At 42.5% G+C, this 144179-nt stretch overlaps 2 protein-coding genes across 3 annotated transcripts; both read left to right on the top strand.

The window, feature by feature from the left end:
• Positions 1-48219: 48219 nt before the first annotated feature.
• Positions 48220-108936, top strand: FAM20C (FAM20C golgi associated secretory pathway kinase). Of its 2 annotated transcripts, XM_051632346.1 has the most exons (10): positions 48221-49923; positions 51754-51926; positions 60851-60929; positions 94866-94958; positions 96279-96394; positions 104281-104461; positions 105065-105174; positions 106746-106827; positions 106921-106980; positions 107788-108936. In XM_051632346.1, the coding sequence occupies exons 1-10, from the start codon at positions 49418-49420 to the stop codon at positions 108038-108040; spliced, it is 1653 nt and encodes a 550-aa protein (XP_051488306.1). In that variant the 5' UTR covers positions 48221-49417; the 3' UTR covers positions 108041-108936. The 2 variants fall into 2 exon arrangements, with proteins under 2 accessions (XP_051488307.1, XP_051488306.1); XM_051632347.1 differs by lacking the exon at positions 94866-94958 and having other exon boundaries at positions 48220-49923.
• Positions 108937-138142: 29206 nt separating this feature from the next.
• On the top strand, positions 138143-140397 carry FOXL3 (forkhead box L3). The gene is made up of 3 exons (XM_051632348.1): positions 138143-138249; positions 139027-139195; positions 139549-140397. Exons 1-3 carry the CDS (start codon positions 138143-138145, stop codon positions 140026-140028), a joined length of 756 nt encoding a protein of 251 aa, XP_051488308.1. The 3' UTR covers positions 140029-140397.
• The last annotated feature ends 3782 nt before the right edge of the window (positions 140398-144179 follow it).

The following is a 144179-nucleotide window of genomic DNA, read 5'->3' as shown; positions in this document are numbered from 1 at the left end:
ATTCATATAAACCCACCTTTCCTACAGTCTCCCAGCTGCCATCCAGGGCTTTATTTCTGCTCTGTGAAGGTGTTGTTATTCTCTCAACTTCCCAGTCTGTTCCATGTTCATGGGACAACGGCAACTCCCTGCAAAGGATAACACTGTCCATTTTAATTTGTCACTGGAATCTGCACTGCACATTTGAATCTTGTAACATGCACTCAAAAATCTCTCCCTGGCACCAGCAGCACAGATAAATAATATTTCCAGCTGTCCAAGAAGGGAAAGGGAATGAAGGACAAAAAAGTCCTTTCATTTTTCTTTTGCATGTTGGGTTTTACTGCAGATTTATTAGTTTCTGGACAAAATCATTAGCATTCTTTAAAAAGTCTAACTCTCCAGCCAAAATTAAAGTTAATTTGATAGATTCTCCTTGACTCTCAGTTATTAGTTGAGTGCACAAACTGTTCATAAACATGAAGGACCTTAACACTGCAATCTAAAAATTGCCCTTGTAATAAATTAAAGATTTTTCTTTTAAATAATATAATTTCTCATTGCATGTGTTGCCCTGCTCCTTTTTCCAATGAAGACTTTTGTGTATCTTTCAAGTTCCTTCACTTTCTCATAGTTGCAAGATCTTTCACACTACTGAGCTGTGTATTTTGAAATATTATCTTCACCGCATAGTTCTAACAGTAAACATGAAATGAGAATGTGAGCAGTTCTGTTCAGCATTGCTTTAAGACTTCATAGAGTGCTACAGTTTGGTTCAGATGTTCACAAAGATATTCTAATTAAAAAACCCAGTGGATTTGCTTTCTAAGAAAACTATCATTTACATGATTATGTTTTATGTCTTGGAAGAAACTGCAAATAGACACTGAAAAGAGGAATAAATAAAAAATGCCTGTGCTGCAATGACATTTTTATGTGAAAATGGGGTCAAAAGACTACAGCTGTCAGAAATACTGTGTTTTCAGCTGAAAAATTGAGATTATCAAATTGCTTTTAAATTGTCACGATCTGATTGGAAACCTGACATTGTAACCTGGGTAGGATCTCCTTCAGTCCTCCCATTTCCATGTAAATGAGAAGAGAATTTATTTAGCCCACTGAGTGTGAAGGGAGTTTGCTTTAATAAGCAATGAAAGTTTGGGTCCAACATGAGAGACAAATCTAAGGGAAAAAGTATTATCTTGCTGGGCACAGGTATGAGATACTGTCACTAATATAACCCTGAGACATATTCTTCCTGGCTTTAAAACTGTAAGATTTAATTATTCTGTGTAGCCACATACATTTAATTAGATTATTCCAAACTCTGTGTAAGTGGAATTAAATTATTTCTCTCTCTCTCTCTTTATATTATCCATGAGGATAGTATATGTCTCAAATGTAAGATGATTTTACAGACTCTATTTTATCTTTTTAAAAATATTTACATTTTCTCATAGTGCTGTTTCTTTTGTATAATCACAATGTCTCTGTCTCGTTGCTGGTCACACATTTTTGTTGCTTGTAAAACTGTACAACGTCTTCACACATAGGATGAAAGAGTGAAAATTCCCCTTTTGTGGTGTCAACAGTATATCAAATTAATTTACTTCAAGATTTTGGGGGTTTTGGTCAGATTTTAACACCTAATAAATTGCTATTTTGCTTCAGAGGAACTAAGCATCTTGCTCGCTTTGACAGATTGTGGAAGGTTCGGTGCCACCCTTAATTGTCACAAACCATTGGAGATCTGTTGACTTAGGTGGGGCTACAACATTGTAACAACTGAAGACCTGGTCTCTAAGGTGCTGTGAAGTTTTCTCAGCAGCACAGCACAATGGACTTACAAGCTTAACAGGGAAAATGTGATCCTTATCTGCCTTTTTTACTGCCCAATCAATTCATGAGGCACCTACTGTGACGGCAACCCACAATCCTCATGGGGCTGATTTAGTAGCTGAAAAAGACCCACCAAGCAATAGGCTTAAATTTTCAACTTGGTCATATCTCAACCAGTCTCTGCACATTTTCAATAGTTTTTTCCACAGTGAGGACTCATGCTACAATGCTTTTGTCTCATGGCTTTCTAGCACAACCACTCTAAAGCAAAACTGGAAAACCTACATAGGCAGAAGTTCAACCTACATATATGTATATACCTATTGGAAAGTTACTCTTTCTCCAGGCTCTGCAGTCTTCAAAGTGGCTGAACTAGTTTGGCTAAAGTTGCTGGAAATAGCCTTTTCAGGCACAGAGAGAGCTCATAAAGCAGTAGGTGAAGTTGTGAGCAATGGCAGCAGGGGACAGAGACAAAAGCTGTTAAGCCACCCTGGCTGTTTTCCATGCTTCTGCATCCATTGGGATGAAGCAGCCAGATGTGCTAAGCTGGGAACTCAAAGCTCATAGCAGCTCCTTTGATCCAGTTGTTCTTCTTAAACCTGCAGGAGAAGTTAGAGACAAAACAGAAAAATGAGTCTGGTGACTTATTGTAGGTGGATGGTTAATAGTTCCAAGATCACAGGCATGATTATGGAGTTTTCAGCACAGGTAACACTAATCAGCTTTTCCATTCTTCCTCATGCATGCATGACACCAGAGCAAGTTGACTGCAATAGTCCTGGGAGGCTGTGTGCAAAGTCCCTCTGCCTTCCATCACCAACCAAATAGCCTTACAAACTACTAATCATAAAATGGTTTGTGTTGGAAGGGACCTTAAAGATCATCTAGTTCCAATCCCCCTGCATGGACAGGGACACCTCCCACTAGACCAGGTTGCTCCAAGCCCCGTCCAACCTGCCCTTGAACACGTCCAGGGATGGGGCTTCCACAACCTCCCTGGGCAATCTGAGCCAGTGTCTCACCACCCTCACATTAAAGAATTTCTGCCTAATGTTTAACTTAAATCAAATACATGTTTTTTTTTAAATAAGACACTGTCTCATTTCATGCAGTGTCTAAAACCCAAGGCCTCTGCTCAGCACAGTTTGCTAGTTGAGTTTAGGAACACAGTTTTACCAGTCACCTCTGGTAAAGCTGTGCCCAGGTATGCTGGTCTACCCTGAAGCTACTCCTCCAGCTGCAGAGCAGACCAACAGACAAATCTGGTGTGTATGCAGCCCAGACAGAGTAATCACAAGCACTTTCCTTATCAGCATTTAGGTAAAGTTCAGATAAGGCCAGGAATGGTAGGAGACATTCCCTTCTCCCTGTTCATGCTGAAGAGGACCTGGGGTAGTTTTGCAAGGGATGCAGAGGATCTGGCTGGGATCTACCAGTCCCAAACTTCCTGACAGGGTAGGTATGTGGTCCTTGCTCCAGCTTGCAAATCCAAGTTCAGTCATAGGGAGCTGCAGAGGAAACACTCCTCATCTGGGGCTGGGATGGGGCTGCTCCCTGCCTGCACACCCAGAGGTCTGAGGAGCACAAGGAGTCAAACTGGATACACCAGTGACGTGGAATCAGACTGCTAATGCTGGAGAACAAGAGGAGGGAGGATGGCAAAGGAAAGCATAGGAAAGCACTTGGGAAATTTGTAAGGAAAAAAATAAAGAGGGCTGTAACTGCTTAGTAAATATTTTCTTCTCACCCTGGGAGAACCCTGTTTTCCTCAATGTATCCTACATCATAATGGCACATGGAACAAATTAACTTGCAGCCATGACCTACATTAGGATCAGAAAAAAAGACTGTTCTAGCTAAAACAAAGTTGTGAGCTTATGTCAAAATACTGAGCTGTAGTTTTCTTACAGCCTTTAGGATGATCCCCTGCAGCACAAGGCTTCAATGTATTCCATAGCAGAGCATGTCTGCTAATAGCTTTCAAGCATGCAAGTCCTCAAATCCCTGGGAAGCATGGCTATCCCCCAGTCATTAGCCTTGTTTGATCTAATGGAACAAGCACAAACAAGAGCAAAACCAAGACATTGCAGGAGTGGAAACAACATTTCCCAGAAACATCCAGTAGGTGAGAAATATCTGGAGTCCCCAGCAAAACCACATCAAGCTAGTGAGATATCCACGTATTTGGCACATCTGTGCTAGTTTTGAAATTGCTTTAGCCCTTTTGGATTATATCCAAAGGAGGAAAAAGGCAGCACAATCTCCTCTTCTGCAGAGGAGAAAAAGCAGGTTTTGTTTACTCAAGTGCACATAAATGAGTGACACACACAAAGCTTGCTGGCAGAACTGGGGGGATCCTATTTCTGAAGGTGTATTTTTAGCATTCTAAAGATGCAAACCCAAGAAAGCAGAGATGGGATTCAACCAAGCACAGGAGCAAGTACAGATATTCCCCTTCCCTCTGGCTGGTTTTACAGTCTCATTACATTTTAATGAGTCTGGTTCTTGTGTTAACTTAGATTTCCTGGGTTCCAAATTCAACCTAGAGCCTGCACGCAGAAATGAGCCTCTTGTGAAAGGAATTGCAGCCCTCACCCACAACAAAAAGCTCCAGAGTGCACTCTCCCTGTCTCTCCATTCTCTGAGGCCCTGGCAGTGGTTATACTAACCCATAAGTGAACAATCTTTGCCAATTAACTTAAATACCAAGTCACAATTAGGAGGCTGTGGTTGATGACATGTGCACAGAGAAGTATGACAAGACTGGAAGGAGGGCCATCAAATGTCATCAGACATTAGCAACAGTCATTAGGCCTGGAGTTTTCCCAAGGAAGGAGGCAAGAGAGTTCAACATCTGCCACTCAGGGGCAAGCAGCCTCAGACAGTGCAAGGGACAGAGCTGTCATATAGAAATCTCCACGGACTAGTGAAAAACAACTAGTGAAAGCAAGTGAAGAGGCAGGGAGAGAACTCTGGAGGCAAATGTTTGACCGTCACTGAACCATATGCAACCCTACAAAGATAATGGTGCTAAATTACTTCTTGCTTGTATTGGTTCATTAAGAATTTGATAGAGCTCTACTGATGCCACTGGAAGCCTGTTCAGAGAACTAAGTTGGCTCTGGATCAGACCCTAGGACTGGAGAATAAGAGGTCATTAAGTACACTACTACATATTTTATAAGACAACAGCTATCAACATCTGCTCCACCCAGAGAACATACAAAAAAAAGCTGGAAATAAGAACTGGGAATATCCCAGCCTTTCTTTAGCTGAAGCTTCTTCCATCTATTCCTGGGCTTATCTTAGAACAGCATTTCTATGGCTCTCTGTCTGTAGGAGGAATCTCAAAACATGGAGAAAGCTGTATGTTCAGTGACATATGTGAATAAAATAATTATAGTATAAATATGCTTGACATTGTCAATTACTTGAGCTAACCTCCAGGTATGCAAATGCAGACAATGAGAGATGTTTGCAGGCATCTTAATTAGTGCTTCTAACATGGCAACATTTTAGCAACTTTTTTGTATTTCCTAGACAGATTAAAAACTCTTCTGTGAACACAATCCAAATCAGAGCATCCATTGCTTATACGTAAGAATCTTCTGGCAAGGTCTTCACAGAACAGGGGGCAACAGGGATGTGTAGTGAGTGGATGGAGGTATTAACAGTGAGACTACTACCTGTTCCCAGACAGAGATTTTTAGACCTGTACTAAATTACTTTCCTCCTGGGCAAAATTCTTCCCCCTCACTCCCACAGATTTTGATCATGTGTTCTGTGCTAGATCCATTTGCAAATCTTCCACAATGTCATCTGCCCTTCCAAGAAGAAAAAGAGATGTACTAATCTGTACATGGGTGGATCTGTGCTGCAATCTGGACAACTTTGCATTTATTTTCCATAAGGTCTGGGGAGCTGGACCCAAATACTGTTCTTGATTATGATTTCCCTACTCCTTTAGTCATAAAAACTAGAATGTGTTGCATTGAACTGACTGTTTGATTGTTGAATCTAAATATAAAACAATTGATAAAGAAATGTATTTACTTTTCTGGCATATAAACCTGGCTTCCTGTGAATAAGACAGGTATTTAATTGTTAGAAGGACTTCTATTTATTTTCCTAAAGAGAATGACAAAAAAACCAAATGCTGTTCTTCAAAAAGAGGCCTTGTAAAATGTAATGTACCTGAGTGGAAAACTTGCCCAGAGTTTTCTGTACCACACCAAATTCAATACAAGCTCTGTCTGGAAAAGACTTCCCGTGTGCCTAAGGCTGTTTTTAGTACTGCTCACATGGAAATGTCACACCATGCAAGGCTCCACTGTAACCAGACAAAACTGATATTGCTCCCCAGGAATGCAGTCTCGTGGCCAGTGCTGGTGGAGTAATGGATGTCAGTCTGCATGGATAATTAGGAGATTCCTGGGTTTTTAGCTCTCTGGAGTAATGCTAGCCTCAAGCCTCAATACTAGACAGATTCTAGTAATTCACTGTGTCTTTAACTATGGCAGACGTACAGAAGCCTGTGCACAAGAGATGACTTTTGGAGAGTGGCATTGCTAATGCATATATATCACGTATCTGTCCTGAAGTATTAGGTGAAATGCTTCTCCCATCTGATTTTACCCATACGATAAGAAGCGGAGCTAAAACAATTGCTGAATCCTGACGGAAAAGCCCAAAGGTGGTAATATCTGCCAATTTAATATGGAAGTTAGCATGACATAGAGGAATTCCTGGGTGACATAGTGCTGTGATGGCAGTTCTCCCTCCCAACATTTAACAGGAAAGCTACTGCCACTGAAGAGGAAGGGCACAGAGAATACCAGTGATGTTAATTGTCTGGGTCACAAAGATCAAGCCTGTTGAAATTAATTTTTAACATATATGCTAACACAAAGGAAATTCTTAAACACTGGATGAGAGCTAGTGTGGTGCTGGGAGTCAAAAGTGGAGCTCAAGTGTGAGCCAGATGGCCAGCATCAATACCAGGCAAGGCACTTGAAAGCTGATCAAAACATCAGTTAATAAAGATACTCAATTAAAATAATAAAGTATAGAAATATAATTAACACCAGTGATCACGGTTTCATGGAAAACAGGCCTCATAAATCTGATGTGATTCTTTGATGAGAATACAAGTTTGGTTGATAAAGATAGCTGCTTAGATGCAACTGAGTCTGGTGAGTTACAGAGCTCAGCAGAGCACAATATGCTGATTTTAAAAACATTTTAAAATATCCATAGGAGAGAGGTTGGTTGTAGCATGATATGGTTGCAAAGCTTCAGCAATTAGACACATAGGAACCAGAATCAGAAAATAGAAGGTTAATAACTGAGAGAAATATGAATTTAGCAATCTTGGGCACTTAAAACAAGATGCATTTTAATCCAGCCAAATGCTACCGATGAGGAATATGGGCCTTATTTGCAGCAAGGACTACATGGAAAGCAGTGAGTTGGGACAGAGTTAAGCAATTTAATATGAACCTTCATTCTAGGAAAAACAAATTTTAAAGGGTAAATAAGCAAATTTGACCTTTGGATGCAACAAAAGAAGAGAACAGGGGGGTGGAATTTTACTTCAGCACAGAGCACCAACAAAACCATCCTCTTTTAACACTTGCCGTTCTTAAGCCTGCTGAAAACTGAAGTAAAGAAAAAGTCTAAAGTAATTCACCAAAAAGTTTTACATGTTATTTATGGAATTCAATCAGTTTAATTAACCAGCAAGACAATGGAAAGGTGACAATTGCAGTGTGCTTGTACACACAAAAGAAGAAAACACTGGTTCTCAAAGGACCCTTTCATCTAAACCACCAAGGCATAGCAAGAAGCAAGTTCTGAAATATGAAGCCATACAATTTTAAGTGAGCAATTAAGAAAACATTTTAATGGGGAAAGTTATAAAGCACTTGTAGAAAATGCTGAAGAAATGGTGGATTCTGCAGTTCTCAGCATTTGCAAATCAAAAGTAGATGCTAGTTGCCTTTCTCAAAAAAAATATGACCCAAATAAGTTCTTAGGCTAAATATACAGACAACTGACCTTCATTAAACAAAATGCTGAAGTAAGTGACCTAATGGTCCTTTCTGGCCTTAAATCTAATTAATCTCTGAAGAAACAAGGACTTCTTTTTCTTTTAAAAACTGCATGATGACTTCCGGTTTTCAGCCAGTTGAAAGCATGCTTTATATTTTTGGGAGTTTTGACTGGCTTTCCAATTCTTGCCTTGAGTATTTCAAGCAGATCAGTATAAATATTGATAGAACATATTACCCATCCAAAAGGACACTGTTCAGTCAATTATTTCCATAGGCATTCATATTTTTGTATGTTTATGACTGGCTTTACAAAGTGCTGATATTCCTCTCAGCATTTCCTGGTGAAAACCAGAACACTTGGTCAGTGAAACATCCAAACAATTTTGTTATTTTTTCCTTACCTGTATTTTGTGAGTGATCAACGAAGTGAATGAACTTGACATACAAAGTTGTTCATTCCTGCCTTCGCAGCCAGAATAAGTTACACCAGCCCCATCTGCTAAAGTTTTCCATTTCTGTAGCACATGAGGGGATCATGTTAACATGGAGCAGTTTCTCACTGCAGCACCATGTGTAGTGTCATTTTTTTTGCACACCTCCAGCACTACATGATAGATTAATGGACAACTATGTGGATTTGTGCATCCAAGGTGCACGAAACAAAAGGCAGAAATTTAATTGATTTAATGAGAGGGGAACCTCCAGGGCTAGTTTTTCATAGCATTGCTTGAGGTATGTCTTAGTCCTTCCTGCCACTTTTCCATCATGATGGGAAGGTTGCTCCTGGACCATCTGGTGCCGATTCACGTGGTCTGAGCCACTTGACGCAGCTCACAGCCACGTAGCAAAAAGCTAAACAAACAACATCCTTTTGTCTCACCAGCAAAGTCCTGGCTATTTGGGTTTGTTTTTTTAGTGATACGGCCAAATATAAGTTGGTTTATCTCACAGGGGAATTCCACTTTGGGAAAACAAAGGCTGAGTTGGTACTTCCTAAGGAAAAGCAGACACTCTGCTGCGACCTACAGGCTGCAGCAGGTATGTGCCTGCCTAGAAATGCCTATTTGTTTATTTCTTAAGATATTTTTTGCTCAGATTTCTTCTCAGTGCTCTACTGATTGCAATGCAGTTATTCCTGAATTGCTAATATCAATAAAAGGAGAATTAGGTGCACTGTTTCCAAAACTCTTGCCTAACAAGTATCAATCAATGTCCTCTCTCCATCTCCCACCCACACCGGGCACTTATAGCTACTCCCTTTATCTTTTTAGCACTATAGTCACAAGGTATAAAAAACCCAAAAATTCCAATTTATACATTTGCTTAAGGTATATTTAAACCCAGCAGAATTGCAGCCAGTGCACTTCACACCAACCTTCCTCCAAATGAAGGACTCGGGGCCAAATTACATCTGAGGTGTCAGTTTGGAATAACCTTGAGCACCTTCACTAGATTCTCCCCATTTACCAGCTTCGAGAAGATAATCTGTCAAACAGCCAAGGCTGCATTCCTATTCATTTACTACAGCCATGCAAAGTGCTTGTAATGCTTGGAAAGATCCTCTGCTCCCCTCACGGGGAGCTCACAGCCCTGTGGTTTTGCTGACGACAGTCAAAACTCATTCCACATTCCCAGTCAAAGCATCAGTCATAATTATGGGAGAAATCAATCTGAGACCCCAAGGAGCAAGCCACAGGCTTTGCCCAGCTGGTAGTGGTCTGACTTGCCATCTGGTCTTCCCTTCACATAATTTTCCTATGGGGGGATTGTAGCAACTATCAAATTACAAAGTAAAAAACAATGCAGTTGATTGCACTCCACAAATAATAAACAAATCACCTAGAAGATGGTGCACATAGGATGTAGAGAGTTGTGCTTTTTCAGTCTTTCAACATTTGTTTGTGCTTTTGAAGATCTCCCTTTGTACATGAACACTTCCTGTGCTGTCAATTATTTGCTTGAATCATACCCATTTTCAAATAACTACAGCACCTAACAGTAAGCTCAGAAACCAGAAGCAGTTTGTAAATAATTCACAGATCAACCAAAGAACAGAGCCTTGGAAAGTACTATTTGAACAGCTATAACGTAACATTGCAACAAAATGTTGATACTTGGAAATCAATAGGGTCTGACAGACTAAGTGTAACTCGACAGTCACAAACATGAGTTAACTAACTTCAGAAATATTACCTAGGCTGGATGAAGATGAAAATCGGCCTTTTCCTTTCTTGAGGAAAGAGAAGAGCAATTTCCTGCATTGTGGTTACGTAGGGATTTCACCTCCCTGCTGCTGTGCCACTCTCCTGACAAGAAACTGTTTAATCTCCCTGACCCAGGGACACTGGTTCTCTCCTGATACTCCAAAGGAAACCAAGGCATGCAACATGCCTTCATCTCAGACATGCCCAGAGCCCTGAACAGAGCAACATGCCAGGACGTGCACCAGAGCTGCAGTGAAGCATGAGTCAGCTTCCTCCGGCCATAAATCTAAGACATTGCAAAACTCCCTTCCATTTATTCCATCTGATCCTGTCCCCTGATTAATTTTGCAATGGTGTAATTTTAAATGTACGCTTAGGCTCTCTGAAGGAGGGACAGGATCTCTCAGGGAGTCTTGGAACAATGTTGCTAACTCACATGATTTTTATCTCAAGTCTGAAGAACGTTCAAAAGTCATAAGCTTTGGCTGCCAGAAGCATGCAATGACATGAGAAACTCAGCTAGCTCCTCCCTTAACTTTTATGAATAGCAATTTTCTAGACTTTATGATTGTACCCTAAAGACCCAGAAATCCAAATGCAAAGGAAAAGGGGGCCAATTTAATAATTTTAACTGTGATTTTTAAGATTACTGTGTAATTCATGAAAGCCTGACTCCAGATTTTTTTTCCACTGAAAGCTGGCAGCGAGGTTTGCTTTTCATCCTCACTAAACTGCCCCTTAATATTATTCTAATTTGACTGTCTAGCTTATTAAAGAAATGGAGAATACAAACTCTGTATTTGGAGGCAGAACAGCAACCTGAGGGGTTTTTTTCTGGTGCTGGCAAAGGGCTTGTTGGTACTGGATGAGGAATGGGGCCACCAGGATGGCAGGGAAGAGCAGGGGAGGAAGCTAGGACCTAACTGGAAAGACAGTGAAAGAGAGGATGAACTTGCCCTCCCTTAAGGAAATGCCCCTCCATAAAGCCTCCCACAGGCATGACAGACTCTTTGGCTGTTTTCCGCAGGATGAGATAAGCTGGTGAAAAGCAAAGGCACCTTCTGCAAAGCAGGTCCCCATGCACATGGCTGAGCCTGCTTTCCCTCTGGTTTCCACAGGACTGCAACAAGATCCAGTTCAGAGTCAAGGAAATACTGTTCTGGGGACAGAGTTAGTATTTAATGAGCTTTAAAAACAGAGGAGCAAATTACACATTCTTGCAGTTACCCAGCTTCCAAGCCAGGTTTCTCCTTGGCCCTTCCAGGTGCCGGGGGTTGTGCACACAGTGGATGCATCTACATTGTCACTGCTCTTCAAAAACCATACAGGCTCCCAGATACTGGGGGGGGTGGGGGGGTGGATTCTCTTCTCGGGCATTCAGAAAGGGTTCTGCTGAAGTCTATTGTAGCCAAACCCTGCTGCTGCTGCACAGGGCCAAAATGTCTGCATACTTAATATAGCAGCCAAGGTCCCACAAAGGGCAGCTTTGTTAAGAACAACCAGTTTTGACCCTGAAGAGGCATACAAATTTCAGAGCTCTGTGTTGCTCAGGGTTAAGCAGGAGATTGTGTGTAAGTTGCCTTTTCCTCTCTAAGAAGAGCTGCTCTGACACCAGTTAGGCAACGGGGACCGTTGCTCATAAAGGAAGTGCCTCTGCCCAAAACCTTCGTGGCAGAATATTCTGTGGGTGTTTGTTCCCTTGCTGAGCTGCAGCAGCCATCAGCTGGTGGCCACAACATGAGTCCTGTTATACTTGGCATCTTCCTGAAAGTGTTACCTTCCGAGAAAATTTAATTAACTGATAATTTTAACCTTCAGAACAAACAAAACAGAACGCAACTGTTTAGACTTGGGAGAAAACCTCAAAAACATGACCCGGGCATCCCCTGTAGGCACCAAAGGCAACTGGAAAAGTTGCCAGACTTTGCAATTTGCTTCCAGATACTGTGGTTGTGAAGTCAACCTCCTACTTTTAGAGGACCTGACATAATTTTTGCATGGGAGGAGGCATTAGCAGCTTATCTGGGCATTATCTTCGGAGAAAAATCATTTAGCAGATATTAGCTATCCCTGGATAGTAATGGGCCAGGGAAGAAAAATGTGTTTTGTTTAAGTGTTCATTACCATTGCAAGTTACACTTGCTTTAAAACAACTTGCATATTAAGTAGCAATAATGTAAGCCTCATTAGGGGCTGCCTAATCTCTGGCAGAGAAGGGATACATAGCTCTGGCACTGTGAAAAAAATAAAGACCTGCAAGAGTAAGCTGTTCCCAACCTTTTCCACTGGCAAATCCCACCCTGCCAAGCTCCTCACCCAAGTGGAGGCTCCCACTTCTGCTACATGGGTGACCTGCAGTCATTCCTGCTCTTCTTTATGAAGAGCTACTCATATATCTTTCCACCTGTCAAGTGGTATATTGCTCTGTAAGTGCAAATGGGTTACTGGCATGTCCGTTACTAGATTGGACTACTAGTGAAATAAAGTGATATTCAAGGAAGATGAATAAATATATCAAAATGTAGCACCAAGGAAGGTTTATCTCAGCACAAATGGAGAATTATGCTCAGCTGTATTGAGCTTTGCCCTAGAGAGGAGAGAGTCCTGGAGAGCTAAGCTTGATAATATATAAAATATTACTGGGAGAAAGGCTTTGACAAATTGAACATGTAAATATGCAAATTTGCATGTGTAAATTTGCAAATGTAAATTTGCACACAAAGATGTACATTTTTATATGTGCTGAATATTCTGGGAATGTGGAGATTTGGCTCTAAGTGAAAAAAAAAAATAGATTTGGTGTCTTAATAACCAGACCCAAACCAACAATGGAAGAATTTAACCCAGAACTGTAACAGGTGTTCTATTTTTCATGCCTCTAAGCAATGAATATTGGTATTTCCTGCAATCTATAATACAAAACAACTTCCATTTCTTTCAAGCATGCATTTTTATGAAGAGGAATAAAAATTCTGACCTTGAAACAGTCAAACTAATAGTAAGAGACTACAAAATATGTAGTGTCCAGTTTATCATTACGCCTCAGTTAGATGAGATTAGCTAATCATGCAGCTTATTTATCAAACACCTATATCCTGCTATTGTTTGTTTACAGTTCTGGCAGACAAGCCTCAAAAGGATGAAAAACATGATTAAGGATTTATTTACTTTTTTTAAAAAAATATCACCAGCATTCTATTATGAACAACACTTTTAATCACCCATGCAATTACAGTATTGCCCACAAATTCTGAGCACTGATTTATTTTTTGACAAAGCTTTGCTGGTTTTCTCTGCAAACCTACTGAGCCTGATCTTACTTTCATTAGAGTCAAGGGCCAATGGCTCTTACAGACATCTGGGCATTCAACTGGGTCCCATTGGTATCTTTTCAATCACTAACAATCACATCAGAGCCACAGAAAACTTGCAGCTTCATCTCAAGATCTAAAGTAACATTAAATCTCTAGTCTTAAAGCCAGTCCTCAGAGAGGCAAAGGTGAACACACTTGCTTTTACAAAGAGCAGACCTACTTCTTTTTAGCTCTGAAATCAGTGTACAGAGGCAGCATCTTTATCCCTAATTTTCAGAAAGGCAAGCTAATGATGAAGTTACACTACATGCCTGAGTGGATCCATCAATTTACCATTGATAAATGTGGGACCCCATTGAGCCAGTTCAACCCACTAATCCAGCAGTAAGTTATCCACTTTTTCCATCTGATTAGCAATTTTGCAGCAGTTGCCTTAGACCCACAGTTCTGCACCTCCAAAGCCAACTTAAAGAAGACTGACTGACATCACAGGATTCAAAATTATCAGTATCAAAAGCCTTGAGCTTGATTTTACCCCCACTTAGGCAAATCAAGAGGAACCACACTAGCACATAAAAGAGCCCTAAATGAGGAGTCACTCCAGGCTTCAAGATCCCTGGATACCCCAGATTGCTCCTGCTTTTGCGGGCTGCGCATAGGCTGCCCACTCAGCACCTTAGATTCTGCCTCTGAGAAGAGAAGGAAAGAAAATAAAGGCTGAAAACAAAGATGATCATTTAGCAACTGCATCAATCCTATCTTCATTTTAACCATAGCCCCTAAGAACTAAGCCCTGGGAAGACTTAAGTCATCCTCATCAACTGCCTGCCAAAGCAGGAATACGCCCTGTAGTATTTTCTTGAGGGCTTTTATCCAGCTTTTATTTAAATGATTCAAGTCATGGGAATTCCACAATCCACCTGACTTTGCTGTTTGGAAAGACACACTGGCAGCCACTATATATTTCCTTCTGCTCATTTCCATGGCATTCCTACTGGCTGTGCCTCCTTCTACCAACCAAGACAACTTCTGTGCTTTTGGAGCAGCTTTCCTGTCCCTGCTATGCTGCACTCAGGATGGGATGGAGTGAGGGAAAGGTCGACTCCTGTGAAATGAAGCTTTAAGGACAAATTAATCTCCAAGATTCTTGGGAATATTTGTTCCTTGGCTGCTGGCATGAAGCACAGAAGTCTTGGGAATGTCTTAAGAGGTTAAAAACATAAATTGGTGATCTTGACAAACAAGATTCCCTGCCCTGCTGGGTGTCTCCAGCGTCACTACTGACAGCTGGATTATACCCCTCCCTTGAGCTTTTATTTAAGTTATCCAGGTGTTCTTTACGCATCCCTCTATTCACAGCCTTCCCACCCTAACTGACACCCTTCCAATCTGTCCAAGGGAGACTATGTTCCCTCAACCCACTCCAGAGAAATGAGGCCCTTTACAAATTGTGGACCATCCTTTCAATTATATTTCTATAGCAATGCTGGCACATTAGTTCCACTTATCCTTGGTTAATAGTTCAGCTTATATTCAAACAGCCATTAACATAAAATCAACACAGCAATTTTATATGAATTCTCATATCATTAATCCATTTAAAGTGGATACACAGTTCACACTCCAAATTCACTTAGTTATTGACTTAATAACATTTAAAGAGGCCATGGACTTTGGCTCCATTGGAATGCAATCTTTTTTTCCTCCCCATTTTTATGCAGAAGTTAATTTTGCAAGGTTTGGGTAATGCTTGGAGGTGTGTCACCTCTGTGAGAAACCCCCACCTAATTATAGGTTCAATCTTATGAGGAGTAACCTTACAAAGCCTGTTGTCTGGTTGGTTGGATCAGCTGGGGGAAAGAGAAGAAATGTCCATTATAGGCTGTATAAAACAGATCCCATTTGCCCAACTGCCTCAGCAGGAGACAACCCCAAGCATCTCAGCCTATAGCATCCTGAAGGTGCTCCTTTCAGCCTTCTTCATTGCCATGGGCTCCAGGAAGCCCTCACATTGTCCTTCTCTGGTGGCAGCCATGAGCCCTACTGAGGAAGGGGAGATAATTTCATCTTCCTCTGTATCTGATATAATTAGCTCTCTAGCTCTGGCACAGACAGTGGATATATCATGGTAATTTCTAAGCACGACACACAAAAATTAATAGTTTCATCAAAATTGTCTGTGGAGAAGCTTGTTTATCTCCATAATTTGATTCAATACTTTGTTTTTCTCACTCTTCCCCATCCCTCTCTTTTCTCTCCTTGTCATCATCCATGGCAAATGATGCTGTTTGTGCTTCAGCTGCTGTTACAGGGCAAAAGCAATCAGCAAGCAGTGGGTCTTGCATTTCACTGTGAAAAATGTCATGTTAGGACTTGCCTGAATCCTCGCACAATTTGTGTCACTGCTGGAGGCCTTTCCCAGAGACTTGTCTTCCTCCAGTGGCTCCAGGGGGATTTGAGAGCATGAACAAAGATCTGAGGAAGATCAGAAAAACATCTGAGTGCCATGGGGAAACATGTGCATGGCTGATACAGACCATTGTCCCTCCCAGCCTTCCCACGTGGTCTGGACCCTCCCCTGAGGGCCCTGGTGGCAGCAGAGGAGGGTACCACACTGTGCTCTGGGCCAGATTCCACCTTGCTGCTGTGCAAGGCAGGGCTATCAGACTCAAGCAATAGTCTGGAGTTATTTGCTGGACATGTTATTTGCCAGAAGTCCTTGAATGCTACTTTGAGCCATCTCTGTGGTCATGTCACCTCATTTCATTACCTTGAAGACCCTTCTGCTTGCCTTGGCTATGTGGCAAGATACATCTCACAGTACAGACATATCCTGAACACCCTTTGTCCTCTCTGAGGTCTCCCAGGCAAGCCAGGCACCCCTGCTGCCCACAGCATGTTTGTAGCACTATATTATCAGGAAAACTTTGCTATAATAGACACTAGTGAAGACCAATTCCATTAGGGTTTCTTCTGGAAAAGGGTCACAGCAGCCTACAAGTCTACTCTGCTTTTCCCTGCCGTCCACAGAGAAATAAATGCTCAGAGGGTCACACCAACAGAGAAGAGACAAAGTTTGTTAATGCACTCTTGCCACAGACATCAGCAGAGTCAGATGCACAGTGCTCAAGGTTAGAAGCAAAGGTTTTGATTTCAATATTGTAGTAAAGAGCAGAACACCCTAGGACAGAAAACAAAGTGTGTGGTTTTTCCTTACCAGTTGGGCCTCAGGGCATTTCCCACATCTTCACCACACTTAACACCATTCCCTCTTAATTCAGACACATGGGAATTCCCAGGTAGCATTTGTTTGGGACTGCCTTTAAAAGAGTAGGTAGCCACCTGATAAAACTAGATGCAACTTTGCACCCATTTTATTACTTGCTTGGTTATTGCTCTGAGAATAAGTGTTGTTTCCTCTTTGAGATTTGAGACTTATCTGCACCAATAAAAGCAGTCCTTTTTGTTTAATGTCTACTAATGCATCCACTTATAAAATAAGGTAGCACCATAAACCTGCTTTTACTATAAAACACAATAAAAAAAACATTGAAAGGAGTCATAAAACTGCCCCTGAAACACTCTGCGGCATTTCACAAATACTAGCAAACATCTCCATGTTTTTCCAAATTATGCCACAGATTTTCTAAACGTTGTGCTTAGAAAACACAGCATTCATAAAGAACAGCTTCTCAAACAAGGGCTAGAGCCTGGTTTCAGGTGCTGGCAGATCAGTGCTCTCACTGGCTGGAATGGGCATCAGGCTGGAAGCTTGAGACAGTGACAGGCTTTGTGACCAGAACGGCATTTTCAAGGGAAATAAATAAATAACCCTCCAACAACAAACTCAAACTGTTGGGGTACAGCAGACAAACAGGGCAGGGTGCAGAGCAGAACCACAAGGTGCCCAGTGAATCTGCCTCAGATGAGCCCCCGTGCAGTAGCTCTGCCAGAGCTACCTGGAGCTGCAGGCTGGGGCACGCAGGGCTGGCACAGGCAGGCAGTCCTGACAGCACTTATGGTCTCATTGTGCTGCTGTTCATCCTCAAACACCCAACCTAGGACATGTCTGGACAAAGAGGGCTGCTGACTGTTAGCCTCAAGCCAGAAAGGACTCTGCAGCAGGAATGGAAAACTACCTCTTTCCCATGGGTACCCACTCACTCCAACCGGCTGCTGCTCCCACCTCCTCATGCTACACAGGAGCTAATATAAACTAACTGGGAGGGCTGCCCTGCTTTGGTGAGTCACACCATGCTGCCTGTGGGGCCCCTTGCCATCCTCATAAATAAATACTAGAATTACAGTGGCTGTTTCTGGAAGAGATCACATCACAATCAAATCTGGAAACATGTGGTTAAACATTTTCTCCGTCTCACTGGGTTCAGTGATTCGCTGTAGAGAAACATGTTTGGAGGGGACAATTTAAGCTTCAGAGATCCCAGATTTAACACACATGCTTTTACATGAAGACTCTTAAAGAAAGGAACTGAATTACTATTGGTCTCTACTGGAGCATTACTGGAGCATCCACCAGGAATATTCACCTGAATGGATGTAACAGTGGATACCTCAATTAGGCTAAATCTCAGTCACAGCTTTCCCCTTCCAAGGTGATGCCTGAGAGGACACTGGGATGCTCAGAAATTCTTTATTTTCAGCAGGCCAGTTGCCTACATTCCCATCAACTTCAGTGGGATGAAGATTCAGTCTAGTTGTAGGTATGAAGACCACAAGAAGGTCCAATGATGCACAGTTGTAAGCCAGAGAACAAACATCAGGAATTGTCTCTCTGTGGAAGGTGGAAGCCATGCAAACATATTTATATGCACCCTGATGACATGTGCACAGACCAGGTATTTCAAGGAGGACAGTAAAACAACCTGTTTTTTCATTCCTGCAGAAACAGAACAAAGAGGAGCAGCATTTTAAGCTCAATGTTTGTATGAAAACAACATAATCCTGATTACTGTCACATGCCTCTGGAAAGGCAGAAGGATACATCTACACTCACATTTTTTAAATACACATGGAAAAGGAAAATGAGAAAACACATTCATACACTAGATAAGATCCTAATCTGTCCTGCTGATTGGTGTGTTTTAGACAGATGGGCCTTTCTTAATACCTTGGATTTTCTCTCTCCCTATTTTTTTTGCAGTACAAATAAAGATGCCCAGTCAACTATTAAGTCATTTTCTATCTTTGCTGAACCATGCCCACTACCCAGAAAAAAAACTCCTGTGTCCAGCCTTACTGCTCAGAGTTGAGAATTCACCCTACTTTCTATACAATTATGTCTCTGGTAATTCAGCTCCACCTGAAATCTTTAGATCCTCTCATAATTTTCATCTAGATCTGCATAGTCCTGATCATTTCCGCAGAGACAAGGGAGGTGCAAGAGGCCTGAACTACTTGAATACAAGGTAAGTCTGTATTGATGAAAGGACTTAAAACCCTATCCCACTAAATCCTTGATGGTTGCTCACATCACTGGAACTCTGCAGTGGATGGGTCACAACTAGATATGTTGTTTCATGAAGGAAACATCCAGATGAACTTCTCGTCCACATTAGAACAAAACACCAACATTCCAAAACTCTTTGCAATAGAAATTTCAGAGGAAAGAGTTGCTTTGGATTTATCAAAACATTTGGCTTCTGCATGAATTGCTTACTTCTATTTTTGACAGTTTCTATGACAGTAGGAAAAATATAATTTAAAATTTTGTTTTACTACTGCAGACACAGACCATCCTGATGCTGCTGTAGTTTTTCTTGTCCTTTTTTCCTCTACAACAAAAAAAACCCCACAGAACTAAACCACATAATATCACAAAACAGTTTTTGATTCTGATGGAATTCAGTCCTCAACAGAAAGATACTGAATGATCATCCCTATTAACAGTTCTGTCTTGTTGTTAGAGGCACCAAACCACTGAACATCTGCAGCAGGACAAAACATTTTGCTCACCCTTCTTGGCTTGCAGATGTGCATGTACTGCCCAAGCACAGGGTTGCTGTGGTACTGCTGCCTCTCCTGCATTTTTCCTCCTTCATTTCTTCCACCAACACAACATTTTTTAATCAACTGGGATGCAAGACTTGAGTTGGCCAAGCTGCAGTTCACAGCGGGATCCTAGAAGTGCTGAGGTTCAGATTATGAACAAGGATTTCAAAGAAGCATTTGCTATAATATGAAGCAGATATAGTTTAAACTGTTTTTTTTGGGGATGAGCAGGAATCTCAGCTGCTCTTCAGGAAGAAAAACCCATGTAAGTTGTTACAGTTCTGCAGTGGGGTTTCACTATGCTCATGAACCATCTTGGGGGCTTGGGTGGATTTATATTTTTTTTTACTGTGCATCAAGTATGCATTGCTGTCCATGTGGGGCTTTGCTGCAGGCTGCCACATATTTTGCTATTGTCTCTTCCTTCCCCCAAAGCCATTGAAAATTCCTCAGTCTCATGTTTTATTTACAAATTTTTGTGGGTTTGTGTTTTATCAGTTTGAGTGGGTGGGAGAAACTCGGTTTTATGGATTATTTTTTTTCTGCAGGAAAGTGGAGATTTGCTTCTCTCAAAATCTCACAGTAATGGTTTGCAACTTTTCAGGGACTATCCCTGGAATGGAAGAAAAAAAACATGCTCTTCTGGCTCAGGTCCTGAACCAAAACAAACTTTCCTTCAAGTGGGCTGAGATACTAATGCTCAAGTCTGAACACCAGACAAAAAAAGACAGGGCTACAGTTCTGGTCATGCAGTAATTTGTGGCTGACAGATTGTTTTCCACAGTTGTTTTTGCTATACTTACTGGATCAGGAGAAAGCTCCTCCTGTATTACCAAGGGGTCAAAGAGAGGAGGCAGATTTCTAGCATATCAAGGTCCAAGGAAACAGTAAATGAAAAAAGCCAAGACCTACATAAATAAAAATTTGTATATGAAGATCGTAAAATATGGTGATGTGCAACATTGTTTTTTCTTGAGTAAATACTATACAATGACCATTTCCTTTCCTAGTCCAATCTGCTTTAGCAGAGACCACAGCTCCACCTCAGCATGTGGCACATCAGGTGGCAGGTTGTATCAATCCATCTCCAAGTGATTCTTCCAAGATCCACACATCAAATAGCCCTCCCAGTCAACACACAGAAAAAAAACCTAGCTGTTTGACCCCTCAGCCCTGAGAACAAACAATGCTCAGGACCAGAAACATTTGCATCTTGGAGCCAGCAAGGGGAAGAGGTCTGCATTAAATGTTCTGTTTGTGCAGGTGAAAAAGAAAAAGCCTGACTCTAGCTGAGAAGCCACCCATATTGTTTCAGCTGCATTCCGTACCATTTTCTACTTGCATTGAAATCAGCACCCTTGGAACAGGGTGGAGTCCAGGTTTGAAAGCCAAGAGTAATTTGAAAACATCTTTCTCTGTGAGCCAAACTTTTTCTCATTTGGTATGGCCAGAGAGATGGGAAAAGCTTTAGTGAAGCCTTGGAGAGATGCTCAGTGTGAAGCTTCCTTTGAGGTTGCATTCACACAACAGCTACACGCTGCTCACAACTCCCTCACACCAGAAGAGCCTGACCCAGTGCAGCTTATTCCTCCAAGTCCAGGACTGGCTTGCATTAGGAAGGATGTGCTGGTACAACTTGACTACACACACCCCTAAGGGAAATACAGCTCTCACCCACAAAAATCCATTTGTCAGGATAGCTTCAGCTGGTTCTCTGAGCAAACAAACAACTACAGCACAAGAATGTCATTGCTGCATAAGTGTGCCTCCATTAAGGCTTTCCTCCAAAATTAAAAAAAAACTGAAGAAAAAAATCATACTCCTCTAGAGAAGTAAAATGAGGACCAGTAAAATGAGAAGATTTTTTTCTTCTAGAAGGAAATATATATAATCATGATCAGTTTTCACTTCATTGAAGGAAATGGTGGGTGGATACTGTTATGAAACAGTTTTGAAGAGAGGTCACAAGAAGTGGTAGAAAATGGCTATTTAGAATTAGAGAGAAAAATTCATGTTTAAAGTACAGTAAAGTTTTACTCAAGTAAGATGGGTGATAAATATTAAATAACTCATAAGACTATTTTATTATTCATAATGCTTACTACAAATATGGGACACAGATTTGAAACAGAAAATCAAGCCAATTTTTTAATTACTAATGATAAAAATGCTTTAAACTCTGCATTAGCTGCAACCAGCACAGTGCCTTTGATTCCACTAATTGATTGTAATTTATTAAATGAATGCACTTCATCTTTAGATTTTATTGCCAGCATATTCTGCCACTTTCAATTACAACCCATCTTGGAAGATACCTAGTGATCATACCTGAATACCCTTCTATTTCATTCTCACTTTCATCCTCTGATTAATTATCTGGTTTCAGCAATCCCAGAGCATGTGTGTCCCATTTCTCAGGCAGAGAAGGTCCCCACGGCTGCCATCCAGCTGCTGACAGCCCAGCTCTCCTGCAGCCAGGGCCTTAGCACACAGACACATCTAAAACATAGCACATCCAACCTGACCAAGAGCAAATATCTTTTCTACTCAAGTCCCTGCCTAGGTCAAGTGCTACACTGCATAGAAGACTCCTTCAGTTCATGTGTTCTTTTCCACTAAAGGATCTTTAGGCATTTTAAAATGATGTCTATATGCAGCTGCTTAATAAAGAGGTTAATATTCTATTTAACATTAAATTTAGTCTGGATTTTGGGGTGCAATTCTCATTCTCTAGAGAATCTGCCAAGTGCCTATATGAAGGGAAGGGTGGTGGAGAAAAACAAGAATTTGAATAATGTGAAAACTCCAATTATTCAAGTTAGAGAAAAAGAATTTATTCACCTAGTCAGGAAATATTCCCTGAGATAGCAGAGAGTGGAACATCTAAATTATATTTTGCATAACATTAATCATGAAAGGATAGGTACTCAAGCAGTCACATAATGAGCAGTGTATTACAACCAGGTTACTAGAGAAATACAGGCCTGTATTTGGGTTATTTGTCCCTGAGGACTTTGGTCAGAGCTCATCATGCAAACTCAGAACACAATCTGACACATATATGCTGCTATAGTGCACAGAGCACTGCCTGGATTTCTGAATGCAAGGGGAAATGTGTTACCACAATCCCTATATTCATGAGAGCAAGTGAGGTAGACAATATGCAGAGACTGGTAGTGCAGATAATTAAGTGGAAAAGGCAAATTAATTCTGCAAGGGAGAAGGAAAAAAAATGGACACTCTTGCTCTGTCACTATTTTCAAGAGAGAAGATTTCAAGAAAGACAAATCATCTTGCTTGGTTTTGAGTTATTCCGATGACCAGGGGTGTTGTCATTAGCATGATTAAGCATGAAGAATGATAAACCTGCAAAAGGTCTTGTCCTCACCACAAAACAGGTTGTGTCCACATAAGACACAAGCCTTGCAGCCTGCTAAGGTCAGCAGTTTTTGCAAATGATGTCCATGTATGTTAACATGGCAGGAAGGCTATCTCAGAGCAAACAACTTAAGTTCCCCAGCCTCCAAAAGCTCCAGGGGGGAATTACAACCTGCAAATGATGCCTTTGCTGCAATCCACTGTCTCCAACAGAAGGTACATCTGGAGCCAACAACTGGGATTTGCTTTTCCTACCAGAAACATAATTTCTCTATTAACAGAGAATAAATCAATGTCTTTTTTCTTTTTCAAAACTGATGCCTGCTAAGGTTTGTCTCCCAGAAAATGGCTCTTCCAAGTTCCTGCTGCACTTCAGTTTTATCTTATATATAGATCTTTATCTTATCTACTGCATGAGTCAAGTAGGGGAGGAGGCGTCCTTATCTTTCTTAGTCAACAAGGAAGAACTTAATGAAAGAAATCCGATTGTTCTTCTGTAACAGCCTGCTTGCAGTGCCCAGCAGGGCTCGGATACCCAATGGAGATACACTGATACCCATCACACTGCTACAAACACTTCTCTAGATCCAAATCACACATCTGAGTTATTTTGCAAGAGCCCAGACAACTTTTCACTGTATTTTTCCTCCATCTGCTGGATTTCTGAGCATGAAGATATTACTAGATTGTAATCCTTAATATTAATAAAAACTTTCCAGCTAAAGACTGTTAAGGGGGATAAATTACCTTTCTTGTGTAAACACAGCTAATCAGATTGAGACAGCACTCTTCATACTGTCATACAATTTCCCAATAACTCCTTTCCCAAAAACTCCTTGTGCTGACAGCTGTAATTCCAAAACACCCTCTCCAGAGCAGACCTTTATTTGGGGCATTTGTTGTACTTGGAAGTTAATATCTCTGCTTCCATAGTTTCAGGATAACTTAAAGACAATTTAATCATTCTGAATAAATGCATTAATAAGTTTAACACCTAGAGAAGAACCACCAAAAGACTTATTCCTGCTGAAGAGCTAGGAAGTATTTTGACTTTGCTAATTTATTCCTGCAACGGAAGGCAAATAAGCTACCCCAGCATATATTAGCTTCTATATTTTTAAAATTTTCACACAGAGATTCATGCATATTTAAGTTTTTCTTACTCTTTCTGAATTAGATACAGCTAATCAATTCATCAGGTGTACCAGAGGCCACAGCCCTGAACTGGTTTTGTTTTCCTTTATAAAAAAAGTAATTAAAATACCAATTCCATCTTCTCCTTGCATCAAATTTGTGAAAAGGAGCCATTTTCTTACAATAAATTCCTAAAGATTTCACGACACGAGCAGCAGAGCATAGTAGAAGTGCATAATAAATCAAGCCCAAATTCTAGCTGTGTCTAAAGGGTTTATAGAAAGCTCTCTATCCGTTTCACACTCCAAAATCTGAATTATAATTAATTTCAGGAATCAACCAACCTACTCTTACTTAAAAAATGTCAAGCTGAGGAGTGCATTATGTGAGATTACAATTACAATTAATCAGAAGTGCAGGCGCGCACACACATCTTCCCACTTAAATTCCTTGGCCAAAAAAATATTACAGCAGTGCTGACAGATACTAAATGATCTTTTCAAATAATACTTGCTGGTGATAAATGTTACAGTTTTGCAGCCTTGTGCTAATACAGAGCTTTTCAGCAGCAAACAGGCATCATTTGACAAGTCCTGCATTAACTCCAGCAGCACGCTGAGGGCCGTGACAGCTTGCTTTGCTTTCCCTGGTGCTTGCTATCCCATCTGGAAGGGACTCCAGGGATGGAAGAGCCCAGCACGGTAAGTTATATTAAAAAATTATCAATATTCATGAAACATTAAACATAACTGCTTCTTAGGACACTGTTATTTACTCATTTTCTTGCACAGATTAAATGAGTTGCTCATAACTGATGCTCTCTTTGGCCCCAGTGATGCTTGCTAGTCTTACATTACCCTGGTGAAAAGCATAATTGAAAGGATCTCAGACCCAGGCAGAGAAAACCCCATTGCAACTCCAACCCAGGTTACTCAAATACCATCACAAAAGAGGAAATTCACATTTAAAACAGAGCACTGATATGCTTTTACATGTGAGACAGGAGTGATCCCAAGAGACAGGGCAGTGAGAGCACCCAGCAGGCACTGTCCCTCTCTGGGTAGGGTCCTTCCCATGCTCAACCTACTACCTCTCTCTGCCCTTCAGCAGCTAATCAGCCCTATCTGCTGGGAAAGAAGCCATTCAGATCACAAACCTCACCCATAGTTGAGCCAAACCATAAAATGAATGTTCATGAGCCTCCCCCTGCCCTGCAGCAATGCTCAGCCTGCCCTCTCCTCCTGCCCATCATCCTACCCAGTAATCACACCAAGGAAAGGCATATCCTCTGCCTTAGTTCCCAAGGTGCTAATTGAAAGGCTGGACATTTTCTGTACAAGGCAATAGTCCCAGAAATATAACTTTGCTTCACTGTCACCTGCAAGGGGTGAGGAACAAAAATAACTGCTCCCTAAGTCAATGCAGACTTCAAATAAAAGCACCTCTTCTTCCATGGAGGTTTTTTTTTTGTCCAGTTCACTGGGAGAACCATTACATTCTGTTGTGCCTAAAATATTTTGCTTCTTCAATCACTGCACAAGGCTCCTACCTGCAGAAAATTAACTGAGCTGACAAGAGAAATTTATTACAGCCACCAGCCAGATATCAAATTCTTCTCTCATCAATTATTTGGGCCACTATTGTGTCTAGCAGTTTCTCCTCTTAGTAAAACTGATCACAGCTGAAGGTTTTTGGCTTCTGTAAGAAGTGCCAAGACTTATTTCATTATACATGTATTGTCCTTACTTGTATATTCTTTGGAAGGGTTTTTATATATAAAGTGGTGAGCTATGTCTGGTTGACAAAGTATGACTGAAGCACAAGCCAAAGAGAGGGAAGATAAATTAATCTCTGCAGTGCTGCTGCTGTTTTTTTTGATGCAACAATTAATGAAAAGCACCTTTATTTTGCTCCTCTTCCAAGATGCAGAACTGGCAATTTGGTTCTTGGGAAGAAAAAATTAAAGAAGAAAAAGTCTGGGCAAAGCCCTTCCCCTGCTCCAGCACTGAAAAGAACATGACTCCTGCAGAACCCTATAGGCAAGGGCTGACAGTCTTGTCCCTACAAAAGCTCTTCCCTACATTGGGAACCAAATACAGGGGTCAAGTGATATGGGCTTAAGAGTCCACATTACTTTTTGCTTCTCTTGTAGGGCAGTTAGGATGCCTCCTTCAAAAACAACCAACCCTTTGCAATGCCCACCCCACCTCTAGAGCAGCTCCAAGGGGCTGTGAATGGGAAAGCAGAGGCAAAGGGCAAAACAGGAGGAGAGCAGACAGTGATAGTGGTCTGGCAGGGAAGATGGAACAGCACTAGCCTGGGAATGACTGGAGAGGAAACATGGGTGGGACCTCCTCTCAACTCAGGAGGCACAGAAAACCACATCAAGAGTCACAGCTCTGTGGTGACACAGCCCATGTGAGCTGGGAGAGGAAGCCAGAGACAAATGAGTTCCCAGCCTGTGCAGGGAGCTCTAGCACAGGACACTGTGGGACCCTGTCAGCTCAAGGATCCACCAGCTTGGTTTCCAAGACCCACAAGTTGCTGGAAGGTGAAGCTGGATCACAGGATTTATCACCGAAAACAGAGAACTCATTTAGAGAAGCCATCCTGACAGCTTCACAGAAGGAGATCAGTGGTTTGCAGGGAGATGAGCAAGGTCTCCCTGCCACAGTGAGCTTGGCAGCAGTGGAAAGGCAGCAGCGAGGGAGCTGCTGGGAACAGGCCTATTTCCACATGTTGCTTTTTGAGCATGGCATTGTCTCAGGAGGGATTAGTGTGAGAAGTCAGTGCTCTTCCCCAGGCTAACAGGAGCCCAGCATTTCATAAGAGAGATGCTGGCAGCTTTGGGGACCCTTGGCACATGGGTCCAAAGCAACATGCCACAGAAAAGATGCTTCATGTCCTTGAATAAAGGGTTTCAGCATACTGCATGCTGTGCACAGGCAGGATGCTCCTGCTGCACAACTAAAAAAAAATCATGCTCTTACCCCCCAGAATGAGAGAAGCCAACAACAAGGAACTGAGCCCATAAAAAGCAGTGAAATTCAGAATGCGCTCCTAAGAGTTACAAACCTTCAATTTGGTGGAGGTGCCATGAGAAATCCTTGCCAGGAACGGGTAAAGGGCAAGGCAAAGCAGCACAGGACTAGAGAGGCCTGGTTGTATCTCAAGGACTTTCCTCATTCAGCCTAAAAACAGCTTTTCCCAGCAGTTTTGCTAACAGCACCAATAAGGCAAACATCCTGAGGCTACACTAGCTCAGACCTAGCTTCATGTATTTGCCCTGGGGTCCAGCTGAACAGCTGTAACCAAAGACCACTTAGTCTCTAGAAGAACATATTTCCATAATCCATAATACTTTTGTAGCTCTTTCCACCATCTCTACAACACTTGAAAGCAACTGAGAAATAAAAGTCGAAAAAGCAGGTGCTATAAAATTTTGCCCTACACTTGCAAGCCTCATTATTCAAGCAGCCAGGAGGAGTGACCTGGCTGTGAGAGCCAAAGCAGAAAAGGTGCTGAGAGCAATTACTATGACACCAATGAGAAGTTTCAGGGATAACCCATTAGGGCACCTTGGTGCTATTTTCTTCTGCCATGGCATATAAACTCTCAGAAAAACAGGTTTCAAAATTTAGGAGATTTAGCATCTCTACCACACACAGTGAACTGAAATTTTATTCCCATAACAACATTTGTGGGTCCCATGTTTTTGAAGACACTTCCAGGCTGGGAGTGAAGCTTCATTAGTAACAGTGTAGACACAATTAACTGTGACAGTAAATACCCTAAAGTGACTTAATCTGCTAGCAAATTCATCCACATTCCTAGTGGTATAGCACAAGATGGTCTGAATAATGAAAATATCTTATTTTAGACTTCTTGCTTGCAGAACTGGATTTCAGAGTTGTCTTGTGATGTGGCAGAGGTGTTACAGTCAAGTGCATGTCCAATTCCTGACAAAGCCAATTTATAGCTATTTTTGAAAATAGTCTTCAGCCCCAATCCAGGATTTGACCAAGTCATTGAGAAGTCTGATTTGGAGAAACTGTCATTCACTTGATCACCTGAACTTGGTTCCTTGAATTAGTTGTTTCAGAGGTCAAAGCCCAAAACACCTCAAAGCTCCATGTTTCTTTTAATTCTTCTATTTCTAACCAACTAGAAAAGGAAGGTAAAGGCAAAACTTGGATCTCATTTACCCAGAAAACAGAAGGTGGGTCTCCCCTTCAGAGAAGCTCATGCTGCCTGGCTAAGCACCTGCATGCACATAAGGGCAGTCAAATTAAGCTAGAGTAAAAGGTTTGTACACATAACCACTGGCTCTGAAGATATATCCACTAAGTGTCATTTGCCCTGACCCAGGAGGTTACCTCCAAAACCACTGAAATGAATGGAGTCTTGCCTTTCAGAATGAGAACTTCTGGATTACCTTCATTATCTTGCACAAGTAACTTCACCTTCCTTTTACTCACTTTATCTCTTTGGGAAGGGAGAATAAGAGTATTCCTGTACTTGACTGAATTACCTTTGAGATATCCCAGTTTACCTTTGAGGTTTCCCAGTGGAAATTGCAAGTCTGTGTTAATACAGGTAGATTACAGTCTGAGACCAGCACTGACAAAGCACATCAGGAGATCTCAACCTGGGAGGTCTAATTAGAACTCCAGGTTCTAGTGGGAACACAGTGCTTAAGCTAGAATGTGAAGAAACTGCCTTGAATCTACTATATAAATTGATTTAAGAGATAGATGAAAAATTAAATGGTATAATTACAAAGGTTAACAAACTCAAGGGAGTCATTAGACAAACTGAAAAGATCATCAGTTTTTAAAAAGAGCAGAATCAAAGATAATGAAATTCAAGCATTTCAACTCAGTTTTCCTCAGCTGAGAAAACATTGTAAGCCCATGTCAAACAAAAAAAATTAAAAGGTAATTTCTATAACATTTGCCTTTGAGTATTAGGTTTAAATGAGGCTTTATAAGGTAAGGGGTGTTGACTAACCTGCTGTAGTGGAACAGTATCTAGGATATTAAGCATAATCTAAAATTATTGCTATAACCCATCACTTCCTAATCTCTTAACTCTTAGGGAAGATTTAAATTATAGAAAACTTTAGTAAACAAATAAATGCACCATATAGGAAACTAAAAATTAAGCAGACTACCTGAGAAGGAAATACACACACTGCAAGTGAGGTTCAAGGGAGAATTTTCCCAATTACCTGATGATTTAAGAACCCAGTTCTCACTTATGGGAACACTTAGGAGCTATGATAAAGGAAATATTTTCTGCAAGAAAAATCTTAGCTAAAATTACATGACAGAAGTACTTATTTTATGATCTTTATGACAACAAAAATACAGTGCAAAAAGGCTCCTGGAGCTCCTGATTGCTTTAATTTCATTTCTCACTACAAAAGTGAACCAAGAGAATGAAAGAAGGATTATATTGCCAGGTTTCTCATTATTAATGGTGAAGGAAATCCTTGTCTTAATGCATTTGATTACATCTTAATAATCAATCACCCAGTTCCTTTTTGAACCTGCCAAAGTCTGTAAGGGAAAAGTATCATTACACAGACTGCAGTGTTGGGTCCTGACCACTGACAAGTTGTGACAACTGCACTGAGCTTTCTGGGATAGTGTAAATATAACCAGCTCTGCACCCACGTGGCTCTCAGCTGTCGACACAAGAGCCTTGCCCAAACTGCCAGGAAGGCAGGGCACCAGTTTTCTGAGGTGCATTGGGACAGATAAGAAGCATAGGACACATGCATAGGGAGGAAACGGCTGCTCAGGAAAAGTGTGCAATGGAAGTGTTTCCCTCTGAATTCCTGATGTTCCCAGCCTCAATATATTCCTGGGGAAAAGTTTTTTAATAAGGGTAGAGCCAGTTGATAAAAAGATCTGCACCTAAAGTGTGCCCAAACACTAAGATAGGGCTATCAAGCATACTAAGCTGTTAAAAACCTGATCTTTAATAGAAAAATAAACATCAGTCATGGGAATATGTCTAAAAGCCTAAAAAGGACTTTCTCAGCTTTAAGCTAAAGCAGTGCAGAGGGCTTTCAGAAGCCATTTCCCTTCTCCTTCTGTTTTATATCTCTACCTCTCTCAAGCTTTCAGCTCTCCTGAAGGGCTGACCAGCCAGGGCTTGCAAAAATTGCATCTTGGCTTGTAAATGGCATCAGTCTCAGCCTTTCATCTGGTGCCCTACAGAGCCAAAATTCAGCATCAGAACTGAGGCTCCTTTGTGAGGAGCAAGTCAGCAGTCACACAGAAAGAGCAAGAATGCAAATCCACCACCCAGCTTCCTAGAGAAAACAGAGCTTTCAGCAATATTTGACTGAGCTTTGTCTCCTCCATCATTTATTGTTAAGTAAAGGAAACTAGAAGTTCAAGGATTAAATGTTTCTTTAATAATAAAATCCATCTCAAGCAAGTCACATGCATGGGCTTCCATACTGCAACTTTGCACTCTGATACTCCAAGGAGACACACAAGGCAGAGATGCAGAACTTATACCCACCAGACTTGTTCATTGGCTAAAAATCTAGAAGTGAAGTCTCAGCTTCTTTCTTAATGCCTCACAGGTGGTTGTCTGTAGCAAGATCTTAGAGGGATGAAAAGAGGGAAGTGCAAAAATTTGCAAAAAATAGGCAGTAAGGGATATACCCTGGTTTGAGCCAGAATGAAACCAAGGATGAAGCTGCCCTAAGACTGCTGTAAAAAGTTGCTGCAGATGGGAAGGGAATAATTTATTCTTCATGTGCCTGGTAGGTTAGGCAAGAAATAATAAGATAAAATTACAGCTCAGGAAATTCAATTCAGACATCAGGAAATACTTTTAATGGTAAAGACTGTTATGGCCTGAAACAGACAGCTTAGGGAGACTGGGGAATATATGGTGCTGGTGGTTTAAAGAGACAGATGAACTAAATGACCTCCTGAGGTCCTTTCCAAGCCCATTTTCTTTAATTTAGGGTAAATAATTTCAAATTTCTCCATGGATTCTTGCACCTGTATGACCTTTAACTTCCCAGGTTCAGTGGATGCGCTTACTTCTGAGTGAACAGCACCTTTGGGTTTTTTAAGAACAGTACATAAACTAAGTAATAATAATTATAGTATTTTATGATACAGTCTTGCCACAGTTATACACAGAATATAGCTCTATTTAATCCAAGAATGTCATTAGGCATCTGGCTACACAGCCTTCATTCAGTCAAGAACATCAGCCATTTCCAATAACATACTTCAACTGCTCCCAAACAACATTCATGGGTTACAAGGCAACAGTCTCTGTATTTAACTGCCTCAGACACTTGTGTTAACTGGAATGGCTCAGTTTGGCATTACCCTGGGTGCAGTTTCTGATAGTGTGCACTGTAAAAAATTCTGTGAGAGAAGCACTTCTGTGGGGTGATTTATTTAGTGTGGCCACTTACTTTTATCAAAATCACAACTTGAAGAGCAGGCCTCAAGAGGCAATAAAGGAAACCACACAGACCTCCTGCATGCAGAAACCAAAGCAAGACTTGGGTGATCCCAATGAATCTGATCTTGCCACCCTCTGCACACCCACTGGCACCGACCCAGCAAAGCACTTAAGCACATGCTTAATTTTAAGCATACAGGTAGTGCCATTTAAGCTAATGGAATCACTTAAGTGCTTTGTTGGCTCAGGGCCAGTCTCCTCAACATCTTGCAGTGTCAAGTACACAGAGGGCTACATCTAATTGCATGAGACTTTAATTGACAAAAATCAAAGTAATGCAGCATTTAGACTGAAGCCATCTCTCCAAGGCAGCTATTATAATCAGAGTGGGTAGGACAAGGTTTTTTGTGCTGTCCCAGTGCCTGAAGTGTCCTGCTGGATTTGATCCACCATGCCTCATCTCTGGTACAAGCCCTTCCTCAGCAACTCTCATCTAAGTTTTCCATACAACATGATCTGAAGCTATTGGTTTGTGTTCCCCAGATAACTACACAAGCTCTCATGTAACTGTTGTCTTTCTTACCAGATCTGTTCCATCATTTGCTGCTATGTCCTCTTGATGTACACTCAAACTTAGGCTGTGGACTCTTAGAAAGTGCTTTTCCTTGTTCTTTGAAACTCTTCGTGCAGCTGTGGCACTACAACAAAATTAATCAGGGGTGTATGAGAAATGCTATTGATGCTGCAGCAACTAAGAACAGATCACACAACAGACAAACCTCCATAGCCTAAAGAAGAGTACTCCTCAGATATCCAACTTATTACTCAACTTCCAAGGAAAGAAATCATGGGTGCACAACATTCCATTAGCTTAGGTAGTCTCACCTCTCTATATAAGCTCCAACAACAGCAACATTTATGTTCCGAAACAGTCCATTTCAGCAAAAACCCCCAAGTCATCCAATTCAACATGGATGTAGAATTCACTTCTCACCACAGTAATACTCCTATAAACACAACCATGAAAAGAAATGACACATCTGGGAATTCGTCAGACTACAGAGTCTGATAGTTAATGCAATTACTGAAGACTGGTGGCTGGGAGCTTTGTTGTGACAGTGAAGTCAGTGTTCCTGCATCTGTACAACACTGCTCACATGAACAAGCCCTTCAGCTCAGCTTTCTTTATCCAAACACGAAACAAGTGCAGGACTGAGCCACCAGCCAGAATCAAGGTATGGCAACCAAAGCAGTAACTGTGAAAGAGGGAAAGGAGGTTTCCAGGAAAACAATGGAAGTCTGTAGAATCTTCTGTCATTTTTCACCTATAACTGCTGAACTGACCTATATCTGGAGGGCATATTCCCCTGTCAAATAGAGAAATAAGAAGGGGTGGGGAGGGTCATATATCTGGACATTGAAATGGCAGTATTTCTGCAGCAGCTCTCCAAAACACAAATATGCCTTCAGAAACACAACCACATTTTCCTGTGCCTTCTGCAGGAAGAAAGTTTATGCAGCCAAGAGCTCAGGAAGCAGTTTTTTGCAACACCTAAAAATGATATGCAACTGAACATTGACCATCCTCATAGCTGCTGAAGGAAATGAAGTCCTCCAGGTCTGTATGATCTCAAATTTAAGCTCTAGGAGTACCTGCTCTGCAATCATCCCACAATGCAGACAGAGGCAGGAGTAAATATTATCTGTGTGATTGAATTAACATATCCACACATTTAAGTCAGCACACTTGCAAACAGGATTCATCATCTTGCAGAGACTAAGAAATATAAGTGTTCCCAGTATTTAAGAAGCTGTGCTAAATTTCTAAGTTCTTCGCCACTCCAGAGTCCTGTTGAAAGTAGATGGTCATGTTCAGCAGCTTGGAAGATGTTAAATTTCAGAAAACCTGAAAGATTTGCCCTGTGAAAATGGACACTGCATAGAATTGTTTTTCAGCTGTATCTGTGGGTTTAGTAAAGGATCTTACCTACAAACCCTGACATTGAACATTAATCTCTTTCTGAAGACTTTACTTGTTAGTAAATTTGTAAAGAATTTTGTCTTCAGTAATTAACTTTTAGAATGTGAGCCCTGGTATGCACTTATGAAACAGGTAAAAAATAGTGATCTTCAATGAATACACCTAAATGCAGATAAGTTTACATACAGCAGCAATTTTGAAACTCCAGAAGGTGCATCTTCATATCTCACTGACAATACACCAAGTCTTTTGGAACTTCCTGCAACTGAGTTTTTCGTGGAGCCAGACCCTGACTGAGTGCATGAGCTTTCCAGTTGCCCTTTCCAACTACCTCATGTAAGGATCACTTTCTAAAAAGCATGGGAAGACAAACATGAGGATATAAAAAAATCAATTAATAAAACAACGAACTCCAAAATATGAAAAAACTCTCAGCATTCACTCTGATCTTACATTAAGTCCTACAACTCTACAGTGGTTGTCTTTACCAGGATATTTTCCCTAAAAAAAAACCCAAATATATTCCAGCTGAAAAAATGTAATCCAAGTGCATTTTTTTATTCTTTTGTGCCTGTGTCGCAGAAAAGGACTTTTAGTTATTACCTCAAAATGTAGCTTTTAATCATATCTGCTCAGCACAGGGTTGAAGCTGTGCTGTAGTGCTCAGCTTTCCTGCAAAGCATATGGTATTGGAAAGTGAGTAGAAGGGAAAAATGACAGACAGGAAAAGGTTCAGACTCCTGTAGCCTCAGTTTTGCACTGCTTGGTAATTATACTGAAGAATTCATGACTCACTTTAGTGCACTACAGTGCACTGCTAAATTAGAAGTTTGGCAAGGACACCAGACAAATGATGAAAGATATAATATTGGTTTCTGCAGCATAACTCATCACTGTACTCTCATGGCTTTTCAAAGATCCATTTTTAGCACTCAAAGAAAACAGGATCTTTTTTTAAAAAAGAGCAACATATTGAATAAAAATGTACTGTATGGAAGTTGGCAGAAATAGGTAATTATTTTAAAAAAATAAACCTTTCAGGTAGTTTGCTTAACTATTCCCTAAAACTTGTCTGTGGAGTATCTTATCAGTAGACTATTTAAAACTGTGCATTAAAGCATAAGCATGACATGGAGAAAAAGGTCTTCCACTAAATAACATCTATAAAGGAAAAAACCCATTATCTTTACACCAGCTTACAAACGTGTACTGTCAAAGTGATTTACATAAAGGCCCACTAGCCATTTGACAACTGCAATGAGGCCAAGCACACTGGAAGATGCACATTTTTGGACAGAACTTAAATTAACTCTTAAAGCCAAATCCTTTTCTCAAAGATTGCAGTCAGTCTGGAGTTATGCAGCACATTGGAATTAATCCAGTTTTGCCAGATGCAGCCAGTCCTCCCTGTAATGCTGAACTAGTTATTCTGATTTGTAATGAGGAAGAATTGGTACCAGTCATAAGAAAGAGGCACCAGCATTAAAAGGAGTTTGCTGTGTGACCCAGATTTAACTTCTCAATTTACCAAGATACAAACAAAATAAGAATACCCAGCACCAGAACTAACTTCTTAGGCATTTGCACATCTTTCCACAGGAATTACTGTAGCATGCAAGTGGTCATAAACATTTTCACAGCTCACAGCCGTCAGAGGGGTTGAACAGAGAGAGTGCTTCAAATGTCAGCAGAAATCCTGTCTATGAACCTTGTCATTAACTTCAAGCTCCCTCTGCCTAACCCTGGCAAACTCTCAGAAATAGTGGAGGCAATCATTAATGTTAAAGTCTCCATATGCTAAACAAGCACTGTTCTGTATATTATGTATTTTGTGTAAAGGCAAGCAGAAAGACTGCAAAGAGTTATTTTTAACTCTTTTCAGTACACAGTACATCTGTCATGGTTCTTATTTCCACTAAAAATCAGAGTAATTTACTGATCTGGCTGTCATCCAGATTTCTACATGAAACACACAGGCTAAGCAGAAAATAATGCTGGTTTATGTGCATGGGTGCATGGATTGTGTTTATTATCTGCTACAATAATTACAAATACAGTTAAAAATGCTGGGGGGCTTTGAAGGAACAGACTACCATACTTATCTTCTCACTACCTCAAAGTTCCTGAGCTCAAAAAACATTAAGAACAAGGCTGTGAAAACTCTGTATCTTTACATGCTGCTGCAACACACAATCCCACTGACTTGGCTCACTTGAGAAGGGGATCCTGAAGCTGGCTGCAGAAGGGACACAGCTCAGGACATACCAGATACCTCAAACATAGCTTTAAGAACACACATTGAGAAAAGCCTCCAGCAATAATGAGCTACTGAAGTATCTGCCAACATGGACCTCAGCCAGTAAGTCAAGCAAATTAAAAGCTGCAATCACTTCTGACAATTCTCCAGCAAAACTTGTCCTGGGTTTTGCTTCCCTGGTGAAAAACAGAAGATGATCAGCATGCACCAAAGGTCAGGAGGTTCAGACTATCCAAGACCAGCAAAGGGAGGAAATTAAAATGCTGTAAGGGCACTACAGAGTGCCTTGCCAGCAGCCTTTTATGAGCTCACTCAAAAACCTGCTGAAGTCGACTGGACCCTTTTCATAGACACCACCAGCCTAAGGTCACATCCCAGCTCCTCGCAGGGTTCCTGTGCCCTCCTCTCTGCTGGTTTCAAAGGTAGTAATGCAGCACTGGAGGAGAGACACATTCTTTCAGAGAAGTGCTGAATTAGGGCTAGAGAAGTCAACACACCACAAGACTGCTCTTGCTGGAACTTTGAGCTGAGTGGAGAAAATGTACTTGCTTGAATTTGAAAATTAAATCCAAGGTCACTGTCTTGGCATCCTTTCAGCATTTCTTTTCCATGCCTGCATGCCCAGTGCCTTGTTTCTAACTGGGAGCCTCAAAGTCAGCTGGCTTAAACTGTAAGCAGCCAGATGTTCAGAAAAGGTGAAATCCAAATATTTGATTTCTGATGCCATTACATAACCTGTCCAGGAGAAGACAAGCCAATACCCCGCAGCTTACGTGGGCGGCCCAGATGGAGCTTTGCTCATAAGGCAATTCCTGTTATGATTAGCAAAGGCACATCTGGCTGGCCCAGCCATCCCAGCCACAGCCAGCCCTCAGCATGTGTGTCCCAGGCCATTGCAATTAGGGGACAGTCCTCAACATGGTGCACTACAAGGCTGATCTGCCTTCCATGGCAGCCCACGACACAGAGATGCTGCTGGGTTCCCTCACCCCAAGCAAGACAAGTACTCACCACGTGCCTGCTCACCCACCTGGCAGATGAGAAAGCACAGTTACAGATGTGCCCAGCCTCCAGTTTTTCCTCTCTAAGGACAACGTGATCTTCTCACTATGATTTATTCCCCTAGTCTTTATATGCCAGCTGCATATGGTACTAATTTCACACCCATTTTCAGATGATGCAATGAAATTAAATGACACGGCCACAGTCACACAGGGATGGCAACATGAATGCAGACTCTGGGAAGAGTTCCCCCATGTTTTTTCTTTAAATGTGTGTACCATTTTTCATATTGTGTTACCACTGTGTGGCTGTCAGACTTGCCAGACTGACAATACCATCATATGTTAGAAAACCCATAGTTCAATTTAACTTTAATGTCCTTCAGAAGTTAAACTTCCATGGGAAATTATTGTTGGAGAAATATGGCTTGGATGTTTGTGCCAGAAAGCTGTTTCTGCTGCTTTTCTCCACAACTGTGATCCCTGCATATTTTTATTTCTTGAATCATGACTCAGAAAGATTAAATAGAAGTTCAGCTTGGGTTTCAAGAATGCCAATATGCATATTCAGCACCCAGGGCAAGTTTTCCCACTGCTGGCATTAGCCTGCCCCAGTCAAAAGGACAGCCCTCCTGGAGGATCTGCTGGCAGCAACTGGGGTCACTGGCTGCCCTTTGTGTGCTTGGGTCTGATGAGAAAAAAAAATTTCCACAGACCTTTCTATTAAAGGACTTCTGAAGTGATTGCCACTGCTGTGTCTCACACGTCTCCAAGCCCTAGTCTTTTTCGCCTCGCTCTCCTTCTCTGCTTGTTTCTCAGTTGTTCTGGCTGTCAGGTGCTAGTAAGTGAAGAACTAAATTACTTCAGATGGCACCTGCTGAAGGGTACAAACAGGAGCACCTTGGCAGTCTTCACCCAATTCTTGCTGCCACTGCAATGAAGGAGCACATGAGGAAGTGCTGCTGCACCAGCACACAGCCTCTATAAATTTAATGGCAGAAAAGAGGCTACAGGGGCACACAAGCTGTCAATATTCCCCTCTGGGGTAAAGTAATATGGATTTCAGTGCCTTCCAGCATCCTTACCCCTCCTGAACTATTTTGCAGCAATGCCAGTGTCTCCCTTCCGATTTTAAGCCAAAATGCTTGACCATGTACAGAAGGGGGTTCAGCTGGTTTCTCTGAAGTCCTTTATGAGGAAACTAGCTTGAGGCTGGCTGGACTCATGAGATCCATTGGCCATTTCACTCCCATTTTGCCACAGGTTTCTAACACAAGAACAGGTGGGAAATAGAGCAATTAAGCTCTGTGACTTTTGTGCTGCCTCTGTAATGGGCTCACCCTGGAGGGTGCTTGGACATCTGTTGGCAGGCCTCAGCCCTCACCCCAGCACTGCACTGCTGCAGGGGGGGCACATTTGGAGCAGCTGCACAGCAGGACCTTTTGGTCCTAATTCATATGCTGATCTCCACATCAAGTTTTCAAGTAACAGTACATGCCAAGAGGCTGGGAAATGGCATATCCCCCAGTGCATAAAGTAACATTATGGACTTCATTGGCAGTGGTGTTTCATATGATCTTCTGCAGTTCTGTGTAGGTGGCAGATGGGACAAGTCACACCCTGATAGACCTTCATCAAAGACATCCTAGGGAAAGCAGCCTCCTCTCCATCCTCACTCAGCCTTCACCCTACTGTTGTGCACATCCCCAAGTCCTACCCAAACTCAGCACATACTAGTGCTCTGCCCTTTGCCATCTGCAACCCCCCTGCCCACTTCTGCCACTGCTGCTGGTATAAAGCAAAGCATTCAGGTTCTTGACTACCCATAGTGCTATTTCTGTGTTATCTCTAGAGACCAGAGGTAGAAGGCACAGTTTATCTGTAATTATTATTAGAAGGAACCTATAATTATATCTTGTGGGTTAAGGAACAATACAATAAATTAAAAAAAACAAAAAACGGGAAGTATAGAGCAAAGATCCATATTGGACTGTGAGGACCTATACAACTGATACTCAAAGCTGCAAAGCTTTTCTTTTTAAACCCTATGAGTTCCAATGTGCTGTCTTTGAAGTATTTTTGGATTTGCTACTTCTTTACTCTTCATGCAATTTTTACTTTGCTTACTGGCTTCTTTGTTATCTGTGGCACAGAAGCATCAGATACCAGAAACCTCACTGCATCACTCCACCTCTTAACTAAACACAAACAGTTTAATTTTCATTAACCTTAGTACTTGACTTGCCTACCCTCATTTCCATTTGTAGACTGGAATACTAAAGCAGACCTTATGGGTAACAAGCAAAAAAATCTTTGTGGCTTTACAATATACAGAGGTCTGCATTACTCTGAACATGGGCCTTGCAGAACTTAGTCTGGCAAAGTGCTGACCATCAGTGAGCTGAGCAGGACCTCTACTCCCAGTGATGACATCACAACCAAGAGCTTCACCAGTCTTTTAATTCAATCTGTTCAGCCCTCAAATATCAGACTGCCAAGCTGAAGATCCTTGATCAGAGCTTCTGCTGACTTCAGCAAGCAGTTGAGTACAGCCAGGTTTTGCTATCAGTTTAAGCTGAAGGGAACTGATCCAACTGCCTCTTCCCTATCCCATCAAGGCAAAGACCTTCAGGGGCATAATGCTGCCTCAGATATTAGCCCTTTTTCAGAATTTCCTGGTTACATCAGTGCTGAAAGGAGTAACATCCATGCAAAAGGCACTGAGAAGCCCAGTCCCTGTGCCCTGACTAACCTGCCAGAAGGGCACGATCTATATTTGAAGGCAGTTGGAAAGGAGGGAGGTGAATACCTTCACGCAGCAAAACATGAGCTAAGCAGATCTTTGCAGCCACTGTTACAACAAAGTCCTTGTGCTCTACAAACTATTAGCTCCAGTAGAAACAGCAGACCTGCCATTTGTAGAAGGACCCATATTAATATGAATCCCCATATTAGCATTTGTTTGTATGGCAGTTATGTCTAAGGGGTCCCAGCTGAGAGCTGGGCCACACTGGCCCTGCTCTAGCTAGTTTTACTTGAGCTTCTGAAATATTTTACAAGACAACAGCTACTACAGAGACTTGTATCTATTCTGCATGTTTTCATATAAGAAAGGACAGAAATCAGAGCAGACAGCCACGTATAGAACACTAATCTAAAAGATAATAGGAAAAGCTTTGCAAGGAGGGAATTCAATTCACTTTCTAACAAGAAAATGTTCATTTCTCATTGGTGACACCCAAAATGGTCAATGGTTCCTGCAGGCTCAGCTCTGTATACAAAGGTCATGATATTTTGTCAGCAAAGAAAACAACAGTGCTGAGATGGGCTAGTCAATAATTGACTGAGGCTTGTTATTCACCACGATCTCTATCTTGTCACCTTGTCCGTGTCTCAACGTTTCAGTTAAAACCAGTGAATCACTTCCCTGAAAGACTTCATACCTTGAAAAAAAAAAATAATCCCCATCCCTGACAACAACAAAGGCTTCCTCTCCAGTTTTGGCAAAGGTCACTCAGCAGTTAGGTCCATTTACACTGTGACTTCTATCAGCCAAGAAGAACACAGAACAAAGCACACACTAATATTTACTCCTTCAGTTTCAAAAAATTTCCATGGAAACCTTTTTTCTTCTTTTTAAGTTACCTCAATCTTCAAAGAACCAGAGAAGGAAAAAGCCTGCACTTGAAACCACTTTCACTTTGCATGTCTGACATTCATGTTTGCAACCCACCCGACAGTTATAACCTTGACACATTTCTTGGCAACTGCCCAGAGTTTATCTTCCAGCAGAGAAGGTAAGTGAGCAACTGCTTTCACCACTGGATTACAGGCACTGTGAATATATATTACCCCCATCCTTCTTTTAACCTGTATTCCACCTGAGGACACTGCTCTCTTGCTGGAGGCACTGTACAAACACAGAATAAAGGATAGGCCCTGCCTCAAAGTATTCCCCATCTGAAGAGAAAGAGCAGATAAATCAAATCTTATTACTCCAACCTACCTACGGAAATCTGTGTTGTTCTCTCTCAACTAAATGAGAGTGCCAAAGGCAGTTAGGACTGATTTACAAGGGAGTCTATGGCAATTATGCTTCCAGCTCAGGCACCTAAGCTGTCTCAAGAGTTTGAGCCCATCCCTTGGAGGAGCCCAAGACCTGAAAAGAAAGAAGAGCCAGAAAACAAACATGGCCCCAGCACCCTGACACACTCCCACACTTACAGATCATCCTCCCTCACAACAGAGCAGCTGCTTTACCAGGAAGGCTAAACACATCCTCCCACCTTCAACAGCAAATGCAAAATAACCCAATTTAATCGCTAGACTTTACTATTGCAACATATCCACAGAGCAACCCAAAGAAGTGAGACAGTGTGAAAAAACCCCTAGGGAAACATAGACAAATTCAGGACTAGAAGGGTGGAAACCACTGACAAAAAAAAAATAAAATAGTTCTTGCTGTTTTGAAAGAAACCCATCCTGCTGGTGGGAAGGGAGGGAAAAGACCCTTGGCAAGTCCATGGCAGACTCCCCTCATCTTCATCAGGGGAAAGGCCAAGCCAGCCCTGGGCTCACCTTAACTCAAGTTTGAATGGTATAATTCAGATGCAGGTTGGGAAATAAACCACAGGAGAGTAGGACAATAGAGGGGACTAGGAAAAAGAGGAGGTGCAAGGAGGTTCTCACAAGCCTCCCTCTCAGAGGCTTGCTGTGCTTTGTACAGTCACATCACACTGTCCTTACTTATATAAGCAATCATATATCTCTAAGCACCCTGCTCAGTTTAAGGGGTTTTGTGATGCAGTGACTCACCTGCAGCCCCAGTGTTTCAGACCTTCCTATTTAGGATATTTCTACAGTTTGCATTTCTTATGGGGTTAAAGTTCAGAGTAGGAATTACTCTCCAAAGAAGCAAAACCTAAAATATAAGTCTCTCTTCTGTAGTGCCTTTTATTAATCTCTCTCAAAGTGCTCAAGAGTATCCTTATCTGACATGGAAAGCAAAGCAACTTTCCAGCATCACATAGCCAGGGAGCATCCAAGATGGGTAGAGTCCTGGTGTCTCCTGGGGCCACAGTAATTCACAGTTTGTTAGGTTGCACAGCCTAGTTTTAAGACTCTCCAATGAGGGTTTTCTATTAGTATTTTAATTCCTATTTCAGGCTGTGGCATGCTCAAAACATCTTTGTGGTTTGCTTTCTTACTTCCTCAGGTTTTCTTAAAATTATCTGATTGAAAATTTAGCCAGCCCAGAGGAAAAAAGCTCAAGTTAAGAAGTCAGAACATCCATACAAATCAAAATTAGACAGCAACAAAAAAAAGAAATCCCAGAAGAGCTTCTCCAGTATGCAATTAAACTGTCCATGTCTGCATGCATTCATGCTTTTGTATGCACTCAAAAGGGTCTGTGTGTGACTGCAGCATGCAGAAGCTTCCTGTGTGCATGTGGAACTACAGCTTATTTTAGCATCAGGACACAATTTCTCCAGGCATAAATCACATAGCTCCATTGATTTCAATGAATCTGCAAAATGATTTTATGTGTAATTTAGTAAGCCATGTTTTATACACTTTAAAAAGATTCATGCACTATTACCTGAACTCAGAAAGTCCACAAGGAATACAGATTATTTAATCACAATTCTTCTTAAAGGAATCAGTTATTATAGGAAGATGAAATTATGATAACTCAAGTAGTGCATGACTTATATCATGCACATCAAAATAATTTGTTTTGACTTAGCTTAAATAATCATTTTTAGATAAGAACACAACCTCCTAACAGCTTATTTTCAGTATGACATCCTATCACAGTAATTTTTCAGCCCCTCTGTAGTGTAGCTTTATGCAATATGAGTACTCCACTGGAATGGCTAGAACAATTGTGAGCCCTCAACAGGCCAATCCCGTTGCTCCAGCACCAACAATAACAGGTTTTGTTCTTGCATTGCCAGGCAGCTCTTTGTTCCAGCCAACAGAAGAATTGAGCATTGTGGACCAGATCCTCAGCTGATATAATTAGATGGCATTTCATTGAAATCAAGGCCAGCTGATCCCAGTGAGGCACTAACCCTTGATCTGCAGCAAATGAGGAGTAATAAACAGGCAGGGAAAAACCTTCCCTTTCATTGCTTTAATACAATTACGAGTTCTCTGCTTTCAATAGGTTTCTCAAGCAATCCCTCAGTTTTGGGATCATCTAGAACATTGTACTCCAAATTAAATAGGAACAGGTACACCCAAAGCAAATGCTGAAACTGGAAGCTTTGGCTTTCTGCAGTCAGCTGAGGTTGATGATGCATTTCCAGGATGAGCCACCTTTCACCCAGCACTAATGCTTTGACCATACCCACTAGCTCTGCTGGTGACAGGGGATGCCAACCACATGGCCCTCCAGTCAACACTAACAAAACCACTACAGGAAGGAGTGGGCACCCAAACTGCCTGTGTGATTTGGGGGAGGAGATCTGGTCAAGGTTTGTTCAAAAATTATCCCATAGCTTAAAAAAAATCCTGGGCTGGAAGGCAATCAAGACAACACTGGTTTGCCTTTTTTTAAAAGCAAAAAAATAACCCCCACAAAACAGCACATATTAGCATACCACTTCTAGCAGGTATCACTGATCTATCCTGCACCAACACAAAGTCAAGTTTATGGACTTGCCTTCTGTTCAGTATCAAGCATATTCCTTAGCAATAAGGGTGATTTTCACCATGTGGGAGGTTAATATGCAGCACCCCTCAGCCTGCCAGTGTGATCTGTGTTTATAAGGCAAAGCACCAATAAATTGGGTCAGCAGATACATCTTCAGAGGTAGAAGAGAGGGCAGAGAGAGCACCCTAGGCAGCCCACTGCACGGGCCAGGCAAGGCCTGTGATGCCCTCAGGACTTCCAGCCTTACAGAGAGGTTTTCAGAAAGGAAAATCCATTTTTCCATTAGAAGTAACAATAAAAATATTATGCTGATTGAAAATGGGCAATCAGGCCTGACTTACAGTTTTGCCCTGTTGCATCCAAGCTTGGCATCAGAAGGCTGCAAACTGTGATCAGAGAAAATAACAGCTGGGTATGTTTACTCACCTAAAACCATGCTTCATTTATTTACCTGAACACATTATCACATACACTGACCATTGTCACTGCTCAGTGAGGCAAGCAGACAAAAATGGGGAAAATAAACAGCTACATAGATTTCACCAGCAGATAAGCTACTAATTCATGCACAAGACAATTAAGAAATGCCAGCATAGATGACAATAACCACTCCTGAATTCTTGATTGTATTATTCAATAAAAGGAAAGGTAGAACATGCAAAAAAAATGTGCTTATTGTTAATCTGTAATATCAAACTTAAAAGCCTGTTAGAACCAAAGCAATCTTGGCTTGTGATAGTAATAATTCAGGGTGAAATTTCCAATAACATTCAAATGTGTCCAAGAAAACAGACAAAATATTTTAATTCAGTGGTCAAAAAAGAAAATAAAGAGTCTATGTAAGGGACTGGATTTAACTGAAATTATTGAAATGAGCTATATGTGATAACTTATTAATGCCATAATATTCCATTAAGAACTTATTCTTTCCATGCTTACATAATACCAGCAATTAGTGGTAACACTGGTCCAACAGGCAGCAGAGCAGAAATGAAGAGCTGTTGACCTTGTACTGGAATTCCATAGAATTTAGGTAAGCAGAAACATTTACATTTTTCTTACTGAGCCCAAGACATTGGAAAGTAAAATAATAAACAACTAACTTCTGAAACTACCCAAATCAGACATTATTACAAAGCTATACACCCCAGACCCCAGCACAAAGCTCTCCTGCACCAAGCTCACACTTGCCCAGAGCCAGCACTGAGGTCATCCTGGGAAGCTGCACCGGTCTTGGTAGCCCTTAGGTCTGGTCCCTGAGCCTGCCTGCCCTGCTGGCTCCTTATCTTGTACCTGCTGCACAACTCCAGGCTATCCCATCCTGCAACTCAGCTCCTGACTTATCTCACTGGCTTCACGCATCGACAATCTGTGGCTTCCTGACCACAAGCCACCTCAGCCCTCCCAACCCTGCAGATATTGAGGTTCCCATCTCCAGCCTGGCCCAAACACTAGGCTCCCTTCCAGACCCATGGGGCCACCAACAGGAATGCAAACATGAGATCGTCACTTACTCTGTGTTCCCAAACAGATGATTAGAGAGGCAGGAGGAGTCCCTTTACTTACCCTCAGGGTGCATTGGCTCCACAACAAGATCAGGGTTGTATTCTTGAACCTATTCACAGCAGAGATCAATGGGAAAGCAGGGAGGCTAGTATCTTTGTGCTGAGGTGTGCTAGAGATGGAGCCTACACCCGAGATGGAAAAGTTAGACCCATCTTGGTTTCATTCCCCCGCTTTACCAATCAGCAGAGCTTGGAGGCACAGAGGGGCTGTAATTCACCACTGGTGCTGATCATTAACAGACCTTCTCCAGATGAAGAAAGAAAGGCTTGGGAAATGGAGAATTACACCATGTTCTTTAGCCCAAAGCAAAGCCACAAGCCCTCTCTCAGCTCATGTTTGCCAACCAGCCAGTGCATCTTATTTCACAGATGACCACACCAATGGATAAAGGTGTTTGTAGATATTGAAGTTGAGAAACAAAGAATTATCTGATGTTATTTTCCTTAAAAGCTTGCTTTGTTACACTGAATAAGATGACAAAATTAAAATCTGATTCAGGTTACATCACCTGCCCATCCTGGCTGGGAAAGGCTGCAGCCTTAGAGATACCAATCAGGCAATTTAAGGGAAAAAATATACCTGCAGACTGTCAACAGGAACTGAAAACTTCACACTGAAGACAGCCCACATTAACCAGCTTGTAAGATATTTCCCAAGACTTTGAGGAGGCTGGGACCAGAGCCAAGACACATCCTCTTCTCCATGTAATAATGGCACAAGCCCAAGTGACCCACAAGAAGTACAAGGGAGCAGGAGTAAATAGTCTTTCAGAAGACTCAACTCTTCCAAATCCCACCAAAAAAACAAACAAAAAAACCAGGGGGGGAAGGAAAAGAAAAAGAAGGAAGATGTGGGAAGAGATGTAGAGAGTTAAGACAGCTCTCCTTTATTTACACCTCCAGAGAACTTTGGTCCTCAGAAAACTTGTCCATAAAGGTGAGTTACAGGGGGGAATAGGGTACATTATTAGAAACACATGAAAGGCTCAAAGAATGAAAAGCTCAAGGAATAAAGAGGTGGAGATTCAGCTCACAGGCAGACACAATTTAAATGAAACCATACTTAACCAGATAGCTAGTGTGCACCAAAGGTCATTCTGGCAAGAACAACAAAAAAAATATGCAGTTTGAGGGAGTTGTTTCTGCATGATATTGCTATTTCACCTTTTGAAAACCATGTAACTAATTAGATTTACTTCCTTATGTCCCAAAGCTAACCACAGCTTCATTACATAACTCTCACATGGGGAGTTGTGACACATTTGACACAATGTTCTGTTACTGCAAAGTAATAGATATGTTCTTTAAGTTAAAGTTGTTTGAATACATTTTCAACTTTCCCTTGATCGTGCCTGCTCAGGCTCACCCCTCACCTGATATCATAGCCTTCAGCTTCAGCAGGTCAAACACTAAGGAAAAAAACAAAACAACCCTGGAGCTACAACCTGTAACCTACAAACCCCACTGTGCCACATTAAAGTAGATCATGTGTCATATTCTATCTTTACATGAAGTGGTACAAGCAACTTACCCAAAATGCCTCAAACAAACTCACAGCAAAGGGAACACAACTGATATAGAGGAACCAGTGTACACTGCACTCACCTATCCCAGAGCACCAGCTCAAACTGCTCTCCTCTAGCTTCTACCTGCCTCCTTTTGTCTCCCTGGGCTTGATTAATAATCCAGCTCAGCTGACTTCCCTAAGAGACAGCACCAGAAGCTGGGCAGGAGAAAGGCTGCAGCCACAGGCAGACAAAAAACCCCCAAACTAAAGAGATGGCCTTCCACACACAATTCCTGCTGCCCCCCAATCACATACCATATCCCTTTCCACCAGTAGTGGCTTCCCAAGCTGAACCCAAACTGCAAGGCCCTTTCTGATGTATCTAAAATGCCAACATGTTAAATTAGATTAATTAAGTTGAACTTTAGGTCACTGTATGAAGAGATAGTTAACTTATAAGCAGAACCATGCAGACCTGCTATTGAGCAGTGGTAGAGGCAATGGCACATGAGGAACCAGTGCTACTGTCCTCACAGCCAGCTAATCAGATGACCTTTGACTGAGCTGACCTTGGTGAAAAAGTGGAAAAAGATGGAAAACCTTGCTTCTGGCTCCATAGCAAAACATTTTGCTACAGTTTAAGTACACTTGCACTTGAAAGCTCCAGGGTGACATGATGTCTTCCATGGGAATCAAAGTGCTGCATCTACAGTGAGCTGTATGTCTGAAACCTGGAACCAAGAGGTCTCCCTAGGACAGCAAGTCTTATTCCTCCATAAAAGTAGAGAGCACTCCAGAGGATCATGGCCCTGTCAGCTCTTTTTTTTTTTTTTTTTTTTTACAGTCTGAAAAGTAGTGACTTGTCCAAAACATGGTGACACTATAACAGTGCCTGGATGTGTTTCAGGGCAGTGCAGAGCATAATGCTCTGCAGAAGCTCCCAGTAAGAAAACAATACTGGAAGGAGCATGGGGGCAAAAATACTTTTTTTGGAAAAGAAACACATTAATGTTGCTTAACCCAGGGAAAAATGGGCCAGCAGTATTAGTGTTAAGATGATTCTATGGAAAGGTGGTAGCCAGACACTCATTAACTTTCCCAATTCCTATTCCTGCACTACTTGACAACTGCTTGAGCCCTGCTAAGGCGTATCAAGTGCAGGGGAGCCTTCTCTCAAAGATAAAATCAGCAGCCCAGAGCATCCCTGCCTGATCACCTGAAGACTGCTGGAGTGGCTTGTCCCTTCCTTCAGACTGCCCTCAACCTTCGACAATTATCAACAGCACATTTTTGGGCTCCAGAGGCTGCCCCGGCCCCGGGACCACCGGCTCCATCAGCCATCAGGCCACCCAGCCACGGAGCCGCCTGCGCAGCGAGGGCAGCAGCGGGGCGAGCAGATTACCCCGCAGCACCCTCACGGATTATCACAGCCCACAGGATCTCGGATTAAAAATAAAGGCTGCTCCTCGGGAGGAAGCGGAGCACGCAGCTTTCTGTGCTGACCTTGCTCCAGCGAGGGGCTGGCTGCCGGGGGGAGCAGGCGGCCGGCGGTGACAGAGCAGAACCGCTGCTCCCAGCCTGGGCTCACGGCCCCTGCTCACACTCCTCAGCTCTGTTCCTGCAGATCCCCTTCTCCGCTGCCACTTTATTATGATTTTCTTTTTTCTTTTTTTTTTTAAATATATTTTCTTTTGCAAACCTTTGTGGAACAGACGCCCTCTCCTTGCCCCAGATGGAGCTGCAGTAGAACGAAAAGGGGAGTGGGAAGGAGGGAGGAGAGGAAAAAAAAAACCAAAACGCTTTTGGTTGAGGTTTTCCTGTTACTATCACTGTAGCGTTTATTTAGCCAATCTCCTAACTATGACGTGAGGAAGGCAGGAATCATGGCTCGCTCATAATATTTAACACACCCACTGAAAGCTGGAGCTGCAGAGCTACTAGTCCAACCAGTCTCCAGAATTCAGCATAGCTGAAAGAGGTTTTCACTCTGCACCTGCCAAAGATCTCTCCCCCCTCCTCCCTTCTCTCCCCCCTTCTCTCTTCCTTTCTCTCTCTCTCTTTAAGGCAGATCTGTAAGACCCAGCAGAGATCAAAGACAGGACCTCTTTGCTAAAAAGAACCTCTACTGATTTATATTACTTTCTTTCTTCTAATCCTCCCCCCCCCTTTTCCCCCCTCTGTGCCATATTTAACCTTTATGTTGCAGTTGTGCCATCAGACAGTTTTGCAGCCAAAAAAAACCAACCTAAACCAAAGCAAAAGCCCAGCTCGGATACAGCAGCCACCCAGACTCGATCTCAGTTGAACATACTAATCTCTCTCAAGCACCGGACGCGATGGATGAAGAAACTGGAACAGCTCTAAGAAAATTATTTTCCAGCCAATGTTCTTAAACAGTCCGAGAGAAGAGAGGGAGCGAGAGCGAGCGGGAAGCGCTTCTGCTGCATCACCGGTCAGATTCAAAGGAAGGGAGTCAGCGTTTCCAGCACAGCCAAATATTATGGATGATTTTTTTTCTTCTGTCGCCTTTCCGTACAGGTTTTCTTAATATTATTCTTCCTTCCCCTCCTCCCTATCTTTTTTATTATTATTATTACATTTTTTTCTTTAATCAGAGCTAGTGTCAGACGCCGGTTTCTCTCCCAGAACCAGCTTTCCCTGTTTGTTGTGCTCGCTGTAATAAAAACAGAGAGAAACCGTGAACAGATGGCTTTATATGTTGCAACGCCACTGGCTTTGTTTTCTGATTGATTTTAAAGGCTCGGTCCGGCGCTTCTTTTTATATATATATATATATATATATTTTTATTTTTTTTTTCCTCTTTCTATTTTTTCCCTCCCCCTTCTAAGTTCTTGATGGTACTGAGAAATGAGGACCTATTGTTTTTAGCCTGTTTATTTCTCGGCGTCTATGGAGATAACTTTATTGACTTGATCGCTCGCTTCCCGATCCGAACGGAGAAAGCCAAAGCCCCGGGGGGGGGCTGGGAGACCCACGCCCGCCCGGGTTTTTTTCCACGAAAGCTCTCCCGACCGACCCCGCCGCCTCCCCTCCCTCCCCCTCCCCCGGTAATTTATTAGTCGCCCCGGCCATGAAAATGCTCCTGGTCCGCAAGTTCCGGGTGCTGATCCTCATGGTGTTCCTCGTCGCCTGCACCATGCACATCATGATCGACCTGCTGCCGCGGCTGGAGCGGCGGGGAACCGAGGGCCGCCCCGGCTGCTCCTGCCCGCCGCCCGCCGCCGCGCCGCCCCGCGCCGCCCCGCGCTGGCCCAGCAAGCACACGCTGCGGATCCTGCAGGACTTCAGCGCCGAGCCAGGCTCCAACCTCTCCTCCCAGTCTAGGGAAGCGGCGGAAAGGGCGGCGGGAGGCGGCGGTGCCGGCGTTGCGGGGGGGGCGGCGTTGCGGACGCGGAGGCTGATCGCCCCGGGGGCTCCGCGCCCGCCGCCCCCCGCCGCCGCCGCCGCCCCGCTGGCCGCCCTCTTCCAGCACCCGCTCTACCGCCCCGCCCTGCCCCCGCTCGCCGACGGCGACCTCCTCTTCAATGTCAACAGTGACATCAGGTTCAACCCCCGGGCGGCCGAGCAGCCCGAATGGTGAGTACCGGGGAGGAGGGGGGGGGGGGTTGGTCCCAAGCGTGCGCCGTGCCCCGGGGAACGGGGGAGGCGGGGGGTGCTGGGCTCGGTGTGGAAACGTGGCACGGCTCTTCCCCCGGTCGCTGCCTTTGATCATGTAGGTTTTGAGCCAGGCGTTGACGGGAATTGATGCAAGGGCTTGGGCTGGGGTGGGCAGAGGGTTAAACAGAGCAAATCGGTGTCACCGCGAAAAAAAAAAAAGATAAATCGTACACAAGCTTGACCGGTTGTGTGCCTTCAAAAAAATGTGGTGAAATGCAGAATAACCACAGGAGCAGGAGAAGACTGGAGTACTGAGGCCAAAGGGTTCATATGCCCCAGTATATCCCATCTCCATCTGTAGCCAGAGGCAGATGCTACCGGAAAAACTGCAAGAAAGGGGGGAGCACAGAGGGAGCCTCCCTCTGAAGTACCTTCCTGGTCCCCCACTTGGAGGTGCAGGGGCTAAGCAGTGAGAGCAGGCAGTAATACATTAACTTTTCTCAAAAGCAAGGCCTGATATCACAAAGGCATTTAGCCTGGCAGTTATTTCTGCCTTCAGGATCTGATCTGTCTTACATTTTTCATCCTCAATTAATTCCCGGTGTCCTAGCACCTCTGCTGCTCTGCAGCCTTCAAAGGAGCAAGTTGCCTCAGTGAATCGTATGCCCTGTTGGCTTGTAAGAAGTGCTGAGAAATCTCAATGACTGAAAAATCAAACGGCTTGTCTAATACAACAGCACCCTCTTCCAAGCACACTGACATTGTAATGTTTAAACAGCTGCATTCTACCGTGCAAAAGCTCTGTCAAGCCACAGAGCAGCCAGCATGACCTAAACCTTTAGAAAGAGAGGAGAAATATTCCTGATTTCCACCCCATCAGCATGTGAATTGTCCGGGCCCCTTCCACCTAATAATCAAAACTGACTGTGAAGTGAAATGACCTGTAAAAGTTCTGGCATCTCAGAAAAAGAAACAGAATTAAAAAAAGAAAAAGGGTCACAAATGTGTGAACATCTGGAGGTGACTAAAAGCACAGAGGACTTCTGGATTGCAGGTCTGTGATCATATCACCAGTAGGTGAAGAGTGAAATTATCATTGATATCCACAATGCAGCTGCCTGTTGTAAAAAAATTCCTCCCTGGCTGCAGCCAAAGTTCACAGAACTAACATGAAATCGAAGACTTAAAAGTAATTTTAAACAATTCTTTTTTTGTAACTGTATCTTACTGCTGGGGAGGGGGCAAAACCACCCAAATTTGTTATTTAGCCACCAGTTCAGAGCCATCCAGTTTCTTCTCATTCTCTCTGAAGAAGAGAGAGGGGAGCATTGGGTACAACAGGTCAAGTTACTGCTGCACTCTCCATTTCCAGACCCAGATCCCTCTTAAATAAAAGTTCAGGATGATGCTGTCATTTGGGCCAAACTTGTAAAAGATGTGTGCAACATAACACAACCTAAACACAATGTGAAACTTGCAGGTCTGTCTTCCTGCTATATAAGGGCCTCTGCTAAGGCTCAGTGATGTTACTCTGAATTTTGCTCTTGACTTCCATGGGCTTTAAATAAGGCATGAGGAGTGGACGTGACAATCCATCTCCCTTTGGCCCCAGGTAGGAGCAGACTCCTGGTGTGCAGCCAGCACAGGGACAAACCTGGGACTTCTCCCACCTCTATAGTGCTTTGCCTTCCCAAGTTGTCACCTTTTGAAGCCCTGTTTCTTGATGCCTGTTACAAACCATAACGTTATTTCTTTCTCCTCATTTTTGGGTTTTTGTTTTGTTGTTCTTTTTTTTTTTTTTGGTGGTAGGCAAAATGAAGATCATGAAGAATTTTTGCCAACTGGAGAAACCTCCATAGACTCCTACCCAAACTGGTTAAAATTCCACATTGGCATTAATCGGTACGAGTTGTATTCCAGACATAATCCTGCAATTGAGGCTTTACTGCAAGACCTGGTCTCCCAAAAGATAACCAGTGTTGGTATGTTCAGATACATATCTTTTTTTTAATGATTATTTGCTCATTGTTCAGGATCTCATTGCTGTTTGAATATTAATATTTTGCATGGCTCTTCTCTCTGGCGTGCCTGACTTCTGCCCTCATTGCTTCCTGACTTCTGCCCTCATTTTCCCTGTTAAACATAGAGATATTGCCAGCTCTGTATTACCTGAATAATTGAAAAGTCTGCCAGCAAGGCAAACCCCATTCATTTCAGAGATCTTTTGTCATGATGAAAGAGCTTGAAAATACATAAGATAATAACATTAAAAAAAAAAAAAAAAAAAAGAGATGGCCAAAAGCAGACAGCATCTTGCACAAGCTAGATCCGTAGTATTAGCTGGTTATTATTTAAAAGGCTTTGTCTGGCAGTGCTCGTGTTCCCGAGGAAGGAGAGATGCAGCAGCCCTGCAGCGATGGCTGCGGGAGCACCGGGCGCCGCGGGGCTCTGCGGAGCTGCCGCTTCCCCGGGCACCGCGCTGGGAGGTCCGGGCAAGGCGACCTGCCGCTGGGCAGAGTGCAGCTCTGTTTGTTCTGCTTGTAAATCCACCACGGGGATATGCCTTTGGCTCTGGTTAAACAAGGTGGCACAGTTCGGGGCTTTTCTCCCAGGGCTGTTAAATGACAAGATGTGTCTCCTTGAATTCAGCCGTGTAGCTGCTCAGGGGGAAACAAGCAACACGCAACCCCAAAATAAAGCCCTGGGATACTAAACAAATGCACATCCTGTGGTTTCCAGAGGTAGGGAGTTGCAGCACAGCCAGTGGTTTCCATCGGCTGCGCAGAAAATGAAGTTGCTTGTGCTGACCATGAAGTTGCAAAGTCCATTTCAGAGGGATGAAGCAGCAGGAGCTGTGTGAAAGTGCTGATGGTGTGTTGGCACCGCGGGGTGAGGTCAGCAGGTCTTTAACCCTGCAAGGCAAAAATTCCCCTGGCTTCAGCAGGAAATGGGCTGTGCGAGAATAGCACGAGCAGCCCTAAGTTTACATTTTCCATCGTGTGAATCACAGCGGGTGCTGAGCAGGAATAAGGGAGATCCTCGGTCATCAGGAGTGGGCTGATGTAGCAGGACCGCATGGAGTAGGTGTGCAACACAGGATGCCACGGGAAAGCTTCGCCTCAGTGAATGGAGCTGCCCTCTGGCTGTACTTGGCACAGGGCTCTGCTGAGCTCTGCTGGGGCAGGGGGTGGGAGAAAGCAGCTTGTGGTACCCAGGTGCTATCCCCTGTGTTGGATTCAAGGGTCCAGTGGACACCTAGCTCATGAAGGAGGACAAACACAAGGCTCATTTGTTAACCTCCAATGGATTTTCTGTCCCCAAACCTCTGGTTTAACCAAACCTTGGATTAACCAAGGAGCTCAGATTTATTTGGACTCCATGTATTTTCCCTTCTCTAGCTCTCTCCACAATACTAAGCAATTTCTGGAATATTAGTGATGCATGTGAAAGGGGGACTGAGCCAGCACTTCATAACCCATGTTAATGTTGCTTTTTGAGCACATCCATCAGGGAGGAAAAGATGGAGGCAGTGCCCTGCCCTTCCCCCCCTGCAGAGAGCAGCAGTGCCCCAGGTAGTGGCCAGGCTGGTCCTAGCTCTGTGCAGAGGTGATGCTCAACAAAACCATCTTCTAGCTCATCTGTTGAGGTTTACACAAAAGGCATCGGCCATAGCCGTGTTTTGTACTGCTTGGCTGTGAAGTGTATCAATCTCTGTTTACCTCTTCAACACTTCAGAGCTCAGCGGGGTTGTCTCTGCAGGAGGAGAGCAGTGTTTGCAGCACACTTGGCAACATTCGAGCCATGAAGTCTGTCACTTCTGGGGAGGGGTAGGATGGTTAAAGTTGATGTAGGGATGTAGAAGCTGGTGGGAGAAACAGGGAGGTAGGAACAAAACATAATAGTTTAGTACGCCCTCTTCACTTGATTTCTTGGGCTTGATCTTTACTTGTGCTTCTGGGCATGTTGCTTAACATGCCCAGCTATGCTTCAGTTAACCTGGCAGCAAGACAGTTATCATAAAAAAAGATAAGTGAAATCCTGACCCCAGTGACGTAAGTGGATGTTGTGCCATTTACTTCCCTGGGGCCATGAGGCTTCCATTAATTATGACTTTGATAGAGCTTTCAGATCGAGGGAGGAAAGGGCCACGGGACTGCAGAGGAAGATTTATTATCGTTATTAGCAATTTCCTATGGGATTGTCTCTCTGTTAATGTTTGAACACAGCTCTTCAGAGCAGGGTGGGGCCTCGTGTGTCCCCAACAAAAACAGAGAGCCATGGTTTCTATCAATGATCCCGTATCATTTCCATAAACTAAAACATGAGGTACAGCTGGTGTTGGTGAAGGTCTCTGTGGGAATTGATGGGGAATGATTCTTACACATGAATCCCATTGCAAAATCAAGCATATGGAAATGGAGAGGGGCATGTAGACATGGCAGGATCTAAATTTTGCTGGTAGCATCCACTGCCTGTGGGGATTCGGGAGCTTTCAGTCAGGTGGCAAAGCTAGAAAGAGAATACTGTTCATACTTTTTTTTTTTTTAATTATTACATGGTGCAGCATCTCTTACTTTGTTTTGGAAATTCTTTGGGTGTTTAAATATATATATTTAAAAATAATATCTGCCAGTTTTCAGCTTTACTGCAGAGCATCAGCAGGGATTCAAAAGCATGTAAGCTGATTAATAAAGAGTAATACATTTGACCAAAAGACATTTAAAGGGCTGTTACATTCTTTTGCATATCCTGCATATCTTCTAATTTGTCTGGTTGTTTTTTTCCTTATGGTTATTTTTTGTTGTTTTGCTTTTTATTTTCTGTTTCTAAGGCAGCTGCAAAGATGGCAAGTTAGAAGTATAAAATAAATTGAAACCTTTGTAATGCCCAATATTCAGGCTTCTTTTTGCAGGCAGGACAATTAAATATACAGACTTACATGCATTAGATGAAATGGGATATTGCTTTATCCAGTTTTTTTCCCAGTGTTCAGATATGCTTGGCTCTAATAGAATTAGGTGATTTGCTGTGTAGGTTCTTGATATCTACAGTAATTAGATCCAAACTGCAGCTGAACAGCTTTCTTAGCCACATCGTAATTTCTTTGCTCAGCTTGCATTATTTATGGGGGAGAGTGGTGACCAGATTGATCCCCTGCCATCTATCAGAACTGCTCACACGACTCTGTAACAGGCAGTGTTATTTAAAAATGAAAATGGTGACAGAAGCAATTCCCAAGAGCAGGGAACACCAAGGTGACATTTTCTTGATGTTAAAGTTTAAATGGAACAAATCCATGGATGGGAAAGAGCATCACATGCAGCTCCCACAGTGACACCTAGAGTTGGCCTTGAAAAGGACAGGGTTACCTAGAACTTTCAGGCTGAGGATGTATTCTGTGCCCTGCATCAATAGAAGTATTTCCTATTCATTTTGTTCAGCATAAAGGGATAGCTCTTAATTTGATTTAATTCACTGAAAATTTTCTCCTGCCATAAATAGGAGCCTAGAGAGAATTGTTTCTCCACAGAGCACTGAAACCCAGTTTTCAGAAGCAGCACATGCTCAGGCAATTGCACATTTCCTTTGCCTTTCATAACTGTTTATTGCATGCATAAATAACCAGAGTTAGCTATTTTCTTGCATATTTACAAGGCGTCTGTGCATAATTGTGGTAGCACTGTCAGCAGCTGAACAGCAAACATGGCCTGGTGCATTGTAGAGACAGTGTGGGCTTGATCTTGCTTGGACTGTCCAGAGGAGCTATGCTCTAGGATTGCTGTGAGCAGAAAAGTATTTTGTGATTCCTGTGTTTAGTTGGGTTTTAATTTTTGATGCTGTAGATTCTTTGGTTGGAAAGGTTTGGAAACATTAACTGCCTGAGTTAATTTCTGAACCTGTGATGCCTTCATTTTGTACAAGCAGTAATTAGAAAACAAGCACACAAGATTATTCATGCAGTGCATAAATGTGGCAATTAACTAAGGTGGACTCTGTTTCAAGTCAGGAAACAAAGAAAGAAAAAGCCAAGATGCTAAATATTGAACCTAAATTCCCATGCTAAAGGAAATTTTTTTAAATCTCATCCAAAGGAAAGGAAAAAGTGCTCTTGAGAACATGTGAAAACATAATGAAATGCAGCACCATTGATTTACTATATAAGAAAACTGAATCTGCCAAGAGTCAACAGATTGATTTAATGTACAATTTCAGATGAAAAGAGGGGTCTTGAAATGTTCAACAAAGCCTCTGAATGATTTCACAGATCTCTTCCTCTCCAGAAGTCTTTTACTCTCTTGACTAAACCAAGAAAGGCCTTTAAAAACGAGTTAGCAGAATTGGCTGAACAAGAACAAATTAAGAGATGATGAGGGCTTGAATTTGTTTTGAAATGTATTCTTAACAGCTTGAACAGGGGCATGTTTCTAGCCTGGGGCAGAGGCAGAGGGAACAGAGACTTGTTAAAGCCAGTCACCATGTTTATGTTAGATTTAAACTTGATCTGTAAATAGGAATCCAAAATGGATCTGACGTCCTCTTTTTTAGATGTTGCTGCATCCCAGGCTTTGACTGGATCTCACTTCTCAGGCATTAGCATTACAGAATTAAACACATTTTAAAATGTTTGTTGGATTCTGACCAAAAGTCAGGTTCAGAGGTCTTGTTGGGACTTTCGATCTCCATCAGAAGGCCACACATTCCATACAAGCCAGTAAGATGAGTGCTCTTCTGCAGCAAAACAGAGGAGCTGGAATGCCAGGTCAGTTCAAATTCCAAATCCTTTTGGGTCAGATCCCTTTGGGCAACATTGGGTCTCTCTACTAGGGGTTGGTACCAGGGGCTTTGGAAGAGAGAATCAGATACTCAGTAGCAAACAGTTATTAAAAGATAATTGAGAGATGATGGGTAGTGCATCCTTAACATTGGGTGGTGTCTGTGGATAAAAAGGGGAATTCAGGTCTTCTGTTTTTTGAGGGGACAAGGTGGGCAAGTAGTAGACATAGCATGTGGCCATGACAACAGGCTCATAGATGTAAATGGAGCAGGGATTGTTTGAGGCTTGATCCAAAGTCTATCAGAGAAAATAGAAAGAATCCCACCAAGTTCAATGGTCTTTGGATGTGTCTAATCCCACAGATACTCAAGCAAAAAGATGTCTCGGGAAATTTTTTGCAAAATCTCCTAAAATTAGGAAGATTTCTATTAACATCTGAAAGCCCTTGCACTGGGTTAACAGGAAAGACTAAAACTGCTTTCAATTTCCTTCTACTTTGGGGGGGAAAAAAGAGACTTGAGTTGCCTGAAGATAAAAAGTAATGTTTGTATTTGGGATTGGTTCTAATACCATGCCAGTACATTCAGGAACTGTACGAGACTTGATTTGAGGTACCTGCTGGGAGCTAGCAGGTTTATAAAGTATTTGACAGAGCTGTTCATGACCTGAGATGTTTCAGTGTATTCAGAAACCCAAGCATAAAAAGGGGAATTCAGAGTGTGACAAGAGTTTCCCTTGGAGTCAGTACAGCCACATTGCAAGGGCTTCTTGAAAACAGCTAAGCCTGCTGATTGTAGCCGTGGCAGACTGTCATGGTGTTCACCCTCCAGTTTCTTGGAAAATGTGTATATGCTGCTTCTGGGTATTATCAGTTCTTCAGAAATGTTCCTGTGAGCAGTAGGTGAAGGGACAAGAGCACTTCTAGGTAAGCAAACAATGTTTGGTCATGATAAGCTTCTGGAAGATGATGGGGCTCCTACTGCTTGGCCATAATGGCCAGAGGAAGATGTTTAACTGAGGTCTGAGGAAGAAAGGGAGTTCCTGAAGGAATACAGCTCAAAAAGGAGAAGTAAGTCAGTAGGCAGATGTAATGCTACATTAGGACAAGGGAAGTAATCTGACCTAGAGGTCTGAGTGAATCATCTCCAATTGAGATCTGCTCTTTTCTGGCATTGCTGCCCCCAAGGTTTAGGCACCCTGGACTGCTCCCAAGTCTTCTTAGTTTATAGATGCATGAAAGGTTTTGTTGAGTCCAAAAGGACAGTCTAAGCTCCAGTGTTTCCCTCTCTGCAGGGATGACAATGTTAGACTCTAACTAGTCAGGACTTGAAGGATGGCTTTGAATCCCCTCCAGCCTGGCCAGCACATCTGCAGCACTGAACGAGCAGCCAAAGTGGGAATATCTGCATGTGAGTCTGGATGATGAGTGGGGAAGCCAAGGTGGAGCCCAGGCACAGGTTGTTGTTTGTGATGCATGTGGCTTCCAGCATGCCCTGCCGTAAGGCACAATGGGACACTGTTCCCACCAATGTCATCTGCTGTTTGGAGGTCCAAAGTTTACTCCTAACAGCAGTTTGGGGACAACATGCCAGCAAAACTTGTGTTTGGTTGAGGCTACTGTTGCAACCAATTAAGACAATACAGTAAGATGGAGCTCCAAAGACCAGGGAGATGCTTTTGTCTTAGTGCAGCTCAATTCCTTCTGACAGGAAGCCAGGCCTTTGTGTCTCATGGAAGAATTATTCTGAATTGTTAATCTTGTTCATACATTTCCCTGCTTGGTGATGACACACTCATTGTTGAGTTCAGCTGCTAACAAAATCATTATCTGTTGAGTGGCTTCAATTTGCTGAGAAAAAAGTACTCTTTGTGGATCCGAAACTTTCTGCTTTGAAGAGTCATGCTAGAACATATTTTTTTTCTTCTTTGCATTGATGTGATTTCCCAAATGCTTGGCTTCCCATCCCTACCTCAAAATAGGCTCTATCCTTTCCTTTTCACTGATGGGATCTTTGCTATATTTTGGACAAACTCACAGAGTAGAGAGAGCCAATATCTAAGCCCTGAGCTCCTCAGAATCGAATGAAGAAGCACAAAATGCATATATTTTAGAGAAAAAACGTTACGCTTTCAGTTGGTGGAAGCAGTCTGCAAGCAACTGTGTTGAGGCTGGTGGAGGTGGGTAGCTATACAGACAGAAAGGACAGTTATGACAGAAAGGACACAATTCTGCCCTTTGGTACTGAGGCTGATATTAGTGAGCTAAGTGGAGACAGCCCACATGAACAGGGGTGCAAATACAGGTTGTGCTTTGAGAAGCTGGGCAAACCCCTCACTGCAGGCTGCATCTGGGCAGGGAAGGTGGTGGGGGCTGGCTCTGGGCATGGCCATGGGGCTCTGTGGGCATCAGGCAAGGGCAGCTCCAGCTGCCTGTTTGTGGTCCAGACTAACCAGGAGTGTTTCCAGAGTCCATAGTTGGGCTGGTCCTAGGGCTATAGGCTTTTGACCGGAGGACTGCTGCTTCTCATTGCCTTCAGGCTCTGGGTTGGATATAAAAAAGTCTACAACTCCTTCTTCCCTCAGGTGCAGATCAACTGCACAAGAGAAGCAGTTTAATACGTGAAACCCACGTGCTTCTGCTTCACCTGTTATTTAACACCCTTTAATTTCTAATTATTTATTTGTTCCTTTGGGATAAACTGGAAATGCAAGAGAAGGCTGGGGTCAGCAAAACAGCAAGACAGGAGAGATTTTATTCTAAGGGAAGCATAATTATGCTGACCAGATTTGCATAGTGTTTTGTTGCAAAAATATAGATTGCAAGTGCTGAAAGAGAGCTGATGACCTATCAGTAATAAGGCACAGAGATACGTAATTAAAAAGATGTGCAGCTAATGGCTTTGGTTAGACAAAAAAAATGTACAAGCTATATAGGTGGAAAAAGGGCAGGTCTTAAGCCAGAATTTACAGAACAAGGTAACGTGACATTTATGTAGTTCTGCAGTTGACACAGGTTTTGTCAGAACTGTAAAAAAAGGGATTGATTATCTGATTATTTGTAGGAAGTGTTTTTAAAGGACTGAGTCATCCACACAGACATGACTGCTGTGGCTGCTTCTCCCAGTAGAGAAGGGAATTAAGGAGTCAGAGTGTAGGTCGTTTCATTTATGCAGAGCAGTTTTGTTGGAGGTTGTAGAAAAGTAGCTGGTTTGCCAAAGCATATATTTATATTTTCTAAGTAACCTTATAATCAAGTAAAATGCATTTTCATGAATTTTTGTATGAAAAAAGTTCACTTTGACTTTAGAAACGCTATAATCTGGCTGTTAACATTATATTGTCCAAACTGTTCACACTGGTATGAATAAATGTCAGTCTTAAATTCCCATTGGCCCTCAACTGGGAAGTGAGTTCATTTAACATTTGAGCAAAGATGCCTCTTGGTGTGCAGGATGGCCTGTGGTCCCTACCACCTCCTGGTGTCCTCTCCTCCCTCCCAGAGCCAGCACCTCGCTTGGCACAGCTCTGCCCTTGGGTATGAGCCACCTTGGGATCTCTTGGATGGATGGGCTTGGATACATATCCCTTGAGCAGAGAGGAGATGACTTTTCATTATCTCTATTGCTCGGTAGCTATTATTAAAACCACAGCAGAGATCAGAGATTGCTACAGTATCTGTTCATAGTTTTAATTAAGGAAATGGCCACTGCACATTGGACTGTACATTCCAGCCACAGGTGTCTTTGAAAGCATCCCATCTCCTTTCCCAATGTGTGTCCATGTTAAGAGAAGTTTAAAAGCAATTGAAAGTGGAGAAAACAAGCCTGCAATGGTCTGTTCCTGTACATGGTTCTGCTGGTGGCCAAGTGAAGGAGACAAAAGACACATCATTTGTCAATGTACAATCCATTGTCGGTCCTGGTCACCAGCTGAAAGCCTTCCCCTGTACTCTGCACCTGCTGAATATCCTGTTCTCCAGTGATGATTACCCTGCTTGGTGCTCAGGTACCATAGTGCTGAATCCAATACAGAGCAAAAGAGAGAGAATTTTGTTTCAAGGAAGCTGAATATAAATAGATCTACGTATAGCATTTTAAAGCAGTTTTTTGTTGTTTTTTTTTTTTCCCACAGCGATGAAATCAGGAGGTACCCAGCTGAAGTTGATCATGACATTCCAGAACTATGGACAAGCATTGTTCAAACCAATGAAGTAAGTGAGAAAAGTGTGTGTTGCACAGAGAAACCATGATGGAACAGCCTGGTGCCATTTTCTAAGCCGTTCAAAGCTTGCTGTAGGGTCTCTCCAGGTTAGTGTGTCTGATTCCCTGGGCTGCTGCTGAATGTAGAGCTTCAGGGGTTGTGGAAACCTTGCCCTGCTAGACTGGGCTTCGGAGGAGATGCTGAGGATTCAGATACATTACAGTCTACTCAGGAATGTTATTCACTCTGATCTCTGTGAAATCTCCCTTCATAAATACAGGATGTTTTCAGCATTTCTTTCTTATGTAAACTTACTGCACAGGTCTGAGCTTTATCTGGTGTCAGTGTCCTTCTGGAATATATCCAGACAAGAGAGATGGTTCAGAACAGCTTTGGGAAAAAGCTAAATAGTATTTGTCTGGAAAAATATAATTTAATCGGTTGATTTATTGTTGTTTGTATTAAAGGGTTGTACTAGTCATTTGGCTGTGGTTGTGCTGACTCTGTGAAAATGAGTTTATCTGAGAGTGATACTGCAGGGTAATGAATCTAGAGAGAAAGGGAAGGGCTAGGATGATGCAGCCTTGATTTGTGCTTGCCCAGATCCTGTTGAGATGAGGGAAGTTATTCAGATACAAAGCAGATATAAATGAGTTCTGAATCCTGACCTGTATGTTTGTGTTGTAATAAGAAAAAAGACTGCTTATTGTAGAGAGTTTGGCAGACACTTGGGGCTGCAAAATGTTTAACGAAGTTGCTCAGTATCTGTGTCAAGGGTACCACTGGAATAGTAAATTCATTTCCTTCTTTTGTTCCTACTGTAGGGAAGTTCAGTTATTCGGTAATTTCCAATAAGATGGTCCATAAAAGACTAAAGTAACTGAGAACAAGTGGTTTGGAGTATGTGTTGTTGTTTTGTGTTCCAGCTATAGTGGGGAGCACAGCTGCTGGCTGGAAACTGAGGAATCTCTGTTTCACTATAGACTGACCTCAGACAAGTAAAGATTTGGCTTGACCTTATTTGACTGTCAGAAGGGCCAAATAATTTGTCCCCCTTTCCTTCAGGCCAAGTTTGAGCACGAACCTTCTTTATGTGCATTTGTTCTGGGAATCACAAGGAAATCCTATGAACTTCCAGGCAGCATGAGGTATTTGTGCAAAGGCCAAATGCTTCTGTGTTGTTTTCCAAATTGCACACAAATTTCTCCATCTTTCTGATGGATCACTGAGTGCCTGAGGAAGGTCAGAGAAAGCCCAGATAATACTGACAGGTCAGAGGGAAGGTGGTATCAGAGAACATCTACTCCAACATCTTCCCTTCCCCTGTCTGCCCTCTCCCTGAATGCTCAGATCATCAGTGCATGTGTCCATCCCTTGTGCATACAACACTGATGGATATAACCACAATTCTTAATTGTGTCCTGTCCCACATGTGAAATTAAGAAGCAGGAGGGTTTGAGCAGCCCTTAAGTGCTTGGCGGAATCGTGGTTGTGCTGCTGGCTTTTTACAGAGCATGTGATTTGTTACTTCTTCATGTGTTGAGATGCAGATAATCTCAATCTTTATCATTGGTATGACATTGTAATTCTGGGAATGCTAATGAGGTCAAATGAAAAGTTTACCATTTGTCCTGTGCTATACCCAGCCTTGGCAAGATGATGGATGATGAGAGAGGTATAGCCACGCTCCCCTGTAGAAACAATTACTACCATCCACTAGAACAATAACAGAAAATGATGATGTCTTAATCATTCCCTTTGCTTGATTTGAAGGGCAGCAACACCCTAATTTCTCACTGCTCCTACACCATGGGAAAAAGCAGCACTAGAGCATTCAGCAGCTGTGTTCCCAGGCACCACACCTTACAGCAGCAGCACTGCTGTCTTTGTCCTGAGCATTACTGAAGACATTAGTGATTTTGAATAAGGATATTTGTGAGCATTTGTCTTCATTTCAGTAAGAGTGAACAGGGAGCCAGATGCTCAGCTAGTGTAAATCTTCCTGGCTCCTTTGGCATCTGGTCCCATTGGCCTCTCTCACCAGCTCATGGACTGTTGTTGATGAGGTTCTTGGAGGTGTTTGCTGCACCATTTCTTTATACAAAAATAAGCAGCCTGAGACTACAAAAAAAGGTATGACATAATAAAGCTTTTAAAGCTATTTCTTTACGAGACTTTTTCTATGTAGGACATTCTTCAAGCCCCAGACATCTTCCAGGCTGTTTCTGGTGCTCCCTCTTTTTTTGCAGGCTAGGTACCCTTCTGATCCAGGCTTCACAAAGCTGGCTGCACCTTCCTGGGTCGAGAGGCTGTAGGGAGCTCACAAACCAGGGGCAGACACCTTTTGTCATCAAGACTGGTGTAAAGGACTTTTTTTTTTTTACTGTTTTTTTTTAATAAGTTTTTTTCCCAAAATAGTTTAATTTGAGGACCATAAAGTCCCATCTGGGAAGCTACTTCTGAGATCAGCTCATTGAAGGAAGCCCTTGGTGGATAGTGAGGACAACTCCATGTGGTACATTCTATGCGTTTTCATTCTTACTGTGTTATCAGCTCCATGGCTTTTCAAAGCAGAAGAAATTAACTTTTATTTCTCCTGAGTTGATAAGCTTCTTTATTCAATCAACCTTTCTCATGAACCCGAGGTAACACAACCATTAAATAATACTGAGTGCTCAGCTGCACGTGAAAGCTGGGGCCTCAGTTCATGTCCCCAGTGCTGGAGGAGGCAGTATGAGCTGCATCTCTGTTAAACTGAACTGAGCCACTGTTTTTTAGAGAATACAGTTGGCATCAGTAGGATTTCAGGCCTGATCCCAAGGGAAGTTGATAATCTTGAGTTTCCCACCATGTCTGGGATCCAATGTACTAAAAGCTGAACAGTGTTGAGGTATGTAGAGGGTAACAGGCAGCCATGGGGTCTGTCTCTGCCTGGGTTGGATTCATTTGAACCACCTGGAAAGCTGGTTTTGCTATACATAGCTGTACTCAGTGTATTCCAAACTGAATCAATACCTGTTGGAGCAGGGTCATGGCAGACAGGGCAGACCACACAAACCCTTCCCTGACACAGCTGGCCATCTGCTAGCAGAAGGGCACATCTCCAGGCCTTTGCCAGTGGTTTCTGCAGGAGAGTCACAGTAAAACATCCCTGGCAAGTTGCTTGAAACCCTGCAGAAGTCATCTGACTTGCTCTGCCCTTTCCCAGCCTCCCAAATCCACATTGAATTTATCCAGGGAGCAAGCCAGCTCCAGAAAGCCCAAGGCAGGATTTGGAAATGGGGAAACCAGAATCTGTCTTTGGGACCTTTTGTGCTCAGCGTTTGACATTAACTGACAACTCTTCATCTGGTCATTGATTCAAGCCAGTGGAGTAAATGAGAGGAGGGAAGCTAAACAGTCAGGGAAATGTGACAGCAGTAAATAAAGCCTGATCAGCTGCAATTATTTTATTTATTTGTGGCTCTGCATCTTCATTTCTGAAATAATTGCCCATAAAGTGTTGCAGAGGAAGCCAAATCTATTTATAAATCCTATGGCCCAGTGTAGATTCCTTTGCTAATTCCAAATGCATCATAGAAAAAGCGAGTACTTGCTAAAACTCCAGGGAAGATTTAATGTATTTGCAATGTATCTTACAGTTAATGTGTAGTTTTATTTAGCTTATAACAGTTCAATCATGCAAAATTATTACCATATGGGACAGGGAAAAAATAACAACCTCCCCTTCTCCCATGATTAGTGTGTCTAACTGTGCTAGTATTGTACAGCATAATAAAACTTATTTACTGATCACTGATATCTGCAGCCAGAGCTTTCTATATGACTTATCAGGTAGGAATGGTTTAGAGCCATAAATTTCAAAGGGTTTTGTTTGTCCAAAAGGAACAAGCATTTTACAGTTTTATTTGGTTTCCATTTGTTTCTACTAGCTGGTGGAGTTAAATAGCTGGCTCAGCAACAAAACCAACACACTGTTGTTTTTTTTTTCCCTCCCAAGGCTTTATTCTGGAAAGGAGAAATTCTGCTCTAGTAGAGTCAGTGTTAGGATTCCTGGTGCCAGGATTTTGTGAGGGATTTTTACAGTTCCTTATGGAAAAGCCAAATAGGATTGAATAGAAAATGATACCTTGTTATTGGAGTTGTGAGAAAAGTATCTCTTGGTATGTGTTTCAGCATGACAATTCTCATTCCTTGTTTTATAAGCTGCTTTGTAGAAATGTGTGGAAAGGGTATTCATTATAAAATCTTTGAGGTTTATTTGTTCCATTAAAATAAATACTACTGTATCCAGTGCACTCACTTTTGTCTGAAACTGAGATAAAAACCAGTTCTTTTCCAACTTGAGATTTTGCTGATATTTTTAACATCTTTTTCCTTATGTTTTTACAAGTCATAGTACAGAACTGGTAAGAGCCACATGGCTGTTTCCTTCAGTGGCTGAAGTTCACAGTTAAAGGATTTAATAAAGTAGAACCAATTAACATCAGGGTGATATCAGGCCAGATGAGACTTTGGAGGTTATGAGATCCAGTCTCCTTGAATCACAGGTGATTGTCTCACAAAATCCTGGTTGTTAACTGATCAAACATTGCTGACCATGTTGTTTCAACCTTCTGGCCCTGCTATCCTTCCTGAAACTCACTGCTGTAGGAGTAATCGTACCCACTGGGAGCACCTCCTGGTTTCTGCAGCCCTCAGAGACATGACACATCCCAGTGCCAGCCACTAAACAAGCTCATAGTCAACAATCTAGTACAAAGCTAGAGCTCTACAGAATAAAACCTCCACACTCAGTGCTCAGCTTCTGTAATGTTCCCATAGCATATCTTTTGGCTCAAAAACATGGGCACTGTTAGCTGGGCTGAAATCTTGTATCCAGGGTCATGAGGAAGAGAGTATTTTTGTTTTGATTGGCAAATTACAGCTTTTACTAGCTTTTAGATGTCATCCTTATAGTGAGAAAGGATTAGCAATGTTCTTTAAGTTTCTCTTTTATTTCCTTTTAGGATTGCTCAACAAACAATGCATATTTTGATAGGGATATTAAATAGACCACATGACTGTTAATCGCTTTAATTTCCTACAGTAACATTCCCTTTCCGAAGCTGCAGTGTGACTGTTGTACCTGTGAAATGCAGCCTCCAGGTCTGATTATTATATCAGTTAGGCTGGTGTGTCATTCTTCCCCATTGGTAGCATTGCTCCCAAGTCAGAGGAGTTGAAATGAGCTTCAGATTCGGGGCCATTGAAGATTGCTTTCTGTCTGACACTGCATATCGTGCTGTTTCGAGGAAATACATTTTGCAAACCTGTCGCATTTCAGCTGGCAGGCATCCAGTATAAACACACTGTTGTAAGTCAACATAGCAATTAAATCAAATTGCAATGTTTTCTCTGAGCAGCTAGAGAAGTAAGACATGCATCCAGTGGCTGCTACGCCAGGAGCCTTCCAGGATTAACACTTCGGCATACTGGAATGTGCCATGCAAAACCCCACCGAGCAGTTGCTGGTCAGAGTGCAAACCCGGCTGCTGAGTTTTGGCACCCAGCTCAAGCCCTGTTCCTGTGCCCCTCACTGGAGAGAGAGCACTGGTTCTGCACAAGCTGTGCTACTGGAGAGCAAAGCTTGAATAAAGTGGTTGAAAAGGTTGAAGCTAGTAATGCTGGTATTCAGTTTATATAGGTGGATTTTAAAATCACAAGGAGTGTTGTCTTGTGACAGCTTGAAGAAGAAATGCTTTCTTTGCTGCTGGACGTGTCAGTAATCAGATATTCTGTGGCCCTCATCCATGAGATTTTTGGCTTTTAAGAGTATTAAAATCCGTACCTAACAAACTGCTGCTGAAACATTTGCCCAAGTGAGGCTGACAGGCAGATTTGATATTTACATCAGGAATAAATCTGGAGTAAACTGGATGCATTGTCACTGGATATTTGAAGTACATGAGATTTGAATGTGGTCCCAAATAAGGGCAGTAGAGGTTGCCATGTAGTATTTTAGTTCTTTAATTTCTGGTATGTTATGCATGAACTGTTTTTCTCCTTTATAACTAATCCCGTTCATCAGATCACACCTCAGTATTTCAATGCAAATTGTGGTTTAGCACACAGCAGTGCCTCTGCTCCTAATCTCATTTATGCAGATTGGAAAATCTGCGGTGACTTCAAGGGGAGTTGAATCAGGATTGGAGCTGACTGATGGCCCTGGACAGCAATGAAATCCAGCCTTCTGTCTGTCACTGTGCACTGCATTTCCCCTTGCCACAGCTCAGCAACTGCTGGCTGAAATATTGATCAATCCCATCCAGTCCAGGAGAAATTTGCTCTCCAATTCTGCAAGCATGTTTATGAAATGACCCCAGAGTCAAAGTCTGAAAAGCCCAGGTAGCTCAACGTTGTCCATTTAGATTAGGATATGTAGGGATCCCTGACAGCAGCGTTTCACTATGCTGGCAGCCAGGAAGGGGAAATCAAACCTCCTTCCCTCTCCTTCTGCACCAGCTCTGCTGTGCTGTCCCAATCCATGCTGCCCTGAGTCGTCCCCTCCTGGAGCAGGGCAGGAGCTGCTCTGAGTCAGAATGGGACATGAGTCCCTGCACTGGGAGGGAGCAAACCTTCCTCCAGTGCTGGTTTGCTGCATATCACCACATCTCTGGGGTTCAGCCCCATCCCTCTTTCCAGCACTGGGGAGCTGCCATCCACCACTGCTGGTGAATTCTCTCTAAAATCCCTTGCTCCCAGCTTCCACGTGGCATCTCCAGCTCCTGGCAGGAGAAGACTTCACTCTGCAGCTCACAAAAACATCAGCCCCATGGTCTCTGTGCCTGGGCCTTTTTGCACAAATAATTCAAGCCTTGCTTTTTAGTTCAGCTCATTTGTTGGGGTCTCTCTGGCAGATGATAACACAATGCTCAATATCTATTTTTGTTCTTGTCTTACACAGACACAAATGGCCACAGGTACTGACTGTACCTGCCCCTTATCACCTTTTTTAAGGGAAAGCTGAGTGGGAAGTCATATTTTACAGTAGTGAAGTGTTTCTGCTTGATTAGCCACCTTCTATCTAAGTGCTTATAGAATTTTGCTAATTAGTCTTTGGGAACAAAGACATGCTGGTGTTTATTTTTTCTTTAAAAGACAGCAATTGCAGCAGCTTTTTCTTCCCTTCCCTTCCCTTCCCTTCTCTTCTCTTCTTTATATATATATATATATATATATATATATATATATATAATGTTACCACAGTGTATTAGCAAAGAAGAATCTTCAGCACCTGATTTTAATCAAGCTACTTCTTCATTCTAATTTTCTGTATACCAAGAAATGCAGTCCTGTGGCTTTGGCTTTTAATCAGAGATGCACTTTCACTTCCTCAGTTTCTTATTTCATGCATTTTACCCTGTATCAGCAGTGCAGAAAAGCAGCAAACATTATTGAGGGAAGAGCTGGCATGAAATGCATAACCTGTAATTTACTGCTAAGTAACAGGGCTTGGCACACGGGGGACTCATCGGTGTAGCAGTGAGGTGAGATGGCCTTAGTAAATCTCAGCAAAAAAATGTCTCCAAAATGTTTTCAGTGGGATATGCAGATATTGCTACCTTGAAATATTTCATGGGAATTTCTCTCTACAATTTATAATCCTTAAACTAGACTCAGGAGACTGAAATTGAGGGAGGGAAAATGATTTGTGCAAGACTTGTGGTATAAACCAGAGACTGAAGCTGTTTTCTCTCTGGAGCAGCACATGCGGCTTTATCCTCGAGACAAGTTGCACCATGCTCATCTCTCCCCTTGGGAGGTGATTTTTGGAGGTTTTCTGGAGCTAAATTGCTCCCCCTTTTCCCCTGGTCCATATTTCCATACAGGGATAGCTCTGGGGATCCCCACCACTTTGGAGGATACAGATAGGGATTTGGTCACTAATGCTGAGATTTCTTGGGTGAGGGCTGGAGGAAAGCAGCAGTGAAATGGGTCTGATGAAGCAGCATGTCCTGTGGCTCAGGACCTGCAACTGACTTTGCCAGAGGTCACCAGTTCAGGTAACACAGTCCTGAGGGCAGTGATGATGCAAAAGCATTTGGGAGGGACCCACAACCCAAGTCACAGTGTCTTGCAGGTCAAGACAGGAAGGTTTTGGCAAAGCAGAGAGGCTTAGGAGGGAGTGCACACCCTGGACTTGGTGCTATTGGTGACTCACTGCTGTAAACAAACAAAATAGTGTGTTTAAAATAGCCATAATAGCTGTTAATAACACCCCCTTAGGACATGCTGGTCATTTCTGACCTCTTTTTTTTTTTTTTTTTTTTTTTTTAAATTCATTCTCATTGTCTGGTTCAATAGTGTTAGTACGTCTCTTGTTAGCTTACAGTTTTCCACTCTGCTGGAAGATCTTGCATGTGGGTAAATAAAATTGAGAAAGCCTGTAATACTCATTGCATGTGAAGAAGTAGCAGAAACCCAGAGTAAATAGTATTGCAAATGTGTGGGAGCTGGAGAGCAGGGGAGGGGCAGCAAAACTTGAAAACAGAAGCAGTTTGAAGTGCTGGATTATGCACTATGGGTAACAAAATACTCCAGGCCAGCACATAAGGCAGGTACTGTTCTCAACAGCAACATCCAACCGATCTGATCCTGCTAGGACTTTAAGCCCCTTTTGTAAACCTTGCTCATTGATGGTCCAAATTCTTCATGTAGACACGGTTAGCAGGAATATTGCACAAAGACTGCAGATATGCACTATCTGTATAAGGGTTTGGAACTGCTTCGATAAGCTGGGATGAAGCAGCAAAAGAAATGCAGATGTTCAATTCATCTGTAAATTTACAGGGAAATCTAGCAATAATTATTATTACTATTTTATTGAGTTTTCAATATGACTGACTTGCAGTTTGTTTGATTCTAACTCATGATACACACTAAGAGAATTTTGACCCAGCATATTTGTGTTTCCCTGTATTTTGTGCTTGTTTGAATTGCCACAAGATGACCATCCGGCCAAAATTTTCAAACAAAACAATCTTGCATATGATTCTTCAGGATCTTATTAAGCAGAAAATCTGTTTCCTGAGGCATAAAACCCATGTTGCAAGCACAGGTTTTGTGTCAGGACTCTTGAGTGACCCCCAGCCAGGAGGAGAGGAGAGTGTGGTTCCAATGCCAGCTCTGCCCCTCCTGGAGCTGATGATGGCAGAGACAGCTTGGAGCAAAATCCTGGTTTTCTCCACAAGACTGTGAAGGATGGGGTACAGTCAGGAGTATTCATGCCAGCCCTGGGCAAGGTGGGAGCAGCAGCTGTCCCTTTCAGCATGGACCCAGAGGCACCACCAGCCTCTGTGTTTTCTGCCATCCACAGCAGCATCCACAACCTGACACCAGCAAAGCAGAGTGCCCAAGGAGGCCAGAGCTTTCCCCGTTCCCCGCCTAGTTTTCCAACCCCCAAATCAGCTCCAAGTTGAAACCATATTTTCTTTCTTTCTTTCTTCTTCTTTCTTTCTCTTTCTTTTTCTTTCTTTCTTTCTTTCTTTCTTTCTTTCTTTCTTTCTTTCTTTCTTTCTTTCTTTCTTTCTTTCTTTCTTTCTTTCTTTCTTTCTTTCTTTCTTTCTTTCTTTCTTTCTTTCTTTCTTTTTTCTTTCTCTTTCTTTCTTTCTTTCTTTCTTTCTTTCTTTCTTTCTTTCTTTCTTTCTTTCTTTCTTTCTTTCTTTCTTTCTTTCTTTCTTTCTTTCTTTCTTTCTTTCTTTCTTCCTTTCTTCCTTTCTTCCTTTCTTTCTTCCTTTCCTTTCCTTTTTCTTTCTTTCTCTTTTTCTTTCTTTTCTTTCCACTTTCCTTGCTTTCCTTTCCTTCCTTCCTTCCTTCCTTCCTTCCTTCCTTCCTTCCTTCCTTCCTTCCTTCCTTCCTTCCTTCCTTCCTTCCTTCCTTCCTTCCTTCCTTCCTTCCTTCCTTCCTTCCTTCCTTCCTTCCTTCCTTCCTTCCTTCCTTCCTTCCTTCCTTCCTTCCTCCCTTCCTCCCTTCCTTCCTTTTCCTTCCCTCCCTCCCACCCTCCCTCTCTCTCTCTTACCCCCTCCCTCCCTTCTCCCCCCTCCCTCCCTTTTTTTTTTTTCTTTTTTTTTTCTTTTTTCTTTTTTTTTTTTCTTTTTCCTGCCTATTGACCCCAGGTCTGAGAGCTGGGCAACTGGGAATTTTGCCCAGAACAACCATTTTTGCTCTGCCTGACCTAGTTGTCGCTGCCCATGGGGGGTTTCTGCTCCTCCCATGCCTTCGCTTTGCAGCGTCGGGCTTCTGTGCTGCTGATTGTATCACGGTGCCTTGCTGTGATCTTGGTGTGTGCTGGATATTTTGGCACAGAAGCTGCTTTTTACATGCTTCTGTAGCACTCAGGGCACTCATGATTCCCTTGAAGCCATGGCGAAGCCTCCGCTTCCGTGCTGTGGTACCACGGGGCAGTGCCAATCCAGAGTGAATCTGTAGCTCTGGGTGGTGAGAGCACAGCCAGGTCCTGCTCTGTCAGCAGTCAGTGAGGCCAGGCAGAAGAGATAGGTTTTGCAGCATATCCAGGCCACCTATTCAAATCCAGGCTCTTTTGGCACCCGTGAAATTGTCTGACAACTTGTGAGCGGGCACCATGCCATGCGAGCAGATGGGCATGAATGTGCTGGCAGCCAAGAGCCTGGGATGTTCATCTGGCAGAGGGGAGGGAGAGCAGAGCTCCTTGCTGCTTGTCCAAATGCCTGTCCCTCCTGACGCTACCACGGGAAGAGCAGGCACAGTGATGGGGTGTCTGGTTTGGGCATGGGGTGATGATATCCCCCTCATTGCCCCTGATCCCTTCTACTCCATCACTGACGACAAGGTAGTTTCTGAGATGCTTTCAGCCCGAGCTCCTCATTTTGTTGGGGACAGCCAGCACCCTGCACTGTCCTGTGTCCTCCAGAAACTCTCCTTGAAGGCAACAGCACAGCATTTTTTTTAATATTTTTTTTTTTAACCACCTCTGTTAGGTGGTTTCCTATGAGACTGGCTCTTTACAGAAGTGAATCCTGAGATAACAGGATTAAAACATCCTCTTCGAGGCTTCACAGAAATTGTCACCAGGGCTTTCTTTAAAACACAACTCCACGGAAGGCCTTAATGTTTACTGCCCTGAGGGGCAGCTTTTTGCACACAGGCATGCATTTCATGATGATTGACACATCATTAATTAACTGTTATTAATTAACCCCATAATCTGAAGGGATGGGGGGAGGAATTCCTCGCAGGCCTGGATCCTGTCATTTCTTTGAATACATGAGTCCCCTGTTCTGCTGCACTCCCAAACCCATCTGTCTCTGGGAGTGAAGAAGCTCATAAAGAAGGCAGGACTAATGAACAGCCTTTTATAGCTCCCCCTTCCACCGCCTTAATTTCCTGACAGCCCCAGTTCAAACGGGATTTGCAGGAGCAAGACTATTTGTATCTATTACCCTGAGTTCAGAGGAAGAGAAACATGACAAAAAATATATCGGTTGTTGCCTTTCAGCCTCCCCTTGTTCCCTGCTGTGTGTGATGCTGTGAAGGATACAGGATGGGTTTGTAATGTAGGACTGGCTCTGTGTGTGGATGGTCACATACCTCCCAATAGCGCTACGAAAGCCCAAAGTTAGGACAGAAAACCCTTTTTGCCTCCCCAGTTTAGGTCCAGTGTGATGACCTCCCTGCTGCACTCCATAGCCCAGGCCACACCAAAGTGCTGACCTGCACCCAGAACAGCAGCAGAAGGGACAAATTCTTCCCATGCTGACTTCAGCTGGGCTTTCCTGGTGTCCTTGAAGATTTTATTTTGCTGTAATCATTTTGAGCCAGCCTGTATCGCCTGCCAGCTCTGCCTGGTGGCCTCTAGCGATCTCGTATGTCAGGCAGCAGCATGATTACAGCTTTATTTAACTAACTTTGTCTGCATTTGCCTTTCAAGGAGCAACAATGCAGTGATTCTGTAGATTAAATGTGGCCTAAGAAAAGAAATTGTCCTGTTTATCCACAAACATCAGATTCTTGGGGTGATGCCAGTCTCGATAAGACATCAGTGGTGCTGATAAGCCAACAGTCATCATCACTGATCAGTGTTTTGCTGATGTTTTGGCAAGGTTTTCTGTCCAATATTGTTGACCCTATGCTTTTCCTATTATGCACTGCATCTTTTAGCAGGAGAAAGACCTTCCCAGGGATCAGAGTGCTACCTGCATTGCAGGAGATGCCTAAAACCCATTCTGTTTGGCATGGCTTGTTCCTTTTGTTCAGCGTTGTCCATCAGGGTTCATCCCTCCTGTGCAATTCCAGGCACAGCAGCAATAATCCTGCCATTTTGTGTCTCTGCAGTTGGGAACTGCCTCACATTGCTGACATCTGAATTACATTTTTAACAACAATTTCCTTTGTTATATAAAACAAAGCCAAAACAAACACTGGTTTTGGAGGCTCACTTTCTGGTTTAAACGACATAGACCTTTAAACGGATGAGGGCTATGAATCATTTTTGTGTAGATACTGGTTTTGGGTTGTTTGTGTAGGATTTTTTTTTTGTTGTTATTGTCTTTCTTTCTTTTTTTTTTTTTCTTTGTTTGCTTGGGTTTTTGTTGTTTTGTTTTTTTTTTTTCCCTGGCAATGTGAGACTATCACTCTTGATGCAGTAGGCCACTTTGGAAAAGCTCCCTGGTCCCTCTTATCTAACTGTTCTGTTATTAGATTATTGGATTCTCTCATTTGCCACTTCCCCTAAAAACTCACTCACTGAAATGGTGAAATTGCAGTGTATTACCTGGTATTGCACCAATTATTTATTGCAGTATCTACTAGATTTTAATAGCTACAGACTTCAAAACAATGTTGGTGTTACCGAAGACATTTAATATCTATGAACTTATGGGAAGTATTTTCTGGCACTCAGCAATGACTCCAAAGCCTCAAAGAATTTCAAAGCCTGACATCGGTGCAAGAAAGGAATACTAATCCATCAACAGGAGCAGGATTTTAATTGCTTTTGAATTGATTCTATAGAAATCTAAAATTGCTTTGTGGAATGGAAAAAAAAAATCCCCACTTTTATCTGTGAAGAGGTTTTAATTCTAGCAAATAGAATAAGTGGCTGCTGTAATAATACAGGATTTTTTCCCCTCTGACTGTGTAGCTGTTCCTTCAGTCCCTGCCTGCTGGGATTTTATCCTTGAGCACTGAGACATTGGAGTTCATCAGATATTATACGTGGCAATTGCCAGACCAGGAGAGGCTCTTTGGTGGCTGGAAGATTTGTGCTTCTATTACATTAGCTGTTAAAAAATGAGACCACCTGCATTCTTTTGCAATGTGACCTTCTCTAGCTGGTCATATGCTGTGTTTTCTCTGTGACCTGATCTGATACAGTGCTTTAAAACCAAATAATACCTAGACTCTTGCTTTACAGTTTTCTTTTCTTTCTCTCTTTTTTTTTTTTTTTTTTTTTTTTTTTAAAGAAAGGAATGAAAATCTCTGCAAATGTTTGTACATCTGGCTTAGCTTCTGGTTAAATTCATCCTTAGAGACTGCTGGAAAATATTACTTCTCCTGTTTAGGAGAGAACTGAGTCATGTTTTCCAAAACAGTTTTCAAGGAAAGGGTATCAAAAATTATTTGTATTTTCCTGTTTAGGAGATCTGGTGAATTCTTGAAAATCATCTGCATGGCAGAAGAAACACCACCAGATTGTGGATGTTTCCATTGTCTTGGCAAATGGGAATTGCCTTCCCAACTGGCAGGTAGCAAAGGAGCGAGCATCCTGCCCATGGACAGCATAGGTTGTGGTGGTCCCTTTCCTGTCCCACCACTCTGTCACCTGTGGGGTCAAACATGGTGGCTCTTCCTTGCAGTGGTGTGGGGACAGAGCCAGGCATCCTCCTTGGGTGACAGGTGGAGGATAGCAGCATGGGTATGATGGGTCAGGTTGATCTTTCAGGGCCTGGGGCTGTTGGGTCTCTCTGGGCACAGTGGAAGGACTCTGCTGGGTTTCAGAGGGAACCAGATCTGGCCTCTCATGTTATCTCAGCATTTCTGTTTGTGAATCAGCTGGAGGAATCCCTTTCCTCTGGCCTAAAATACTCAGGATGCCAGTGGGAAGAATCACAGAAAAGGAGATATTCAGGGTGCCCTAACTGGACACCACAGTGGAGATGGGGAGTCCCATCTCCTGCCTCTCCATGTGGCTTCTCACCAGAGAAACCCATTCTGAAACCCTGAACAAGCCTCAGCCCAGGCCAGGAGAAAGGCCCCATATTCCCCATCTTCACCCAAATCAACATTTCAGATGTAGCCAAACCTTTCCAGCAGGTATCTCTCAAGTGGAGTTATAATGTCATCTAATACTGGTCAGCAGTAACATTTCCTTAGCCAGGTTTTGAAATTATCATTGAGTTTTACGGAGAAAAAAAAAAAAACAACAAAACCAACAACCAAGTATTTAGTATTTTAAGTAGCCTTAAACTTTCTAAAAGGTGACTTGTGGCAGCACCAGAAATTCTGAAATGATGATTTTGGTGTGTTTTTGAAGCATTTTGATACCAACATGCATTGAAGTACAGAAAACCTTCCCAGTGAGGGCTTTAAAAGTTTTAACATTTTTAGAAAGAAACCTAGCCATTATTGCATTTGTGAAGGACAATTATTTTGTCCTTTCTTGCATAACTACTCATTTTAAAATACGTTTTAAATAATTATTTTTAAATTGTTTTTCTTCAAATTGACCATAGCAAACCACACAAATCTCTTCAGGATTAATTTTCCACCTAGCTGAAGAAATTAGCTATTGCTTTCTCCCTCCCACCTCGAAGCTGAGCTAGAATGGTTACCTGGATACCCTGCCTATAAAGGATGTATGTGCTGAAGCAATCTGAATAGCCTGATTTGTCATCTAACTGCAGACATCATTAGCAAAGCATTATTTGGCTAGAACATTGTAGGCTGAACATGGATATCTCCTCTGTGTTGAGGAGAGATTTAATTTAACCACCTTGTGGCCAAATACTGCCCAACTCGAGCTCTATCAGAGTGGAAGATTATTTTCCTCAAGTGTAGAGCTGTTGGGAATATGTTCTGCATCAGGATGAAAACAGGCTTTTTTTCAAATACATTGTTTCAGAACCCACTGATTTTTATTTTTTTTTTAAATTATTATTTTGGGGCAAGGATATAATTTCTGTGTGTTGGGGAAGAGGGAGGGGAAACAAATTTAAACCAAGCTGTTGCTTTTTTCCCCCCTGTAACTTTTCCCTTGTCACAGCCCCTGTTTCAATCTATTCCTCTGGTTGTTCTCTCCATTTTTAAAATGGCAATTCCATCAAGATGGAAGGACCATTGTCTGCATTTAGTGGTCAGGCTGAACCACACACCAGAGGACAGAATTGCTCTCTATTACCCCCTCTTCACACCCTCCCCAAGGAAAGATCAAAGAGGAATAAGGAAGACTTAAAGGTTGGAAATCAAAACAGGACACAGAAAGAGGAGTAGCATGTAGGATGAGGAACAGATAGTTATTTACGAATATATAAAAAAGTGATCTCAATGATCACAGAAAGAGGTGAAGCCAGGTCTTGTGGCAAGGCTGCCTCAGAGAGGGACCCAGGGCTCTTCTCAGCACCCACGGGTCTTGGATTCTTCAGAGCACATGGTGAGAAACATTAGGAAGAATTTCTTCACCAAAAGGCTCATCAGGCACTGGAACACCCTGCCCAGGGCAGCGGTGGAGGCAAAATCCCTGGAGGTATTTAAGAGTCGTTCAGCCACAGTTCTGAGAGATACTGTTTAGATAAGGATTTGCCAGCGTTAGGTTCACGGCTGGACTCCATGATCTTGAAGGTCTTTTCCAACCAAGGCGCTTCTGTGAGCGGAGGGGAAAGAGGAACCCCCGCTCCCCGGCACGACGAAGAAGAAACCGGCGCAGCAATGGCGGGAGGTGCCGCCTCTCCCGGCTTTTATAGGGCGGCAGGAAGTGGGCGGGAATGCCGAGCCCGGGAATGCCGAGCCCGGGCTCCCCTTCCCGCTCTTTCGGGAGCCTCCCCGCCTTCCCTCCTTCCTCCCGCCGGCGCCAGCGCCCAGACAGCAACAGACCCTCACAAGCAGACGGTTAAAAAACAAGCTGGTGAAATGACAGTGGTGGCTTGGAATTAGCTGTACTGGATGTGGTGTGTTGAGCAGAAACCAGTGTCCTCTGGTAGATCCTGCAAATCGGGGCATAAATAGTCAGACTATTGAGGGTGCTGAAGGAGACACTCTGTGCATAACAGTGTGGAACATGTGAAAGAACAAAGAGGATTTTGTTAGCTCTCAGGTCACTTTTTAGGTCTGGACTGAACTGAATGTACGATTTTAAGGCTTTATCCAAAATCAGTTTATTTATTATTGATCCCAGTATAATTTGGGAGACTCGACTAAGTTCTGGAGATTTGTCACGGAGCTTCACTAGACCCACATCCTGTCATCTAAGCTAATTCTGCTGCTGCAGCTGAATTGCAGGAGCACCACAATTGCCTAGCTGCCAATTACATATTCCTGAACATCCTTCTTGGCAAATCCAATCAAGGAACCATAGTCTCCAATGAAGCACAGTTGCAAAATATTCTGCTGATCTATGGTGTAAGTCCGTTTCCTTTAGTCATAATTGATGTTACAAAAGGTTTTATGGCTTCTGTCATTAGTATTCCCAATTGGCTCAATCTGCAATTTATTTCATGCTGAAAAAAATGGTAAGGATTTTCTACTGATTAGCAGCAACAGTAGAACATGTTTCAAGATTTATAAACGTGGTATCTTTTTGGGTAAGTAAGGAGACTTTTGTCTTCGAATTAAAATGTGTCTAGACATTTTTTATATTTTTTTAACTTGTTGTTGTTACAAAGCTAGCAAAAAGAAGATACTTTTGAGGTTGTAATTAAATTCTTTCAGTGACATAGTCTGTTATGCACAAGGCTTCGCTATGATGAATATATTTATTTCCAGGAATTCTCCAGTATTTTCCTTGCCATTTGTAAGACTCAGCATATAAATAATGCAGATCATGCTGTGCTGCTTTTTCAGTTCAGCCTAGGAAATTATGCCATTAAAAATGCCACGGTTCTTTCATGTACACACAGACACAGCAGGTAAAGAGAATATTCATGTGATGAACAGTGACAGAAGCAGCATCAGCTAATACATAATCCTGCAGAACACACCTCAGATGATGAAATTGTTTGCAATTTCATCAATTATAGTGTGGAATGAGACTATTGTTTAACTAAACATCTTGGTAGTCAAACCCTGACCCATCAAAGCAGACTCTGAATTTGTAACCCAGGGTTAGGACTTGGAGGTGCCAAAAAAGGTGAAGTGAAAAAAGCTCTGGAGCCTCCCCTGCCACCCCAAACACACAGTCAATAAGTGTAAGAAAAATGAAATTTCATTTGAGCAGTTTTGGAAGTAAAATATTCCCATAAATTTCTCACAGGCTGGTTTTTGTTTGAAAGCGTACGTTGCTGTTTGGAATCTGCAATTCAGATGTTAAAATATCTTCTCTGCAAAAATAGTGGCAGCTCTTGCCGTGTTCAGACAGCAGAAATCAGCCAGTGTATGAAAGTACAGCCATGTCCCTCTGCTCAGTAGGGTAGGAGTGTTTTGTGTGTTTAAGAAGGAAAATTTGCCATCTACCATTCATAGGCATTACTTATGCATAGGCAGAGCTTTAGTACGTGATACAAATGAAAATCAAGTACATGATGTGCCTGGAAGGAGTTCATCTAACTATTTATGGGCTGATCACATTTGGAGCTAGAACTGGCTTGGTTATTTTTAGTTAAATAATGTTAAAATAGTAGTTGCATTTATAAAGAATTTAAACAATTCTCCTGCAATTCATAGGGCTTTCTTGCCGGGTCTTATTTCAGACCTTAACGTCCCCACTCTCAGTGTCCCTGGAGAAGAAGCTGAATCCCTAATGCCATGGGGCTGCCCATCTAATTGCAGAGCAAGGAGCTGCAGCTCAGAGACAGACTTTAATATCCCACAAAGCAGCTTTGTGTGTCTTTGTGCCTTTCCTTCTTCCCTCCCAGCTGCCTGCACCGCTCTTGAGTGGGTTTGGCCAACTTGGAGCCAGCCACTCCAGGTTGGAAGTGGACTGTGTCTGCTCTCTGGCAACCCAGGTTAGGTTTTCTCATCCCTTAAAGGTTGTACCCATGTGGAGTCCATGTGTTTGCCCGGTGGTTTTCAGAAGAGATTAGTTTTCAGAGTTGGAGTTTGGTGTAACTGGTACAAAGGGACTTAGTACAGGATTGAATTCAGCTGAGCATGAGGCTCATGTGTGAAAAGTTTTTGCTACATCTCTCAGAAGAGTTCAAAAAGCAAAAAATATAAAATAAATCTGACTGTCTTTGGAAAGAAACCCCTTAATCTGCTTTCTTGTCTTTATTTTTGTGATAAAAATCAGCAATTTCAGGCACTTATTCTTTGATATGCCTTTAGAAAGAAGTTTCAATAACTTTAGAGATGCAGACGTAGAACATAGCTACTGTACATCATTAGCATGAGTGACTATTCCTTCTTTCTAATACAAAAACAATGGAAAACCATTAAAACTCATGGAATAATAAGGCAGAGGCATGTAATTTAATATGGTCATCTATTGGAAATGCACATTGTGGAAAAAATAATCAGACATATCAGCAGGGAATCCTCAACCATCTAACAAGTAAGTTGTTTTGCAATTGCCATCTGACCTGTAGAGAAGTGGGAAAAATATCTTCATTAAACTTACAAAACTGAATATTAATTGTTAGCAAAACCAGCCCTTGAAGATGCAAGGGAAGTCTTGGTATGCCCCCAGGAGCTGTGTGCATGTACCTAATGGCAGGATTTAATTATTAAGGTAATCTCAAAAAAAGATCTGTTGTTTGGCCACGATGCTCACTGGCCTGCTACAAAGGCAGTCAGGCTTAGGATGTAATTTGAAGACTTGTTGTATGTTGGGAAAGTTGTGTCTGGAAATACTTCCTAAAATACTTGATTTCACGGACAGTGTCCAGCAAAGAGTCTTCAGTGGGGAGGAACTGTTTTTTTAGCAGGGATAAGCATTGTACTTAATGTGCTTTTTTAGAGACTGACTTGCTCCATCGCTCCCCCATCCTTTCCAGCAAGCTATGAAACAACCTGTACTGGTGCAGAGCTTTGGCAAAGCATGTTTTCCAACCTGGCCAGACACTGCTTTAGTCTGGTCTAGTCTGCAGGATTCTCCAGTGCCTTCCAATAGCACCAAACTGAGAGACTAATAATATCTGCCAGGTGTAGTTTGCTCTCTTTTCTTATTATTCTACCTTTGTAGGGTAAAAGATTAAGAACAATTGAGTGTCTAATTTTCATAGGACTTTACTGAAGAGGTTTTTTTTGGTTTTCAATGTTTGTACTGCACTGTCTGCTCCCTGTTAGCCAAGGTGGACCAGAGCTGGGTGGTGGGAGCAGGAGGTGGCGATGCCCTGAGATTCCCAGAGCAGTTAATCTCACAGCCTTAGATCACACAGTAGTTATGTAGGTGAACTCCCTAATTTAAAGATTGTGGTTAATGTGATGGTATGGCACCAGTGGATGTGATGCTGGACAGCAAAGGGTGAAGCTGATATTTCTAAAGAGTGACTACAAAGATCCTATATATGTGTGTAGAAAATGGAAGGACAAATATAATCGTGCTTTGCACCTTCAGGTCATTTTGCAGGTATTCCTTTAGATGAGCAGTGAACCCACTTTATTTTGTTGCCTTTGTTTTCCCTTCTGCCCATTTGAACCAATAAGCTGATTCAGTCAGAAAGTAGTCTGTCTGTAACTAATCCTCTAATACTTTCTTGACACTTATATTGCTGTTGAGCATTTCTGTCAATACAATCATTCCCTGTGAGCTGCATGGAAAACACTGCTCAGGAGAAGAAAAAAAAAAAAAAAAAAAGCAGACCACAAAACAGGTTTCATTCTTGCCAATATTTGTGATAAAATGCAGGTCTTTGCTCAACATTATTGTAATTTACTCAGGCATTTGATAATAGCAGCCCACTGGAGATTTCTAAGAAGGAAACTCAAGGAACCTATAATAAAACACAAGATGGTTTGTGTGTTCTTTTTTATCCAAGATCTCAGTCCTGAAAGTGTCAGACACACAGTGTGCTTTGGACAGAGTTAAAATTCCAGTATTAACTTAAGACCCTTCCACTCCTACTCTTGCTTAATCTTGCAATATACGCCTTGATATTAGCAGGAGCTGTGGAAGACGTCATGGGTGTATTTGAACTAAACACTAAAACCAGAGGTTATGTCTTCTATCCCCCACATCTAGGCACGGTCAAGAACAGGGTGTTTTCTGGCACAGATGGCTCATTTAGTTATTCACTTTAATCTGCAGCTGCTTCACACTCCACTGAAGTCAACGGGAGGCTTTTCCCATGACTTCGCTGGCCTTTAATTATGCAGCAGGTCGGGTCCCAGTTTATGAACTGTCTCTGTCCTTCTTGATCTAGTTCACCTTGAACTCAATGGGAGACCTTTCACTGAGTAGGAGGAAATTTGGATCAGACCCAGAGAAAAACACCAAGTGCTGAAGGAATGAGACAATGAAGTTCAAAGATTAAATCACTTTGCTCCACCATGTACTTATCCTCAGAGTTCATATTAAAAGGTAGGAAAATTGAAACACAAGTGTCCTTGGCTTTAGGGATAACATTGTCCTCTCTTTGCAACCAGACTCTCACAATATTCCTGTGGGCTGTGCACACACACCTATCACACTGTACAGTAGATAAACTTGATCTTTTGTAGACATTTAAATGCAGTTAAAAATTCAAGAAGAAGTAACCAGATATGCACTCTTAGAGAAAAGCAGCTGCATGTCATAAATCAGCTCCATAAAAAAAAAATTGGCAATGATGTCATTTCACTGAAGGTTTTACCACACATCCTTTGCAGTTTTTTCCTCCCTTCTCTTGTCCTCAACTCTTGTATTTTTTTTTTTCTTGGGCTTTTTTTTTTTTCTAAGATCTGCTTTTATTATCAACCCTCACGAATGTTATTGTAATCTTCCCTTATCTTGCCAAGCACCCTCAACACAGGTAGGCTTTTAAGTTTAAATTAGCCAAAACTAGTGTCTAAGCCTTATGCAGGGGAGCACACCAGTTTCACCCGGAACACAGGCCTAGCTGGGTCCCACTGCTGAGAAGCATTCCCCCTTGTCTGCCTGCACAAACACAGACACACCCCCACCTTTATCCTCACTCCAGATTTTGGGTGGATGTGTTTTTGTGATCCACCAAGCATAAATATTTCTCTGCACCTCGAGCGCAGGAGCTCACGAGATGCATTGCACTTGGTGGGAGATGTTTATATAAAACAGCAATTGCCCTGAGCAGCCAAGCCAGCAAGTCTTTCTTCCCTTGTAGTGTTTCAAAGCAATGACCCAACATTCTTCTGCTCTTTATTTTTCTGTATGGGATATTCTTCAGAGGTTTCAGTAGGTCTTATTTTCACTTAAGAATAGCAGGTTAGGCCAATACTGAGTTCTTTTCAAGTCTCGCATCTGCTGTCCTTGAAAGTGATGCTCTTCAAAACCTTCACCTCTAGTTTTTCCCTGAAATGCTGTGTCTTTAGCTAGGATTAAAGGAGGAGAAGGATAACGCTCTGTGGAGAACCGAGATGGTGCTTGCTTCCCTCACCCTGCTGCAGCCCCCCCAGCAGAGCCTCTGTGGAGGCCAGGAGGTTAAAATCCTCCTTCTCAGTGGAGATGCAGAAGACAGGAGCAATGCTAATACAGCTTGATTTTCCTCTGGGTGTAGCACAAGACTCCCTGTGGGCTGCAGAGCATTAACCCACCCTTTATCCAGCCGACTGCAAGCTAAAAGGACCCTGATGTGTAATTTCCAATGTAATTTGTGACTCATGTGGCTCCCTTAATATAAAGCTTGGATTAGCAGTGGGGGTTTCCAGCTTGGAAGAGGAGAAGCTGAGAGAGAAAGTGCAGTTTTTATAGTTTTGTAAGGCAGCACAACTGATCTGTGAAATGGTTACAAATAAGGGCTCCCAGCCCAGTACACTATTACTCATGCAATAAATGAACAACCAAGATAGAGAAAGATACAGTTAGTTAATTCAGATTTAGCCAGGGAGTGAAACATTTGGGTTAATATTAAGACAGTCCATGGATTCTTGCGTCTTGAAAAGTTAATGCATCCCCTGAGCAAGGCTGAGAAACCTGTTCCCAAGTATTTGAGGAGTTTAGGAGCACCCTGGGGGATTTGTGCTTTTAAATCACCTTGGCAGCTGCCGGTCAGACATGAACTGCAGGAGAAATGCTCCAAATGGCCAAGGGATGATGTCAGCACATTCCCAAACATGTAACACTTTGCAGATGGGAATAATGCAGGTGGGACACGTTGATCAGCCCTTGGGTTTTGCAGCGGGATGGGGCTGGTGCCCAGGCACACCTGGGGAGCGGCCAGCAGCAAAGTGCTGCTCTATGTTCCTTGTCCAGGCAAAATTCTGGTTGGGAAGAAAACACATAAAAACCATGTTTTTCCACCCTTCTCAGAGGTAGGATTTGCTGACAGAAGAAGTAGTAATAAGACCAGAACAAAAATAAAATCCACAAATAAATAGAGAGGTTGCACAGTTTGCTTTAGAGCATCGAGATATCACACCATACCCAAGCAGTTGCCATTTCTTTGGTAACCACAAAGTAGTTTGAATTACATCTTCTTTCCATTTCAGAGAGGCATCCCCATGAAGGGATGTGAAGGGCAGTCATAATGCGGGCTTGGGGGTGCTTGCACTTTTCTGGGAAATCACATCTCAAAGGAGGTAGAAACACTCAGGCCTGGGGAGCATTTATCTTGCAGGAACCGTGTACCTGCCACTCTCAGTGGCATAATTATGGAAGATCCTCAGGATCTGGGGTTGAACCAAAGTTGAAAAGCTCAATTTGCAGCTTTCCCAGGCAGCCCACCCTCTGTACCTCTCTGTGGGGCACTGCAGGGCACTGGTGTGTAGTGGCTCCACCTCAGCTGTCCACTGGCCCTCAGAAGATCTGGGGTTTGCAGGAGGAAATTGCACAAGGTGCTTCACTGTTCTCATCCCCTGTTTCTCATTTTGTACTGGGTGTGAGAACAGTATCCAGACATGGAGATCCGTAGCTGGTAAAAGCAGCTTGCTGTGCAAATGAGATTTTCATGCTCTTTTTTTACATACTGGTCTACACATACACATTTTGTAGGCTCTGTCCTGTTAATGATTTTGATGGGAATTGTTTATCTGCAAAATCTTGGACACTTAACTCAGTGCAATTCAGTATCCAGTAGCTCTTGAATGGGAAACTGTAAATAAAAAGCCAAAAGTGAATTCTGCATGAGTAGGTGGGAAAGGAGAAGGGAGCATGCCATGAGTTATCATGGTTACTCCTTTGGGGTCCTTGGGAAAGTGGAGCTCCCCTATATAAATCCAGATATATAGGTCACCCGTGACACAAACCAGTAACATTTAAAATAATTTTTCACTTTCACAGCTGAAGCCTGAGCATCCTTTTATTTATTCTTCCAAGTTCTGACAGCCTCAATGTAGGACTAATAGAGAGGTGTGATTGTATTAAGTTTTATCCCCATTATACGATCTTAAGACTGCAAACATTTCGTTTGAGACAGAGAGGAGAAATCCAACCTCTGAACTACAAAATGCAACACTGGGTCTGTATTGCTCATGCATACTGCCTGTGGCCCTTCAGCCTGTTCCTGAGCCTGGCACAGTTCAAACAGAGTTTCTGACACACAAGAGCTCATAAAAGTTGTCTCAGCTTTTCTAGATCTATTTGAATTTCCATATGTGGGGCAGGAGACACTCTGAAAGCCAGGATTTGAGCCTTATTTCTGGTTAGTCTGGCAATATAAGGAAGAAAAGTAATTATTCTTTTGTTTGGAGGAGCTGCAGTGCTTTGCATGGTGCAGTTATTTGGGTACAGGAGCCCTGAGCCCACCTAGGACCTGCAGACCTCTAGTGTCAACCTGGAGAGTGACATCTGGTATTGGCCAAACTGACTTCTACTTTTGGCAGAATGACACGCATTTTTTCCCAAAGTAGTTGTTGTCATGGGTGTAAAAAGAAGAAGAAAAAGCAACTGAGAGTCTGGAATTGGATGAGGTGAGTGGCCAGAGCTGCTTCAGGGCTCTGGTGCTTGTCACTGGCTTGTTCTTGCAAAGCGCTGAGCACAAAAGAGCTCCAAGGAAATATTAAGTCTATGCTTGACTGTCAAGGACACACATAGTTCACTGGCTATATGTGTGCCCAAAGTTAAACATGTGCTTAATGAGCCTAGAATGCTTTGCTTAGGGCAGAGCTGAATCCTTAATTGCTCCATGTTTTGCAGCTTTTGCTGAAAAATGGGGCTAATATTTTCCTGCTTCCTGGGAGATTCTGAGGATAAGCTCATGAGCATTCACTGTTCTCGTAATGATGGGAAGGAAACTCAGAAATAAAAAAGGAAGAAGTTATGTATCAATACATCAGAGTCACAGTAATTACTTTTGCCATTTTGAATTGGAACCTGTTGTGAACCCTGGAATTTCCATGGCACATATACCACGTACGGCAGAAAGAAAAAAATCCAAAAAGCTTAAAGAAATTTGATCTCTCCTATGCTTCTAATATGTATAATGTTATTGTTCTGTTAAATCCCTACCCTTAATGAGCCCAGACATACTAAATAACATTCTCAGGGCTGAAGAAATGCTTCAGACTTCTAATTTTACACATATTTTTCCTCCCATTTTCTCAGTGCTCTCCAAATATTCTATATCGGAAAACCTCTGTAGAAAATTCTTCAGTCTTTTTCCTCAAGAAATGCTGAAGGTACCTGGGCTCACACTGAGGTCTGTTTGCACTGCCTCTTTTTCAAAAACAGTTTTTGCAGCTGTATCATTTCTCATATTAGCAATTTATGGCCAGCAGACAATGTACAACAGAGCCTCGAAGGGATAAATCAAGGGGAAGGATGACAGATATCATGGGCTTGGCATGGCAAAAATGCTCACACCACTTGTTTAAGAGTACAAAGGAATCCAAGCCATGCAGGGGCAGAAAATATTGATAGTCATGTAGTTTCTTAACAAAGATACCTTGAAGAAAGGCACAAAATATAATTTTAACACTTCATTAGTGATGTCTCCTGCTTATTTAATTCCAAGAGGCTTTTTTCTCCCTGCTGTGGCAACAGCATTGACCATATTAATGTTAGCCCTGGGAACACTTTTGTTGTGTGGTCAAGTAACTCTTAATCTTTCAATTGCTCTGTGTCAAGTTTCTATCTCAAAGATGAATAAAACCTTATTTCTGGGTTAAGAACTTTTTAATCTACAAAATAAATTATGAGACAGGAGCTTCCCAGAGCTTGCCTTTTCTTCCTATTGTGACTCATTCAATTTTCTGTACAAGCCCTGCTTTTTCTGGGTGGTAGAAAAAAAATTCTAGCCAACAGGCATTGCTACTTAGCCACCATGACACCAACATTCATCTTTTCTCTGTCACACATCCCCTCTTCCCACCAGAAAGAGGGAGAAGAAGATGTGTTTGCAGCAAGTCCCAGACATTTGCGCACCTACGGTTTCTGGATGTGTGTGCTGCCTCCTGCTCAATCAGCACACTGATATGGAATATATACCTCCTGCTGAGCTCCCTGCCCTCTGTACATCCAGGTATGAAGACCTGAGCTTCTAATTTTGGGAAGACACACTTCAATCCCCACTACGAGTGAAAAGCAGCCGCACGTGTCACTGCTTCTAACAGAAGCAACCCTGTACACAGCTTACAAAAGCAGCTGTGAAAAGCATCTTTGTTTCACTTACCCCAGCACACAGTGGTGCTGCTTTGCAGTAAGAACTGAGCTCAAGCTCTAGCCCATAACGCTGGAAAAACACGTATTTAAACTTGAATGCGTTCTAACACTGTGCCTGCCTGTTAAATTTGAGATGTCTGTGGGGTGCAAGGGCAATACAGGCAAATATTACAAAGAATTATCCTACTTGTCTGATCACATCCTGTCCAGGACCACAGCAGGTGGTGTTAAACATTGATGTATGTGTTGGATTATACATGAAGTGCACCTATGTACATCTGTCCAGAGTTCGGTAGCACTGGAGCTCATGTCTCTTGTTTTGTATGGCTGTTTTGTAACAGCATTTCATGTCATCTTCTTTTCAATCATCTTCTAAACAATAACGCCACCACCACCTCTACCACTAATAATAATAATAATAACCATAACAATGATAAATGCCTCCAGCACAGGGAGCTGACCCCCTTTCTTTAGTCTCCTTCCCTGGGAGCAGAGAGGGGACTGTTGGCTGTCGTGTTGAACCATGCGGGTGAGGAAGACATCCTGACAAATGTGCTTACACTAATATATTTTTTTCAATTTGCTTTTCCCATCATGACAGGCAGCTACTTACTAGGCAGAGCTGGAAGGAATGTTCTGAATCACTGAAGAAAATTTTCCTGCTTGATCAAACTCTTTATGTGTTTTGTGCTGATCAAAGATTCTCTTCATGTCTTATGTATCTGAGAGTGCAAAAGAATGAATGAAAAAAAAAAGCTCTTCTCAGTGAAAGGATGATCAGTGAGATTTTGCCTTGACTTTACTGTCAGCACAATGTCAGTGAAGGCAACAGTATAGAGAAGGTACATTTTGAGATATTAATACCAAATCCAGATAACTAGAAGGAACAGAAAAGCCTCAAAGAAGAGGAAGATGTCTGGTTTTATTATTATTATTGTATTTTAGTGGAGAGTAAAATGAATCTCTCATGTTCTTGAATCCCGTTAGCTACCCTGATTATTCATCCTTTCATATCCGATCAGCTTGTGTAGTCAGGAGTGGTAACTAGTGTTTTGCTAAGGTGAAAATTTGCTTTATTTTTATATATATATATATATATATATATATATGTGCATATGTATATATTGCTACATCTCATGCATGGGATGGCAGGAACCTTTCACTGTTGCCACTGTGAGGAAGGGACTGGTTTTGCACAACTGTTTCACAAATGCTCTGATCTATGTAGAGGAGTCAGAGGTTGTTTTGTTGCCTTCTAGAAACAGTGCTGATTTAAAAGGCAAAGCCTAAAGTAGGCTTTCAAGGCTTTGGGTTGGTTTGGTTTCTGATGAATTAAAAAGAAATTAATAGTGGTTAGTAAAGAAGGGAGCTCTGAGCTGAGCAATCTGCAGTCTAAAGGCATTAAGGCTTAATTCCCAGGTCTTGGCTTGAGGATGCTCTTTTCAGGAATGGGAGCCAGTTGTTCTGGCATGACTATCACACGTATTCCTTCCTCAGAAAGGCACCCAGCTCAGCTGAAGCAAGTCTTACTGTGATGGTTTTGCCTTGATCATGGAGTGAGGAGGAAAAGCGAGACTGGCAATTAGCAGAAGAGTAAGGCCAGTGTGTGGGGACAAGGAGAGGGCTGTGGCCATGGGGTTGTGAAAGGACATTTTGAAGATCATGTTGTAGTCACGCCTGTCAAGAATGGTTTAGGTCTGGCTGATCTTGCCCTGAGGCCAGGGGATGGGCTAGGTGACCTCCTGAGTCTTTTTTTCTTTGACTCCACAACTGGGAATGGAAAGAAAATGCACCTTTATTTACTGTTCCCCTGTGGATTTTCTTTCTCTTTCTCCCCACTATCTTTCTGTGCCAGATAACAAGATATTTTTATATATAGAAGGTCTTTTGAAAGCTTATTGTCATTCTCTGAATCAAAAGTTTATTATTTATGTTGAGCTAACTGGTCCTTGAGCATGTGCTGTTGTCAAGCTCTCTTCAGCAGCTCAGGAGAAAAGCACTTGGGGGCTGGCATTGCAGGAGCATGAGCTGGGTATTTATCCTTTTGGCGGTTTGCTAATTATTCCTCTTGCTATCATATCCCAGCGCCAATTTCTGTCTTTCTGCCACAGTAAATATTCTCTCATTTTTCCTAGCTGCAGAACTGCTAGTTAAGCAGGAGAAGACTGAATATCCTGCAGAGGCCCATATTGTCATTTGGATGATAGCAATGAAACAGGCCAAACATCCTTTCTGTACCACTTAAATGGCATGTCTTTGCATTCCTGGATTGGCCGCTCATTTTCTGGACCATATTCTTCTCTTGTAAACAAGTCATATCATTCCTGGGAGTGCTCTTCAGAGCAGAAAGCTTTGATAAAGCCAAAGCCATCAGCTGCCAACACTCCATAAGGAGTCAGAAATAAGCACCAGGTATCTTTACTACTCTAGATGTAGATGCATTAGCAATATCATTTATCTTCCTGAGGACTTACTAAGCCACTAAAATATATTAGAAAATTAAGTGGCATTTTTTCCACCTGTCCTAACTGGTGCCAAACCACATAGAAAGCCCTCCTGGACGACATGACTCTACATGCAAAATCTAAGTACCCTCCTAAGTATTGCAGCTGCCTCAGACACATTGATTTTTTTTTTTCCACGAGCTGCCTCCTTCACTTAGAATAATAAGCTTTAGATTATTTCAGGGCACTCTAGATCTCACTGCTGTACAATCCAATTTGACATAAGCGTTGCAGGGGAGGGAGAAAATCTTGCAAGCAGACACTGGACTTTCAGTCTGAGTTTTCCACTAGTGCAAAGATGAAGTTCATAGGCGAGGGCTGGGGAGATTTCCTGCCTGTCTGTGTTGGAAGAAAGGCTCTCCAGACCTGACGGAGCATCTGTGCTTCGGTTACTTGACAGAGCAAGGGGCTGCCTACAAAGCCCCACCGTGGTGCTTCCAAATGCAAGAAGTCCCCAAGTCCCTCTCAGGCCACAAAGTAATTGAAGCAGCAGCAAACTGCTGAGTGGCAGCCTTTTAGTCTTTTATTAACTATACTTTATCACTTAGTTAACACTGTATAATAACTGTTGAGCCTGCAACTCTGTTCCTGGACCAGTATTTAAACACCTTCAATACTCCAGGGGAAGAGAGGAGAGCTGCTTTCCAAGGGAGAGGAATAGCAACCTGTAGCTGTGGATAGACCGTGATAATCTCCAGTTAACTCTTCCAGTTGCCAAATTACTCTCTTATCAGTGTTAGTCATGTTCCTGCAAAGAAATCACCGAGCCTCAATGCCCCATGACATCTCTTAGTGACTTTGCTGCTGCTGAGTTTTCCTGGCCCGACAGAGTCAGGGTTTCCACCTGCAAAATGGCCTAACCCAAGCAAACCCACTCCCTGCTGTGGCAAAGCTGATTGTTGTGATCCATAATCATCCCTAATCCCTGTGACTGATTCCCCTGATTACATGTCAGAACAGGAGTGCAACCTATTTAAAATGGGCTGTTTTCAAATTGGTGGCACGTCCTTTGATTAGTTAACATATGCAGGTCTGACACAAAAAGTGGCTCTGCAATGTCTCTGGGCTGTGGCATAGGAAGACAGCATGTATCTGTCAGGGTAACACTTGACTCTGATTGGGCTGTTTGTCCTATTTTCTCATTTTTTGGCTGCTCTACAGATAATAGGACCCCTCCAGAGCAGAGGAAGCCTGGCATCGAGGCAGGATTCTTTCGAGTAATACATGGCTCTGGTGGGTATTAATCCTAGTAATTTAGACAGGTGTATGCAAGTCATCCTGGAAACTAAATATAGATTTCCAAGTTAAAGGCTTAGTTTGTATAGCAGCATTTTCTGAAATGCCCAAGAGTCTGCAGAGCCTGCAGTCTCACTGCAGTGATGAGGTTCATGAATGTCAGGGAAGAAAACAACACAAACAAGAAATTATTAATGTTGGGTTTTGAGGATCAAGTAATTGGCCAAAAAATATTTACAGAAACATTTGAGAAAAGCTTGAGGCTCTGCAATTATTTCAGCCAAAATCCCTGTGTTAGTTTATCGAAATATTACTGAACACCAAAACAGGTCCCAGCCACAGCTAGGATGGAGCTGACTCACCAGGTTAATTCCTGACTCCGTTAATTTATCAGAGAGTAGCTTTGTTTCTTAAATTTGTAAGCATGACTTGCTTTTTTAGGCACCAGATCAGATCACAGTTGCATCTCATCTGGTGTCAACACTTTACTTCCTGTGTTTTCTGAGTTGTGTCATGGTGGGGAAATTTTCATGGGCTTTACTTTCCCCTGATTTCTTATTTCTCCTCTACTAGTGTCACCATGCTGATTTGTCTTTTCCTCATGCTGTAATTGGTCTGGTGCCACTGTGTAATTTTTAACTGTGTGCACTATCAACAGTCTTCCATCTGTCTCTCCTCCAGAGCTTCCCAGCCTGCCATAATAAATATCTGCCAAATCCTTCTCCAAAGAGAGGATCACCAGATTCCAACTGTTTGCAAAATAAGAGCCGCTGCCAAAATTCCTCTCCCACTGTCTGCAACCTGTGCAGAACATGTCCCTTACACCTTGTGAGATGTTTCTGCTAGTGCTGAGGAGCTCTGACCATTGCATGTAATTCACTGTCCCTCAGAGCCATGCCCCTCTGCAGAGGGTTCAGCGTATCGATCCATTTGCTCACGTCTCATTATATGTGGTATTTTATTAGAAAATAGCCTTCAATAGCCATCAGGTAATAAAACTAAAATAACTTGAGGTTTTTTCCCCCCCTTTAAAATGCAGTTCTGATTTCAAACGTGCTGTGGGATGGATCAGTTCCAGTGTTATTTTATAAGGTGTTTTACTTGACCTGGAAGGGGCTCAGAGTTCATGCCCCTTTCCCAGCCTGTCACACACAACCTGAGGGCCAGTTGCCACCATCTAAAGCCAGAGTAACTGATAGGACTTGCTGACTGTACATCTGAGAGCAGAGTTTGATCTTCTACCCCTTTATACATCAGAATAGATCATTAGAAGAAATAGCACCAAGCCAGGCTTGATTAGATTGTGCATACCACAAAATAGCAAGTTTTTAAATTTGGATAAAATAAAATAATGTATAAACACATTTGGATAAAGTAAAAATAAAGGTTGTGGTCTAGGTGCCCTCTTAATGCTGTTCAAGCCATTGTCATAACAGTCCTTTGATTCCATTGATTCAAAGCTGTGTTAGGCTCATGTGGCTTTTGAAGTTCAGGTGTGTACCTCAGGGGATGATCATTGCACGTGTTAGTGTTTGGGGATGAGGAATTACCAAGGAATGTCTTTAGGTGCTGCTGCAGACATCAAATTAACACTAAATGTAGGTTTGAATAAAACTCTTGCCAGCTAAAGTCAGATCCAAGGAAAAAAGGTTCTTGTTCTATCTTTAGGATATTGGAATATGTTAGCAGAAAGGTTTTTCAAGGTTATTTCAGGAGAGGGTTTCACATTTGGATCTGCTACATCTTCATTCTGAAGAGCTTTGCAAAGGAACATAAGGAGTCTAAAGCCGCTTGGGGGTTTTATAAATCACCCTTCCAGTGTGCATGCAGAATAACCAATATTTCCAAGAGAAGTGGGTACCATACTTGTTTGTCATGGGCATCGACCGTGGGGACTGTGGCTAGAGAGTATTTTTCTGTAGATAAGTAAAGGGAATCACCTGAAGCACCAAAGAAATGTGGGAGTTTGTTTTGTGATATATAGTCAGGTTCAAAAAACATCGGTATTTCCATTGCCTAGATTGCCCTGTGCATTTGCTGTCCATTTTAGGACAATCAAGTTGATGATTTTCTAGGAGGCTGCACTACCACTTAATAATACATTATGACAGGAGAGAAATATGTACGAACAAGTCTAAGCCTGCAGGACAGCTGTCCTTACTCCCGAATGAATAATATCCGTAGCCATTGCCAGGGGTGGCAGGAAGCAAATAGAAAAGTGAAATTAGAGAGACCAGAGTATCCTGGCAGTGATGTCCTGACTGCCTGGTGTGCTGAGCAGGGCTCTGGGTCTAGCTGTGCTTGCAAGATTGAGATCTAGCCCTTATTCAACTCTGATTTTCTGATGTGAGATTTTCTTGTAAAGGAGCAGCCATGATTTGTTTAAAGCCTTTGGGAGATAAAAAGCAGATGGCATTGATCAGCTAATTAGTAATATTTTCTGCAATTTATCAGCTGTTCTGATACGTGTTAAGTTTGCAAAATCTTGGGGTGAATCTTTCTCTCTTTGTTTTATTGAAGAAATCGACTAATTTAAAATCTGGAGGGGAGGGAAAGTTACATACAAATGTGTAATTTTCTGCCCAACAGAAATATGTTAATCTTTTCTTTTCCATGTTCATGGCTTATTTCTTCATTTTTGAGGGGAATGTGCACAACTTGGTTGCAGCTCTGCTAACTCTTGTCTTGATTGCATGGTGTATTGTGAGACGTGCCATAGGTCTCTGGCTCTCACATATTTCTCTTTGTGGATGTGCTCCCTCCCCTTTTCCATTTATTATGGAGGCAGAGCAAAATAGTACTTTTTTTACTTCATGCCCGGCTCACATTGAGCTTGTCTCCATGAGAACCCTTTTTCAGCCACAGCAGCTCCCTATCAGAACTTCTGCCAAGCATTGGCCACCTCTGTGACTGACCACTGCTATGACAGTGGTCAGGGCTGTTTTGGTCAGAGCATCACTGGGGTGTTTGGGGCCCCTCTGACCTTGAGTTATATTGGACACAAGTCAATTATCTTGATGTTGTCTCTATGATGGTGATTGTTCATCATTGAGGGTGAGACAGAGTACCTTGCCAAGATCTTAATATAAAGAAGAAAATCTGAGAAAGGATATCAGCCTTTCAGACCCTGCCACTTGCATGGCAAAATCTTGATATAGCCAAAAAACATGAGACTTACCTGGTTTCTCCAGCAATGTGGATACAGGAGAGCTTAGAAGCAGACACCAGTCCTGGTAATCAGGAGGGTGGGTGGACACAGCTTCAGGTTCCCAAGAAACCCTGTAATTAGGACTTAATGCAAATTCTCTGGAGGTTTGAGCTCTGCATCAACTCCACCCCAAATCCTTTTAAGAGGCAATGTCTTGGTGCAGAAGCTTGGTGCCAGCATGTGGCGTAGTTGACACATGAGCTGTCAGCTGGCCACCTGTGATAGCAGGGAATGAGAAAGAGCTTTGTTTTCCTCTTCTAGGGAACCACCTTCCCTTGCTGATGCTCCGCAGAACAGCTTTGCAGTACTTATCTACTGTTTCAGTCTTCAAAACAGGGCATGATGCAGGTTCAGGTAGGGCCCAGACATCGTACTGGTCACTGGCTGAGTTGTGCTCCCTTCAAACACCATCAGGACTGCAAATTGCCTAAAGTGAGGCAGAGATTTTCTTCTCTAATCTATAGATCTTTCTATTTTCCATGGAGTTCATTGTTGAAGCTTTAGCCTTTCTATTCCCATCAGAATGACACTTTTTATTGGTTCTTAAAGTGAAGAAACAACAAATTCTGCATCCTCTGTGGAGCACAGTCTTGTTAATGTTCTTTGAAACATGACATGTGTCGCGGCCGTCAAACTGCAGTGATCCCGTTTCATCTGAAATAAGAAAAACATGTCAGTTTTGGCTCTAAGTAACACAAAAAGGCGAGTCATATTTGAGATGGGAGCAGCATGGCTGACAAAGACGAAAGCAAAATGTTATTGCTTTTGGAAATTTCATAATTACAGATAATGATAATTTAATGAAATGACATTGTCTTCACTGCTATCACTGATGAGATGTCTGAGAGTGATAAAACAGATCTTGTTAAATAGAGCAAGTGTCTTTAGTGGAATAGCTTTGTGACAGCAGCCTGCAAGCACACGTCCTGGATTCCTGTTTTTTGTTACAGTAGTTTAAAAAAGAAGATAAAATGAAGGCTACATGGCAAATAATGCACACATTTCTTTAAAGGTCTTCCATTAAGCAAGCAATACTGAACTCTTGAATAACATGCTGGTGACTGAGCACTGCTCCTTAGAAATGCTTCATTCAAACACTTCCCTTGTTTTTCTTTGCAGACAAACCAGAGAACAAGAAACCCCGCCTGACTTTTTTTATTTCTCAGACTATGAAAGACATAATGCAGAAATAGCAGCATTTCATTTGGACAGGCAAGTAAAATGGATTTACATTAAAAGAAAAGTGGAAATATTGTGATAAGTTCCTGCACTTGGCCAGCCCTGTGACTGAATTTCTTTTAAGAAAGGGGGAAATGGAACAAAGGTGCGAAAACACCATCAATACTGGAAATAGCAGGTGATGAAAGAGTAGATTAATAATTAGCAAATGCAACTTGCTCTGGGAATTAGAAACCTTGCAATAAGTAATTCTCAAAAAGAAATTCTATTGAAGAGAGGGTGAGAAATTAATTCCCCCTGTGGTCCTGAGGTGCATATGGAAAGACGCTAATTCCCTGGGAATATGTTGCATAAATGTGACAGGAATCTGGCTCCTCCAATTGGTTTCAGGGCACACACATCTAAGCAAGACGTGGGGAATGGTGTGAGTGTTCAGAGAGGAATGATTAAGGTGGGGAGGGAGTTCTGTCTTCAGAGCAAAAAGTTGGGGCTGTCCCATATCAGGAGTGCATTTGGGACATAAGTTGGTGGGAAGGAGAGGGCAATGGTGGTCATCCCATGCTCCTGTTAGCTAAAAATGTCCCCCCAAGGCAGAGTTAGTGCAGGGTATGGTAGATACCCCAAGGCTGGGAAGGGGCTGCAACCATCTCAGCCTGCCCAGATTAGGAGCAGGAATTACTAGTTAGTGATGAATTATTAACAGTATGGCTAGAAACCATATGCATCTTACAGATGGAGATAGAACTGAAGCATCTTTCACACCCTGAAGTGCCGAGAAATATCTTTTCAAAAGCTTGAAGATTTGAGAACAGAAATTATTTGGGGCTGCATGTAGAACAGCTGCCTTCTGGCTCAATGACTAGAATAAGGGTGGCACAGGGTGGATTTGCTTTAGGAACCATCCTAGTCTGGTCTTTCAAGGATAAAACAATTACTAAGACTGTCAGAAAAAAAAAAAAATACAATTAGATGGTGTTTCCTCAAGTCACTTAAAAATTGCTGATCAAATGCATATTATAACAATCTTGAAGTAGCACAAGGTAAAAAATAAGTTTCTACTGTCTCTTATTTCTGGAATTCTATGTATCTTCATTTTTTTTATGGAACGTGTCCCCATACTCTTCTGTATTTTGCATCTGCTCCATACTGTGTAGGCAGGTCAGAACTGATTATATTCAGGACATATTTTGTAATATATTATACAAAGGATTATCCAGTTTAAAGTTGATGGGCTTTTTACTCCTTAAAGACCACAGATAAATGTGCCTTCAGAATGTAATGAACCTTCCTAAAACCTATCACTATGGTTATATATTAATCCTATCCATAAACTCTCTTCTCTTTCTCCTCCAGGATCCTGGATTTCCGTCGTGTTCCACCAGTTGCAGGTAGACTGGTTAACATGACGAGAGAAATACGAGATGTGACTCGTGACAAGAAACTGTGGAGAACGTTTTTCATCTCACCAGGTAGTCTTGGAAATAACACCATATTCTTTCTAACCTGCTGAACACATACTTAAGGGAACGATATGTAGATTGCTTAGTTGCTCAGATGTTTCTAATAGAACTGTCTTCTAGACCTTTGAATAAAAATAAATGTGGAGACATAGCCTACAAAGAAGACTTCATTGTTTTGAATTGAGTGCCTTTTCCCCTTGACAAATTATCCACAGAGACAGGCTTTTATGTTCACAAAAGCAATGTATTCAACAAATGCTTTATGTAGAGCAATTTCTAAAGCAATTTCTTCTGTTACTTTCACTTTACCCAAAACCTTATTACTTAGCCAATTAGTTACTTAGACTTTTTTTTTTTTCTCCCCACTGCAATGTGATCCATCACTTCTGTTGGACAGATGCATTTATTTCTAGGTTTTGACTGGAGGACCAAAACCTTATTTTCTCAGAGTCATGTACTTCATTTCTTACTACAGCAGGAATTTGAGAAAAAAATCATGCAAATAGATGTGTAACATATCCTGCTTCCAGCTCAAATTCTCTGCTGGGCAGAGGCCAGAGCAGAAGTGACCTGAATTATTCCCAGTCCTCATTCTTGCTTTGAGGGCTCACCCCAGGAACCAATACCACTCTCCATCACTCTTCACTTTTTCACAACATCTGGGGACTCCAGCCAAGGATGGAGCTCGACATGATGGAAATTTTACAAACACAAGGTAGAACCATGCCCTGCTCACCGGAATATACAACCGGAATAGGTGAAGATGGGCAAAGGGTGAGAGAATGCGGTAGCATCTCTGTTCAGCATCTGGGATGCTGAGGTGGATAAATTAAGGTTGTGAGTTTTGGCACAAAAATACCTACTGAAGTGTATTCCTCGAGAAAGGCTATATTAGGGAAATGTTCGATTGAAAGCATGTTGCTATGTTCCAGTGAGCTTAACTCATATTATTTCAGCTGCGTGCAAATGTGCTTTGCTGAACTTGGGCTGTGGCTTGTGTAACAGGCAATCTGGAGCAGAAACCTCTGGAGATCTCTCCCTAGCTCTCTGTGTGATTGGCCAGAAGCTGTTTATCCCAGATCCCTACAGTCAAGATCCAAAGACTTAATTATAGTTTCTCCCGATGTAACTGTAATTTCTCGCTATTAGGTGGAAACCAGAGCCCTGTCATTGCAGAGCTTTCTCTCTTAAAATATTTATCACACTTCTGTGATCACCAGTGAAGTCATTATCATGGCTGTTATTGTTAGCTTCATATTTGTGTTCAGGTCTGAATGACATAGTTGAGCAGACAGTAACTTCACTTCAAATACCTGACATAATTGCAAGAGGTTTCGTCTTACTCCACTTTCACCTGTACAGTCGTGGTGACAGTGGTGTCAGTACATGGTGACAGTGTTCACCAAACTTGATGTGTAAACCTTTCTGTCTGCTCCAACCAGGCACTCGTGTCTTAGTCACTTTCTCTCCTTCTTTGTTTACATTTTTTTTTGCCTGATTTATTTTGTAGGCAAAACACCACACACGAAAGATGGCAAAAAAAATCTTGTGCTTGTTCATGTGCACAAGTTGCTTTGGCCCATTTGAAATTGAAACCATTTTATTACTTTTTTAGCAAGTAAGACGTAGATTAGTTGTTTTTTTGTTGCTTTTTAGTCTTCCCAAGTTATATATCAAGGCTTAAGGGTGAACTTGAGTGATTTCTGAGAATTACAGAACTGTACTGAAGTACTGAGCAGCTTACAGCAGCCAGAGCACAGCAAAGCAGTTCAGGCTGTCAGTTTGGATGAAGATCTTTATCTTGTCATTATGAAATTCCAGACATCCAGGGGATGGTCCAAGCATAATCCTTTATTCAAATTTATTTAGAGGCCTCAGATAAATTAAATTAAAATATTTGATTAACTACGAATCAGGCTTTTCTGGAGAATAAAATGCTTAAGCAATTAATTTTTCTTTCAGTGTTACATTTCCTAAATCAATATACTTTGCTTAAGTCATGTTGGTTACTTGTCAGAGTTCTTCCCAACAAGTCCCAAGTTTAATTAGTTGAATTCTCATTAACATATCCCCAACCTCTGTCATGTATTTCATAGTGACCTTAAGAGGCAGGCATTAATTAATGCTTAATGAAGAAGTAACAAAGGTCCTAAATTAAGCATTTGGAAACAAATTGACACACCTAGCAGGCAGCTCAAGCAGCAGATTAAGGACAGAAAAGGGAAGAGAGGAGGGTGCTGGGATGAGCCCCACAGCCCAGGGAAGTGAGGATGGAGAGGGAGCCTGGGAAAGACTGGAAAAGACTGACTTGTCCCCTGGACAGATGAGGGGTGCCAAAGTCACTTGGTTTTGAGGGAGAACTGCTTACAAACTGGGAAATCGAGGTGTGCTGTATGGATATTTGCAAGAACCAGTCTGCACCCACACGAAGCTCTGGCAGCCCCTGTGAGTCTCCCTTGGGGGTGGCTGTGCCATCTCCATCCCCAGCAGTGCTCAGTGACAGTGGGGTCAGGGGGGCACACTGTGTCTGCTGGCAATGTCTCGCTCTCTGTGCACTCCTGTACATCTCTTAAAATGAAACAAGAGGAAAATGTAATTGATTTTATGCAGAGTTCTTCCCCGGGGGCTGGGAGACCACTGTTTGCAGTGGAAACCCTTTGGAGGGTAAATATGGATGATGCTCATCAAGACACCCTGGTTTTCTCTGCACCAGTGTGGGGATGTGTCAGAAGAAACCTCACTACATTCCCACTTGTCCCATGAGGCATGGAAATGGGGGTCTCTTACTGCCAGGAAGCTGCAGGCAGATGTAGCTTCAGAGCTCACTGAGGAGCAGCATGGCTTTTTCCCTGGGAAGGTGGGAATGGCTGTGAGCAGGCTGGTCAGCCCATGCTTTAGGCTGCATTCAGAGAGAAAGCAGATTGCAGAAAAGTGCACTTCCAGGCAGTTTGGACTCAACATGAGAAATGGAATTAGGTCAGTAATTATTTAAATTAATTTTGCATCCTTTGCAGTAGGGCAGACTGCAGTAGCCCTGCTACTTTTACAAATGAATGGTAATTTGCTTGGAACATAGAGACATATTAATGATGTCAGCCTTCATTTTGGAAGTAATTGAGGCAGCAGCTTAAAGAAATCAATGTTACACAGCTAGTAAGCACCGTGGTTTTGTTCATATTAACCAGTTCCAAGGGATTATGGATTATTTTTTTTTTCCCTCTAAGCAAACAGTAGCAATTCTGAATTAGCTATTATTCTGAGCAGGTAAAAGAAAGATCTTTTCATTCATTGATTTAATAAATATTCAGGATTCTTTCCAGTACTCCAATTGCACAGGCTTCTATTAACAGTCCTCTATTAACAGTCATGCAAATCTCAATAAAAGAATTGCTCTTCCAAGCAATTTGCTTTAAGGTATCTCCACTTGTTCCTTTTCTTCCTGAGAGGAATTATTGTTCAGCTGTTGGGACAATACACAGAAAATGTGCAGATGAGTACACAGACACTCTGGTTCTTAATTGTTGTAATTAGGTGGAGTTTAGATCTCCAGACCATGATTTTTGCATGGATTTCATTATGAATTGTATCCATTTATCCTCAGATAATGAAAAGCAGGCATTTGCAATGCTGCTTGGGATTGAGTCTCTTGCCTCTAGTGCTTTGGGGAAACAATTTTGGATTTTAATGAAGAAGGAGTTTGCATGTTGCAGACTCACAGCATTTGAACATTTCAGCATGTATAAACATCCCTCCTGTTCTGCTTTGCCAGCACTGCTGCTGGTGCTGCTTCTGCCCACTCTGCAGGAGCACAAATTTCTGCCAGTTGCTTCTTTCTCACATGTACTTAGGAAGGGGGATCTGTACAGAAACACCTGTGTCTTCTGAGAGAGGAACATACGGACTGGGCAATTTTAATGAGAGGAGAAGGACAGCATTCCAATTAGACCTAATCTCCCTTTTCCCTTGGATTTTTGCCTTCCAAAGGCCAAACTCTGCTCTTGGCATGGGATTGCTGGCGAAGCACTGGGCTCGTGTCTCTAGCTGGAATTTCACCCTCAGCCTGCTGTGCAGAATGTGGGTCACCTACTTAGGTTTCAAAGAGGCTTGCTACTGCACCTTGAAGTCTGAATTGAGAACTGTGCTTTTCTATATTTGGTCCTTTTTTATTTTTCTTTCCTAAGGGTTTTAAGAAACCTTAAAAATTCATGTTTCCCCAGGTAATTCAGCTTGCTTCATCTCACTGCCTGTATAGAAGACCTATGGTAGGCATATCAGGATGTCTATTCTGTATCAATCAAAGCAGTTAATTTATTTAATATTTGCTTGAAATACATTGTCCTTTCACCTCCACTACCCCTAGAAATAGGACAGGAACTGTGGAGAGCAAGTATCCCAGGTCTGAGCCCAGAAGAGAATGGCAGCTGGCAGAAAAAGCTTTGCCACTGAAAGTAACTTCTCCCTGAGAAACACACTTGTGGTGTCACTTGGACAACTGGACTCCCGTTGTGGGTGATGGGGGCTCTGTGGGAAAGTCAATAGCTGAAGGAGAACAACAGGAGTGGAGATGAAGGGCCTGGCATGGTGCAGCACACATGCTGGCTGTGTCAGTGCAGCAGTAAATGCCATCACTGCCAGAGCTTTCAAGCTTGCCTGAAGATTTATCTGGATACAAATGTGTGATTACTGTCAAATGATTAGTCCCAGGTGCTTTCGTTGACAATACAGAGTGGGGTTTCATTGTTCCCAAAGTTAAATTCAGAACCCAACTATTAAACACAGTATTTATCTTCCCACTGTGCAAAATGCTGTGTTTAATATAATTCCTTTTTTGAAAGGTCAGATTTACATAGTGAGCCACAGAGTCTGTGATAGCATGGGAAGGGCATTGCTGGGCCTTTTGCTCTTTACATAACAGCTACAGTGGCAGATAACAGAGCATCTGTGTCCCTCTGCCAGGTGGAGGTCAAGTCATAGAAACCCTGGAAGATAAACTGTCTCAGGCCATCAAGATAAATCTGCATAGGTTCCCTCCTTCCCCAGACAAGCAGGTGATGCTGACACAGCTGTGCTGAAGCACAAGCCCCAGTGCAGCATCAGAAGGGAGGAAACATAACCCCTGGCTGCAGCAAAGGGACAGCCCTGCATTCCCTCCTGGCTGCAGGCACCCGGGAACTAGGGATCTCTTTCCATCTCCTAACTCCTCTGAGCTGGCTGGCAGCAAGCAGCATCAGTACATGATTTCTTGTCAGTCATCCCTTGTGGCAGCCTGCAGCCGCTTTAAATATTTGCCTGCAATCAATTTTTTAAGGGTGTAAGTTGCAGATGTTTTTCCCCAGTTTTTATTGTTGAGAATATCCCAAAATTCCTAAGGGCCCAGTAGGATGCTCCTGCTTGCAGACCGCCTGCAGCTGGCAGTGCTGCCCACAGGTGCTTGGACAACTCTTCGCTTGTATCCTGAATTATTGAAGAGGCTCACAGGGAGGCATAAAACCTTTCCTGGTTTTGCCAGGATGATCAAAGGAGAAGTTGAGGCACCTGTGTTTGCCCTGCAAAAGCTGTGCCAAGTGCTTGCTGCGGCAGCATTTTTTAAAAGGAAACTCCTGAGAGCTTTTGCACTGCAAGGCAGTGTGCCCAGGGCTCGCGTTGGGTTGGATTGGTCTAGATGTTGACTTTACACTTGATTTTAGACTAATAAAATGAGTGAGTCTGAAGGAGGGTCACTGAGATGGTCCTGGAGCTGGTGTGTCTGGTGTACAAGGAGAAGCTGAGGGTTTCAGATTTGTTAAAGCTAGACAAGAGAAGGCAATGCTAGTCTGACTCTGATATTAGTGCTGGACTGAAGATGTAACTTGAACCACAGGCTTCCAGAGTCCTTTCCAGCCCAACTTTCCCTAGCTGTGATTGCTCTTTTCCCATGCAATTTGTAAAAAAGTTTCCAAAACTTCATCCTCAGAGATATGAGTCATATTATTGAGTTGCTTAAAAGGAAAAATTAACGGGGTTTCTGTCGGGGTTTGTAGGAAACAGCCAATCTGAGTGGCTTACTGGCCAAGGACATGGTCACTTCTCAGCTCAAGGGAGCTCTCAAATTCTGTTATTTTCATTAAAATATTAAGGGAATATCTATGCCTTATATGCAAGAAAAAGCTTTTAAAATAGCTCTTAAGAAAGGATATTCTGTGCAGTAAATAACTTCCAATCACAAAATTAAAAGCACAGACATCCTGAGTGCTCCCTTCTTTTTCTTCCCTGAAGTAATTTTCTTTCAGTAACCGTCAACAAGCTTTTTGACCACAGGGTAAATATTTCTGGACTGAGCCAGGATGTATTTAGCTGGTGTGAGCCAACACTGTGAATGTAAATATACAGCTTGGGCTGGAATTGTTCCTGAGCACAGATAGATGGGTGACCCTCCTGAGTCAGTCACAACAGAGGTTTTGAAAAGGCTGTGTCCTGAGTAAAGTAATCATAGCTTAATTGTCAAATCTGATGGCCATCAACAGAGACCTGGAATTGAAAAGCTGAGCCTTTTAGTCCAGTTAGCATTTGGTCTTGAATAGCATGGTTAATTAATATAATAAAAAAAATTATGAGACTTTATTGGTTTTTCACATTCTCCTTCTCCTCCTTACCCAGTTGCAGCTCCTTGCTCTGTTTCTCCCACCTGTCATCTCTGTAGCACCAGGACCAGTACTGCTCCCTCTGCTTGACTCATCCTCCCCCTTGCACCATCTCTACCAGGTGCTTGGCTGGCTGCAGGGTGGGTGTGAACCAAGGGGACATCATGGTGATGTGATGAAAACCCACCAGCTCACCTTTTTGAGCTGCTTGGTTTTCTGCAGCAGGCACAAAATCACCTCACTCTCTTTGCCAGCCCTTCCTGCCTCATTTATACTGATTCTGCCCAAAGGGAGAGTAGCTCAGAAGCAATATTTGAATTTAGAGGCCTAGTGGGGAATTAGGAAGCAATGTGACGTCTCAGCTTTGTGCATTACCATATGGAAAGGGCACAGTCTTCCTCTAATGACATTTTGTGTGCATAAAGCAATGTCAAAAGACTTGTAATGCACTGAGAAGATCATCACCATTGTGCTCCTCTTCTTGTTCATAGTCCAGTGTTGGTGGGGCTTGGGGATGAGCTGCTTTGTCCCACCTCCACCTGGGAGGTGGGACAGATTTCACGTAGGAATGAGGTTCTTGTAAAGTGGTAGGTGTTCCTGATGATACAGAAATATTTGGTGGCAGCTTTGGGGTGGTTTTAAGGTAACACACACTCCAAAACCTGCTGCAGGTTCATTTTCTGTGATGGTTGGAGTAATGTGATGTGTGGAGAAAAAAATTTGTGCTTGGGATGTGTGCTGACAGAGTTACATCTGTGCCATTTCCACCTTCCACGTACACCCCCACATGAGTCTTCCTGGTAAATAATTCTCCTTAGTGAAACTGCCAGCTTTTCTTATACCAACAAGTAAATTAATGAAATGTTGTCTGTTCTTAAATAAATGAGCCAAGATTTTGAAAGCTGACTTAATTTTGGGCACGTGCCACTTGTTCAGCTGTGGGATTTGGGGTTCCAGCCTGGGGTAACAAATATATCCCAAAGGATGTATCAGTCAGGGAAGATGGAAGGAGAAGGGAAGGGATTTAAAAATAATAAAATTTGGGTTTTTTTAATATAAATAGACTGGAAATAGTCACAGAGAGCTCAGCATAGGGCATGATCCCAGTCACTGGAATGAATGTCTTTCTAGTGGTTTCAGTGGAAGAAAACTATGTGTGGTAATGGGGTTTTGGGTCTGAAATTTATTTCTGCTCATACATACATCAGTGCTTGTATGAATTCTTGAACTATAATTTAAGGTTAAGTTTTAAAACTCTGTTCCTTTATTTGCCAGCCAACAACATCTGCTTCTATGGGGAATGTTCCTACTACTGCTCCACAGAGCACGCCCTGTGTGGAAAGCCGGATCAGATCGAAGGGTCTCTGGCTGCTTTCCTGCCTGATTTGTCTCTAGCTAAAAGGAAAACCTGGAGGAACCCTTGGAGACGTTCCTACCACAAGCGCAAGAAAGCAGAGTGAGTAGTGGTGAGCAAAGGGTTCGCCAACTTCAAGAAGTGATAGGAAAATCAAACAGTGCTGCAGTTACTGCCCTGGCCTGATCTAAAGCATTGAGGCTTAGGAGAGCATCAGCATTTCTTCAGCTGGTCCAGCTCCTGGCAAGGAACAGAGAACTCACACTTGCAAGGATCCCCAGCTTATGGTCCTGAACCTGAAAGGACCTTCAGTGGCATAATTCCCTCATGGGACAGATACCTCTGGTAGCTTTGACAGGATGCAACAGGACCTAAGTCCTATCAGAGGGAGAAAGAATCACTGCTAACAGCAGCCCTAAACAAGTGTCAAATGTTTTCATCATATGACCGATGGTGCAGCTGGTCTCCTAAATCTTGAAGCTATCAGCCAGATAGTTTTCAATCTTGTGATTTTCTTCCTTTTTCATCAGGCACAATCTTTATCCATAGCCTGTGTTACTGGATGCAGCCTGAAGAATGTGCTGCCTCTACCTGACCCTGACCTCAATCAATCATGATACAACTAGATCTCTGTAAAATAACTTTTTTTTAATACTCTGTGATCTTTGTATGTCACATAAGATATCAAAATATTGGCTTTTCCAGATGGGAAGTTGATCCAGATTATTGTGAAGAGGTTAAACAAACACCCCCCTATGACAGTGGGACCAGAATTCTGGATATAATGGATATGACAGTTTTTGATTTCCTAATGGGTATGTTTCATCTCTTTCAAAAATTAAATGCAACATTTAATTAGAATAAGAACCATTTCTTTCTGCACTGCTCTGCATAGCTCAGCAGTTTGCTACAGCGTGTTTGAAGCTGCATTTACTGTATGTGCCTTTCTAGATGATTATGAGAAAATGCAGATTTACATGGTTATGTATTCCCATCAGTGCAGATTAAAGGAACAAAGATCTTCAGAAAAGCAGAGTGATGATGAATGCAGGTCAGGCTAGTCTTCTTCACAGCAGTCGAGTTTCACTTTTTGCTTTAGTGGGTGCTTTAATATTGCACCTTGTGGCTCCTGGATGCACGTGCAAGGCTGGTTTTTATTGGCATGGTGTTTTCAACCTGTAGTAGTATTCACTGCTGGTTGCTCTATGCACTGGCAGAAGGAGACAAGAAAGAGGTGTTGCTTTGTCACAAAGGCAACTGTGGTGTCTATCAGGAAGGCTTTTTTCTGTTCATGTAGCCTGATTAGAATAAAATCATTATTAACAAGCAGGTAATAGAGACCTATTCCAAGCCTACTCACTTGTTAACACTGAGACATTCTCATATGAAACCTGTTCTGCTGCAGCTACAGTACCTGCAAGGTGCCAACATACATACTGGATCCTCAGCCACATGCCAGCGTGGACATTCCCTCTGCCATTGCTACTACTGAGATTTCTGCGATGGGCTGCAGTAGGAGAGGGCAAATGGCAGCTCAGGAGCCAAAAGTGTCTCAAGACCCCTGCCATGAAGACAAAATTCATAGCTTGGCACCAGTACTCTGCACATTGACCTTAAAAAGCAGATCAGGTGTCTCCTTGCCATGAGCGCCCAGAAGGTGCTGTTGGGCTGTACCACTGCAGTAGCATCCTGATCCATAGTAGCATCCTGATCCACAGTAGCACCCTGATCCATAGTAGCATCCTGATTCATATGCCAGAGCTATAATATCAAGTTGGTTTTCCAGGCAGCCAGAGATTTGGGCAAAATTTATATTAGAGGAAAAACAGGGTGTTTGGTCGTAGTTAAAAATGTTTAATACAACACTAGCAGAGTCATATGGATTAACATCCCTGCTTGTAGGATGCACTTCCCCCTCCCTAAGCTAAGGCCTGCAGCTGGCACCCATACCATGGCTGCTTTGCACACTGTGCTGACCCAAGCCTGGAGCAGGAGGACTTGTTCTCAGCAGTGCATCTCTGCTGGCTTAGGACATAGGTACCCCACAGAAGACCAGGCTCCACAAGCAGTTGAGATGCCATCATACTTGAAAGAGATTTCCTTAACACACCCAGAAGGGGTTGCTGGAGGGAGGGAAAGTTTGTTTTATCTCCTGATGGGTCCTCAGAGAGCTTGAAAACTCCCTGAGGCACAACAGCCTATCTTCCAGTATCACACACTTTGGTCTTTCCACAAAAAATGAGCTCAGCAGACTGGTTGATTTCTCTGTCCCACACAGCCACCATGTTTGGGGAGCACTGGGCTTCTTGCTGAACTTTGGTATTGCCCTGAGCTGCAGGCTCAGCAGCAACCCTGAGTGAGAAGAGTCTTTCTCTTTATTCCACAGGTAACATGGATCGACATCACTATGAAACCTTTGAGAAGTTTGGAAATGAAACATTTATTATCCATTTAGATAATGGAAGAGGGTAAATACCTTTCATAATCTTTCTGGGGAAAATAAAGAAGACAAAAGTCTTTAAAACAGCCTTTGTCATGTTTTTGCTCTTATCTTCAAATAGGTTTGGAAAATATTCCCATGATGAACTTTCCATATTGGTGCCTTTAAACCAGTGCTGCAGGTACATTTCACCTCTGGAATTGTCTTCCATTTTATACAGCTTTTTCCACTGGCAGGACTGAAATGTTCAAGTGAATCTCATATTGCCTACCCTGGAAAGGAGGAGATGTTATGATACTGCCCAGGGAGCCTGACCTGAGCTAGTCCTGGGTACTGGTACTAACATGTTACGTGCTTTGTTGAGATCAGACCTTGCAGGAATGTGGCTGTGAGCTGTTGTGAGAGGCTTTATTAAGACAAAATGCCTCTCCCATGGAAGTCAAGTTGCAAAACTTCCCCCAGCTTGTTCAAGTGCTTCACAGCAGCTTTCCATGGTGCCCACAGCCAGGATTTTCAGAGAGGACAGGTGACATTTAGAGTTTCAGCTTTGCCCAGCTGGGACACAGGGTGAGCTGTGTGTCTGCAGAGGCTGGGGCAGCCCTGTGGGAGGAGGCAGCAGGAGCCTCTGGTGCCACCAGCCACACCCCAGCTCAGTGCCACAGGCATCGTGCATGTCACTGCCAAGGTGACCCCATGAATGCTGCGCCAGATCCAGCTGGTGCCTCACCCAGCTGAGGAACATGAAGGCTGTCTGCACTTGACAGTAGAGCTGTGCTCCAAGACCTCTAAGGGCTCCCAAAAGTCACTGGCCAGGTGACAACGCCAGCTGCTCAGTAGGACTGTGCCAGTGCCTGCTTCTCATCAGTTCAGGTCACAATAAGAATTTTATGCTGCTATGACTATGCTGACTATCAGCCTTTTAGTCCTGTCAAGATCAATAGTGATGAAAATACTAATTGACTTTTTTTGTCTCTCCTTTTTCCCCTAGAATAAGGAAGTCTACCTATCTGCGATTACAGCTGTTAGCCAAGGAGGAGTACAAACTCAGTCTCTTGATGAAGGAATCTTTACTAAAAGATAAAATAGCTCCCATTCTTTACCAGCCTCACTTGGAGGCGATGGACAGGAGGCTGCGGATTGTCCTCAAGGCTGTCAGTGACTGCATAGAGAAGGATGGTTATGACAATGTGGTTGAAAATGACTTTCACACTGATGTTAACACTGTTACGACCGAGAGGTAGTGAAATCGCAAGACGACGTTTTTACCAGCAAAGATTCAAAGAGGGGAAAAAACAACACAGCAAAAGTCTTGCAAAAGACTGTATGTGCCACTTTGTGAATTCAGTGAATTCAGAAATGAGATATAATTGTTCCCAAAGTAGGTAATGTGTAGACTCTGCAAAGGATTAGTTCATTATGAAAAATAAGTCTAATGTGATGCTTTTCATTAGTTCCTAAAGAGAGATTATGAAAAGATTCAGAAAATACTCAGCTCACTGACAGACAACGGTCTGATATCAAAACTCCTCCTGTCCTTTTTGTATAGAAAGGAGGCCTTTACTTAAGATTTTGTATTTATATACAGTATATCTATGAAAACCCAGACCTACCTACCAAATTTAACTAAGAGGGACGGCATAGTTTTGTGACTCACACTTTACTTTGTGGTGACGGTCCACTTAGTACTTTGTGTTAACCCTTTAAGTGCTCTAATCCACTGTATCTTATTTAAATTGAATGCTTTCCCCCCTCAGCTACTAAGCATTTAAAGGGTTAAGGCATTATGAACTTTTAAAGGCAAAAAAATAATAATTATTATTATTATAATAAATACAGTGGTTACCGGAAGGGAATTTCACTAATTGTGCATTGACAGGAATACTTGAATGTTGGTTTTACAAAGTGATGTAAAATGACAAGTTGTACTATTTGTCCATAAGGAGGTGGCAGCTCTTACCTTTCTAGACTATCATAGCTGAGCTGCTACTTTTCAACTTTGCTTTTGATAGTTTTGTGTAAATATATACATATATGGGTAAAAAGCTGCTTTCAGCAGCTCTAGGCTTACTTTTGCAGCATTTTTGTGGAATTGTTTGCAACGTGGTAAAAGTGCAATAAAGATATGGCAAAATGTGTAGCCATCATGTCTAAATGGGTTCATTTCTCCCTGGAAAACATGTTCAGAGCAAAGCTGGACACACCAGCAAATATTCCAGAAGTAGGTGTTTAAATGGTCATCCCATTTTTGTAGCAGCAGCCAACTGAGCTGAAATAGGGAACTGCTGATCTATATATGTTACAAGTCTGATAAGAACCATGGTATTGAAAATGGCCAGTCTTTCATATGAAAGCATTGTTTTGACTCTCATTTCAGCATCCCTTCCTCTTGCAATTATATCTGTAGGAACAAGCTGAAGAGCAACACCTCTAAATGCGTATGGCTTGACACACTGCCCAGGGGATTTAGATACAGCAGCAAATGCCCTTGCCCAACCCAGAAAACCCCAGTCTAAATTGTCTAGAAATATGGTATTCTCAACCAAATAGTTCTGAATCATTTACAGCTGAGTTCATGTAATATGTGTGGAGACTTTTCAGCCCAAAAGCAAGCTATAAATTGAACAAGTAGCTGTATTAGACTTGTGAAAACACTGTGTGGTACAGAAGGAATCTCTCATCACTCCTTTGGGTGAAGGAGAGAGTTTATGATGATATTCATCACAGTTCTAATTCAAAGCTGTCATTTGTTTCATTTTATGTCTTTCTTCCCAAGGATTTATAAACATATACTCTAAAAGCTTGTAGCCAGATAGACTAAAATGTAGACATTTCAGCATATTAAAATTAAGAATGAGAGGAAGACCTGCTCTATAGTCTCATTCACTTCTTAGGTTGATATATTACCACTAAAAACATGTTCTTTTACTGTTTCACTGCCCGTTTCAGATTCCCATGACTCTTTCATAGATGGCATAGAAAGACAACAGAACAGATTATACAAGTTTCCAGGAGCTTGGAAAATGACTTGGCTACCCCATGGCTTTTTTCACTTACCACAACCCATCTACAGAAACAAAGATATTTTCTCTAATGCAGCACTTGCACTGCAGCTCTCTCCCTCTTAGCTAAAAAGCCTAAAACTTAAGATTTTTGAAAGGTGAAATGGGTGATAATATCCCTGCTTTATCCTTAATGCCTGGCTGTGCTTTTCCTCCTGGTGCAGCTGGAAAATCACCACCCTGACACAGCTCTGCTTTCTGCTTCTGGGGTCAGGTCAGCCAGGGGCTCTGGGGTTGCAGACCTGGTTTTCCTTTGGAAAGCAGCACTTGGCAGCCTCTTAGCTCAGAGAGGAGCAGATTGAGCAAAGGTCTTGGTTCTTTAGAAGCTGGGTTGTAGGTCAGGAGCTCTTGGCAGAGGGGCACAAGCTGAAGGTCTCTGCAGAAGGCTGCTCATGCTGTCAGGGATATAAATTCATGGTTATGAACCTGATTCTGAGTTCCTATAAGCAGGATTTGTAGTGTTTGTGTAGAATGATTAACTAAAGGTCACTCATCCTTGCCATATTATAATCAGCTCTGTAGGGTCTTTGATTTCTTTCCTTCCCTGAACTTTGATGCTTCCACCTGCAAGCTCTGTGCTGCAGTTTTTTAGACCTATGAAATTATTCTTGTTTCCAGTCATTAATTGGCCACACAAAAAAAGCTGAAAGGGAGGCTTCTCTTCAGGATGAGAAATGCAAGCATCTTGGAAGAAGGGAGATATTGGCTGGGAGAGGTTTCCTTTGTCCTCTCTGATGAAAAATTGGGGAGAATTGACCCCTCCACCCGAGCAGTGCAAGCACCAATACTGGGCAGGGTGCTCAGGCAGTACGTGGCTACAGCTGAGCTCAGGACCTTTGTGTGGCTGGGGGAGCTGAGGACCCAGGACTGATCTGGGACTTTTTACAAGAAGTGGAAGGGCTGAGTACTGAAAGGAGCTGTGGAGTTGCTTCTTGGCATCTACCAGGATGCTGTGGTGTGTTTGCATTCACACTGCCAGGTAGCTAGAGCTTGGACTCGTTTTAATTTTCTTGGTATTTGTGAAAGGAAAAGAATTACTGCCTTGCAACTGCCTTGTTCTGATGTATCTTTTCTATGTGGGTGGGGGTGAGTGGCCATGATGGGAAATTGGAGCAGGAAAATGAACTTGTTACTCTGGTTTTCAGCTCTTGGGGCTAAGACAGCATTGCGAAGAGCTCTGTACAACCCAGGGAGGGACAAACCTCCAATTTTGGGGTGCATCTGCATTGCCCCAAGACAGAGATAGCAGCTGGCCTGAATTTCTCTTTCTGAAAATCTCATGGGTTTTTGAGAGCCTTTAGGGAAAGGGTGTTGCTCTACTGGAATGAAATACATCTTTCTTCAGGCAACGAGGGCAGCAATGAGGGCTTTCTGAGCTACCTCAGTAGTTGATACAGTTGGAGGGTGCCTTTGCAGAGGGAGATCTTGTTCTTGGGGGTTCTTGTAGGGGAACACAATGGGTTTGGGGTGCAGGGGTTGTGCACTTTGGCACACTTGTGACAGCAGATTAGCTCTGTGAGAGATGGTGGCTCGGAAAGGGCTGTCATTGTGCGTTAGGTCAGTAATCCATGAAGTGAGGAGGATTAGCATGACATGGAGTAACGTCTCTTTACGAGTCCTACATATCTACCAGACAAAAAGATTCACTCTAAGAAGAGAAATAAATGTCAGAATCAAATTGGCTTGTTTCTTAGTCTCAACAATGGGTACAGGAACAGCACTTAGGCAATAGCCTACCCAGAAATCTGCAGTCTACCAGGGCCATAGTGTGTGCAGCACAATAAATACAGTGTGCACAATAAATAACAGATAAAGATAGCTTTACTTGTAAAAGCACCTAATTACAACTGTCTGACAGCCTGGAACAGCATACTGTGTTCTCCTGAGGAATTCCAATGAGAGCCTGCTTTTGTTTTGCTGTTTTGCTGGGTTTTAAGCATCAAAGGAAATTAATATAAATTTAAAAAAAAAAAAAAAAAAGCTCTCATTGTTTGAGTTAGGTATCACTGTTGTGATCAGCAGTACCAGGCAGAGCCCGTGCTGTGTATACACGTTGCAAGCCTGAAGGAGATTGAAATGTAAAGAACAGCAAGAAGCCTTGTGCAGGAGGAGGGAACCTGGGATTTCAGTCTGATTGTTGCCCTCAGGCACTGAACTGAAAATGAGCTTGTCTTGTGTGAGTGTTGAAGACAGAAGTGTCCAAAGGTTATTCAGGTTCCTGCCAGTGGGTCTGTATGTGGAATCTGTAGGTCCAACGGGGATGTCCTCCTCTCTTCCATCACAGCAACTGCATCATCCCCTCAACACATCCGGACTCCACCTGATGCGTGTCCCTGCTTCAAGGCTTTTGTGGCCTCAGCCCAAGGGTATTGAGTTTCCAAGTTGGAGCTGGACATATACTAGAGCCTTGATAATCTGCATCCTGAGGGACCAAACTGTCTCCAAGTACTGAATGTATGACTGCAAAATTAATTTCCAGAAATTATTCCAGGTAGTGGTATGGACTTTCTTGCCAGTGGTTGTTTACTAAAATATTTGAGGCTCAATATGCAGAAAAGAACATGCACAAGGAAGTTTCTTTTTCAACTGTAAATTGACTAGTAGAAATGTTGAGTTTCCTGGGACAAGTTCTCACATGACATTTCAAGTTATTACCAGTTAGAAGCTGCTGGATTTCTTGAGAACATTTATTGATGCTAAAAATGATTCATAGGTAGCCTCCAGCTGTAACTGAGTCTGTGACCAGATCAAACTGAATTATCTGCTCACTTCTACGTTTGCATTGGTGAAGTACCAATCCAATGCTTTGGGGGGCTCTCTAGAAAAAAAAGAAAAGTGAGTCAAAAGACCTGAGAACTGAGGTCAGACCAGCTCTGGTCATGGGTGAAAATGAAGCATAAGCGAAAAGGAGGCTGTGGATTTGGCAGTACCAGCACCTCTTCCTCTAATGCAGGGTCAGAGCAAAAGTCTGTGTCTAGAGATTGTCTTCAAGAGCTGCTGGAGTACATGGTATCTTGTGCTCCATCTCTTTAGAGATATTAAATGCTTTTAAATTAAAGGTTTTCCATGTATACATCTTTGATATAGTTTGATGAAGTAAGGGGATTTTGAGCAGGGTGAGAGGAATGCCCACATTTGTGTCCAATCCACTACACTATATGAAGACTTATGTGCTGAAAGATCAGTTCCTCTCTTTCAAATGACCTCCACAGACAATCAGCCACTCTCCCCTGTCAGAAGTAGCATGTGTTATGCCTAGAATCTTGCTCAGATACAGGCCCAAATCCAGCAGCTTGCAGATGGAATTGGCAGCCTGAGCTAAAGCAGAACAACTTGCAATTGGAAGTGTCAGATCAGAGCACTCTCCACTTCTGAGACTGTGGGAATCTGGGTCATGTTGTGCCTTGGCCACAGTAATGAATGGCATTAAGAGCCCTACATAAATTCCTCTGCCACTTCTTCTAGAAAGTTGCTCACTGATTGACAGACATATATACAAAACCACCTACTTGCTTTAGTTGACCCTGACATCAAAATACATCCCAGGGTGATTTAAGATAGATCCTACCCAGAAGACAGACAAATTAAAATCTCATCCCTCCGGCTGCTGGTGCTGTACTAATGCCAGCCATGTGTCACTCCAGAGGTGGTTGCTGGAGTCTGCTGAAATACAGTGGTCTCTGTACATCAGTGTTGGTCGCTGGAGCACCTGGATGCCTGCAGAAGGTGCCATAAATCAAGTGAGGACTCCAATCTGTGTTCATCTTCTGAGTCCTCATGCACAGCTAAATGACAAATGAAAGTTAAAGCTGTCAGCAAAACATAAGCAATGCAGCTGCAGAAGCCCAGGAGGGGTTAAAAAAACAAACCCAAAATGACAAAGGCAAGTTAATGGTCAGGTCCTTCCTTGCAGGCACTTGCACATAAGCCTGGAGCAGCACTATTGCTGTGATCTGAGGCTGAGCTCTGGAAATGGAGGGCAAATCCTCTTCTGATTTGTAAACCAAGTGAATCAGGCTTTCCAAAATTGCAAGCAGCTTTCCTCCCAGGATATCTTCCTTAGTCCTTCACTGTGACAATTTGTGTAACCTCTTAGAGTAGCGTCAGGAATCTTTGCCACAGGCAGAGCTTCATAAATAGTGATAATAAAAGGCTTCTCTGGTTAGTCCATTGACTGAAGTTCGCATCATTTTCCAAGACCAAGTCTTGGAAAGTCTTTCTGCTGATTTTTAAGCAACTCCTTCCTAATCAGTGAAGTCAGTGAAAGTTTTACAGAAGCAGAATTTAAGCCCATTATCTTCTTTCACTGCCCCATTTACAGACAATCTCCCTGACTTTCTCATGGCTTTCTTAGCTGTAAGCTTAAATAATGTATAATTATTGTTTATTATTTCTCTATATTTCTAGCTGTTTGCATCACTGATTTGCACTGGATTTCCATTTTTAATGGATGCTTTTTTAGCCTGAATAAACTCCAAAATTCATTATTTAGAAACTGAGGCATCTATAGCCAAGTCTTTGTCTTATAATTGGTGCTTCATTAAAATGCTGGCCGTGACCTTTAGACTCAACTGTTTCCAGCAAGTTCCCTTAAGTTGTTCAAGCCCACAGAGTCCTCACTTTGTGACACATGTACTAGACTTCTATAGGAGCTCGTGTCATAATTCCTGTGAAATCACTTATTCCTCCAGGTCCATTTGTAAGAGCCTGACCAAGTGCTTTACCCTCATTTTCCACCTGAGGACTATATTTGAGGACATCTCCACGCTTACCAGAAATGAGCAGTGTTTTCCAGTCTGAGGACCTAATCTAGTGAAATTAATGGAAACCTTTCCAGTGGTTTCAAGTTTCTTTGGATGCAGCCCAGAGTAGCTGCAATGGTACAGAGCTGAGCTTCTGAGAAACACCCTGGAAATTAGGATGTTAAAAATTAAAAGACCTTAATGGTGGTACCAATGTTTTATTTGAACTGGTGGTGGCATATGTGGCTCCTGGTTAAAGAGTAATCCCTTAGCTATTTACATGGGCCTCAGTTTTGCAACAGGTGAAAAAAATGTTACCTACCACTGAGGGAGGGTAAGAAATCAGAAGAAAAATATATGGACCATATAGTCCTGTGTAGCCTGCAAAGAGGATATGAACCAGCTGGCAGATTGCTGCATATTTATGAGAGCATCTCACACATCCTCACTCTTATTAGAGCATCCTAACTCAAGCCTGTCATGCTTAATTAGCATTTTAACAGGTTCAGCTACTTATTTAGCAGGTCTCCACACTTTCCAGCCTTCAGTGGATGATTCAGGCATCGAGTGCTGGTGACTCTCAGGTCTGGTGCCTAACAGCACCCACAGCAGCCCCAGAGCCCTTTCCTCGCACATCCCCCTGTGTTGCTAGACATTGCTGTGAGCTGGCTGGTCAGGCACCACTTCAGCCAGGCAACAAGCTGCTCGTTCATTCCTCAGCCTCCAACCCCCTTTCCAGTGATTCACCTAAACCAGCACAGCACAGAGGGGTGGGTTGTTCATGCTATTTGAGCCCATCATTTGGTTTTCCGCCTTCAGCACAAAGCTGCAGAGATATCAGGTATAGTGTCTCTTACTGCAACAAGGACTGTTGTCCAGATCAAAGAAGTTTAAAAAGTGATACAAAACAAGGACACATTTAATCAGGCTCACTATTTAAATGAAGGAAAGGAATTAAAAGGTCAGCAATGCACCAATATCAGCTAACTTTAAAGGGCAGGTCCTACAACCAGAGCTTTTGTGCTGCATTGGCACAATCTGCAGACCCTGCTCCCAGACACAAGTGGGTGTCTGGCTTTTGCTGTGAATGACATTATGATGAGGGCTACAACAATCCCCCTGGTTATGAATCACATCTGCTTAGGAACATTACTTGAAGGAAAATACCAGCCCTATCACTCCGTTAGCAAGTGGGGAGTTTGGTGCTACCAAATATTCCAAAACCTCTGAGCTGGTGATTCTTTCCTGGAAAACTGGCCTCCCTGCATTGTTCAGAGGTGTTGGTGCACATCATGCTACTATGGAGCAGGTTTTGGCAGACTGCAGAAGAGATGTAAGTCATCTGCAGGGATACACCCTATAGGTGCTCTCCTGATGGTTTTCTAGCACCTGAATTACTTTGGAAAACAGTGTATTTTTTTAGAGCTATTGGCTGAGTCATTAAAGAGGGAAGCAGAAGCTCAGTATTCAGTTTGCTCCAGCTGGAAAAGTTGTTTTCCTTTCAGGGAAGCATCTTATCTGAGTTCCAAGATAGTTGAGTCAAGGCTGATGAATGTTGTCCATGGTTATTGTTGCTGCTTTGGACTTTGCTCAGTGTATGAAACCAAGATGTGGCAAAACATAGTTGGAATTGCAGCCAGCAGCCCCTTGTCTTCCTGCAGCAGGGATCTAGGGGAAACTGGATCCTTTCCCTCCCTTGCATTTCTCAAGGCAACTGTCCAAAAGCGTTTTTTGCTCTCTCTCTTTCAGGAGATGTTACTGTGGGGAGCTGCATGTTATTCTTTCCCTATAAGATGCTTGAATTTATAGGATGAGCTTTGTGATAATTGAGCTCAGAGCTGAATGCTGAGTCTTCTCCATATCCCCTGGGGTTTTCCTGAGAACAAGATGGATTGCCCAGTATGCTTCAGGCAAAAAATAATGAATGAATAAATAAATACATGAATAACAGCATGCCTCATTTTGCCTATCTCTTAGAGAGAGAGGAAGCTAATTCTTTAAGTATCAGGAATGTGCTCATTATGCAAAAAAGGCAGAGCAGATGCACATATTCATAATAAGTATATTAAAAATCTCAGTTTAGCTCCTAGAGGACAAGTGCAAGTGCAAAACCGGGTGCAATTATATTTATCTTCCCACCTATGGTGTGCTCTCATTTAAATATGTATTTGTTTGAGCTGGCTGTATCTTGAAGCATGGAGTTTCTGGGGCTTGAAAAAGCAAATTATTATGACTACCAGCACATGATTCCTGGATCCAAGGTCCCCTGAAGTCACTGGAAAGGCTCTGTTTGACTTCAGCTGGCTTTGCTTTCAGGCAAGGGCTGGTCTCTCGTGCAGCCAGTGCTAAGTGTGCTTTCATGGAAAGTCAAACGATCAGACACAAAGTGGGGCTGTTCATCATAACTATTATTTCATCAAACTAAAATAATGGACTGATAATTGGATGCCCTTGCAACAAGTGCACAGAGCTAGAGCCCTGGATAGGGTCCTTTTGATGCACAGAAATAAATTAGACAAGCAGGCTGCTGTGGGCAAAGACATTAATCTTTGGCATGAGCATGAACAATAGTGGAAATAAGTGTTGCTCATGAGACCATCAGTCTGTGCCCGACTGCTCTAGTGTGCTTGGTGCTTGGGATGAAAGAAGCTGCTCTTTCCTACCCTTAAAGTGGCATTAAAGACCATTGAAGTTCTACATGCCTGGGTTTATTAACAGGCTGTAATGGTGAAAACCTGACTGGGTCTAAGGCAACTACATCAAAAGAGAATTTATGTGCCTTCACTTCAGCAACAGATAAAATAGAGGGGGAGATATAAGACTAAACTCTAATGAGGACAGGAATATTGGGAACAGACCTGGAGAGTGGTCTCACACCAGCAAGGCAGATGTACAAAATCTTCTACTGGAAATTTAGCAGCAGGTATGTCCTATAATATATTCAAAAATTGTTTTAATTAACAGTAAAGGTGGGATTTGCATTCTCCTGAGATCCCAATCTCTGCACCATCTGGGAAACAGCAATTTATTATTTATTTTAATTAAAGTGTTTATGACAAACACCACTACAATGACCCAAAGTTAAATGAATAGTAAGGAGAAGAGCTTGTCTTTCACAGGGGAAAAATTAACAAGAAGAAAATGCTGGAAGAGTCCATAAACACAACTATTTCCTAAAAAGTGACCTTACAACATTTTGACTGAAGACTATTATTTTTCTTTTCTTGCTTGTTCCTGCCCAGCCAGGGGCTCCAGCACTGCCCTGCCTGACCCACATCTGTCACAGCTGGTTCTACCCAGCCAATGCAGAATGCAGGGAGTGAAGGATGACTTTTGGCTGGGGAATTTTCACCAGCCCCCTTTGAACTGATCCCATTTCTCTGATTGCACTGGAGAAGGCCAAGCCAAAGCCCAGCATTTGCCAGTCAGGATCAAAGCAGAGAGCAGCAGGGTTCCCCACAGGCCCTTCTTCTGCAGGAGCACAGCCCCTAACCTCAGGGAAAATGCTGTCTCCTGCACAGATGAACTCTTCTCTTACAGACAACTGTTTTGCCAGAGGAATGGAGCCACTGCCTGTCTGTTCCAGGGTGCTGTGTAAGATATATCAGCTGAAAATCTGCTTTACAAGCTTTGGTGAGCTAGGATTAATTACAGTTTGGCACTGCAGATTCCCACTTGGCTCCCTTTTTCCAGTCACATATTACGTGTAATCTGAAGCCAGAGCTTCTTCCATAATTTCTTTTGCAGTACCAACAATAATTCCCTTTTTTTTCTCCTCTCTCTCAAGCAAACAAGTTAATAACTACATTTGCAGGTCCACTATCACTAAAATAAGTGCAACTATGTATTTTGAGAGTTGGAATGTCTTTAATTTCATAACAAGTGTAAAGTTAAAAGATAAAATCAGACAAAACAAAATTCAGCATTGTGAATGGTGCAAAGTTCAGCATCTGTGTCTTCTAGTTTTACTTCTGAAATCTGTATTAAAATGAGGGTGATGGGTACCAGTAAGACACTAGAGCAAGAATGCTAGTTAATGATATGGAGAGAAGAATCTCTGTTTAATTATTTTGGGATTATTGTAAATATATCCAGAAATAACAGAAGACAATGTTAGTTGCCATCACTAGCAGAGCAACCTGTGTGGAATAGGAAGAAAAAAAATGCTGTGCTTCTGGGACTGTTTTTATTTCTATAAGGAAGACTTTTGCAAGTGCTTTCATCCTCTACAACATATAAGAGGAAGGACTGTGTGCTTTGCAAGATGTAATGAGAAACATTTTTTATTACTGCTCTGGACTTAGAGGCAGTTTAATGAATGTGGTGCCAGTGGAAAGTCACTGTCATCCAAATTGAAAGAAAACATGGCTTAAATACCAAAAAAATCTAGTGTTCAGGGTTGTGATGGAGAAATATAAAAGCCAAGTCTTGTCTCAGGACAAGGATGATGATGCAGAACAGCACCTTCAAGGTATTTCATTGGGCCTAGCTCTGCCCTACGAGGTGGATAAAGATTTGGGGCAAGCCAAGTTCCTGTAGGGCTGCTAGGACAAATCCTGATTTCTCTTGATTTGCACCCTGGCATAAAAACAGATGGGATTTTGTCAGAAGGGAGAGGTCTTGGTGGCAGCCATCTGAAATGGGCTGCTGTCCTTAAGGTGAAAGGAGGAGAGTGCAGCTGAAAGCAGCTTTCTAAAAGAAAACCAAACAAAGTATATTTTTTTCCCCAAGCTATTCCTGATTTCCTTACTTACACAGAAACAAAGGCAACGACACAAATACACAGTATGACATTTAGCTGAACAAAAAAGCAAGATGAACTAAGCTGCTAATTATACCTCCTATATAAAGATAAAAGACAGTTTCCAAAATAACTAAATATTTTGCATTTATCCATAATTAGGACAGGATATTGCCAGAGAGGAACATCAAGGTAAGAAGACAAAGACAGGGAGAGAGGGTTTTTTATAGCCCTTTTTTTAAGAAAAGATCATTAAAATTGCCAACAGAAATATGCTGAAAAAGACAAGTTTGTGGGCAGAAGCACCACAGAATGAGAAAGAAATGCCACAGGAAGGAAGAAGAGTAATTCCAGGAGTAAACAGCTACTTTTAGAAAACACCATCTGTCCTGGATATGAGTTTGCCATCATATATTGTGACTCAAAAAGGTTTTTCCACTGAATTCCCAGCTCTGGCTTTGTTAAAATTTGAAAACCTTAACCTTACTCTGATCAGGTCCCACCCATAATTAACGTGTAACTTCATCTGGACCCAAGAGTTTCTGGAAAGGAGACTCTCCAGTTCCAGAATTCATCTCAGTTCCTCCTGTGATCTCATGATGCCACTGCATTTTTTTTCACCTCAATTTGCCCATGCATGGAAACTCACAGGACCTGTCTGTCATGGGAAGTGTGTGGTTTAATCTGTTTTCACCTGCTACTGCATGTGGCAGATAAAGAAGTAGGTGAACACCAGAAGTCATCCTTGCAGTAGATGCTAAAAATTTGATGTAGCTTAAAATCACAGTTGGAAGAACATGGGCAACAGGCATAGAGATGAGGGGTCACCTCTGTCTCTTGCATGGAAAAGAGCATAGGATGTCAAAATGCACAGATAATTGAGCTATTCCAGGTAATGGAGGGAAAAATACATTAATAAGCAGCTTTGCAAGCCATTTATACTCAATCTTCTAATTATCCACAAACACTGGAGGTGGGAAGTTGTCTTTTAAAATATGTTATTTGCCATCAAAGATTGTTTTCTTCAGGGCTTTCTGTGAAATCAGTAGGAAATCAGAAAATGAGAGGGAAAACAATTAGTAGATATAAACATTAATCAGGCTGGAAAGCAGGCCAAATGGGTTTGATCCTTTGAGGGAATGAGGCAGGCTTTCATCACTGAGTCCTAGGCAACTCCTAAAGGATGAAGAACTGAGCAACAAAGGAGAAAAAAGCCAGATCCAGTTGAGGATTACATGGGAACAAGCTTAGGCAGAAACTGTCCCCAAATGACCTTGTTAGGGAGACAGACTTTTTTTCCATGCATTTTCCCCAGAAAGACTTCCCTCTGGATGATAAAACTGTGCTGGAAACAAAACCATGCAGGAACACTCCACACAAAGAGTTGTCCTGGGTCCAACTAGTGATGGTCCCCCATTCCCTTCCAGATGCAACACAGGAGACTGTGACTGTCCCATCTGCCTTTGTACAAAGGAGCACAAACTGCTGATGCTTCTCTTCACCCTCCTCAGCCAGCAGCAAGGAGGAAGGATGACAGCTCCTAAGCAGGGTGTGCCACATGAAAAGTCTCTTGTAGTTAATGCTGACTTAGTACTGTTTGTAATGGCACTCTTTGGACATGGTCATCATGGGGGAAAAATGCAGAAAATGAAAGTGAGGATGAACATGCTGCTTGTGGCCAGAAAATAAAACAATAGGTGCCAATTCACAGTGTTTGTGGCAGCAACAACATTGACCAGAGATCGCTGAGCGTGGGGAAGCACATCTGGGACTGGGGACCTGACTGATTCCTCTTACTCTGGTTTCATTTTGCTGCAATTCTAGTACTTCCCATGAGTTTTCCACCTGATTTATCCTGATATACATTTGATTGCCATTTTTTCTTCACATCTCTACATAGTCTCATCTCTTGCTCTGGAGCTCTGCTAGCGAGCAGCACGTTCCCCAGCACGTGGCTCTCTGACTTTAAGAGGATTACTTGTGCAAAGAAAGTCTTCCTTACATTTAAGTAGTGGATGTTGCAACACAATCTTGTATTGAGTGACTAAGCTGAGTGTGTTGAGATTTCTGATCAGCTGGAAACACTCTTTACACTGGTGCTGCTTCAGTGAGCTGGCAGCCACCAAGTTGGATGCTCAGAGTCAAATGTCCATGGAAATTCTCCAGTTGCTTCCTATCAGCCACCCTCTTTCTGCAGACCTGGAATATGAAGACACCATTGCATGGATGTGGACAGGGCCATGCAGCACCCACAGGGTTTATTATTTTATAAACACTGCTTAATACCTCCTCCAATCTCCTTCACAGCAGAAGTGAAAAACCACAGCCTGCCACAACCTGCTCTTGAACACCAGTGTACAGAACAAATTACATATTTCAGCATGGGTAGGAAGAGGGAGGGAAACCTCAGGGAGTCAGACTGCTCTCAATTAGCAGTTATCTCCAGCAGCTTGTCTGATTAATGGCTGCACCTCACACTGTGCCTATATAATAGGTGCAGGGAAGGTGCTTTAAAAGTGCTTTGCTCCTAATTACTGTGGAGACTATAACAGTGGGTATCTCTTGTTAGAGTAAACATCTTCTCTGTCCCCCAGCTCAGATCTATGCAAGTGCAAACACTGGGGCCACCACATACAGGTGGAAGCACAGCAGGTGCCAGCTGCCCAGACCCTGACCATGATAGACTTGAGTGAAGTTAGGTGCTGTCAACAACATTAAGTGTTCTCACTTCAGGAAACTTCCTGTCCTGCACCAGTCTTTCTGCCTTCATGACCCGGAGTCCAGCTTTCTTGGAGCTGATGATCCTCAAGGTACAGCAGCACTGATCTGTCGTGCCAAGCACAAGCCTTGCCAGAGAGCAGCTACACGTTGGTGTGATTGCATTAGCACATACAGTGTCTGACATCAGACCCAGCTTGTGGCTGAACTGTGTTGCCATTCCCTATTCTGCCACAGCCAGGGACTTCATAAAAATCAGTTTAGTGTGTCTTTGCAACAGAGCTAAACCAAGTGTGCACACACTTGTGGCCTGGGGTAGCTTAGCTGAGGTGTTAAAAACTGTATGGCCCTGAACTGCTGTGACTTGATGTCTGCCCCAGCTTAAGAGCTTTTCCACTCAGCTTCTCTCCTGTAGAAGCTCTCTATTTCCTGCTCTCTGCTTCCAAGGAAATGTGTTGGAAGATAATTTAAAACTTCAACAACTTCAGCCTGTGTCTTTGCTCCAGGGGAGGAAATAGAGCAGCACAACTGAATTTCTCTCAGCCTGCAGGAATCAGCAAGCCCAGGCTGAGCCCTCCGTCACAGCTGGGCAAAGTGAGACCTCGTGGTTGTGGGCAGGAGGCAGGAACTTGGCATCACTTTTTTGTTTGGTCTACTGAGCAAATGATCTTGTACTCAGGAGACAAATTGCTCCATGCCAAGCCTAGTTTAGCATCTACAGAGCTACCTCTCATACCAACGGGTCTCATATCAATGGGTCTCTGAGTTAGTTGAGGTATTAGGAAACTCTGGTCCAGGTTTCAGGCCAGTCTCTGAGCTGGTTTCAACAGTGTGGGGCTCTAGGATTTCAGGGAGAGATGAGAATGATGTCACTCCTTCCTCTCTACCAGCAGTTCCTTTGCTTCAGGCATAAAGATGCAGATAATAATAGTCAGGAGCCAAAAACTTGGAGACTTTTTTCAGAAAAGTTACTCTTCCAGCACCAAACCCATGTCTGTGCTAAGAGCCAGAATGCAACATTTCCCAATTACAGCTGAATTACATGAAAATTACAACTGATTCATGAATATCTGGGTGACCCTATGCTAAACCTTGCTTCCCTCTCTTCCTTTTCAGTAAGTTCACTTAGTTGTGCATTCACTGCAAAGTAAAGAAAGGTTTTTAAGTACATTTACCTTGTAAAAATACCAAACCTTCTTTAGAAGTGAGCACTGGTGAATTATGAATGAAGGCATGCAGTGCTGAAAGTCCCTGCTTATACATTTTTAAATGTAGCCTTTCACTTCTGATAATACTCTTAAAAACCCACTGGACTGGAGCAAAAAAACCCAGCCATATCCTTTGCTACCACGTTCCCTGGTCTGGAGAAGTCCCGACTGCACCAGTCATGCCATCTCCCTTGCAGTCTGGAGAAGAGGCCAGAAGTCTGAGCTAAGGTCACCTCAAAGGGCAGGAGAGGAAGAATTAATTGTAAATAGCAGTTGTGCACTGAGAAGAAAATGTAAAGATCAAAACATAAATAAATAAAATTCCACCCAAAAAAATCATACAGAGCTCTGATTTTCATGTTTCCTGGGCAGGATGGTTGCTGCTGTGGATGTGCCCAGTTCCACTAAGGGACATCTGCAGGCAAGCTGTTTGTGCAGCTGCCCAGGCCTGGGCACAGACTCAGACTTGATGTCTTCATCCCCAGCAGTGGCACGGTGACCTGCCAGGTGTTGGAGGGGACATGTTCCCTTGGAGGACACAGTGAATTGCTGGAAAGTTTGGGAATGAGCCTTTTAGTGAGGTGTCAGGTGTAGCAGTGTGCCAGCACAGCTGTATGACCCCCGGGTGGCAGCTGGGCCAGAGCTAGTGCTGAATGTCCTCAAACACAGGTGCTGAACGTTCTCAAAAATGTCTCAAGGCTCTTCTTTGCAAACTCTGGTATTTTCTTCTGCAAAGTGTAAGACCCACAAAACTGGAGATAAGAAGCAACTAAATTGAAGTTACATGAACAAGGGGGGGAAAGAAAATCCCATTTATTCTTTCCTCTCACATACTGTCTCTATCAAACTTTCTTCAGAGACAATTCTCATTACTTCAGAGTTAAAGGCAAGAAAGAGACCTTAGACCTGAGCTAAATCTGATCTTCCTTGTGTCAGCATTTCACCAGGTATCCCCAGACTGAGCCCAGTAATTATCTGACTAAAGCAGCTTCCCTGAAAGGCAACTGCAGTTGATTTGAAGCCATGAGGAAATGGCAAAGCAACGTGCTTCCCTTGGCAGCTTCTCCTGGCACCCTCCATTTAAGATGAGGCCTTCTCTCCAGTCTGAATGTGTCACCTCTTTAGCTAAGTCCTTTTCCACCACATGATATGTATCCTGCATTGACTTTCCCTTGCAACCTTCCCTTCAGCTCCCATCAGCTCTCTCAAACCCTTCACCACTGGAACACTCCTGTCATTGCCATCACACATGCTTGAGCAGAAACAAAATTACCTTCTCCTACCTACCTGCTCTCCAGTCTGGCAATCAGGCAACATAAAGGCAATTACTAACATTGTAAACTTAGGCCTTGCCTAGAAACTGTGTTTTCTAGTTGTTTAGCATTAATTATAGCCCTGTCCATGCATTTTTATCTTCATAGGATTTGTTACCCACTTCTTGGGTGACAAGATGTGCCACCAGCAGGATCAGCTGGCCCCACTCAAGTACTGACATAGCAGTAACATCTTTCCAGTCCTGGACTTTACCACAACCAAGCTACCTGAAAATAAATTATAATGGGACAGGAGCTTCCTTGGCCAATTCTTCTGGGCTAACTAGTGACAAGAGTAAGAGCTTGTGTGAGGAGAGAGCTGCCTTCCAGACACAGAAAGTACCTATTGGATACTTCTCCCTTTCCCTTGGCTGCATCAGCTTCAGTATCTTCACCTAATATTAGGCCTGTGATGTTGCTAGGATGTATTTTTGCTTAAAAAACAAGTCCCCCTTTTATTTTACTCAACCCTTCCTGTTATTTCATCCTCACATTCATTTTCTGGACCAAATGACCAGTCTGTGTTGGCTGCTGCCAGGCTCTCTCTCATGTGCTGTATGTGGCTTTTCAAATTTGAGCTGGTGCTAGAGAGAATCAGTGAATTAAAAGTGGGTTTTCACTTTAAATTGCTGTCCTTTGTCTCAAGTAGATTTTTTTTTTTTATGTCAGATTTTGCATTTTAAGAACTACACATTTTTATTCCCATATTCTTTTTTTTATCTTTTTTTTTTCCTTTTCCTTTTTTTAAATAAATTCCACTTGACAGTGGAATCGATCAGCTTTGTGAAATATCTGCTTTGCAGCACAGCATTACACACTACGGGTTTTGTTCACTAAAAATCTGCAGGAACCTGAGCAGTGAGTACTCAAAAGCAGGTCTCTTACTCAGCTCCATGGTATTTCCCAGCCTGACCTCTGAAACACTCTGCATTCCTGACAGACTCCTGGATTAAAGGAGTAACAATAATTTTAAAATTCTAATAGAATGGTTTATGTAGAAACTTAATGTGCCCAATAAATAGCTCAAGGTACAATAGAGCACAGTGCACCAGCATTTAGGACTTATGAATATACCACATGGATCTGGCTCTCATCCCAGCACTTCAGGGAATTACCAGTAGTGCAGTGTTCCAGTTCCCAGCCACTGGCAACATGCCCTACTGGAAATGCAATTAAAAAAACCTCTGCCCAGAAAGAGAGAAAGCCCCGAACAAAAGCGAATTAAAGTCTGTCTCATATTATTTTATCAGACTGCACCATCTAGAGGGCGGCGGCAGCAGCAGCATCACCCAACTCCAGCTCCCAACCCCTCCAGGAGGGTTCCAGTGCTGCAAAACGGTTTCCCTGCCCCACTGTATGGAAAATATCTCCATATCCCCACTGCCTCCTGGCTAGAGGCAGGGCAGCTCCGCGGGAACCTTTGCTATTGAAAAGATTTTGCCATCACTGTGTGAATTGCTGTGGAGGTGCAGAAAGGGGCTGCATGTGGCTCAGCAAGGTGAGACTCTTCCGAGATGTCACCCTAACTGTGTTAACTCTTTCCTGCTCTTATCAGCACCAGGCTTTTCCTCTGGCCCTTTGTTATTATGGTCAACAGGAAGAAACTTTTGTACAATATGACCTATAAAGACCTCTTTCATTTCTTCTGCTTACATCTTTTTTAAAATATAAATCCTCACTATTGGAAATTAACTGTGATCAAGCATGGCCTGTAGTTGAGCCATCCACCATCTGAACCCAGCAGTTGCATGTATGCTCTGATTAAATTCACATTAAGCTCATCAGTGACCTCTTATTTGGCAAGGGAAGTATTTCCTGGTTTGCTCTCTGACAACTGATTCATCAAACCATTAATCAGTTCATTATTAGGTTATTAGCATATCCTACTGTATTAATCAATGCACTGTTCAGAGGAAGATGAATGTTTTTGCCAGGGTACACAGTGATCCATGAAAACTTAGCTAGAACTGAGGTCATCTGTGAAGCAAAAAAACCCAACAACCCCAGTGCTCTTGAACACTGTGATAGCTGGAGAATATTTATCTTTCAAAGAGAAAAAACCTGTTTCTAGTCCCTGGAGTATTTAGCAAGAAAGGTGGGCATCTAGTGGTGCAGTGGGAAAATAATTCTACTTGACTTGTTGCATTTTGAGTTGGGAGGAGTAGGAAGAAAATGTAGAAACTAAACGGCCAGACTGTGAGAATTTTTAGAATCATCCCCATTTTTGCAGGACCTTGACCCTCCTTGTCTCCACAGGGAGCACAACACAAGGGCTGAGCTAAGTCTTTAAACAGGTTTTGCACAAAAAGTCCTTACTGCTTGGCTGTCATGAGGAAAAAAGCCATGAATATGCATCGTGAAGTTTTTTAGGCAGCTGTGCTTGGAAATGGTCTCTCTAATGGTTTCAGTTCTGCCCCTGTGTAATGAAACCAAGCAGGCAGCATCTGGGGCCCTTCCCTACAAGAGATTAAGGAGGATTTGCTCCCAAGCAATGAACAGCAGATGACCTTGAAGGACTAGACAGCCAGGGAGCCTCCAGTCTTGCTCAGCCTGGAATACCCTGTGCTTTCCTCTCAGTCAAACCCACACAAGCCTGTTCAAGTCACCCAGATAAGCACAAAAGGGGCAAAGCTGGCAGGGACCCCAGCTGGGGTCGTGGAGGAGCTGCAGGCTCTTCACTTCCTAGCTGGGTCCCCACATCCTGCCAGATCCTGGTGCTCTGCTGGGAGCATCCTGATGCAGTGGCCCAGGACACAGCTGAATCCTTTCAGAGGACATTTTCCTGGTGACAATCTGGTCCAACATCACAGCACTGCCAGTTGCTGAATGCACTCTGACATGACAACATGAAGCCAAATTGCTGTTGACAACCTCATGTAAGGCAGGTCTTATGAGGATTTCATCAGCTCCCCTGGACTAGTTTCCTCAGAATGGACAAGTTAGTTATTTGTTCTGACTATCAAGAATTTTCAGCAGTTCAGCTCCTTTCAATCATGACAAATAACCCCTGAATGGATAATCACTCATATTTCATGTTTTGCCTTCTGTGGAATCTGTGGATTGCCCTCCCACTGTGGATGGAGGGGCAGCAGTAGCTACTTGATGGGAAGCTGCTGGACCTGTCCCCACAATCTCCAGATCCCATTCCAACAATTCGCCATTTCCCCTCCCATCACTCCTCAAATCATAGCACAGGTTGTGCCACTGAACACCACTGTATGGGGGAGCTGCTGCCAGAACAGGGCAAGGGGATGAAAAAACTTCTCAGATGGGTACAACAAGGGTGGTGTTCTTTCCCTGGGCACCCCAGGGAAATTCAGAGGTTTCCCGATCTGCCCCTCATCTGGTAACAAAACACACTGACAAGCTGTGAGATGGATTCATTTGTAAGACTCAGCATGTTCAAACAGCTTTACAGTGTCCTAAGGAAAACTGGAGGCATCCCTTGAAATCTGTGAACAGTTGCTTTCCTTTGCCTCCAAATCAAGATTAAGCTCTAAATTGCCCAAATCAGATATGAATGCACTGGGGTTTGAGCCAGACAACAAGCTTCAGAGCCAGACTCCAGCAACCAAAAATAACCTTGGGAAACAATCTTCTAAACTCCAAGTTTTAATCAAGACCATGTCCATCCCCACCCATATTCTAGGGGAATGAATGTGAATATAAATACATCTCTGGCTCTCTGCTTGATGCTGTTCAACCCCGTACCAAAAAAACAAACATAAAGAGTTGAGATGCCTTTTTGTTGTTTTTTTTTAAGACGTTTTCCCCACAAAAGCTAGCAAGAGACATATAGGGCCTTAACCACAAGAGGTCTGAGATGAATTCTGCTTGCTTCAATTTTATAGTTATTGGGATCCAAGATTTCTATTGAGTTATATTTCAAAACACAAATAAGAGTTCATGAGTCAGTCAGCCGTTCCGTGATCTTCTCATCCTGGTGTCTGATTTTAACTTCTTAAATAAAATGAACAAAAAGAAGTGTTCCCTGCCCAAGCTTAGTTATTGCAGAACAGCTCAAAAGTACATTGCATGACCTGTAAAACTCCCATGCTCCAGTTTTCTCAAGTGCCGGTGCAGAGCAACGTGCTGCCAGCAGATATCTCTGCAGTACCTGCTAGAATAGGATCCTCTGCTTATTTTAATTGAAAATTTGGCTCCTTTGCATCCTACTTCCTAGAAATCCTCATTATACCCCATTGTCCTTTATCTATATCAATGCATCTTTCCACCTGTGAGATTGTTTCTGTTTATAGGCTGCTTCTGCTGTATAAATTGCCTTTAGCAGCCCCAATTTAAGGTAAGAGGCTGCTTCAGGTCCTTCCCAGGTACACAGAGTAACTAACACCAAGCACCACTGAGTCTGGCTAAGACAGCTTGTTCTCCTGCTGTCAGGCACTGCATTAGAAAGGCAGCATGTATAGTGGGGTTACTTCTACTGCAGATTGTTGCTTCTTGTTTCAGCATGGGCACAGTGGTGTTTGCTTGGGATAAAACTAAAGACATCTACCAAAATATCCAGAACTGTCTTGTCTTGCTTCCTCTTGGATCGATGCTGTGCATTGGCATTGTGCTCTGAGGGCTCAGCACATTCCTCAATCACCTCTGAGCATTTAAAATTACTCTTTGTGAGTGTGCCTATTTTTTTCCCAAATTGACTGGTACTGAAAGAAAAAAAAATTAAAAAGAAAAAAAAGAAAAAGAAAGAAATCCAGAAAGATTCCCAGGCAGCTGTAAAGAGAGAACAGCTGAAATAATCCCTGTCTCACCTCCACCCACTGTTCACCCCTTTTTGGACCAGTCTACAAATTTTAGCACTGAAGTTCCTACTTGAGACTATAGTTACCAACAGGATCTGCAATTAAATCTAGAGACATTCCTTGTTGTTTCCTGGGTCATGTCACTATTATTGTCACCACCCACATACCTCCTCTCTGCTCCCCTTCACCCCCAGCAGCTGCTGCCGCGGTGATTGACACAAGTCCTTTGCTTGGGGCTCTATTTTCCAAGTGCAAGGTTGGGCCATTTGGATGCCCTTGTACCTGTGCTGCAGACTGTTGTGTGGGCAGCAAACGGGGCACGAACCTGCACTGCTGCTTGTGGAGCCTCAAAATACCTCCTGTGATACCTTTGGCACTGTACAGCTGGGCTGCAGCTCTGAGGGACATGGTGCTGTGCTCACTGTGGGGACTGTTCATCAGTATCCAAGCAGATGAGCACATAAGCAGTTGGATTTAGGAATGTCTTTTCCACAGTAAAAGCATTAACTTTGCTCCCCTGCAATTTCTGAGATTCTATTTGTTACTTTTTGAGCAGGCAGCCAAATACAGAGTCCCCGAACCTTTGAAGTTTCATAAATTGCTGTTTGCCTAGAAATTCACACCAGCAGTTAAATACATATAAGTCATCTTCTATTATTTCCCAAAAATTGTTCTATCCAGAGCTTAAGAATTAGGACCAATATTTCTGCATTCTGAAGTGCTGAGAATTATTCCTAGGAATTTATTAACAACTTGGAAAACAAGGAAGACATTACAGAAAAACAAACCACTCTCACAAATACTCCCTGACTGAGAGGTATGTCTGTAAATAACCTCCCCTTTGCTTACACACCCAGTCTGACATGTTCCTGCAAAAATACTCAGAAAACATGCAGGACTCAACTCTCAAATAAGGAAACTTCAACTCTTAATGAAATGATGCAGTTATATATCTGAAAGCACCACACACCGGATTAATGGGAAGAAGCTGAGCTCCCACTGAAGTACTCAGCTTCTCATAGGTCTTATTTTGTTAAATTAAGCTGTCTAAAGGAAGGCAGCTACATGTTGAGCACAAGAGAGTAACTTTTAGCACTACAAGTTGGCTTCACACACTTTTGAAGCCCAACGACATTTCAAACCAATCAAACCACAATACTGATGAAGAAAAGTGATCTGAGGTCAAAGGTTACTGAGAAGATGCAAAACCAAACCTGGTTTACATTTTTATATGTATTCCTTTTTTTTTTTTTTTTTTTTGAGACTTACCTACTTCACACATAAAATATGATTTCACAAATGGACACACAGCAGAACTCCCAACCTTTCCAAGGCCAACAGAACTGAGAACTAACATCACACTACAAATATTTTCACCTGGAACTACTAATGGTGAGAATGCACTTCAGGTGGCAGAGATCAAAGCTTATTCCTCCTTAGGCTCCTCAATGTGCATTGAAAAGTCTCTCAAGATGAAAAGAATAGAAAAGCAAGAATGGAGCTTACACATCTTGAAGGAGCTATCTGGAAACTTCAAAATACAACATTAGCTGGTGGTTCTCTGCTGAGAGTTGCTTTCATGTGATAGATAGCTGAGTACTTGAAGGATGATAAATTATGAACTGTGAATGATTTTTTCTAATTCAGAGGAAGAGAAGGAGGCTTATGTTTGGCACTGAGGAAAACACAATCAGATGTCCCCTACATATTAACCATCAAGTGTTTATCCTGGAATGAAGTCAAGTAGTTTAACTGGTGTTATCAAACCATGATTTTTTTTCAGAATGAAGGAAAACCTTGACAATGGATCTTAGTTACAGGGAGATACATCAAGTCAGATCCATGAGTTAGGAGGGGTGGGTTATGAGAAAAAGAAATCATGCTGGTAATGGGGAAATATTGTTAACACTTGGTAACTCTGAGGTTGCAAACATCTTACAAAGTGTGATCCTGTTTTAAAGATGGGTGTTGTGGAAAACTGGAATGTCCTAGGAGGTTTAATCAGCCACAAGTTGCACATTATAGAAGGAATTATGCCTGAAGGGAAACTGGTAGGTGGAGGGAGGCAATGCTGCAGCTGGGTTACCAAGGAAGGTGCAATCCCTGCCTACCATCCCCTTCTTCACTAACAGCACTCACTCAGGGACCAGTTTCCAGTTACTTTTGTCCTGCCAGTCTGGTCTGTGTTGTTTTGGGTTTGTTCACACAACTCCCAGAAAATTTTGGCGTGGGTGAGAATTATGAGTAAGTGAACTGGAATGAATTACTACTTTCAAATGAAAAAAAATCAGCAAAATATAAGAGTGCTCTCTGCCCATCCCTTCTGTTCCCTGAGGTGCAGGATTTGTAATGCCGAAGGTGCCAAAGGGTGCAGGCAGAGGCAGTGAATGGCCATCAGCTGCCCAGCCTGCCTGTGCCCTAAGGCTTGTGGGTCCTGGCTCAATACACACCACTGAACCCAACAGGCATGTCCAAGGGAGGAACCAGGAATCAAATCTTGATTCAAATCACCCCTTGATTCTGACTTAGCTCAGACAGTGCCTGAAAGGTCACAGCTGCTCACAGTGACCATCTCTCGTGGTTAGAGACACAGGTGACATAGACAAGATAGGCATGAGCTCCATCAGCTTAGAGCCCACTTCCTCCTTACCTTTGAGCTGTGTGCAAGGCAGGTGGGAGAGGCAGGTTGGAACTTGTTTGCACTTGCTGTGTGGTGGACCTGTCAAGTGCTTGTGTGCCCCCCAAAAATCCCATAAACCAAGGAGCATCTTGTAGAGAGCAGATAAAGCACCATAGACACTGGCCAAGCCCTTCTGCCCCTGAGAACCTACCAAGCTGGGTAAAATGCGGCTGCTCTGTCATTTAGATTTACAGCAGTAGCAGAGCCACGATGCCTATGGGATATTTGATGGGCATCTCTGAGGCCAGTTGGTGCCACAACAATAGACCTTAGCTCAGCTGGGAATTAGCTTCTTTGCTTCAGCGTTGCTCCTCCATGCCCAGCTGACTGTTGTCCTTTCTCCTCTGGAATAATTATGATGGCTGAAAATAAATGTGTGGGACAACTTGTGCCAGTTTCCACAATTTAACAGCACATGGACATTTGTGTGAAAGTGTAAGCCAGGATGTTTGTGTTCATTTTCCTAATTCTCTTGATGAAATGGTTTTATAAATAATCAGGCCTTAATTGTGTGATTCCAGTTAATGCAGAGGGAGTTAATTAACATCTGGAACAAGTTTCCTGGCCTGAACCATTAGTTGTGTCTGGTGCAGAATTCAAACAATGTATGAAGTGAGGTCTATAGCCAAATGATTTTGCACATGGCTGAAATGAGAAATGACTGAAGATGGATGAGGTGCAGCAGCTGCGCCAAGATAATGTCTGGTTTTGGTAAACAAGTGTAGACTAAGCCAAGGCATGACTCTTGTGCTGGTCTGAGAATCCCACAGAATCAGGAATCACAGAATCACAGAACATATGAGGTTGGAAGGGACCTCGAAAGATCATCTAGTCCAACCCCCCTGCCAGAGCAGGGTCCCCTAGAGTAGGTCACACAGGAACACATCCAGGCACGTTTTGAATGTCTCCAGAGAAGGGCACTCCACAACCTCTGTGGGTAGCCTGTTCCAGCACCCTCCAGTGAAAAAGGTTTTCTGTATGTTTACATGGAACCTCCTACATTCCAGCTTGCACCCATTGCCCCTTGTCCTATCATTGGACACCACTGAGAAGAGCCTGGCTCCATTCTCCTGACACTCACCTTTTACATATTGATTAACACTAATGAGGTCGCCCCTCAGTCTCCTCCAAGCTAGACAGACCCAGCTCCCTCAGCCTTTCCTCATAAGGGAGATGTTCCACTCAGACCTCACCTCTTGACCCATCCCCTCTTTAAACCCTCCAGCTTTTTCTACTTGTCTCCAAAAGCCTTGTGGATCAGTGATTCCAGAGACTTTCACAACTGTGGGAGGAACAATCCCACCAACAGAAAGGACAGGTCTCTTGTGCAACCTTGCAACCTTGCATATCCCTACTGTGTTTTATCCCATCCCTTTGTGAAGCCAAAGAGGAGGATTTAATTTTGTGCCACTGAGAAGGAGAATACCAAACTGCAAGCAGGCAAACCCTGAACCTTTGCCTCATGTAGCCATATCAAATAAAGAATTAGGGACGTGTGCTTTAAACTACCAGCATCCCTTCTGCAGAAAGGTGCTGGGAGAACCAAGAACCAGAATGGAAAAATTTGAAAATCCTCTTAGGTGAACTCAAACCATTTCATCCAACCTAGACTCTGGGGCTTTTCTGTTTGTTTGTTTTGTATTTTGTTTTGTAAAGCCTTTACATTCACTTTAGACTGTTTTTAAGTAGAAAATTACTAAAAAAACCTCAATAATTTTGCTTAATAAGTGGCTAAACCCCTTCTTGGCTCAAAGTGAAATCCAGGCTGTCCTGGTGACAAGGTGTTCACAGAGCTTCACAAGACTGTGGAAAGTCCTCATTTTGGCCAGCTAGAATTTCTGAAAAAAACCCTCATTTTTGACCAATAGTCACAACCCAGGAGTAGGTAAGAGAAATGGCTTTTCACCCTGAAAATCCTTCTTATCCTAATTTTCACTGCCAAAACACGCTGAGCATCTCCAGAAATGGATTTTCACATATGCCTTGTGAATCTCTACATCTAGCTAGGGCAGGGCTAATAGGTCTGAGATTTATTTAGTTGCTCTCCTATTTACCATCTCCAACGTGATGAATTGTTATTGAAAGTTTCTTATCCACATTCCTGTTTCAGTAGAAACCTGTGCTGTGTTTTATGCATGAGTTTTACACTGCTGCAGCTAGAAGGCATGCAGATGAGGAATGCCTCTCCACATAATCTCCTGGCTAGGAACTATAAATAATTCTCACTGAGCTCCAGCAGAAAACCACAAATTGTGGTGTAAAATGTATTTCCATGAAGTCCTACGGGTGAACACAAAAGAGAAGCAGAAGGGAAAACAATTCAACTGATGGGCATGGGTGAAGCAGAGAGCAGTTTAGGGTGAACTCCAGGTGGACAGTGTGGCCAACTCATTGCTTTCCTAGAAATGAGGGTCACCAAGTTGAATGTTAGAAGATCCCTTACATGGGGTCTCAGGTGCCACTGCAGCCAAACCTGGGGAACTCTCCTCCCATATCAGAGCAACTGGGAGAGTGAGAACCACCACCTTCATTTCCTACTCCTGTTCTTTGTATGCCAGAGCTAGAGATCTTGTACTAAAGAGAAAGAAGTTTACTGGTGGTGTAGACTACCATTAAGTGATCCAAAGCCTGCTGAAGGCCACCATTTGTTTCAAATTATTTAAACCAAAAGAGGGTAGATTCAGATTGCAATTAAGGAAGAAATTTTTTACAGTAAAGGTGGTGAGACACTGACAGAGGTAGCCCAGAATTTATGGATTCCCCATCCCTAGAAATGTTCAAGGCTGTGTTGAATGGGCTTTGAGCAACCTAATGAAAGGTGTTCCTGACCATGTTGGGGGCAGGGGGCTGGACTGGATGGTCTTTAAAAGGTCACCTCCAACCCAAATAATTTTGTGATTCTATGATAAATTTAAAAAGGTTTGGGATAAAGTCCTAAACTGCAATGAGCTCTGGCTCCCAATTCAGTGAGAGAGCAGGAGAAACAGTGCTACTGGCAAATGCCAGTCTACACCAGTAAGAGGACTGGAATGCCAGCATGCAGTCCTACACACTGTCATTCCAAGGAACTATAATGATCAGTAACTCTTTGGATTTGTGATCAATCTGAATTTCATGTACAATTTTCATAATCTGTGTCATAATTACAAAAAATGCAAATAACTTTTTAATATCAATGTTAAAAAGAATGGGCAAATCTCTCACAGCATTTTTATTGCATATTTACAGTCTCAAATCAAATGATTTACAACGTTGTGTTCTGAAAATATACAACGTAAGAAAACACTAGCCTGGCAAAATTATGCTTTTATGACAATGACAGGGATGAGTTATAGTTACCCTAGTTAAACTCTAATGGCTGCACAGATGCTAGAAAAAGCTATTGTACAAAATGTTTTGCCACCATAAGCATGGCACCTGCTAGCTCCACCACTATACATCTGAGCCTGTTAACATTTCTTTATGAATATTATTTTCAAGGATTATATTTGGACCATAAACATTCACTTGGGGATAAAATATCAGTATGCAGGCTTTAAAAAAATACCTTAAGAAATACTCAGCCAGTTTTGCATGTCTGGATTTCAAAGCAGGTTTATGAGAGATAATATATAGTTTATTTCTGATCTTGCAGGAGTAAAAAATGATCTGCATTCTTACAGTCTGTGTGAATTTGCAGCAGGTGAATTAAGTGATGTTTGCAGAGTAACTCCTCCAGCCCACGGCTGGCTATCAAGAATTATTATTATTATTATTATTATTATTATTATTATTATTATTATTATTATTATTCCACATATTTTCTATTACAGAAATGGCAATGGCAGGGATTTTCTGTTTGTCTTGCCAAGCTGCCCCTGCACCTACCCATGGTCCCACCCACTCCTGGGATGCTGCTCAAAGACACCAGCACTGGCTGTTACGACCCACCCCATTTGCTGAATTTACCCTCACAAACCAGCCACTGAGATGGAAATTTAATCTAAGTGTTATTTTCCACTGAAATGGGTCAGGAATGCAGTCACCATGAGCTCTTGCCCAGAGAGCAGAGCTACCACCAGCCATAATGGACATTACAGGTGTGCTAGACATGGGTGAGCTGATTGCACTCTCCACAGCAAGAAAATACAGGAACTGAGGTAAATAACATTACTAAATATATGCCACTACAATCATTTGCTCTGACTCATGTTACCTAAAGCTTTACCTATACTGCACTGCTAGTAAATATGTGAGAAAGTTGGTGGAAGAGTATTGTCTAACTTCCTTAGCAAGGCAATTTTCAGAAACAGAGTATGAAGAACTGAAAACCTTTGTGTTGTGTAAAATCAGTCACCTAACCCAGCTCTGCTTTTAGAAAATTGTTATAAATCAAAAGCAAGACTGTTTGAATTACTGGAATCTCAGTGAGGTGAAACACCTCCAAAGAGAAGAACTGCTGCTAAAAATCTAAGTAAATATTTACTCATATCTCAAGGTTTGTGATTTTTAGTGAGGGAAAATCTTCCCCAGTGTGTGACACAGCTTCTTCTTCACTTCACTGAGAAATATTCTCAGCTGGACAGAGCATGAATGAAGACCAGACATTATGTATTTCATTCTCCACCCCTGAATCTGCTCTATCCTAAGGCCTTAGGCAGCAGTAGCTGACCCTTTGCATGAAGACCTCCTCTGCACTGGATGCCTCATGCATATGCCTATTGATGCATTTTAGAGCGGAGATTTTTTTTATTATTATTTTGAGTATGTCCTCTGGCTTCATATTCCCAAGAACACACTTCTCGTGTCTATTTTTCGTTGTCATGTATTTCCCCCCTACTGCCTGCTACAATGCATTGTTACATTTCACAGGAAAAAGTCCATCTTTGTCAAAACTCTAGGGGCCACTTCAGCATCACTTTAAAGGGCTCTTTATCGCTCAGATGAATTTCCCCCTAATTTAACTCCAAAAGGGGTTTGGGGATATACTTTGCATGAAAGATGCTACAGAAAACAAAAGTTGCATGGCTAGTGGTGCTGCTTTTACATTTCCACCCAGGTAACCCCCTGCACACCAATTTGCATTCTCTTTCCCAGTACCCATTTCCTCCTGGGGCTAGTTCCTGGGACAGAGCTGTCTTCAAATAATTTAATTATCATGTAGCTTACACCTTTTTTGTACCCCCCTGAAATGGTGCATGATGCCTTTTTGTTTACATCACTAGTTGGAAAACACTCCAAAGCATTGAAAAACTATTAAATTGTTACAGCATTGGATGCCAACACACAAGGCTATTAGTCTAATTCATCCTTCAGATCAAAGCCCACACAGGCAGCTCTCCTGCCTACAGCTATTTTCCTTTTACTTTCCTGCCTGACAGTAGTCCCTCATATCCCTCTGTTCTGCTTTCTTTGAACATACACATTTTCCTTTAGTCATGGAAATATAATTTATGTCTATTACACTGTGTTATAGATTGCAGATCAGGACAGGCGTGCGTTCCTGCTGGAACGTCTGTTTATTGCACGTTTATTAATTTATTTCTAAAAATAAATGAATAAGAAGGGCACGAGGCTACGCTGGGAAAGGGAAAGCACCGAGGGGGAGGGCTGAGGGGCCAGGGGGGGGAAGCTGCACTCTGTTCTCAAAGTTTCATTTCCAAGTAGAGACCTTGAAGGGTGATTTATTAACATCACGCTGGTTGCTTTTGTCACGTTGTGGAAGCGGCGGGGGGAGCGCGGGTCCCTCTCCAGCCCGGACCACCCAGCGAGCCGAGCGCAGCTACCGGCAGAGCACACCCCGGTTCAAAGGTTCACCCCCAATTCACCAGCTCCATCAGTCACCAGCCTCCTGCCTCCACCATCCCCTTGGAGGCAACAGCAATAACAACACCACCAACTCCCCCCTCCAAAAAAAAAAGATATCCTGACCGACGGGCTGTCTGGGATGCAAGAATTGCAAAAACAATCCCCACCCCATCACGGAGAGAATGTGTGCGTGGAGGAGAGGGAGCGTGAGGAGGGGGGAGAGAGGGAATGAGACAGACAGAGGGGAGGGAAGAAGGGAGGAGGGAGTCCAAGCTCTGAGAAACATCACTCCATCTCTCTCACTCCACAGGAGCCGAGCAAGAAGCAGGACGATGTTCGACAACACGCAGTACCCCTATAACTGCTTTAATTATGATGGGGATGATTATCCGACCTGTAGTTCTGATGAAGAGAAAAAATTCACCAGACCGGCTTACAGGTAAGATGAAGTTTTTCTAAGTTCCCCCATCTCTGGGGAGGATTCTGAGCTCTGGGATGGTGGGATATCACAGCTCTTGGGGAGCATGGGACCTCTTTCCAGGTGTGGGTGGTGGGGCTGGCCCCAGCACAGGCACAGCAGGGGCAGAGTTCCCCCCATTCTGTGTTTGAAGTGCTCGTGATTTGTTTCCTTCTGCGTGGGGTTACAGCAACTCTGGCATGTTGTTGAGTCACCAGACCTCAGATGGTCCCCTCTGACCTCCAGGAGCCTTGGGAGAAGGAGAATTAAATGTGCAACATGCTGGTGGGTGGGGTGCACAGAATCCCCAGAGTGGGGAGAAGATGGGTGGTGTAGGTGTTGGCAGGGGCAGCAAAGGTCCTTTCCATGAGCCAGGAAGGTCTTTGCTGACAGTGTCTCTGAGCCTGCTCTGTCTCACTGCAGCCTTTCAGCTCAGGGAAACTTTTCTGACAGGGTTCGAGAGGTGGGTGATTTTTCTGTAATCCTGCTGTATTTAAGCTCTCTCCGCTGAGTGCCAGGGCAAAGAGCCTGGTCAAGACTCAATTGCCTGGGAGAAAATCCTGTTTATCACCCCGGGGGCTTGGGGCAGAGAGGCAGGACCACGCTCAGGGCTTATCCCTGAGACGTCTCAGGTTTAGGGTGCAGATCCACCAGGAGAATTTCAGCAAGCTGCACATAGGCACACATGTACCCGTGTGGTCCTAAAATCTGCCTGTGTGAGTGAGGTGATGGTGTAACAGCAAGTTTTCCTTTTTTCAGCTACATTGCCTTAATTGCAATGGCCATCCAGCAAAGTCCTTCAAATAAAGTCACCCTCTCTGGCATTTATGACTTTATAATGAAGAAATTTCCTTACTACAGATCAAATCAAAGAGCCTGGCAGAACTCCATCCGACATAACTTATCGCTTAACAGTTGTTTTGTAAAGGTAAGATCAGTAACTGTGTATTTATATACACACTGTGCATGGCTAAAAAAAATCTATGCAGGAATAATCTCATCACTAGGAAAGAAGGGAAACAAACAGCTGAGCTGAGAATCACTTAAAATCCCTCTGAGTCCTCAACTGTAGAGATAAAGAGTATGTCCTTGCCTGATGCATACTAAAAGATAACAGATTGAAAAGGATGCAGTTTACATCCTATTTGTATAACGAAAGAGAATAGGCTTGAAAGTCTTGTCATACATGTTTACACCATTCTTGAATGTAAATGAATGCAGATGTTCAGCAGCAGCATCTGCAACACATACAAATACTGAACTGCCTTTAAATAAATACAGGTTCCCAGAACTGAGGGGAATGAGAAGGGGAAAGGAAACTATTGGAGCTTTGCAACGGGATGTGAGTCCATGCTGGATCTCTTTGAAAATGGGAATTACAGGCGAAGACGGAGGAGGAGGAACGTGAAAAGGGAACACAAGGAGCACAGACCAAGCAGAGGAAAAAGTCCTTCATCGCCTGATAAGTCTTCTATGGACTCCGCTCTAAATATTTCCTCTTCTGAAAGTAAACATGAAAGAATTGAATCGGGACCAAGATTATTGGAGCCTCGTGGGTTTGCTCCAAACAGCATGACCAGCAGGCAGAGCAGAAGCAATTCCTCCTTAGCAAAATCGGATTCTGAAATTAAATTCAGCATCGATTACATCCTCTCAGCCCCCGACCCTTTGCCTGTCCTGAGATCTCAGTACAATATGCAAGAAAATAAGTATCATCTACTGGAGGCCCAGCAAATTAATCTCCAGTTCTGGACAATGTGATGTTATTTATTTGTGGTAACACAGTCTGAGTTGCAGTGTATTCAGCAGCCTCATGTCACTGAAAATCAGCTGCCTGCCTCGTTTTCTTCCTTAGCAGTACTCAGCAAGGGTTACCAATCCACCAGCTGATACACTATCTGTACCCAAAGAGCTTTGCTAAGGTTAAAGCATAAATCACAGTTACCAATACTGGTTTTCATTATGCTGAAATTCATGAAATTCTAGCTCTGTTTTCTGAACTGTCATGAACATCATTTAACACCAAAAAGAATTTCCTTTCTCAAGCAGAATCCCACAGAAAAGAGGCTTGCTTATCACCCGTTGCTTTATTAAAGATAAAACAAATTTGATTCCACTTTCACTGGTGGAAATTAGGATTCATTCCCCTGAAGTATATAGGTCAGAACTTAAGCTGATCTAAACCAGTGTAATTCTGTTGACTTACACTGGCTGAGAATGTGGGGGGGGGGGGGCTTTGTTTTCTTAAAAGGAATCACAGAAAATCACTGTGTCATCCCTTATTTTTTATTTCAACATCATGTTTCAAACTGTTGTGCAGCTTTAATGAATCATTAATTAGAAAATGTAGTTGTGTTTAAACACTTAAACTGACAACATTATTAAGTGTTTAAAGTACATTTTTATTGATATTCAGAGCAGAGTTGTTTAAACTGTTGAAGTTGTATTCAAAATCATTCCAAGAGAGCTAATTGCAAGGCTATTGCACTCTTGGTAAACTTTGAGGCGTAATGTGGCAGAGCCATAGGGCCTTTAATGATTTGGTTTTAAATAAAAAAAACCTCTCCCCTGGTATTACCAGAAAGCTTCCTGAGATGCTGCAGGAAAGTCCTTGAATACATTTTGTTAAGCAAGTGTGAAGGGAGACGTGCCTTTGCACGAAGCTGCACCCAGTGTTGACCCAAGCCAGAATTCCACCTGCCTGCTTTGTGACAAGTTGTCTATTCCTATCAAACAGATTTTTATTGATCCTTCTTGCAAGCAATTATCAAAGTGGTACTTGATACGATTTCAGCAAAGCTGGTGAGATTTATAATTCACAGACAGCAATGTTAGCTCATGAGCTCCATTTCTGGAGAAAGCTGTTCATTACCATTTACATGCAGTGAGGTATTTCACAGCAGAACCTGATGGATAATGATGAACTGTAACGAGCATTTAAGAACTTTTATGCAACTCGCTCAAAATGAATTGCTTCCCAGTACCTAAAGACTGCACAAAATCTATGGCTTGGCTACTACCATCTTCACCTACTGCAGATAAGAGGAAAAAAAAAAGACAAGGGTTCTGATGATTTTAAGCAATTATATGCAGAGAGATAAAATTATCTTTGCAACACGAACTAAAGGTAAATGAAGGTACAAGAGATAAGATTCAGCAAAATTGTGCTAGAGGTATGCTCAGGCATGACTTGAATTTTTATGCAGAAGCTTTGACATTTCACTAAGTTATTTTACATTGTGTCTAATATATACTGTACATTTATACTATATATTCTTATATATTGTTATTGAGAAAGGGAGCAATATCACTGCACTTATATGTTGTAAAAATGCATGATGTATGTTGTCATGATGCTGAAACTCCTGCCATATACTTAGAATTTACCATCAGTGGTATTTCACACTGCTTGGTAATAAATGCTCATTTTTTTTGAAAACTATAAAACTTGCTGTGTTCAGGCATTTCCAGAGCATACAAAAGTCTTTGCTTCTTCTTCAGAAAAGAAAGAAATGGAAAATCTTGTCAGTTACATCACTGCACATCTTCCAAACTTTGAAGGGGTGATTTGTTGTGAGCAAGTTCTGCCTTTGGATGGGAGCTTTCAATTCTCTATGAATCAATGCTTATTCTGGGTGATTATCTGAAAGCAAAATTTGACCCATTAGACTTGATTGATCTTCTGTGTACGTTGACATTAGAAAAGGAAGAAAACCTCTGGGGTCACTGGACAGATGGGCTCTCATTTGAAAAGGGACAAGAATTTGCTCCTTTGGTATTTATGCTCAGTAGTAAATAGGTGTGGGAAGAGCATGTCCTCATTTAGTCCTGCAATGTATGCATGCACTCACATGTGGGTTGGTATGGCTGCACCTCTAGGATCCTACATTTATATATTCATGCTTTATATGCAGATTTTTTTCTTGTTTTAAGCATGGCAATGCTCCTGTTAGGCTCATAGTCACAGTACACATCTGCAGTATATCTGAAATATATATTTTTTGCTCTGAAATGTGCAAATATGATTCTTCCTATGTGTTCTTTGATAATGCTGTTAGTAATAGGTACCTGGATGACAGAAGTTCCTACTAAGCATACACTAAGCCCTCACACTGGGCTGCTGAGACCAAGGGAGATACAGTTATAGCTACTGAGCAATAGAGGATAAAAGCATTAGGAAAGGCAGAAATACACCCAGGTGGATTTGAAGCAGAGATCCGAAACCGTTTTCAGTAAGATGAATTAATATTCACAAATAGCCATGTCCTTTGCTCACAGTAAAGTGCCTGTTAGGAGAGACTGTCATACTTGAGTTTCCCTAACATATAATCAAAGAAATTTGTGTACAAATAGGTGTTAACATTTGTTTTGCAAAGGATATCAATCATATTTCAAAAAATGAAGGGACATATTTCAATTTAGCCAGTATATTATATTCTGACGACTCCAGAAAGGTTTCCAGCACTTAAAGTGAATGGCATTTAATATAGAACAACATAACAGGGGTGAGGGCTAGACGTGACCTTATTCAAATGTCGTAGCCATTACAAAGCCATTCCCAATGTAATTATAATTAAATACTTTATGCCTTTCTTGCAAATCCTCTGATCGATCATTGATATTAACATTAATATTGTATTACCCCCGAGCAAATGTCTCCCATGCAAGTGTTATGGATCACCAGGTTTCCATTAACAAAGTTGTGAGCTATTGCCATATGCTGGTCCTGGATAAATTTAGGTAAATTACCTTTTCTCAGGGAAAGGAGGAAAAAGTATAAGGGTTTTTCTTTTTCTTTTTGTCCCTGCACTCTGAGTCTAGAGGTATTTCTTCAGCTCTATCACAGCCTGTCAGCTACTTACATAAAGCCATAACCAAAGAAAAAAGAAAATCGACAAAAACATCCCTCCTTGCCCTCTGTTGAGGTAGGTCAATGTTCTCCAGACATAGCTGGTTTGGTACATGGTTAAAAGCTGAGCTGAAGCCAGGGCTGAGTAGGGCAAGACAGGGGTCTTCACCCCACAAAGGTAACCACTGGGCTGGTGAGGCTGTGCACAGCAGCCAAAGTGAGACAAGGTATTGGGTTTTGACTCAATTCCTCATCTTAAGGAGTCTTCCTAACTGCAAAGAGAGACCCAGAATCAGCCATGTTCTTCCTGACCCCAAAGATGTTCTTCCTTTGGGGAGCTGACACTGCCTGTCCCAAGCCCAGGATGAGAGAGCAGCTCCTCCCTGCTGGGCTGAGGGAGAACAGCCTTTTGTCCTCTCCTTTTAGGCTCATAAATACCTTTGCAAAGGAAAGATGAAAGGTTTCTTTCTGGGGAGAAGCTAGGCTCAGCCTTACTGAGGGACCCTGGGGTGTTTTGTTTATTTATCCTTTTAAAGAAGGCTTCCCATGATAAAACAAAGATTTTGATGGAGCTATGCCAGGTTATTCTGCAGCCGTTTGACTTCTAATGATTTAATTTCTTAGGCTTTTGTCACTGGTGTCACAGAAGTGCTTTTTTGCACAGCAAGATAGTGCTTTGCCTCACAATGAAATTCAAAGTACTTGGGACAGGATGCAGCACTTTTTTCATCTCCCACCACTAGTGAAGGGAGGCCAGATAACACCAAATGCAGGCCAGTGGTTGACCTCACCTAAGAGAACCTCTCCCCCAGCAGCACCTCCTCCTTATTATGGAAGGATTAATGCAACTTAGGATAACTAAAAACAAACCTTCTCTTTGTCAGTAAAGCCAAGTTCTTATATTTTTCTGCCAATCAGATAGACTTTATTAGTTGAGACCCATTAACTCCCCGTATAAACAGAAGCTGTGTTCAAGGAGCATTTGAAGGTCAAACCACACTGGACAGCTGGCTCTCCCCACAACTTTTACTTCACTGTGCTCCATCTTGTCCCTTGGGCCATG

The sequence above is a fragment of the Apus apus genome, chromosome 14 (genome assembly GCF_020740795.1).
Source record: "Apus apus isolate bApuApu2 chromosome 14, bApuApu2.pri.cur, whole genome shotgun sequence".
Taxonomy (NCBI): Eukaryota; Metazoa; Chordata; class Aves; order Apodiformes; family Apodidae; genus Apus; species Apus apus.
The sequence above is the reverse complement of the archived record's forward strand: the minus strand, read 5'-3'. Positions and strand labels throughout refer to the sequence as shown.

Bases quoted from the DNA above. Each gene is read 5' to 3' on its own strand.
- FAM20C (XM_051632346.1), top strand. From the start codon at position 49,418: ATGAAAATGCTCCTGGTCCGCAAGTTCCGGGTGCTGATCCTCATGGTG. The intron at 51,927-60,850 runs GTATGTTCAGAT...TTTTTCCCACAG, and splicing joins CCAAAAGATAACCAGTGTTG to CGATGAAATCAGGAGGTACC. The intron at 60,930-94,865 runs GTAAGTGAGAAA...TTTTCTTTGCAG, and splicing joins GCATTGTTCAAACCAATGAA to ACAAACCAGAGAACAAGAAA.
- FOXL3 (XM_051632348.1), top strand. From the start codon at position 138,143: ATGTTCGACAACACGCAGTACCCCTATAACTGCTTTAATTATGATGGG. The intron at 138,250-139,026 runs GTAAGATGAAGT...TCCTTTTTTCAG, and splicing joins TTCACCAGACCGGCTTACAG to CTACATTGCCTTAATTGCAA. The intron at 139,196-139,548 runs GTAAGATCAGTA...AAATAAATACAG, and splicing joins TTAACAGTTGTTTTGTAAAG to GTTCCCAGAACTGAGGGGAA.